This window comes from Cajanus cajan, chromosome 6, assembly GCF_000230855.2.
Source record: "Cajanus cajan strain Asha chromosome 6, NIPB_CcT2T_4, whole genome shotgun sequence".
Taxonomy (NCBI): domain Eukaryota; kingdom Viridiplantae; phylum Streptophyta; class Magnoliopsida; order Fabales; family Fabaceae; genus Cajanus; species Cajanus cajan.
The window spans coordinates 51,829,572-51,958,807 of record NC_138522.1 but is presented as its reverse complement, the minus strand read 5'-3'; the positions used below and the strand labels follow the sequence as shown (position 1 = coordinate 51,958,807).

Genomic DNA, 129,236 nt, shown 5'->3' with positions numbered 1-129,236 from the left:
TTATCTATTGAAAATTGAGAATATATATTTTAATTTAATTGTAATTAGAATATTAAAATTTTGAAATCGTATAAAAAAGTAATGTTTCTAATTTAGGGTAAATATATAATAATTAAATATTTTTAAAAATATGATTTATGTAACTATTTGAAAGTTACTACATTTAACATAGTTCAACTACTACGCATTAGAAAATAAAATATTCACAACAAAATTAGGATTGTTATGCGACAGTCACCTAAACATACATGCGACAATGACATATATAAGGTATATAAGACTTAAAGCATAAATCCGTTGAGGGTTCAGATGTATACCATGTACATATATACAATATATATGTATTATGCAAAACTATATACAAAATAACTATATCATCAATCAACGACTCTATACAACTAAAAAATGTATAAGAGTAATATCACCACAAAGTACGACCATCTCCAACACGACTCTTAACATCCAAACAAGCAAAAAATAATCATTACAATTTTGCTATATTTTCATACAAAGTATAATCATTACAGTTTCGACCACGAGAAGAAAAAAAAAAGTTTGTGAAAATAATCAACATATAATAACAACATTAAGCAATAACTTAGACAATGTAAATAACAACATTCATTCTTCATGCAACTTCAACTTATCATCGTGTATCACACACGCCACTTGCTACACAATTCAACTAATCAACTTTAACTCAATCAACATGTTCAATATAAATAACAATAAAAATTTAATGTCTCATCATGCATATCAACTAAGGAAATCTTCTACGATAGAGGTGAACGACTTAAGTAGTTAGGCCTACCAATCATAGCATCTAACTTATAAGTTAAGTATGGACAACTTTAAGCCTCTCAGAGAACCTGTTAATCAGCTTAATTTGACTTCTCTGGTGTTGTCACTTAAACTATAAAGTCTAATACTATTATTAGGGTATAACCATGGTTGTCAATCTCTAGTGATAACTCGTAAACTCGTATGAGTTTACAAGATTATGACAACTTACCTGTATAACTTGGGAGTAAACTCATTTTTTGAGTAATCTCGGTGATCTCTTGTGATCTCGTGTAATATCGCGAGATCAGTCCCGAGTTTAAGAGATCACATTTTTTTTTGTTCTCCAAATAAAAAAAACACTTATTTTGGGTTACGGATGATAACTGACTCAGTGACTCTCATTTCACTCTCGAACGATCTCCTCCGTAGCTTAGTTGTCTTCTCAATGCCAAAGGCAAACCGCTGCGCGTTCTCCTCGTGTCTTCTCCACGTGAAGGCGTGAACCACTTCTCCTCTGTGCGTTCTCCTCCGCGAATGACCACTCTTCTCCGTGAACCACCATTCTCCTATGCGAACCACTCTTCTCCGTGCGTGAACCAGCGTTCTCCTCCGTGAACCACTTTTCTTCGTGCGTGATCGTCTGTCTTCTCCTTCACGAGTCGTGCGGCTTCTCGAGTACGCGACTCTGCTTTTCCGCGACTCTAGTTAGGGTTTTTACTCTTTTTTTTTGTGGTTCATTGATAACTTACTCTTAGTTTTTTATTTGTCAAATTTTAAGAACTTGTGTTTTATCATTTGTGTGAACTTTTTAAAGAACTTTAGCATTTTATTATTAATGTAATTTGTTATTTTACTCTTTAATATGGAGTTAAAATATTCAAATATTATGTTATTTATAATTATTTTTATAATTTTTTATCGAGTAATATGAGTTTACAATACGAGTTTATGGAGCCTTCAAGAGATTACATAAGCTCTCGAGATTGACAACCTTGGGTATAACAACTTGGATATGAGTCTACCACAACATTAACATACAACACTAAGTCTCTTATGATATTGGTACACCAACTACCCTCTAAACACTATGTTCTTCTAATACTTAATTGCGTACCAAGTTCCAATCTTGTACTTTACTCAATTGGGCAATTTACACATGTATGCATGACCTTGCCCACGTATAGGAGACAACTTAAAACAACTATCCATTCATAAGTCATCTTACTTAATAAAGGGCTCTCAACCGAACTCACGGAGTACCACAACTTATACCCACACAATCATATATTTAAATTTATAAAACATCTTTTACTCTCCTCTAGCTTTTATGTATCTTAACAAAGATATGTATTTATACCACATGCCTAATAGTTTAACTATTTAATCAATTATAACATTGTATAACTTCACATCTTAATCATCCACCAGCTTACAACTTAACAACATAAACATTATTAAATAGTCTATCAACTCAAAACATAATGAATTATCATCATACCATTTTCATCATACAACTTGATCAAAACTTTTTAGTCATAAAACAATTTAAAACATCACTTTAAAACCATGTAATCCACACTCAACGCCATCCCCTAGGCGCCCGATGCTATTGAGGCAAGGACTTATTGTCTTGTCCATGCCCAACACCAAACTAGTCACGCTCAGCGTGGCTGAGACAGAGAGCCTCCCACCTTTTCGCTTCTAGTGTGGTAAAAAACCCATGCTTGACCCCAAATTAGACAAAGGGTTTCTATCTGACTCGTATCTAACATCACTCTATTGGTGCCCAATGTCAATCTAGGCAGAGACAATTTTTTTTCATGCCTGACACCACTGATCATATGCCCAACATAAGCAAGATAAAGACCTTAAGTTGGAGCCACGCCTGGTGTGATACCAATTTTTACACTTATGTAAAAACTAGATTGCCCAGTCTATTTTAAATTCAGTAGAAATCTAACATGCATTGCAATATACAACATATAAATACCACGAATAACTCGTTTCTATGAAAAAACATGTGTTCATCATAGATCAAGAATTAACATATTCGTCTCATAACAACTTAAAGAGAAACCCCAACTTCATAAATCATCATCTCATGAATTTCAACCAATGACAACTATAGATTAATGATTTTATGTAACAAGCAATCATCATACATCAATAATAATTAAAAAAAAAAAAAAACTTCTCTTACCTCTTGTCGATCCAACCTGGTAAGAGGATAAGAGAAGAAATGAAATTCATATGACCTCTAACTTGAGATTTCCAACTTCTAAAGCTCAAAATCTCCAACTAGCCAAGTGAATTAGCAACAAAAAGGAATAAAAGAAAAATTTTCAATTTAAAAGAAGGATAATAAAGTTTGGATTCAAATAACTTGTCTCTATAATTTCTTAAAACATGTACTTACGAGGTTCATGCCTTAAGAAGAATTGTGTATAGTTTTCCTTAAGTTGAACCAATTTAACTTTGCTTCCATTACCACATAGATAAATTAACTCTTAAAGTCTCTTGACTTCATAGTTCTCAAACAACAACAACTTACAACTGATCACATAATTAAATTAAACACCCCAAACATACAATGTTACAATTTGCCCAAACAAGAAAACATTTTGTTCCTGAAAATTGGCTTACTTGGGAAAAGAAACAAATATTGGTCTCTTGTCTTGTCCTCCAACTTCCATGTAGCCTCACTGGTAGATACATCCTGAACAACCTTGATTAAGCTAGTAGACTTGCCTTATAGTTGCTTATCCTTATGATCCACAACTATAGTTGGTTGCTTCTCATAAGTCAAATTCTCCTTTGCCTATACGATCACCAGTCTCGACCACATGAATTAGGTCATGAATGTACTTCCCCAACTAGGAGACATGAAACATATCATGTAGGTTAGACAAAAATAGCAGTAAAGCCCATTGATACGTCACCAGACCTACATGACAAAGGATTTGATAAAGAGTTAATCACATATACACTATCAATGTAATGTTTTTTTACACTGGCAACCAATTATATCTCTTAATTGTGCCATGTCATTGTTAAAAGTAAATGTGTTTACAGTGACATGGCACAATTAAGAGATATAATTGGTTGCCAGTGTAAAAACTTTACACTGATAGTGTATAAGTGATTAACTATTTGATAAAGCCTAATAAATCTCGACGTCAACTTTTTGGACCATATTGCCCTTTCCACTTTAGTAGCAGGTGTTACCTTTAGAAATACATGTTTATCTTCATCAAATTCCAGAGGTTTCCTCCTTATATCAACATATATTTTTGCATGCTTTGAGCAGTCATTCCTTATTCTCTTCGGAATCAATTTCACCTTCTATATAATTTGCAAAATTAACTCTGCCCCACAACAACTAACTCTTCCTACTTGTACCATTATACAAGAATCTTGCATCTTCCCATATACAATGTCTTAGAAGGTGTCATGTCAATGTTAGCATGGGAACTTTAGTTATTTGTGAACACCACTAGAGGCAATACCTCCTCCCAGCTACTTAAATTATCCAAAATGCAAGCTCTCAATATGTCCTCCAATGACTAAATAGTTCTCTTTGATTGTCCATTTATTTGTGGGTGATAGGTGAACTCAACCTCAACCTTGTTCCCAAAACTTGTGAAAACTCAGTCAAAACTTAGAAGTGAACTTTGGATCCCTGTTATAGATAATACTGAAAAGACACCTCTCATGCAATTGTACTGTCTCACTAATATATACCTATGTAAGTTTCTTTAAGGACCATTTTTTGTTAACAGGAAGAAAATGCAAACATTTAGTTAACCTATCAACAATCACCCAAATAACATCATTGTTCCTGTAAAGACTTAGACAACTTAACCATAAAATTCATAATGATATTATCCCATTTATATTTTAGAGTTTCCATCAACTGCAACATCTCTCCTGACTTTTGGTACTAATTTTAGCTTTCTGATAAGTCAGACAGGTTGTAACATACTTTGTCATATTTCTCTTCATATCAGGCCACTAAAATTATGTTGATGTCTTGATACATCTTAATCATACTAAGATGTATGCTAAGTCTACTACTGTGACCCTTTTCGAACACTATTATCTTTAGCTCAAAATCTTGAAATAAGCAAATTCTATCATTGTACCTCAAAAATTCATCTCTTCCTAACTTGAAACCACCTTATTTCTCTTAGACCAACAACCCCAAAACTAAATCCATTAAAAAATATATGATCTAACTTTTAAAATCCAAACATGTTAAAACAACCTTAAGTTTTTGATTAGTGGGACAAGATAAGTCATGTATGTTCCTAATAATTAGTTTAAATTTATTAAGACTATAATTTTTTTATTGATTACAATTTGTTAAATATACTTGTTTGGACATTATTATCGGTTAAAAAGATATATTCAGAATAATGTGTCGTTAACATTTCTTAATGAAAAAAATTGTCATAACATTGAAGACAAACATTGATTTTTTTATAAAAGTATATTAAAAAAATGTGTCATTAACATTTTTTTTAATAAAAAATGTCATAACATTGAACACAACCAGTGGTTTTTATATGACTGGTTTTTGAAGGTTAATCAAACCAGTATAATAATTGGTTCCTAAATAATCTAATTTCAAAAGATTAAAGTTTTGCCTGTGATGAATAGTTCAGATTGTGACAAAATCATTTGGAAGCTCTTGGCTAATAGTGAATACAATGTTAAGTGTGCATACCATTATTTAATAAATTATTTTATTTTCAATGAGGCATTTGAAATTGTTGGAAACTAGTTGCTATTATGAGATCTACATATACCACCAAAAGTCAAGCATTTCATTTGGTGTGTTCTACTTGGATGTCTCCCTATAAGGTTGCGTCTTCAATCAAAAGATGTTACATGTTCTGCTGCTTGTTCTTATATTGTGCGAATAATTTTGAAAATGAATGACATGTTTTATTTGGATGTGTGGTTGGGAATTCATTTTGATGAAGCTCCAAAGTGCAAAATTTGTTTTTGATCTTATTTTTTTCTATGCCGGAATCATTGCCTATTGATCTTAAAAGGAAATTTGCAATGATTCTTCTTGGTGTATATGCTGGAGACGAAATGATGAAGTCTAGGAGGATAAAAGTACTGCACCTCAAGTATCTATATCACTCACTTTTTAATTCCTTAATGAGTGACTACATGCACGAAAACATGTTCCTACTGCAGTGAAGTTGAATTCAACAACAATAGATCAATGGAGAAAACCAACTCAAGGGATTTTGATGTTCAATGTTGATGGTGCAATTTTTTAAACAACAAAATTGTTTTGGAGCTAGATTTTATTTCATAGATGATTACAAACATTTTTGTCTTGGCCAAAACATGTTGGGCAGCTGGAGTTCCAAAAGCGAGGGAAGTAGAGGCAGACTTTCCGACAAGCTTTAAAATGTGCATTTTATAGTCTTTGAGGTTGATTGCAAATTAGTGATAAATGTTTTTTCACTCAACACACAATGCATATTTGAATTCTATTTTATTTTGACAAAATGTAGAGATCTTTTAATTTATATTCCAAACTCAATGATGAGTTATGTAAAGAGGAAAACAAATCAAGTGATCTATTATCTATTTAGCTAGGACTTACAGATTTTATGCCAGCAATCATTTATTCTAAGATATTTCAACTTGTATTTATGATATCATCATAATGAAATGAAATAAGTTTCCTTCATCTAAAAAAAATAAAACTAATATAATATTTTAACAACTTTTGTTTGAACAATAATGTATAAGCATGTTCATAAAATAGTTTTGAAGGTGGATAAAAAACATATAAGAGATTTTAAAAAAAACTAAAATGAGATAAGAAATTAAGAACTAAAATCAAAATTTGAATTTTAGGGAGATTAAAATCTAATATTGAATTTTGTTAAAAATTAAAATCAAAATTATAAATCTTATAAAGATTTAAATCGATCAAACTTTATTTTTTATTAGTACTAAAATCAAAATTTAAAATTTACAAGGAATAAAGGTAGACTTTATATAAAAAAAATTATAGGGTCAAAATAAAAGATTGACACTTAAAAAAAACTTTACATAATATATGTACTTTATTTTTTTATATATTATTTTTAATAAATATGCAAAAGAATTTGTATATATAAAATATATAAAAATAGATAAAAATATGATTATAATGAATTTTACCTAAACACAAATAACATCGTAACCCCCAACAAACAATAAATAAGCCTTATGAAAGTGAACCAAAATAACAAAGTTTATAAAATTAGGTGATATAAATTATAAAATAAAAAATTAGAAATTAGGGAACAAAGCTAAATTGATTTATTTTAAAGATTAAACAACATCGGTGTAAAGAAATAATTAAACAACACTTCTAATTACGATTTCAACCTCATCACCGAAATCAAATATGAAAATATGGATCTTTAATTAAAAAACTCAAATTTCAAATAGCAAATCAATTGTTGCAACATTTTTTTAACTAGTGGTATATCATGAGAAACGTAACATGATTATACTTACTAATGCTAAATTATTGAACCGTCAGTTAATTGTAAGAGTTAATTATTTATATATTATTAATATTTTTTTTTAAACTGACAACTAATTATATCTTTTAAATATATCATATATATCATATTACTGTAAATATATTTATTTTTAATAATAATATGGTATAATTAAAATATATAATTAATTTTACGATAACGTGTATAGTTAATTAACTCTAATTTTTTAACAGAAGCGTAAACTTTTTACCGCTTATTTCAGGAGTCGTGTGGTGTGATAGTAACAAGAATGATCTCCGGTTAATAAAATACTCTCTCGTGATCATCTCACAGTTTCCAGGTTCCAACCCTGTCTCGCTCTCTTTTCAATTCCAATTACCACCGTCTACACGCTAGCCAAACAGAAAACCAACCGTTTCCGATGCAGTGAAATCGCAAGCACCATCGTCATCGTCATCGTGATCGTCGTCGCAGCACAATGGGGAGAGAAACGGAAATCCTCTCTCGCCTCGCCGCGAACCATCTCCACCTCGCGCAATTCGAGCCCCTTCGCGGCGTCCTCCTCGCGCTCCGAGCGCGGAACCGCGACCTAGCGCGCGACATTCTCCAAGCCATCGTCGCCCGATCCGGCCGCTTCCCCAACGTCGCGTGGTCCCCGTCGTGTCCCTCGCCGGCGCTCCTCGCATTCCTCTCCACGCTCGAGTTGCTGCAATTAGACAACGCTTCGTCGGCGTGGAGCTTCGATGACGAAACGCTGCGTTTGCGCGCCGAGTTTCTTCTTCTGGTTCAGGATTTAATTGACCTCGTGCCGGAGGGCGGCGAGTGGGGAGCGTGTAGGAGTGTTTTGGTTAGGGTTTTGGAATTCGGCGTGAAGAGGCTGAGAGTGGACGCGGATGGTGAAGGCGAAGGGAGTGAGAGTGTTAGTGTGACGGAGGTCGAGGAAGGAGAGTTCGTGAGTTTGAGGCCGTTGATTTTGGATCACGCGAGTGTTTTCGACGCGCTTTGTGTGAATGTACATAGGCAAATTAGGCACTGGGAGTGTGAGGGAAGTGAGGACTTGGAAGAGGTTGATGTTAGGGAGTTTCGTGGGATACAGAGGACGGTTCAGGTTGTTCATTTGGATGCTATGAGGGAGAGTCTCAAGTTAAGTGATGTAGAAGGGACGGTTTCTCATATACGTTTTCTTCATTTTGATTATGGAGTTGAGGAAGAAACTGAGTACCGGTATGTCTCTTTTTCATTTCCGTTTTCAAACACTAGCAATTTGTGCGGGTTGTTGCTTTTGGAGCTGTGTGGTTTGTTTTGTGTTTTTCTTGTCTAGTGAGTTTGCCCCTGCTTTTTGCCTTCGATCTTGATGTGTGCATTTGCCAAGGGAATTGGCACTATTCTTTAATGAATAAATTAGTTTCCCTTTTGATATTAAGCGTGTGTTTTGAAATGATTAGAGAAAACAGTTTATCACGTTCAACAGCCAACAACGTGAAAGCAAGAACTAACAACTTCGGCTAAGATGTGCCTCTCCTAGCATTTCCTAATAAGCTTTATAACAACAGCAGCAACAAAAGTCTTATCCCACTAAGTGAATCCCTTTTAATATTCAAAGTATACAAATTATGGAGCTTCGGAAATCGGATGACTGGTTCAACTGGGTGGGTGGGTGGTGGGGGGCGGTTCTGGAAAAGTTTATTATCAACTTCAGAAAGCTATAAATCCATTATGGAAGCCTATATAGATTTTGTACTTCTATTTCTAGATTTTTTTTTCATCAATAGGAAAGTTTACAATGATGGCAATGATTTGATATTTTTTCGAACTATGAAAACTTTAACAGTAAGCAAATAATATATATTTTTTAATTCATAAGTATTTAGTTGCATGTTCAGTGGTATGATGAACTCTTCTATCAAAATTCATTATTATTTAGATCAAAGAAAAATGAATAATAGTACGAAAGGAGTGAAGGTTATTGAGAGGAGAGGAGATTAGAAAAACTTATTAAAAAGAGAAAAGAAAAAGAAAACAGTGAGGCAAAATGTCTCAAGAAAGCACCCTTGAGGATTCACCATTGTTTTTTTTGAATATTTGTAATTTAAATTCGTGTAAAACAGGCACGACTCACGAGTCATAACCCTTGAAGATTCAATAATTCAAACTCTATTCTCCAAATGGGAGGTTTCATTGAAAAAAATTAATTCCTATCCAATTGCATGCAAGTTTACAATGTTTCTCTGTTTTTCCTCCTTTTTTCATGGATACCATCAGTGTCTTGAGTGAATGATAAATCATGTGTCATTATTTTATTTCTTTTGTAAGTAGTTAATGATCTTTCTTCTTTTTTCTTAATTAATTAATTTTTATTTTTCTATTTTCCATACAACATTTTTCCTGTCCTTGATGTTCATACCTGCATGTTTCCTAATTCTTTTGTAGCATAGTTTTGAAAGATCTCCTGAAGCTTGTCTTATCAAGAAGTAAGAAGTTTGGGGACTCGTGGCTTATCATGCGTAATCAACTGCTACAGATTTATAGTGAAGCCATTTCGTCAAATTGCAGTGATATTGTTCAAATGCTGCAGGTATTCAGTCTCTCTTCTTTCTACCAAGTGTTTCATTTGTATAATTTTTTCTTGATGATTTTTATCTTAACAAAGCTTTCAGATAGAGTAGCCTACTTCGATTGCTGCATTGTATAGGATTTTTTATATTGTATTCTTCTTTGGCTCAACAGTTTTATTTCCTTAGCTTGTTCATATGTAAAGTAATTATCATTCAGGGAGTACCAAAGTGACACAATCACACAAAACGTATGCATGAGTTCAGGAGGGATGCAAGAAAAAAAAAGCACAAATATTAAGAATATTAAAGAACTTATAATTCTGAAACCTCATGTTAAAGAAAGCAGGCCAAACCATGGTTCAAGCAAGCAGATATTTCTGGAAATATGCTTATTGTCTTTTAAGAGTCATTTTAATGAATTTTTAAAGCATTCCAACTTCTGATAAATAAGGTCCTCTACAGAAAACCATCAATACATTTTTCGCTGTCTTTATCTTCTTTTCCCCCATGAAGCCAACATGGAGAAATTGGTTCCACAATCACTTGTTTGTTACTTAAAATAGTGTCTAACCATTGATATGATGAGTTTACAGCATAGTGTTTTCCTCCTAGTTAATGTAAAAGATTTTTTTGTTTGTTTAACTATATTAAATGTCAATGCTTTTCTTTAGAGCATTCATGACGAGCTATTGTCTGAAGAGATTGAAATGGATAGAGTTCAATCTGAGAACTTCATTCCGCATCCTCTTGTACGTCTTCAAAGATATCTTGAAGAAGTGAAGTCTGGTAAGAATTCTGATGATAAGGAATTATTGCCGAATGAGGTAATCAGATATTTCAAGACAGATATGTATCATTATGCTCGTGTTTCTGGACTACATGTTCTTGAGTGTATTATGGATACTGCCCTGTCTGCTGTGAAGAGGGAGCAGCTGGATGAAGCTAGCAATGTATGTGCCTATTTTTGTTATCTGTATCAATGTTCATTTGTATAAAAATTAATACTGTATCAATCATTATATGAACTTCCAACTCAAGTCTCCCCATGCAGCTGTACAACTTAGGTACTTCTTGTTTGTGGCAGGTCCTCCAATTGTTTCCACTACTCCAGCCTTTGGTAGCAGCCATGGGTTGGGATTTATTGGCTGGTAAAATAGCAGCACGGAGGAAATTAATGCAACTTCTCTGGACAAGTAAGTCACAAGTAATTCGGCTTGAAGAATCTTCTCTTTATGGTAATAAATCGGATGAGGTATTTTTCACCTTTCATGTTTCAAAATGTTCTTTGTTGGTACTGAATGAACAAATAGGTGAAACTTTGCTGAAAAAAATTGTTTTAATTTGCTGGCAGATGTCCTGTGTGGAGCATCTTTGTGATACCTTGTGTTATCAGCTTGATCTTGCCTCTTTTGTTGCTTGTGTGAATTCTGGCCATACTTGGAATTCAAAATTCTCATTAATACTTTCTGGAAAAGAGCAAGTGGCATTTAGAGATGAAGATTCTTATTCTGATCCTTTTGTTGAGAACTTTGTATTGGAACGACTTTCAGTCCAGAGTCCTCTTCGGGTAATACTTTATGTCAAATGCATGGCACTGTAATCAGTATGTTTGGAATTTTTGCTCTCTTGGGAAGGATTGCAATTGGATAAAAAAAAATTACTGATGTGATTGGCTCATACGTAATTCTACTCCTCTTTTCACTTAAGAAGTTCCTCCTTTAGGACGTGGTTGACTATTTGAACTTCATGTTTTTTATACATGATGGTATTAGAGCAGAAGTTGCTGGTCCTGCCTTTATTTTTATTTAGATTAGATAACAGAGGTACTATGAATTGTAAACAGTAATGTGTTTGTTTGACCTCTGTTCTTGGATGGTAATATACATTCCTTCTTTATTTTGGTAACAACATGTATACACATGATGGTTCAAGTTCAAATTCATTGATGCCACTTGACAATATAGTACTTTTGACCTTTCCATAGTGGGTTATTGATGAAAAGAAAATGGGTTGGGACAAATCATGTTTGTTGATATGTAAAATCATAAAGGACAGTTACTCAATCTTGAGTCCTTGACTATTGCTTAATTACTATAAATTTGCAGCCTAAGGAAAATATATCAAAAATTGATAATAATAATTTTTAATGAAATCTTTCAGAATTTATCTGATATTTATTATACTTTGGAATTTGAATGTTAAATATGTCAGCATCATCTTCTCTGTAGGTACTATTTGATGTTGTTCCAGGCATAAAATTCCAGGAAGCCATTGAATTGATCAGCATGCAGCCAATTGCTTCTACTATAGAAGCCAGGAAGAGGTGTGCTTATGATATATTTTCTATCTGACTACTTTCAGAGTCATTTGATATTAAGATAGATATTACTTAAGTGTCTGGTTGTGCTGAGTTTGTTCGTAATTAGACAAGAAACATCATTATAACAGTATATTTTTCAGAGAGAACTGAGAATTACAAGAAAAAAGGTATACTTTTTAGAAATCTATTTTCATTTTGGAAACAGTAAACCACTCGATTGGTACTAAGAAGTGAGAATTCATTTTGTGTCTTCTGTGTGTGTGCTTGCACTTAATAAGCCTACATTTTAATTGGAAAATAAAGAAAGAATTCTATATGTCTATTTTCCATCGCAGATGTTTCATTCATTTATTTTTTTCTTATAAGAAAAGGAAATTTTATAAAGAGCTCAAGAGAAAAGTGAAATTAGGGAGGATAAACTATCTTTTGAAGTGCAAAACTGATAAAACTTGCATCATAACTATGAGAAAGATCAATTTTTTATTGACTGAACAATAGGGAAGAACTCCCCAATTTACAGAAAATAACGGACACGTTGTAAAACTTTGAGGGTCTGTACCTCCTAATGCCCAAAGGCTTAAAGTCTCTTAAATTTAGTCAACAAATTCTCTCTCAACCTCCCCACTTATTTATATAGGTAACGTGCCTTATTTCTTCAATCAACTATCCTAACTGACTAATGGGTATCTATCAACATTCCTACCTGTGAGTTTCACCTTGTTCTCAAGGCAAAAAACTTGTGACTGCTGAAATAAAGTTCCATTGGTGTTCCAATTGATTGAAGCATGGTGTGGTGACCAATCCAACCAAACTGCTGCTGTAGCCCAAAATTAACTTTCAATGTACCTGGGTCAAACACAAACATGTGAGTGTCCCCATTCTTATCTAATGATTGGTTTTCTGAGGCAATTTCTTGCCATCAAACAATGTTTCCCGTTGCAGTTGAAGCCTGAAGGTTATCAAGGTTATCTCCCTTATTCTATTGGGTGTGGTCCATGAGGACAGTTCAGTTACTGTGGCTTCTTATTTTCTATTCTCCTCCCCATCAAACGTTGGAAACAGATTCTTGGTTAGTGCTACCACCTGCCTATTACTAGGAAATGTTTCTTCTTCCCTTGGGCCATTGGATTGTGCTCCATGTTCTGGGCTGCATGTATTTTTCTGCATCAGCAATTCCTATACCATCTCCTTCAAAGACCCCAGTTGCTGTACCAACTCTTCAAATTGTACCTTGTTCAGGTGTTGCACCTCATCATGCTGGCATGGGATCTTCTCAGTTCTGGCTTCAAGATCATGGTTGGAAACCATGATGAATTCCTGTATACAAGCTCAAATCCATATTTATAAGCTAACCTTATTATAAGAAGATGGAAACTATAAATAGGCTAAACCTATTAAGTAAAGGATGAAAACTATGAATAGACTAAGTCTATTAATGGAAAGACAGAAATATAAGAATCCCATCCTAATAATTGCCAATATAATATGAATATATGCAGAGATATTCTATTCCTAAATTGGTACCTATTTACAAACACCATCCTTCACGCCCAGGGTTGGACATTTAGAATGTGGATAAATATGGGTGGCCCAATAAAAACACCCCTTTATGTCTAGGAATAGATATCTAGAGGGTAGACAAATATCGGTGGCCTAATAATAAATCTAGGATTGACTTTGATACCATCTCAAGCACACAAAAATGAGATCTTAATACCATTCCTTGTGCCGAGGACTGGACATCAATGTTGACAAATATGGGTTGCCCAAGAAAAACCCCTTTATGCCTAGGAATAGATATCTAGAGGGTAAACAAATATGGGTGGCCTAATATTGAATTTAGGATTGACTTTGAAACGACATAAGGCCTAACTCAACTTCACAAAAATGACTTTTAAGGTAAGCTTTATAGGACTATATTATCTATATTTCTAGTCAATGTGAGATCTTAACGGTAACTAACTAACTAATGGGTATCTATCAAAAAGAGTAAAGGGAAAAAATGGAAAATTAATGACTTTAAATGCAGCAAGGTTGCTAGTATCTTTGCATACGTGTATTTATTATAGAATTTGAAAGTATAGTTTTCCTTTATCATCTCTTTTATTTCTGTAATCTATTCATGTCCTTTCACCAGCTTAATTATATTGTTATTATTGTAAGCAGTTAAAATGTGATATTTAATTATTTTTTTTATACAAGTGATATTTAATTGTTTGAGATGTGATCATTTGTACATGAAATTAATTTTGTCAACTATGTGGTGGATCAGCATTTTGATTAAACAACTTGCATTTGGTTCTGTTCATACATTAAATTTAAGAGCAATGCTAGCTAGGCACACATTTTTTTCCTACATCATTTATTTGCCTTTAAATTTTGTCTCAGTTGTATCATCACCTTTTTGCACATATTGACATGTAATCTGATGGCCCTGGATCGAGTGTATGCCGTACTTGTGTGGCCACTGGCCAGACTTTCTTGATATAAATAAGCATTCAAATACATAATCTCTTGTGATTACTATGCGATGCTTATTTTGTTCTGAGGTTATTTTCTTTTCTGAATTTCCTTCTTTTGGCATAGGAAGCAAGATATAGAACTTATGCATATGCGTTATGCTTTAGAATCAACTGTTCTTGCTTTAGGAGAAATGGAAAGGAGTATGTCTGGTAAAGTAGAAACCCATCAAGATGTGCCATTATTTCATTTAAAGGACTTGCAGAACCATTTGGATGCAATTAGTAATTTTCCACGCAAGGTTAGTCCCTTTTCAGTTATTTATTTTTTTAAAGGACTTGCAGAACCATTATTTCTTTCTTTATTATTACTTTCATTTACTTAAAATTGAAAAAAAAACCGTGTCGTATATCCTTCAGTTAATTGTTTTCATTAAAATAAATGCAAGGGAACAGTTTATGTAGGATGTAACTTGCCATGTATTAGAGACTAGTTATAAAAATTATCAAGTAGTATTTAATATTTATTACGTAGTATGATACATCTAAGAAAAAAGGGTCCTGGGTCCACGTGACATTGTTTTGCATTTTCCATGATCTTTGTATTTCTTTAAATTCTAATATTTAAAGTGTTGATATCAAATATTCAGTGTTATAATTTCCTTTTCTAGTTATTATTATACCATACTTATCTAACGCCAATTTTTTGATCATGTAGATTTTGATGGTGAATGTCATTATTTCACTACTGCATATGGACAATATCTCTGTTAACTTGATGCATTGTGGATTGCCAGGAAGCAGTTTTAAATTATCCAATGCACGGTCTTCAGAAGATAGTTTTTCAACTAGTAGTGAAGGGGGAAATAAAATGGTTATATCTTTTACTGGTTTGCTACTTGATATATTGCGGCATAATATTCCGTCTTCTATGATTGACTTAGAAAACACACTAGATGATGGTGTAAGCACAACCAGCAGACAGGCCCTGGAGTGGAGAATCTCAACCTCAAAGCGGTTCATTGAAGAGTGGGAATGGCGTTTGTCAATTTTGCAGCATCTCCTACCATTATCTGAACGCCAATGGAGATGGAAAGAGGCACTGACAGTGTTACGTGCAGCTCCCTCCAAGCTACTCAACCTGTGAGTTTTACCCATTTCTAATGTATAAAATACAATTAAGTATGCAACTTCATTTTTGTTTTTCTGTAACGAGTTTCATGCAAAAGGTGCATAACCAACCACCATAACTTTGATTTTTTTTTTTTTTTCACTTGCTAACAAAAATATTTAGTAGTTCACTATATGATGGGAGTTGTTTGTCTAGCATTTGCACCTTGCAGTGATTTACTCTTTCTTTTTGATATAATTTATATTTTTTAGTTCTGTTTTCTTTTCTTGGTCTTTGGTTCTTCTGTAATGGATGTGCCAGTGGAGTAATTTTCTCTTACTGTTTATTTTTTTTTTTTGGTTGTTGGTTTAGCTGTTCTGGAAAAATTTATTGTCCTTCTTCTTCATACTTATTTGTCTTAATTGGTCCTTTATGTCCTTTAAAATCTGATATTATTTTTTCTTATGCAGTTGCATGCAGAAAGCAAAGTTTGATATAGGAGAAGAAGCGGTTCATCGATTTTCATTATCTGCCGAAGATAAAGCTACTCTTGAGTTAGCTGAATGGGTAGATAGTGCCTGCAAAAAAACATCTGTATGTTCTGTATTGCTTTTGGATTTCCTAGAACTGTTGAACTTATGGTTTTGACTGACTTTTTCTGGTACATCAATGTGTGATGGACACATTTATGCAGGACCTAGTTATTGATCTTCAAATATTTACCTTGTATGTTCCTTTCTAGATGCTGTTTACATTTCTGAAGTGATTTTCTTGCAAGTTGCCAATTTTTTGTGTGGCAAGAGCCAAGATTCAATGAGAAGGAAAAGGAAAACAACAGGGGAGGTGTGCAAGTTATTTTTATAAGTAGATATAAAAAATAATCAAGGACCAATGAAGCTGAAAAATTTGACAAAGCTTTTCCATCTATGCATACATAACGAAAGGGAAGCTTCCTTACAAATAGGTAGAGATGTCCTAATCATTCTCCTCCCCTATACCATTTGTAAGTGCAATGAAACAACCTTGCAAATGTGGGCTTCTTCTAACAAAATAATACAGATAACCCCTACATAAATTGCAGACCACTATAGAGCTTTGGACTTCTCATTCTTGCCAAAACCTTTGAAATGTATCATGAGAAACTGCTCCTAGGTCAATGAACTAACAAGGTATTCACCTAGTGCTCCAAGCTGATTAGTCCATGAGAAAGTAGCTGCCTGACAACGGAAATATACATGGGAAGTTGTTCCTGAATTGAACCTCCTTTCATTCACTTAACAGGAGAAAGGGTGTGAGAGGTTTTCAAATCTACAGTATATCATTTGTTGTAATCTCTATTTCTTCAGAGTGCTACTTACCAAACAAAAGTGAAGTTGGCGCTAGGTAGAGAAATGGAAGGGGTTTGAATGTTTGATGTTTAGACTAGTCTAGGGAAGGCCTATGACTGCAGGATAAGTTTTGGCATCAGTAGATGTTAAAAGTCCCGCATTGAATAAAATAAGAAGCTTAATGTGGTACTTAAGCTACGAGGCTCAACCACCTAATGGACTATCTTTTAGGTTGGGCTCTCATGTTTTTAAGTCTGAACAATTTGTGTTTGCTTTGAGAGTTGGGTTACGGGTAACCTATAGGCTGGATTAAGGTGTACTACTAAATACTGATAGGTGAGTGAAACTGTCAAAGTGAAAAAGGTTACCATGGGGTCAATGTAGATAGAATGAAAACTGCTATAGATAACGACTGTTAAAGGGGGTGATAATTTTAGGAGTCCTACATTGAGTAAAATAAGAAGCTTGATGTTGTACTTAAACCACAAGGCTCTCTTATGTAATGGACTAGCCTTTTTGAGTTGGGTTCTCTTCATGTTTTTTAAGTCCTAACAGTAGATCACATCAGAGATGGCTAAACCCTTACCCTTTAAATATCCATGGGCAGACACCAAACAGAAGCTAAAAACATAATCATATTCCAGAGCACATGAGGGTAAGGTGACACCCTCTTGCATGTTGTGCACCGACCAAATTCACCACAAAATAGTGACACTGTTCATTGTCTCAATTTTGGCCCCTTTTTTAATTCTACCAGACATTTTAATTAACTAACAAAAATTGCTTATATGCAGTGATCATAATAACCAGAGATTGTTCCAAAGAAGGGTGACTACAATGTATAAGTATTCTGTTGTTTCAACCGGATTGCACATAACATACTTGAGGAGAAAGAGCAGTGTGAGGCATTATTTTATTCTTTTGGTTGTTAAAATGGTTCTAAGTTGTACGGTTGATAGGCACGACACTGTTAGGAGTGTGGGAAAGGGGGAGTTAGTTAAGATGGGATATTGGTTAGTTAGTTAGGGGGCTAATGAGTTAAATAAATAGGAGGATGTAATGGGAAAGGATTCATTTTATTTTGTATCATTTGAGAATTGAGCTTTGCTCTGTAAAAGGAGATATCTATTGTGAAGGGGAAGTTCTTGGAGGAAGGTTATCTCTCCTATTTTATATTATTTTCATCTTATTCAATAATTTCCTTTTTCCTTTCCCATTCTTAATTCTTTGTTCATATCAGACACCCCCTCCCAAATCATTGACCTGTAATATTTGTCTCTCACCCCACCCTTTTGTTTCTTTTTCTTGATGTATGGAGCAATTTAATTAGTGTAATTATTATGGATTTTGTACTATATCCTAGGCTATGTAGATGCTGGTATCATTTTCAAATTATCCAATTCATTGTTTTTATGTAGCAAAATATACTTTTCTTTATGGTTGCGATCTTTTGTATGGCTTCATTTTTAGTTAATGGTTTCTAATTGTTTGTCATGAAAGATAATATATATATATATTTCTTTTTGCATGTATGCAGGTTGATGATGTGGTGTCCCGTGTACAGGATCTAGATTTTCCCTCTTTATGCTCCCAGTTGGGTCCCTTAGCTACAGTACGTGCATAAAATGATAACAGAACAATTTATACCTTGTTATTTCAACTGAGAAGGAAAAAAGTAATTTGTTTATGGTCGGTTCTGAGAATGTGCATTTCTTGCCAGATTCTTCTTTGTATAGATGTTGCTGCAACTTCTGCTAAGTCGGCAAAGATGTCTCAGCAATTACTTAATCAGGTGCTGCTATCTTTCTCCAATAGATGTCAGAGTTATTTTTTTCCCCTTGATGAAAGAAATTAGATTACCAAAAGGGAGATAGAGGATGAAATCAAGCATCAGCAAAAGATATTGTCATGACACACCTAATTAAGGACTTGATTGACATTGTGGAAGTTTACCAATTGTAGGTTTAGAAAAGCTTGTTTACTAGTTTGCAGAATGCGTTTCTCTTCAGGTTGTTCGTGCCTTTATAAGCTTACTTTAGTCATATTTATAGTCAATGTGGGATCTCAACATGCCCCCACACTTAGGATTGGACATTTGGAATGTGATGATTGTAGGAGTGATTTTTTTTGTATTGCATTGGCAAAGCCATGGGGCCAGGTATATTTTTTTTCTTCATAACGTTGCATTGGGAAGACACAGGGTCCAGTAGATTGCACAAGGAAAGCATTGGGGCCATGTATTTATTTTTGGGACAGTTGATGCTGGCCCAATATCTGATCTATCATAGGCTCAAATACTATGATCAACCTCTAATCTAGTTGATGAGTGAGATTGTCCAAGTCTTTATAAGCTCTATTTTAGCTATATCTGTAGTTGATGTTGGATCTCAACAAACATTAACAAATAGGGTGAAGCCAATTCATTAGTTATATTCCTTCTATTAATGGGAAAACTTGGAAGCAAGAATGTCATCCAGTGGCAAATTTTATTGACAAATAAGTCAGGAACTAATCATATAAGTAGTAGAACTTGTCATATAAGTCAGGAACTAATCATATAAGTAGTAAAACTTGTCATATAAGTCAGGAACTAATCATTATAGACATATTCATTGTTCTATTAGGTAATTGTTACCAAGAATGTCATCCAGTGGCAAATTTTATTATCATGATATTGAATGCTGACATCGATATCTTGTGCTCCTTTACTCCTTTACTTTTACAAGCTTTTGTTCTATTGACTAGACGTTTTCTTTATTGCACAATGTGCAGGCTGGAAATATGTTAGCTGATATATATCCAGGAGGATCTCCGAAAGATGGTTCCACTTATTGGGATAGGATCCTTGAAGTGGGAATCATCTCTGTGTCAGGGCGTCTTCTAAAGCGCTTAAAGAAGTTCTTGGAGCAGGTGAGAGCTTGAATATTATGTAATGGTGTAAGAATCGCTCTCAAGAAAACCAGAATGTCCATTGCAACTAGCAAGCTAATTACCTCTTCTGATTTTAAGATTTGGCATAAGCCAACTATATTATTGTTATTTCCATTAAGCGAATCATCTTTGGCATATAGTATATGCAGGAACACTTTCATTGGCCCTGCTTACCTGTTCTAGTATTGAAGTTATGTTACTGTTTGTCATAGTATCATAGTTTTTCTGAGTGATTAATTTAGAGTTGAATACCCTTTTTCCTCGCTAAGCAATGCAAATGTTTGCCCAAGATAGTCTGTAAAAATCCAAACCTAATAGGCTTTTGCGTAGTAGGATGTGCTAAGGGTTTTAAATTTTTTAGGCGTGTCTTGGGTCAACATGGTTCATTGACTATTGAATACTTTTTCAGATACCTTTCTTAATGACTGCATGATACCTTCTTTTGTGCTTTAGTCTTTTCTGTTTGGGTTTGTAATATGCTGCAGTTTTTAAATAATGCCATTTAATTTTATTGTGATGTTATGATAATACAAAACACTAGCCTATAACTACTACTATTTGTACTAATAAGGTAGGTCAAGTGCACGTGTAATAAATAATAGAAGTGCATCTCAATGTCATTCTTAACAGGCTGGTAATGTTCCATTGTCTGGAGACTTAGAGGCTAGCAATGATTTTCGTCATGCTGTCAATCCCTTTGCCTGATGAGGGCAAAAAAGATCCATGCATATCTATAAAAAGCATCTGACACAATGAACCTCAGCTTCTTTTTGTTAACATTTTCAATTTCCTTTTTATTGTGATTTTCTCCTTACATTTTTGTGGAGATTGCACCAAAGTTCCACCAATACTTTTATGCTCATATCATGAGTGGGTATGTGTGTGTGTATATATATGAGGAGGGATTTACTTATTCTATGAGTAAGTTTACCTAGATTTATTTCACTCAATAACTCATGTCTTACATCTAATTTCAATAATTTAGCTGTTCAATTAAAAGTTTTTAATACATAGATCAAGTATGCAAATTTTTAAAATATTTAAAACTTATTTGATATTCCATTTCATTAATTTAAATTGACGGATAATCATAAAAACATTTTATATGTTAATTTGAATTAGTGAAACGAAGTATCAAATAGTTTTTAAATTTTTTGAAAATCTACAGACTTGATCTATAAATTAAAATTTAATTCAACGGTTGGATCATTGAAATTTAATGTAGAACATGAACTATTGAGTAAAGTAAATTTAGATAGATTTACTCTCAGAGTAAGTGGATCACTCCTATATATATATATAAACTCACACAATTGTCATACCCAAAAGAGTAGTACATACAAATGCTGTGAAGAAAGAAGGCTGTGATCTTGGTCATGATGTTTATGTGATTTGCTCCTCCAGGACAACCCACCAGCACTTCAGGCAATCCTATCTGGGGAAATTGTCATCACATCATCAAAAGAGTCCCACCGGCAAGAGCAGAAGGAGCGTGCTCTTGCTTTGCTACATCAGATGATTGAGGATGCTCATATGGGCAAGCGACAGTTTTTGAGTGGTATATCTTCCCTTTTTCTTTAAGTATGTTAATGGTGTTGCTATTTGAAAAAAAAATGTGTACTTATATCTATGGGCATTTTATTCTCCTTAATATAATTTCTGGCATTGAGGTAGAGTCTATGCTCATCGAGTCCTACTTACACAATTATAAAACATTTTTTACTCTTAAATCAGGTAAGCTTCATAACCTTGCAAGAGCTGTTGCTGATGAAGAAACTGAACCTAGTACTACTAGAGGTGAAGGATTGTATGCTGATCAGGGTGTTATATCCAACAGTGACAAGGACATTGTACTTGGGTATGGGTTAAGAGTTGTTAAACAAATACCTTTAAGTTCAACTGGAGGAGAGTTTGGCCAGCAATCTGCTGGTTATGACGTTAAAGATTCTGGGAAGAGAATATTTACTCCCTTGAGTGGCAAACCTACGACGTATCTGTCACAATTCATTCTTCATGTTGCTGCAATTGGTGATATAGTTGATGGGACTGATACTACCCATGATTTTAACTTTTTCTCCGTCGTGTATGAGTGGCCCAAGGATGTAAGGTTCTCAAAATATTTAAATTATTTGTCTGTGCTTTATTTTAGACACGTCAGTTACTGTGATTATGAATATCTTAAGCTAGATTCTGTTGGTTGTTTCATGACAGCGGATCTATTTTCGTAATCAGAAGTTTTTGTTGTATCTCTTTTACCCCTCTGTACTACAATTGTAGAAACATGGGAATTTTACAAAATTTGAGAAAAGTATCAATATTGTTATTTTTTTAATAAAGTAAAAAACATGTTTTAATATTACATATGTCCATTGCAGCACATACATGAACAAAGGTTACCTGTTTAATTTTTGTTGTATTTATAAAGTCTAGTTTTGGCTTTGAAAATGGAGGTTGAGCCTTGATGCTTTTGGTAAGGTTGGTGTCTTGTGACTCAGGGGTTATGGATTTGTTTCTTTTTTGTAGAAATATCCTTTCTTCTCACGGGGATAAGGCTGCATATGTTTGGTTCTTCCTTGACCTTGCAATGATGGAGCCTCATGCACTTAGTCTCCTTTTATATAGCCATTTTAGAAATTTCCATGTTTTATGTGTTTAGCATATTTTTCTTTCCTTTGATTGCCTATGTTTTACTTTTGTTTTACAGATTTTGACCCGTCTTGTTTTCGAAAGAGGTAGTACTGATGCAGCTGGGAAGGTAGCTGAAATTATGTATGCTGATTTTGTGCATGAGGTGATTTCTGCATGTGTGCCTCCAGTTTATCCTCCGCGATCTGGGCATGGATGGGCATGTATCCCAGTTGTTCCTACATTCCCTAAGAGCAGCTCTGAGAATAAAGTGCTGTCTCCCTCATCTAAAGATGCAAAGCCTAATTGCTATTGCCGTTCTTCAGCAACACCTGGAGTGGATTTGTATCCTCTCCAGTTGGATGTGGTGAAACATTTGGCAAAAATATCCCCAGTGAGGGCTGTTTTAGCATGTGTATTTGGGAGTAGTATACTTTACAACAGCAGTAGCTCATCAATTTCAAGCTCCTTGAGTGATGGACTACTGCAGGCTCCTGATGCTGATCGGTTGTTTTATGAGTTTGCTCTTGATCAATCTGAAAGGTAGCAACCCTACCTGTGTGTATTGGTTGGTATTGCAGTTTCATATATACAATATTTAGTCTGAATCTTAATATTCTTAGATACTTAATCTTTTATATAAACTATTAAAACTTTTATTCATTTTAATATGATTGGCTTTATCAAAAGATTTATCGTCGACATGTATTTTCTTATTCATACATTTCTTCGTTCACATCTCATGTTAGCATATGGTTTTGTGCCTTTGTTTTTTTTTTTTTTTGGGGGGGGGGGGTGTTCTCTTTGCCTCTTTGGGCATAAAAAGGGATTGAACATTTTAAGTCAATCTTTTTTCGTTGTTCATCTCATTTATAAATTACTTCACTTAAAAAGAAGCCACAGGGTTTCATTCTATCTGTAGTGTTGTTGAATAATTAGTTTACCTTTTCTCCTGATGTGCAGGTTCCCAACTCTGAACAGATGGATACAGATGCAAACTAACCTCCATCGAGTGTCAGAATTTGCTGTAACTGCTAATCAAACAGCTGATGATGACAACCTTGAAGCAAGAACTTCTGTTAAAAGAGTTCGTGAGCTTGACACTGAGACAGAGTCAGATGCTGATGACATTGTTAGTAGCAGTACAATCCCTGTAGTTCTTACAGACCTAAATGGCCATGGGGTTGAAGCCACAGATTTCTGGCTTGATTCATCAAAATCTGAAGCTGCTCATTTTGACACCACAGTTTTCCTTTCTTTTGATTGGGATAATGAACAACCATATGAGAAGGCAGTGGAACGGTATAATAGTTTAACTTGTTCAAACTATAGTTTTTTTTAAGCTTCATTGCACTTGCATTAGAATGTTGCAAATCTGGTATAATTAACAAAAACAAGATGTACACATCCACTATTAATCAATGTTACTTCATATTAGTGATTAGTAATGTTATTGTAATTGTAATTTGGCTTCATTCATGGTAATCTGAACTTTGCATTGACTTTAAATAGAATGCCATTCCTTTTCTGAATATTGTATTTTCTTTGTTCATAATTTTAGGGCCTTAAATAATTATGACTTGCTTGCCTTAGCAATTTACATGTTACTGAGTGTCATTTGTGTTTCTGTTACAGACTAATTGATGAGGGAAAGCTGATGGATGCTCTGGCGCTTTCGGATCGCTTTTTACGCAATGGGGCCTCTGATCAACTTCTTCAGTTAATAATTGAAAGAGCAGAAGAAATCCATTCAAATTCTGCACAGCGCCAAGGATTTGGCGGACGTAATATTTGGAGCAACAGTTGGCAGTATTGCCTAAGGTTAAAGGACAAACAGCTGGCTGCTAGATTAGCCCTAAGGTGAGTAATTAATGTATTTTCATGATTTTGTGGGAAATATATCAAATGAAGGAATGTTCTTTTCAACAAACTATTATTGGGTGAATTTCATGTGGACCCCACTAAAGAGAGTCACCTTAAGGTTTTTACTGGAACCCATTTAACACTCATCAATAATAGCATGTTGGAAAGAGTGTGCTACTTGCTTTGTTCAACAGCTTACTCGTGTGATTGTCAATTCCTTCTGTTAGAGATATGAAACCATTCCCAAGCCTCCACCTTACAACTTAAGCTTTTAGGAGAGTTGATTCTTAACATGGTATCAAAGCCTATGACCAAATGGTAAAGAATTCAGTCGATTATACCTCATTTTTCACAAGTAAATTAGACTTCAATACAAGTTAAAGATGGTTTTTGCATTGCCATGCCTCAAGCCCAAGGATTCTCGCATGAGTGGGGCATGTAGGAGATATAAAACACATTTCTGTTCATCCACTTGACACTTTCTGATGCTTTCTCTTTATTTGTAGCACATTTTATAATTATGATCATTATTAAAATTGCAATATCCAGTATTTTTCTCAGCCTTTGATGTCATCTTTAAATTTCAAAATTTTATAATAGGTATGTGCACTCATGGGAATTAGATGCTGCTTTAGATGTTCTCACAATGTGCAGCTGCCATCTTCCAGAGAATGATCCTAAAAGGAAAGAGGTGAAATTATCCACTTATTCTTATATAAACTTTGCTACTATCGTATGAGGCCTGAATAATCTCATGGTTTCTGTATCTGTACTAAGTACATACCTGATGTAGGCTGTTGGGTGCGTAGGGGTAGTTATTTGCTATAAAATCCCTTTGGGAACATCTTGGTCTAAATGACAATCAGCAACATCATTTCTTCAAATTCAGTGCCCTCTTTAGGAATTTTACATGACTTCATATATTTTATGGTTTAATTATCATTAAATATTCGTTTTTATATTTCTGCATAATATACTCTTCCTCCCATTTAATTTTTTTCCCATATATACCATGCTTTTTAGTCTTAATTAACATTATTCATTATGATGCTTAGGTTTTACAAATGAAACAAGCTTTGCAGAGGTACAGCCACATATTGAGTGCAGATGATCATTACACAAGCTGGCAAGAGGTTGTATTCTCTTCCGTTAACTGTTACATGTCTAATGTAGAAATGCTATGCCATATCACTTTTCTCCAGAAGTTTATAATGTCTTGTATGTGTATTGTGTACATGACAGCTTAAAATAGTCTATCTGTAAATGATATATCAATATTATATTAGCTTTTAAGGGACACACTTCTCTTTTTCAATTATCCTTTTTCTCATGGCAGTCATGGCCTCCTTGAAATATCTTTGTATTTCAGGTTGAAGCAGATTGCAAGGAAGATCCAGAGGGGCTGGCACTTAGGTTAGCTGGAAAAGGAGCTGTTTCTGCTGCACTAAAAGTGGCAGAAAGTGCTGGATTATCAATTGATTTACGCAGAGAATTGCAAGGGCGCCAGCTTGTGAAACTTCTAACAGCTGACCCTCTTAATGGAGGAGGACCAGCTGAAGCCTCCCGCTTTCTTTCTTCGTTAAGGGACACAGATGATGCTTTGCCAGTTGCTATGGGTGCAATGCAGCTTTTACCCAATTTGCGGTCAAAGCAACTTCTTGTAATCAAGCATTTATCTAGCGCATCTTTCCCCCTGATCAATTATATAAATTTCTTTAAACTGTTCTATATGGATTTTTTGAAATTTCATCCTCATCTCAATTGACCATTTCTCTATGCATTATTTGAAGGTTCATTTCTTCCTGAAGCGGAGAGAAGGGAATCTGTCTGATGTTGAGATTTCCCGGCTTAATTCATGGGCTTTAGGGCTTCGTGTGCTGGCTGTCTTGCCAGTTCCATGGCAGCAAAGGTGCTCTTCCCTGCATGAGCATCCCCATCTGATTTTGGAAGTGCTACTAATGAGAAAACAGTTGCAATCTGCTACATTGGTAATGTAATTCAATTTGAGACATTCATTAGCATGCATTATTTTCCATTTACTAATTTATTTGGAAGTAGTGATGGCAAGGTTGTCAAAATCAAGATCTTAAAAATTAAAATACATAAGCCTTGTGATGGTAACCCAGGTTGCAAAATCCTATCTAAAATACAAAGTTATGTTTAAATATGTATTGACATGATATAACAAATAAAAGATAACCTTTAAATCAAACAACAAAATTCTTACACCAAGTGAGATTGGCTCCATGGAGCACTCGACACCATTGGGCTTGATTAAAAACCAATTTCTTAGTGACATTAATCACCTTGAAATCCTCAACTACTTCCTCTAATTTCCTTCTTAGTCCCTTTCTCCCCTTCTTAGAGTATGTTTGGCCCAATATTTTTTTTTAAAATTTTTTTTAAAAGTAACTTTAAATTTAAAAGCTAAAAATAAGAACTTAAAAAAAATAAGTAGAAGTTGTTTGTTAAATTACATTTTTTAGCTTAAAAGTTACTTTTAAGCTACAAGTTATTTGGTATTTTGTTTTAAAAAAACTTCAAATTTATATAAAATTAGTTATCTGATCCAATGAAAAACTATATTTATAAATAAAAAATATTATGAAAAATTATTCAAATAATAATAAAAACAATAAAAATATTGAAGAACAAATGTTGAAAGTTTAATTTGTAAGATGTAAAAAATTACGTAATTAATAAAATTTTATTTTAATGATGATTTGAAAATAATATATATAATATGAATTAAGGAAATTTAAATTTAAATTATTAATGATTAAATAGTTAGGTCATTATATATTGTTCAATAATATTTTTAAAGAAACAAAAATTTATTTAGACCAAATTTAATAATATTAAAATACATTAAAAATATTTTAAAAGAATTATATATGTCAAAATACTCAATAAAATAATGAACTCTTTACGTGGTTATATATAGCATACATTATTTTTTTTTTTCAAACAAAAAATTTCTATTTAACAATTGAAAGAAGTGGAAAAATTAAAATAAGAAAAACAACTTTGCAAAAGCAGAAACAGCTAATGAGAATATTTAGAGAGCAGGAGTTTGAACAAAATAAAATAGAAAGCAACATAACAAGGTAAAATGCATACAATGATACAAAATATCAATCAGTGAGACTCAAAATGAGGTACTAATAAAAAATTTCCGCTTAAGCTCCTTGAGTTAGCTTGTAAAAGTTCCTTACTTTTATTATTTCTTTACAAATTATAACCTAATTATTTTTTAGGACTTTTATACAAATGTGTTTGGCTATCTTTTACTTATAAGTAAAAATTAAGTTACAATTAACCTGGGCCAAACTGACTCTTAATATGGTTGAAAACCATGCAATCTACTTTCTTCACTGATGTGTCTAATGACCTTCTTTGCACATGTCCAAGTCACCTTAATTGGTTTTCTGTCATATATTCCTCAATTTGTGTGATACCAATATCACCTTGTATACAATTATTTTGAATTCTGTCCCCTTTCTTTTATGGTCACAATCCATCTTAACAAATCACGACTACCAACCTTAAACTTAATTTAAAAATATATAAAAAAAAGAAAAGAGATTATGTATAATTAATTCCCTAGTCTAAATTGGCACTTGATTCACAAGCTTAATATATCCTAATATATTTTTTTAATAACACATGCCATAATTAGTTAGGGCCCAATGTGGCTTCTAGATACTGAGGGTCTTGGACAAAAAAGAAATTGTAACCTAGCAAAACATGCTGATATGTGTTTGAGAGATTGAGAAGACATTATTATGGGTTAACCATTCTGTCACTTATTGAACTTGAAAGTTGAACCTGTTATCCTACACCAGATATTGGCGAAGAATAGAGATATAGGTCATGGGTGTGAAAGATTATTGGAAGTGCATAGAGAACCACTCACCCTGCAATAGAGCGACAAAGAGCATAGGCATAGATCGCATGTGTGAGTGATTATGTCTGGAACACAGAACCACTCATGCTGTTATTGACAGTGGTAAAGAACATTGGTGTAGATTGCAGGTTTGAGAGATTGATTATTAGAGATCCATCTAGAGTGGAGACTGATGAAGAGCAATGAACCATGGCAGACTGAGAGGCAATTGAGAGAGACAAGGTTAGTTTAGGTCAAAACCACTTAGGTCATAGTTTGTGCTGCTCATCTCAAAGTTATGGGTGGCAGCATCTCATGAATATTGGCTATTCCACCGCTTTCATGATCTTCCCAGATAGAATTTGAGAGAAATGAATGAGAGTTCAAATATATATATATATATATATATATATATATATATATATTTATATATTAATGAAGACTCCTAGCAGAACTAAAATACAGTTGTAACTAACTAAAGTTAGTTATAGTGCTGACCTGGCTACAGCTCATGTTACAAAGTGTGATACTACTCTAATATTCCCTAATGATCCCACCAACTCTCATTCTTATGTGGAATGGGACTGGAAGCCACACAAAAAGAATAGAATTGAATGATCCTGTGTGCGAGTGTGCAATTTTTGATAGCTATGATTGGGGAGCACTTAGGATACCCTTGCTTCATGTATGGCTATTTCTTTCTTATAATTTTTATGCAACATTTTCTTTACTCCTTGATTATTTATCTCTCATTCAGTGTAATGTTGCCTGTATTGCTGTAGATATTAAAGGAATTTCCTTCTTTACGAGACAACCATGTAATTACTACATATGCAACTAAGGCTATTGCTGTAAGTATCAGCTCGCCTCCTAGGGAACATCGCATATCTGTTTCAGTATCCAGACCTAAGCAGAAGACAAGATCAGGTGCCCCACAGCGATCATCTTTTACAAGCAGTCTAAGTAACTTACAGAAAGAGGCTCGAAGAGCTTTTTCTTGGGCTCCAAAAAATACCGTGGACAAAAATGCTCCAAAAGATGTTTATAGGAAAAGAAAAAGTTCTGGATTGTCTCCCTCTGACCGAGTTGCTTGGGAAGCAATGACTGGGATACAAGAGGACCGTGTTTCATCTTTTTCAACTGATGGGCAAGAGCGGCTTCCTTCTGTTTCAATTTCTGAGGAATGGATGCTTACAGGTGATCCACTAAAAGATGAAAGCATTCGTTCATCTCACAGATATGAAAGTGCCCCTGACATTACACTATTCAAGGTATAGTAATAAGTTGATCTTTTAGTTGAATATAAAATTGAGAATATACTGCTATTGCTTTGTCACTTTATAGATCATTTTTGCATTTCTAAGCTCTGATATAATTGAAACCATCTGAGTTGGGACTTGGGAGTCACTGGGTGCTGTTAGTGATAATTGAAGCGATTGTAGTTGCTTAATGTCTTCATAGGATATATCTGTATTGTTTTTATGAATCTCATTTTGTTTCTGCTGAATGCTTGGGTTTTCACTCTGTAGGCATTGCTTGCTCTTTGTTCTGATGAATCAGTCTCTGCCAAAATTGCCCTTGACTTGTGCATTAATCAAATGAAGAATGTCTTGAGCTCTCACCATGTGCCTGAAAATGCATCTATGGAAACCATTGGGCGAGCATATCATGCTACAGAAACATTTGTTCAGGTGTTTAATGGGGGAATAGAGTAATTTATTGATTTTAGTTTTTACCATTGGTTAATAATGATCAGTGTTGAGCAATATGTTTATTTTCTTTTTGCAGGTAAGATGACAGCATCATTTTCAATGTCCATCATTCACATTTTTCTTGGAATGTAAAATGCAAATATTCTATTTTTGAATTTGCAGGGTCTACTTTATGCCAAATCCATGCTAAGAAAGCTCACGGGTGGTGGTGAATTGCAAAGTAATTGGGAAAGAAATAGAGATACCGATGACACATCATCTGATGCTGGTAGCTCCAGTGTTGGTAGTCAATCCACAGATGAGCTATCTGAAATCTTGTCACAGACAGATGTCTGGCTTGGTCGTGCAGAGCTTCTCCAAAGCCTTTTGGGATCTGGGATTGCTGCTTCTCTTGATGACATCGCTGATGGAGATTCATCTGCTCGCCTTTGTGACAGGTTGGTTGCAGAGGAACGGTACAGCATGGCTGTGTATACCTGCAGAAAGTGTAAGGTAGACAGATTGCCTGCATATCAATCTTTTACTTACTAGAACTGCTACATTGCACTCATTATGGATTTTTAAAAACGAATTTTTCCCTTTAGATTGATGTCTTCCCAGTGTGGAATGCATGGGGTCATGCATTAATTCGGATGGAGCGCTACGGACATGCACGTGTGAAATTTAAGTATGTTAACCTTTTTTTCGGGTGATAATGCTTTAGCTCAGTCATCATTAAAGCTGTGAATCATTCTTAGTGACAGGACTCGAGTACATATAAATATCATATATCTATTTCATTTCAGGCAAGCCCTTCAGTTGCACAAGGGTGATCCTGGACCTGTGATTTTAGAAATTATTAATACAATTGAGGGTGGTCCGCCAGTTGATGTTTCAGCTGTTCGTTCTATGTAAGATATTATGCTTTTATTCTTGTCTTTTTTTTGGTATAATGTACAAAGGATTTATTGTTATATCAGGTTCAAGAGTCAAGAATGTCTGACATTTGTATTGAATATTTGCATCATTTTTCCTATTCAAATTTATAATTTTATATTCTTTTTTATCTTTTGGTCAAAGTTGTTAAGATAATTAGTTAACAAGATGGCTGGGTAACTGGATTTTGCTGGGTGTGCTCCTAATTTTGCACCTAATTGGGGCTGTCTAGCTTAGATATTTTTGCTAAAGGTTATCTGACTTTTAGTCACAGCCTCATGGGCTTTCTTGTATTCTACTAAAATCCTAAATATGTTTATGTTTTGACTTATGACTGGTAAAGGTGGTATTTCTTTTTAAAGTATTGCTTGTAATTTTTGCTGGGATGATGGGAAAACAAAGGAAACCGATGGGTTAAAAATTGGGAGTGAAGACACCTTTAGATCCTGTGCATTGCACAAAAATAATATTTGGTTATATTTCTGCTTCAGGTATGAACATCTGGCTAAAAGTGCACCCACAATCTTGGATGATTCTCTTTCTGCTGATTCATATCTCAACATCTTATACATGCCATCAACATTTCCCCGTTCAGAGAGGTCAAGACGATCACAAGTGTCTGCTAATAATAATTCTGTGTATAGTCGAGACTTTGAAGATGGTCCTCGGAGTAACCTGGATAATGTTAGATATGCTGAATGTGTTAATTACTTACAAGAGGTGAGCACAACTATTCCTTATTTGCAGATAAATGGCTCATGAATGCTCAGAATTTAACAGTTTGCTTAACCTTTTGTCAACTTAAATAGCTACACATCATTCAGAAAAAATTTCATACATTTTTGGGCTTTTGTACCAAGTCTCTATTTTACTGATTTTATTATTTTTTTGTTAAACAAAAACTAAAAGGTTTGTACTCTAATTTATGTTTGTTATATATGTATTTTTATTGTATAATTTTAGTACATTTAGAATGCTTTCTAACCTTTTCAATTTGCTTGCAACTTTTGCATTTCCTATTTGTTGCTTTAATTTTGCAGTATGCACGCCAGCATTTGCTTGGTTTTATGTTTAGGCATGGTCACTACCATGACGCTTGCTTTTTGTTCTTTCCTCCTGATGCTGTCCCTCCACCACCACAACCACAACCATCAATCATGAGTGGAGTGTCTTCTTCATCACCTCAAAGACTAGATTCTTTGGCAACTGATTATGGAACAATTGATGATCTGTGTGAATTGTGCATTGGTTATGGTGCTATGCCTATTTTGGAGGAAGTCCTTTCAACTAGAATGTCATCAACTAATTCTGAGGATGCAGTGGTGAATCGGTATACAGTGACAGCCCTTGCACGTATTTGCCTCTATTGTGAAACTCATAAGCATTTCAATTATTTATACAGGTTTCAGGTAACTCTCTACTCAATGAGTCATTATAAATTTGGAAGCTAGGCTAAAATTTTACCTTGGAGTAACCTCTATATCTTTAGAGAGCATTGGGTCTTCCTATTTTTGTCTGGAACACAAACAACAATTTAGAGTGGTATACTTGAATTCTTTGTAGTTTTTTCAGGAAACTCTTGGGTCCTGTAAAGAGTTTCTTATTTTTTTTCAGATGAAAGAGAGGATTTTTATTAATTTGTTTCATGTTGATTACAGAGATACAATTGTCACTAAAACAGGTAACTATGAGAATAAATAAATATAAAAGAAATAAGAAAAAGATCATATCAAATCTCCTAAGATATTTTTATTTACAACACTTTCCTTTTAAATTTTTGGGATACTTGGTTAATTTTAGGAGAAGTCCTTGTCAATGCTAATTAAATTTTTCTTCTGTCCCATTATTCAAAACACACTGGATAACCAGTGTTCAGCCCAAGAGTGTAAAACACGTTCAATAATTTGTAGAAATATAATAAGCATTAAACTGATTTCTATCTGATTCTGACCAATTTTTCTAAACACTGTCTTGGCCAGCTTGAGAACCTCTAGTTCTTTTTCAGTTTGACAGTGAGTCCATCCCTAAGCCTGCAAAGATAGGAGACTTCTTAGGATATGTCTGTTAAACTCCAACGGAATACACCACAACAATTCATAAAAAATGCATAAACACTTGGTCTCCACAATAACTTCCCGTATTACTCCCTATTACACAACCTTACCCCAGTGAGCAAATAGGTTACTTGTTCACCAGATCAAGACACAAATCAGTAACCTTATCTTTGTGCCATAACTAATCCTATTAGCTACTATAAAAACAATTATCTGGAAAACAATGATATAACCTGATATTCTCCTAGAAGTCTCATTCTGGATATTAGCAGTTTCTAGGAGATGCGGAGGCAAATGAACAGAAATTGTTAAACTTGAGCTATGCAATATTGACATGTTCAAAGGCAGTGCTTTTATGGGGCCTTTAATATGCAATGCATGAAGTTAGTGGTGTTAATCCCTATACAATTAGACTACCATTGACCAAATACAAAACTCAACATTTGAGAGGACTTTGAAATCTTAATTTCCAAATGGGGCTGGTAAATTGGAACATCTCTACCAACAATAACAATAGCCGTATCTCACTAGGTGAGGTCGGCTACATGGACCACATTACACCATTGAACTCGATTAAGAACCAAATTTGTAGGGATATTATTGACCGTTATATCCCTTTAAATAATTTCCTTCAATGGGAATATCTTTACCAAGAAGGGAAATCTAGAGAGGGAGTTTAACAAATAAAGATACGCAGTTCAAATTAGCTGCATCTTCTATCTCCACCCTTTCGTCGAATTGATGCTTGGAACCAAGTTTAAGATCATTATTCAACCATTAGTTAGTCCAATATTGTTAGTAGTCCTTCTCCTTTGAGCATTTATTTAATGTTGGTTATTAGTTTGCTACGTAGTCACCACCATTACTTTTATATCATTAGGTCATTATTGGACCACTCACAAATGTCCAATATTGCAAACTTGATGCTCAAGATCTCTAATCCCCAACATCAAATGTGTATGTTGAAGATGTCACATTGATTAGTGATATGACCAAAATAGTATGTATAATATTCTCAAATATCTTTTTCAATCGATGGAAAGCCCAATGATTAGAAGATCTTCAAGGATTAAAAATAATAATTTGAAGAGCCCAATGAGCTCAATACCAAATATTAGAGATGCTACAGTGGGCTGGACTTTATTTGGGTGGTTTACTTGGCTTTTGGGCTTAAAGGTTATTTAAGCCTATTTTCTTATTTTTATTGTAATTAAATAAGTTCAGGTGGTTTTTCATATTGTCTAGGTTAGTTTTGAGTGCTTTTAGGCTTCCTAGTGAAAAATAAATCTTAGTGGGATTTTATTGCCTATTGGAGCTTAGTGGAAATTTACTACATGTAAGTGATAAGTTGCTTATCTTAGCTTATAAATAGGAGTATCTTGTAAGCATCCAAATGAGATTTGAATATTAATCATATTTTGAGTTTTTCACTATGAGAGCTTTTTCCTTTGTTCTTGGATAAGAACTTGATAGTATTGGTTCTACCGGCAGGTCACGGTTAGGGTCACACTTCTTTATTTTGATAACTTCGGTTCTACTGGCGGGTCGCGGTTAGAGTGAAGTTCCTTTATTTTCTTTACCTGTTTTCAAGAGGATCCTACGTTATAGAAATTGTATCATGTATGTTGGAGATGTCACATTGATTAGTGATTTGACCAAAATAGTATGTATAAGTGGTGGAGAACCCATACCGCATACGATAGCATTTGGATTTAGTTAGGTCCAATCCTAAATTCTTAGCAAATAGCATAAAAAAAATCCATTGTAAATCATAATTACTTTGCTTGTGGTACTTTTTATTCCCTGCATGGAACAACATTTTTCATAACCACAATCAACAGGCTTTAATATAATGTGTTATAACATTTAATTTAAAATTTTCTGTTAGATATATTTTTAGTTTTTAATGATCTACAATATCCAGGTAATTAAAAAGGATCATGTTGCTGCTGGACTCTGTTGCATTCAGTTGTTCGTGAATTCTTCTTCTCAAGACGAAGCCATTAGACATTTGGAACATGCCAAGGTATGTCCATAATTTGATTAAAAAAAGGGAGGAAAGGTGCATGGCAACTTTTAAGCACACTATAGGCATTTGTGCTTATTTTTTAATTGAATATATCACTAACAATTGACTTACTTTTCTAAACCAATTTTTTTTTCTTTTCAAGTTGCATTCTTATTACAGCATGTGTGTTTTTCTTCTCTGTATGTTCTGTTTTGAGCACCTTGTTACAAGAAAAAAAAGGTCTCAAGATAAAAGGTCTGTTTGAATAAACTTCTCTTTGAGCACTTGGAGAAGGAAAAAAAAAAAAGAAATAAGTTTTTTCAAAAGCTAAAATTGTATAAGTTTTCTTAGATTAGCTCCTTCAAAAGCTAATTATTAACTTATGGAGAAACTTATTTTACTTTTCCTTCTAATTTTTTCTCCTACAAGTGCTTATGGAGAAACTTATTTGAATAGTCTCTGAGAAGACAAAAGGCTATAGTTTTGGACATAAATTGGAATGTTGGTTCATTGAAGATACACTTAGCTAATCCAGCTTGTTATTTATATCATAGTAGTCAATAGTGGCCGTGATAGTGGCAGAGCGGCTCCATATCACTACTGGAACCTTGGAGTGGAGCAGTTCCATGTAGTGGCTGGAGTGGGCACAATCGCGGCAGAGTGGAGTGGCAGAAATTGTGGTCCGTCGCGGTTTAAAAAAAATCGAAAAAATACCTCATTAAATTTTTTTGCCTTTTTATTCGGATTCTCCCTCCAATTTGTTTGCCCTAAAGTTCGTAAGTCCCTTTTCCTTCCCTGATGGCCGACGTAACTCTCTTATCCCTTACTTGCTTGAACAATTTGCTTCATCTTCTCTAACAACTCTCTCTATCGACATTCCCGTGATTTGCTTCATCTTCTTTGATGAATCTCTCTCCATTCATCAGCATTTTTTTCTTTGTTCTTTTTTTTTTCTCTCTCGTCTTCTCGTTTTTTTCTCTTCTCCGACATTCCTGTGATTTTCTTCTTTTTTTTTCCTGTTTGCTTCTTTTTTCTGTACCTTTTCTTTCTCTTTTTTCTTTATTTTTCGTTTTTTACACTAAGAGACAAACACAAATGAAGGCGGCACCAACAATTGCATCTACATCCAGGAAAGAAAAAGGAAAAAAAGTGATGGAAGTGGAAGAAGAGGATTTAGATGAAGATGAAGTAGAGGAAGAATATAATTTTGATACTAGTGGGAGTGATGAATTTCAAGGAGGGGAAGACTTTAATCTTGACAAGGAAGAAGATTGAATTTTAATGTTTACTTTTTTAGTTACTTAGAACTTTAACACTTTTTTTGAGTAGTACGAAACTTTTATTATTAAAAATGATTAATGCACGAATTTATTGTTTTTTTTTCTTTTAGCTTTTATACATATTATTAATTATTTAATATATATTAATATGATATTAAAAAATAGTGGTCATCCCGCTATCGGCTATCCGCAATCACGCTATCTCACTTTTGGGGTAAGCCGCTTCGCTATCCGGAATTGACTACTATGATTTATATAACTATTTGTTGCTGATATAAATGGAGGTTGAGTTGATTTGATGTGCCAATATGGACTGACCAACTAAAAAACCATTCCTATTAAATTGAAATGTTGACTAAATATGCCCTGCTTTTAAAATTTGAGTAAATTGATTGGTGAAGGTCCCATGAACCAAAATACTAGAGCTTCCCCTCTCATGAGTGAATATTTTGTAGTATCCTAATTAAACCACATACCTTTCTTGGTATATCCAGTTAGTAGATAGGAACTTAAGTCAAAACATTCTGGAAATACAAAGATAGTGATTAAATCATTAGTGCTACCAGATTACCATGAAATGTTAAAGTAAACAATGGCCAAAAGAGCAAACTGTAGGACTTTTAGAAGAAAGGGCAAGCTTTTTCATCCGTGACAACCTTCTCAATTGACTTGCAAAATTAAAATAAGCCTTCAACTGACATCCTCATATCCTTGTACTTGTGCATTTATTAAAAAAACAAAGCAACGAATCATAAAAAGACATTTAACTACACTTATTATATCGATCATCATAATCTTGTTTAACTTGTGTTATTCTTTTTTAATAATTCTGTCTCTTTTTGCTTATTGATATAGATGCACTTTGATGAAGGATTGTCTGCAAGGCACAAAGGTGCGGAATCTACTAAGCTTGTCACAAAAGGTCTTAGAGGAAAAAGTGCCTCTGAAAAACTTACAGAAGAAGGTCTCGTTAAGTTTTCTGCTCGGGTATCAATCCAGGTAATTGGATATACCCAAACCCAAACCAATATTGAAATCAATGGTTTAATAATTAATTTCTAAGAACAAGTGTGGCAAGCCAGTATTGCTACATAATGACATTAGAGACTTCCTTTGACTATAAGGTGATGGACATTATTATGCCTTTGAAAGAACATGCAAATACATGTGACTGCTTAGTTGTGTTCACATTTTTGTTGGGAAGCTTTGATTTGACAAGGCATCATCTCTCACTAATAAAAATTTCCATGGAATGTATGCTTCTTTGTTTTGAACTTCTCAAATAATCCTCTTTAACTTTTATATTTTCTGTTGTTTCATATATTTTCATTAAGAGCTCTTTTTTTTTTTTTTTTTTGAAATCCTAAGTTTATGCAGATTTGTTGTATTTTGTAGGTTGAAGTTGTTAAATCCTTTAATGACTCAGAAGGACCACAGTGGAAACACTCACTTTTTGGGAATCCAAATGATCCAGAAACTTTTAGGTTTGTTTAATTTTTAATTTGACCATCCATTTCTTTCATGGAATTAGTTTGATATCCACTTAAAATTCACAGTAGAATTTTTTGGGACAATTTTTTACAGCTTCAAAAGATAAAGTTTCCTGAAATTTTCGAACCATTTTTTGGGTACTTCAAACAGAGTATTATGAACCAACTATCCTAAAAGCTTGAGTATCTGGGTGAAAACACATAATATCTTTTGATGTTTAACATGCCCCCTCACAAGAACTGTTTGGAGTTGTAGTGTGGACAATAGGTCCACCCTACCTTGTGCTGAAATTAACTTATTATTTAGAAGAATGGTGGTGACAAGTGTTAAACTCATGAGTCATGACCACCATGGGGGTGATAATTTTACGGTCAACTATCATTATATTTCTCTTAATGACTGCGGATGTTAGCTGTTCATATTGCATGCATTCAAATGTTTTGATAAGTCATTTGGATTTCTCCACTGTCCATTTTTCATGTATTCAAATATTTTTCTATATGACGTCCGTAGTATTTCACAGTTTTATCCGATGACAATTAATAAAATGCTCGTGATGTTTTTAAAATTTCAGACGAAGGTGTAAAATTGCAGAGATTCTTGTTGAGAAGAATTTTGATTTGGCATTCCAATTGATCTATGAATTTAATCTTCCTGGTAATAGTGATTTTCCTCTTTACAATCTGGTTTGTTGTCTTATATTTTTTTTAGCTCCACAAAGAGTTGTCAGCATACTTAGCTAGGTCTTTTAATTATATCATGCAGCTGTTGATATATATGCTGGTGTTGCTGCATCTCTTGCTGAGAGAAAAAGAGGCAGCCAATTGACTGAATTCTTTAGGAACATCAAGGGCACAATAGATGATGATGACTGGGATCAGGTAATCTAATAAAATTTTCTTTTTTTCTCTTCTACTCGAAAATAGTTTTTTTCTTCTTTATATTCAATTTGATGTAACGAGGCTCAAAAATTAAATGACTAGAGCTCTATTAGAATGTATTTGACTCTACAAGCTTTATAGAATAGATGGGAAGACAATGTTAGTTGTAACAGTAATCAGTGTGCATGAGATGTACTGTAACCAATAGCTTAATGATAGAGACAGTTACACTTCACAAAATTGAGAATGCACTTGGAAGTTTGAGGAAAAATCTTAAAAGAATGTTGCTGCTAGTTTGTAGTTGACTGAGAAGTAGGCATGCACTTGGCAGGTGTTATTGGATTCCGGAAAACCCACAGGAAACCCGTCATTCTTTTTTTTTTTTACAATTTCAATTTACTTGTACATTTTTAAATGAATTATATATTAAATTATTACTTATATTTTAATTCAAACAATATATTAAATTAATAAATATTAAAAATTTACAAATTAAATTATATTTTTAAGTCAAATGTATAATTTAATTTGTAAATTTTTATGTTTATTATTTAATTATTACTTCTTTCATCTTATTTCCATCTTCGTCTTCTTTTTTATCCTCTCATTAACCAAGAGCCCTTCTCTACTGTTAGGCCTATCTTTGTGTTTGTCTTCCCCTGTAAATGTGTCAATGGTCCATTACACCACTAGTTTTTATATTGCTTTAATTTATTTTTTTTAATGGTAAAACTTGACTCTATAAACTAGCTTCAAAGAGCTTGTGGCATATATTGTCAAAACAGGTAAGGAAATTAAAACGTGCCTTTTCTAACCACTTGAGTTTAATGGTTTATTATTGGTGATTCTTGGTCCTGTTATAGGGGGTTGGGGGGAGTCTATATGTTGTAACAGTGAACTTATCTTTTAAAAAATATTTTCAACGTTTTGAACGATGCAGGTCTTAGGTGCTGCAATAAATGTATATGCCAATAAGCATAAAGAGCGCCCAGACCGTCTGATAGACATGTTAACTAGTAGCCACAGGTGAGGGCTTTTGTCTATTTTTCTTCATGCACTTTTAATTTTGTTGTTATTTTTATATATCATTATTCATAAGTTTAGGTACAAATATTTGGATATCTTATATCTGTTGCCATTTTTCAAGAGTATTAGACAATCAGTATGTAGCTATACTCATCTCAATACCTTATGCCATGTGCCCTCCACAGGTTTTTCTTTGCAGTTATTCAGAAACCATTGTAACATGTTTATTTTATTTTTGATTTGGGCATGCAGGAAGGTTCTTGCTTGTGTAGTTTGTGGTCGTTTAAAAAGTGCATTTCAAATTGCTTCACGGAGTGGAAGTGTGGCCGATGTTCAATATGTTGCTCATCAGGTTAACTTTCTATCAATTTTAGCCTCCACATTTGGTGTGTGTATATGTGTGTGTGTAGCTAAGTTGAAAGCCCTATATATTCTAAACGCACTGCTTCAAACTAGGGGATCGTTTATCTTTCTAATGATAACAAATCTGGTACCCAGGTTTGGGTTAATAAATATCTAAAAGCCTTTTTCTGGAGGGAGGTGGGGGCAATTCAAGACGAACTTATTTATCTGTACAAAATGAATAGAATTCCTTTTAACTCAGAAAAAAAAAAAAAGTGGTCTGCATTTTACATCAAAAATGATAAATATGGTGTGGGTTATACCGTTATATGTTATTTGATCTCTATGAGTTGTACTACTCTTGTACTACACCTGTTAGAGGTGACACACAAATGGATTGGAAAACAAACTATCCATTCGAATACATTTTAAAAAATCCAATTCATATGATTCATTAAAAAAAAAACCATCCATTAACAGTTTTTTTATGGTTGGATCCATCCATGAAAATATTGTTTAAATAATTAAATAATTCTTATTTTTGAAATATTCTCTTTTTCTCTCCTCTATTTTCTCTCACTCTCTTATCTTTATCTTTTGGCTATCCACACAATTAGTATATTAAATGGATTTTCTTTTTCTCATTCGAAAGCTTGACCTAGCGTTAACTATCACTACCGCATTCATGGCTTGTAGACATGTACTTTTTGCTAATAATATGTTCAATTTTGCTTAACTTAATCATCCTTCTTGCAGGCACTACATGCAAATGCACTTCCAGTGCTTGATATGTGTAAGCAATGGTTGGCTCAATACATGTGATTTATTGCTAGCAGCTGAATCTTATTGTCCAAAGTGCATCTTTTGGTCTATTAATGCACCAGATGTCTAAAATGCTGAATTAGTTCATAGCCATTTCTCAAGAGAAGCGGAACCAAAGCAATGGGAATCAAGTATTTGTTGTAAAAACCAAGAGATCTCTATTTTGTTTCAGTGATTTCTCGGTTCCTGGATTTGTTGAAGTGGGTTTCTTGATCCTGAGATATATTCAAACATCCAAGTTTGTCCAACACATGTATGGTACTGCTACCGTTGCCAGGTTTGGAAGATTGGTGGAGATAAATCATCACATGGCTGCGCAGAAATTGATGCAATTTTATCCTTGAATCTCATGCAAACACTGAATTTAGGACCGTCTGAATGTCAACGATGATACATGAAGTTCTTATGCACTCAATGGAATTGGCCATTTTTGAGCCAGCGAAGTATTGGAGAAGAGAAGTCATACAATTTTTAGCATTATGTGGATGTTTTAGAGTATAATATTTGTACATGAATTTTGAGCGTTTGTATCTAAGTTGTTGTACAGATGTCATTAATTTAATTTTATGAGTGTGTCTGTCACTCGATAAATCATAGGATATAGATCAACGATATAATCAAAAGGTGGATCACATTTGCCTGATCTGTCGATTCAATTAGATTTTATCTTTGTTGTTTGGTTACTAAATCGTGAAACAAATTACGTGGAAATTGGAAGAGCTGAATCACCCATTAAATAAAATTGTTAATCTTACATTTCATAATTCAAAATTAAATGAAGTATAAATTTTTGTTTCATATAGTTATGGAGCAGAAGTAAGCACCATTTTTTTCTTCAATATATTATAGTCCAAGATATAGTTATTCAGATAATGGAATTAAAAAATCATTATTTTATTAGAGGATAAAAATCTGTTAACATGGTCTGTTTGGTTTTATAAACATTCTTAAATAACGGATGATTATTACAAAAGATTAGTTTTTGCTCAAATTATAGTTGATTTATTTCGATAGAAAACCAAACATGCAGAGGGTTTTTGTTCTGTTCTGCATATTGACAAATCCTTGGATCACCTGCATCTTTTGCCTCTACATACAAAGTCATCGTTGTCCGTAATTGTCATTAATTTATATTTTATATAATTAAGAGTCTGAAAACTTCCTGCCACCTCCCCCATATAATATTATTTTAATGCCCACGGAGACTCAACAAGAAACTAACATGTTATTCGATTAAGAAGCCAAAGGCTTGCCTAGTGCACAAGTGCAATTACTATACGCAAATACGTTGATAACAAGAAGTAATGATCTTTCTCTCTCTCTGAAGAAGCCATTTTGTCAGACCTCTGAGAATCAAGAAAGTCCGTGCTATCTCTAGTTAGAAGACGTTCAAGTGGCGAAATAAGGAACTTGACCTCGGTTTATAGTAGCCTCTTTGCATTTGGCACCATCATTGATGATGAAGGTTACTCGAACCTAAGAAAATATGTCATTGCTCCCTATGACCGTAGATATCAGTATGTATTTAATTTCCTTCACACAATTAGTTATTTGAATTGATTTGTTTATGCATTAATATACTGGGATTTGTCATATATAGATTGTGGCAAACGTTCCTGGTGGCATTGGTAGTGTACTCTGCATGGGCATCTCCATTCGAGCTAGCTTTCAGAGAACTGTTGGTTGGGTCGCTGTTGCCCGTTGATCTCCTTGTCGATACCTTTTTCGCGGTTGACATAATCCTTACTTTCTTTGTGGCTTACTTAGATACATCAACTTATCTCCTCGTTGACGACCATAAGAAGATTGCTCTCAGGTGCATATGCCATGTGCTTCACGCATGCACGCGGGAAATCTTTATTATTTTACTGTCCTTACTCTTGATTTATAGTGAACTGCATTTGTTTTTATCCAAGTTTTTGCGTTTGCACCTCAACAGGTACGTCAAAAAGTTACACTTCACCATGGATCTGGCCTCCACTCTGCCATTTGAGCAGATACACCAGATTCTGACGGGTAAACCAAACAAAAGCGAAGTCTTTGGTTTCCTAATTATGCTTAGACTCTGGCGATTGAGGCGTGTTAGCGAACTCTTCGCGAGGTACATTCACAAACAAAAGAGTGAGAACAGAACGAAACAAGCAACTAACGAAAATCCAAACGCACTTACGCACTCAAATAATATACCTTTTCCTTGTTAAGGGTGTAAACTACGAAGATATATAGACACATAGTAAATTACAAAATCGAGAACATACCATAGGGGCAAGACCAGTTCATTTTATTTTATTTTTTTAAGAAATTCCTGCTCCATCTCCCCAGCCCTCTTAACTACTCAAATCATGGTTCAGACCAGTTCACTAAAGTGTGCGACTTAATTTTTAAATTTTGAGAAAGATATTTATATTATAATTTAAGACGAAATATGTAAAAAGCTTAAAATTGTCGTATTCATGTTTGACGAGTTATTATTATTACTAACTTAAGCTATCATACGTTTTCTGATAAAAAAAATTAAAATCTTTTTTAAAGTTTAATTTAACCTTTTTAAAGTATAAATACAAACTACCAAGATAAACTTAGTGATCGAGTATTAGAATAATATTAGCTACCCTAAATTCAAACTTTTATTAACGTTATTACAATTCTAATGGATTAAAAAAATAATAAAACTCTTTCAATACCTATTATTTTTATCTTTTTCTTTCTATCATATTATATTATATATTACATCAATACTTATATAGCGTCTGCTGTTCACAAATATTTTTCCCTTTCCTATTTCTTGATTTACACTCTTGAAAATTACCAAATTAATTATTAAGAAAATTATGCACTGACAGCTCATATTATTTAATACTTAGGAAAAAAAGTATATATATAATAAATAATATAATATGATCAACATAGAGAAGGAAAAAATAAATGATGTGAAATGAAGATGAGAGTGTGCATATGTCATTGTTAAATAATTAATTATCAATAAGCAAATAAAAAGGAATGGCTTTTATGATCAGGTTTTCCTATTTGTTACTGAAAACGGAAGCTGTTTTCCAGGCTAGAAAAAGACATACGAATTAACTATTCGACAGCAAGATTTTGCAAACTTATTTGCGTGAGTAAACTACTAAATCTTGTGTTTGAGTATAGATTCAATTAAGATGTAATTACCAAATTAGCTAACGCAAGTTTGTTCATGCAGGTTACGCTATTTGCAGTGCACTTCGCAGGCTGCATGTATTTTTGGTTGGCTGTCCAGCACAAAACACCGAAAAACACATGGATAGGGAACAAAACAGAGGATTTCAAAGATTTGAGCATCGGGTTGGGTTACACTTATTCCATGTACTGGTCTGTTTCAACCCTTACCACTGTTGGCTATGGAGATTTTTATGCAGTGAATTTAACGGAGAAGCTTTTCAGTATTTTATACATGCTGTTTAACATCGGCCTCGCTGCATATATAATCGGAAACATGACAATTCTGTTGGTTCATAGCTCTGTCCAAACACTTGACATGGTAAATTTTATGAGGATTTCCATGGTCGTTTAACTTAGCATTACATTGGATAACACTAGTAACTAGCATAGCATATCAACCTAACAGAACAAACTTTTGAGCCCTATGGAAGGGAATTATAATAATTAAAAAAACACGTTTCCAAGAAGTTTAAGGAAGAAAACACATAATGACATTAAGCTATAATTGCACGGAATATTTATATACTTTAGTTAGTTGACATCAGACATTCTCCCATTGAGAATTATCTAAGGCCAGCTTTCCTCACATGCCAAAATGGCTTGTACTAAAAAAAACTAATTTAAGTTTGGTTTATCTTATTTTTAAGAATTAATGAATTATTTCTACCAATCTCTTAGAATTTTATTTTGAAAAGTAAGCGATTACTTCTTTGAATTTTATTTGAACCAAATACTTTATTCTAGCAAAAGAGAAAAATTGTGAAATCCCCAAAACTTTGCTACAACTATACTAGAAAGTAGAAACTTAAAGACATGTTTGGTTATAGTAGTGGCAAGGTGGGAAAGTTGAAAAACAAATAAATGAAAAATGTGGAGTTATAAGGTTGGTATGGTGGTTTGAGGGGAGGAACATAAGGTTGGAGTGATAAGAAGGGTGTGAGTTTGAATCTTCTCACTAACATAACTAACAATTAACATTTGCTGATAAAAAAAATGAGAAATGCTTCTAGATATATTTAGTATTTACCTCCTCCCATTCCCAGTTTTATATTTTCAATGTTATCAAGGTTATCAAATGGGACTAAGGAAAACTGTAAACAGCTTGCTCTCTTAACCCAGCCAAAATTGGTCAAGAATTTAATAGAAAAGTTCCTGAATTTGGAAAATATACCCTCAATGATGCACTTCTGGTCCTAAAAACTCTAATCCGAGTGGCTATACCAAAAACTAATACGTTTCCCCTCCTGGCTTCACAGAGGAGTGCCTTCAACAAAATATTACGATATGCAAACAAAAATAGACTCCCGGAAGGCTTAAAGGAGCAAATGTTGGCACACATGCAATTGAAGTTTAAGACTGCAGAGTTACAGCAAGAAGTGCTACAAGACCTACCTAAAACAATAAGATCCAGCATTGCTCGGCATCTTTTCCAAAATATAGTTGAAACAACATATTTATTTAAAGGAGTCTCTGATGATTTTATCACCCATCTGGTAAAGCCTTTTTCTTTTCTTTTATTTTCTTTTCTATTTCTCTTTTAGGTGGCGACTGAATAAATTCTAAGCATCTCAACGGTAACTAAAAATCAAATAATGAGCTTATGAGCCTAAACAGGTGTCAGAAATGAAAGCAGAATACTACCCATCTAAGGTTGACATTATCTTGCAAAATGAGATGCCAACATATCTCTACATTTTGGTATCTGGATCACTGGTAAACATCCATATGTTATTCAAATCCTACCTTTATACAAGGCTTAACAAGCTAACTTATTGAAGTATTCTAACCACAGGATGTGTTGATTTACAAGAATGGGTCCGAACAGGTAAGATGGATTCCCCCAAACAATTAATTTCAGGGTATAAGTTACATATTAAAAAAAAGTTAAGTGGTAATAACTCCTAGATACCTAGTGATTTGGAAAGAGTAATGCATAAACCACTACAAAGTATCATGCGGGAGAAAATGGTTTAAAGAGGAAATAAAGATCAAATATTAATCTCATTTGGACTGAAGATCCAGAATTGTAATTTGAATCTGAAATCAGGGAATCCTTGTGTTTAGTATTAGACGTTAGAACATCTGAACTGTAGAGAATTGAAGCATGCATGACATTGACAACCAATGTGCTAGCCTGAGGTAGAAATCATTTTGGAAAATCAAGTTTTCTTTACAGAGTGGAGAGCTTTTTCAATCTTCAAGCTCTTCCCGGTAACCTGCCGAAGCAAGCACATAAAACTACGTTTAAACCCTTTACAGAGTCCAAAGAACATCTTCATCAGACACATAAATGGAACAGGTGGTTGAAATGGGAAATAAGATTATAAGACACTCTAGTGTGCATAGAAACAAGACAAATTTTAAAGTACTAATAAAGAGAAAGAGACAATAATGATTTAAAACAAGTATCTAAGTTTCTAAACTAAAAACAATTCTCACTCTGCTAGATTGAGCTCATAAAAGTTTTTTCAGTTTTTGTTCAAACTTGAATCTGGAGGCATGGCGGGAGAAATAGGCGTGCTGTTTAATATTCCACAACCTTATACAGTGAGAAGTAAGGAGCTCTCCCAGGTCATACGAATCAATCATCATCATTTCAAGCAGATGGTGCAACCATTTAGTGACGATGGGAATACAATCATCTACAACCTTATTCAGGTTTGAAAGTTCACTCATACATAAAGATAGACAAAGAGGAAGCCATACACACATTGTCGTTTGAAAATTAATTTATACACTTCAAATTTGACCAAATATCATTGCGAGCCACAAATTATGACTCTACAACCCTATGTGAATTCCCTTTATCCAAACCTTGTATCGGTATTTCAATTCCCATGTCAACAAGCCCAAACATTTTTAAGCTAATGTTGGTTTTTCCATTCTCAGTATTTGAACGGCCTCAAAGGCAAAGTGCCAGACGAAATGTCTTGTGTAACAGAATTAACGGGTGACCTGCATGATGAGGTATTTCTTTTACCTTCGAATATCAACCACTAAAACTACTGACTGATGTACTGAGAAATATAAAGTTTTATAAATGCGCAAAATAAAATAAAATAAAAGGTTAAATTATACACATGTCCCTAAACTATTTAGAAACTTTTATATAGGTCCCTAAGCTAAGCCAAATTAACTGGATATTTTGATCACGTAAACTTTTCTTAATTGAGTCCCTATAATTTTTAACGGCCAAAAAATTATCTTTTTTCCAGCAGTTTCAAGCCACCAGAAATTAACATCAAGACCTATTTTTTTAAAGTTTAGAGATCCAATTTAAAAAATTTGCGAGTAATTTAACCTAATAAAGGATGCACAGAAATCCTTAAATGTCATTGGGTTGGGGGTATGAGAAAATGATAACTGCCACAAGTACAGAATTCAGCCGGAAAGATTGATCCGCTTTTTTTTTATCTATCATAATTATAAAAGATAGCAACATGATTCAAACATCTTAAAGTATATTACCCCTACCCCAATGACCCACTTTAAACCATGTATATGAGAAAGGGGAAAGTGGATTAAGGACCACAGAAGCAAAACCTACAAAAAAAAAAAAAAAAAATTTACCCTCGAATACCCTCCCTGTCTTTTTCCCAAACAGGACCTTAAGGTTACCTGAATAGATAATCGTTTTCTTCAAATTGAACGCATGTACCGTGGAGATAAATGTTAACATAATTAGATGATTCGATTATATTATGTCATGATTCATGAACTAAGTCAATTAACTCGATAACTCCTGCAAAAGCTTGTGTTGTAAGGTGAAAGCACAAGAACTGTGTTATATCACATACAAAGATCAGCAAATAACTAAATAAAGAATAACTAATTATCTAGTTTACGCTCCAGAAAATAGATTTTATGGCACAGACAAATAAATCTATTATAATTTTGGCCACACATGAACACATGAGAAATACTAGTAACATTTTTTAAAATACCCTGTCCATCACATTATTTATTACCGAGTGAATTTTGTATAGGTCTATCTAAACAGTAAAGGATGTGTGTATCTGGGACTAGCATTCCTTATGTATATATATATATAGAGAGAGGATCAATAATTTTATATTAAATTTGACTTTTTGAAAATCTAACCGTTAGATTGAAAGTTCATATCTCTTAGATCATATATATCAAATTTTATATTAATCTAAGATGATTTGATACTTCATTCTCATAAAATAAAATTGACGTAATATATACATTTTAAAATATACTAAAATATGAACACTTTAATTACCTTCAAGTTGTTCAATTTTAACAAAATTTGACATATATGATCTAAGAGATATGAACTTTCAATCTAACGGTTAGATTTTCAAAATTCACATTTAATATAAAGTTATTGAGCGGTATAACACTTAGTAAAAATTACATCGATATTGTTTGAACCCTCCTTTTATATATATATATATATATATATATATATATATGAATTGCTTAATATATGACGAACTCAGATTTTTTGCAGCATCTAACCCAAATTGAGGGTACACACTACGAAGGTTCAAGATATCAAGAAAATCCGTATAATGAAGGTAACCTTAATTCTATGTCATGTATTAAAGCATAAGCGGTATAAATTTTTGTTAAGTATCACGCACTAAGCAAGATTGTACCTATCCTATTGGTAGGCACGAGAATAGGTCAGACTTTACATATATAGAGTAGGTCTGTTTTGTAAAATTAAAGACTAAAACTAGTTTATAAGCTTGTTCTAACTTGATGTATTAGCCTATTTAAATTATTAATATTAATTAGATGAATAAAATTAATTTTTAAAAATTAATAAAATTATTTTTAAAATATAATTTACTTAATTTTATTAAAAATTAAATTTTAAAAGAAATATAAAAGAAAAATTGAATTATTTTTTATTGAAAAAATAATTCATGTGTAATCATATAAATGTACATTCATATACAAATCGTAAATTTATAAACCTATAATAAAAAAATAATTGTATAAAAAAATATTTTAAATATTAATAATTTTTTTATAAATTTATTTATTTATTTATATCTTTAATAATATATATTATTTTATTATTATATTATATTAATAAATAAACTATCAAGTTTAGCCGACTTTTTTATAAATCTTTTATATAAATAGACTTTTTTAAAAGTTTAAACTTAACATTTTTATTAAATAGATTAAATCAGACATTAAAAAAGTTAGACCATAAATCTTATTTAAGGTTTGTTCTATTCTCATCTCTCCTTCTTAATAACTAGTCTTGGGTCATGAATGAAAACAACATTCCTCCTTCTAACAAACTAGATAAGTTAGTGATTAGTTCTGGTCTTGCATAAATTGTATTTTATCTTACCAAAAAATTAACCAGATAGATCTCGTAACGAATAAACCAACACGGTTACAATATTAATTCAGTTTGACAAACAACTCGAACTCTATATGACAGGAACCTTTTAATACAGAAAGCTTGCCCAGGTTGCTTTCTTCGGTTGCATTGTTTGATCACGTGTCCAAAATTGCTAATGCTAAGGAATTCGTGAATTTTTTTCACAGATATTTTATAAGATTAATGACATTATCTACCTGCTTAACTAAATTAGCCGCATAGGCTCAATGCTCATGATACTCATTGCAGGAAGAACAAGAGATTTCAGTCCACTTTCAAGCTCAGTCTCCATTAGAGTTAAAATCCACGGACATCATCCCAATGAAAACAAAACGGGAAACGAAACAACACAGAAGCTCATACTTCTCCCAAATTCGGCAGAAGATCTTTTGAGAATTGCAGGTATGACTGACTACATTCAACATGCATGCATGCCTCCAAAAGATTCTCAGTGGTTTCATGATTGAGTGACATCGGCAACAGAAAATAACATAATCACAGTATAATCTAAAATCCCTTCTTTGCCTTCATTTCACGCACAGGGCTTATTAATTAAAGCCTTTATATTCAAATAGAAATCTATTGGACAATAACATTATTATGATTTCGCTTTTGTATTCATAGAATTGAATACATAAAGGTAACAACAAATTCAATAGGATAACTAAGTTGATTGGATGTTTGGTTTTTGTTCGCAGAGAACAAATTTGGAAAAAGAAGAAGCAAAATTCTCATGGCTGACGGCTCAGAAGTAGAAGAACTAATCGCGATAAGGGAGAATGACGAGTTATATATCATATAATGATCAAATCAAACAAAGATTAACTAGATGCATCTCTTTTTTATACGTGACCGTTTCAGGTGACAATCTTCTTAACCAAACAAGATTTATATGAATGCAATATATAGAAATGAAATATGTAGAATAATACCGTGGAGCGTTTTACTCTCTGTTGAGCATGTCAAGAACAGCATAAGCAGCTTTTTGAAAGTTATCCCTCTCTTCATCTAAGGCTCTTTTCCTCTCAAGAGCAGAACCTTTACATTTCTCCATCTCCTCCTCTATCACTGAAGAGTTTTGATTGATTTCACTGTAAAAGAGATGCAAATAACCGTTTCAATTACGGATCAAACAATCATTACTAGTTTTGACCTCAAAGCATAACAAATAAACATTAACTGCTCCGAAAACAAATGGAAAATATATTGATATTGATAAATAAGGATGATTAGGTAGTACGTGATCGCCTTAAACATGTTCTCCATGATCTCTTGGACTTCATTTGATAAGTCTGCACGGTTTAGCAGAACAATCAGAATTCAAAGCAAACACGCGATGAGGAAATTCGATAATCAATCGAACCATGCGTTACTTAAATTAGATTACATTACAGACACGCAATCATTTTAGTCCATTACAAGTGGAAGATCGCATCGCGTCACGTGTGATTTGAATAAACAATTAGGTTTAAATTTAATAAATTGCATTTGCAAAGATTGTTAAATCTTAAGTTTCATGAATGCGGAATTGCGGATGAATTATTACTATGGAAGATGGAAGGAACGGTAATGGCTCACCATAGATGAGAGAAGAAAGGTGACTTTCGGGTTCTGCTTCTGGAGGTATTGACTCTGTGGTGGCCATCGATGCTTCGGAGCGAAATGACGAACAATACGCGCGCTTTGCCTCTTTTTGAATTTACGAAATATATATAAGGGTGGAAAAGGAAACTAGTTAGTTTAACACTAGCATTTTACCTTTTTACCCATGATTGCCTTGGGTTTCGTTTTGTTCAGGCCCAGCTTGTATAGTTAGTTCTTCTCAACAGTTTTCTTTCGGCCCATTATACACTATTATGATGACAAAAGCAGAAAGACTTGGACCAATAAGAAGCAAAAAGGCTTCTAAAAGTATAAAAATATATTCCAAGTCCGTAAGGACTTTAGTTTAGTCCTTCCCAATGACTAATATATCGAATAGTTATAAAGGTTATATAACTAGCATTAATGATTTTTTAAAAATTATAACATAATATTTTAATTTAACTGTAATATATTGACAGCATATAATATTACCTAATTAAATACTATAATGTATAATAAGATTGTCAAATATTATCATATATAATATCATTTGTCAATGTATTTATAAAAAAACTAGTTATTTATCAACTATGTTTAACTTTGTTAGTGATTGTTAATTTTTTACTATAATTACTTAAAAAAAAACATGTTTAAAATAGTTTTAATTTATTGAAAATATAAAATTAAATGATAATATATAAAAATTAAACTCAAAATATTTTATATCCTCAAAAAAAACACAAACTTTTAGAAATGGAATTAAAGGGTTTGGTTTTGCTCTTTGTCCTTAACAAATAGCAAGTTATTTCGACCTTCTCCCACTTTTTGAGTCTTTTGTCCATAAGTCACTTATGAGTTACGACTCAAGATAGGAATTAAATATTCTACTTTCCGCCAAATATTTAATTCGAGACTTAAATACCAAAAACAAAATTATATTTCTGACAGATAAATCTGTAGCATTTGGAATAAATTATAATAAATTGCTATATTAATTATTAAACACCAAGATTACTTGAGTGGCATCCTTTGATGTTCACGTGTATTCATAACTAAACCAAAGGAAGTGCCCACGAAACAATACAAATTGGTTTAAAATAATATCGCATTTCATAATTCCCCCTGCCAGAATTTTTGGGTACTTGGGAGCATAGGAAACCTCACATAGACGTTAGAGAAAATGATAGCACCAAAATAATTAACAAATTATAGTAATATTATATACAAGATGATGACGGCAAAAAAATATTTTTTTTCTTTTTAAATTGTTGAAATGGTCGCTAACGCAATATATTAGGATTTATTTCCCGCTATTTACCCTATCTGTCGGGTAAATGTCCAGCACGTTTATGTTTGTTTAAGATCGATATAATGTGGGAGTATTTTTTATTACGGTTTTGTTAATCATTATCTTAAGAAATTAATATAAAAAATTCTAATGCCAAATACCACGTTAATATTATTGATGTATACAATTATCCTTGAACAGAAGTTTAATTAAATTATTTAAAAATTCATAATTTTAAAACGGCCCTAACTATCTGCCTTTCATGAAAATATATAAATGATAGATTTTATTAAACTTGCAAATAATTATTAAAATAGCTCAACTATAAATAACGTACTGCGTAAGATATCTAGGTTGAACCTAAATAATAATAAAATTAAAAAAAAATTAAAAAAAAAAAAAAAAACTAACATTATGTATATGCATGGCACAAATCCATCCATAACTTGTATGTTTCAAATATCATGATTAACTATTATAATTTTTTGACAAACAAAAAAAAATACTATTTTTAGTCTACTTAAATGTTATGTAAAAATAAAGACATTTATTTAAGTTTTTCACTTCGCCAAGAAAAAAAAAGTACTTTCCTTTTTTTAAGGACAAAATAGTGCTTACCTCGCCATAAAGAAAAGACTTATTTTTAATAATAATTAGTCTATAATATTTTAATGAATTAAATTTTCAATGCAATTTAATTTAAAAAATTATTTGAAATTTTACATTGTTAACTTCAATTATGCAAATAAATTATATGTTGACAACTGAAACAATTAATTGATGGCTTGTAAAGAAGCTATGGGCCTATTTTATAATCCGTTGGAAGGATTTATTTTTTACCCATCCAGTAATAGGCGCAAATGAGGCATGCGGGGGTAAATTGATACCCTGTATCTTGAAAAATAGAGAGGAAATATTCTATGTCAGACTCATAATTAAAAGATTGCGTAGCATTAAATTTTGTAAATTATAACTTGATTCATCAGTGAAAAAAAAAAATCACTACTCTTTAAATCATGGTGGATTTGACATTTAAAATCATACACAACTCATCTATGATTTTGTCAGACAGTGTGTATATAAGTGGATGATGATAATATGGGCAACTTAGTAACTGAAAATCTACATTAACCACCTTTTATTATGATATATTGGGAACTTGTTGTCTTTATTTGAATGTGGAGTGGTGTTTATGCATATTTAGAGTATAGCTCAGGTCGTTTTTGTTTTTGTTTTTGTTTTTGTTAAGGAGTTGGGACCTAAGCCTGCACTTAATGGCTTTGAGTCATTTTATAAAACTCAGTGAATCTTTTAATTATTATGTTTTTTTATATTTTTAAATTGAATTATTTTTTAGTCAAAAGTTAAAAACTAATTTTTTGAAATATGGATATTTATTTAAAGAGTTGATTTCTTTTTCAAACACACTAATCAGGAGTTAAAATTTTGACCACATATTTAAGAGATAAGATTATCCATCATTATTAAGTTAATCATAGATGAAAAAAATAATGGGTAAAACTTACTGTATAAAGTGAATGATTTAGTAGTCTCCCAATAATATTTATATTTATAAGGGGAAAAGGGGATGAGTTCAAAAAAATAAATAACAAATTATAAGGGAAAATTAATTCAGAAAAAAAAAGTAAATTTGGCATCAATATTAAAGACACAATTTAGTTACAGTATTATAATATTATTGATGTTATTCTTCGTTAATATTTAAAATTTTATATAAATAATATGTGTTAATATTTAATAAAGTGAAATTTTAATTTTGATTAGATAACTATACATTGACTACACTTATAATATTGCATAAAGTTTCATCCCAAAATCAATCAATCAAGCTACAATTAGTTTAAATTGAATACTCATTAAATTAGTTATTTCTAATTAAAATGATTAGAGTTAGACGGTCAAACACTCTAAAAGTCATTAAACCAATTTTTTTTTATCAAACTAATGATTAAACATCAAATACGATTAGAGATTTCACATTAGAGATAAAATTATTAAATTAATTTACCTTCATGTATCTTAAGAAAAAAAAAAGATATTTTAAATTAATTTACCTTCAACGAGAATAGATAAAATAAATAAATAAATAAATAAAAGACTTAAATATATAGAAATTCATTGAACAAACTCTCAATCTTGAAAATTTATCTGAATTTGATTATTACTCTTATTTTTTTACTTTGAAATTTGACTCACAATCGATCTCAGGGAGTAACCTTTAACTTAACCTTGAAGTATTTTTAAATATTGTTTGTTTAACTGAATAATAATAATAATTATTATAAAAGTAAACACGTAGTACCTATTGACAACAACGGTGCAGTGTGCATTTGCGATTTTCTCATCATATGAGTGCAGTGGCCATATATTCCAAACTTTTGTGTGTGTGTGCACCCTTGATTCTTAATTTTGTGTTTTGTGCCTTGGTCAATGGTCGTAGCTTATCGATCGAATGAACAAGTACACAATTGTGGTTCAAGATAAAAATATACGGGATTGATCATAAAATATTCATTGTCCTAAAAACATTAGTACATACAGTACGTACACAATTTCCTGCATTAGACTGGGCAGACGCAAGATAGGTCCTTTATTGGCAGCTTAGAATAGGTAGGCTTGTAGCTACTTCACTCGTTTCATAGCTCCATCAATTGACCGCGTGCATGTGCAATGCATGATCGTGGTTCTTGGATCAAGTTCCCTACACTCACTAATTCATGATCGTAGAAATAAAGAAAAATGGAATAAAAAATCATGCTAAGATGAAATTAGCAAGTGTTTATTAAGTCCTAACCATTAACCAACACTCCCCTTCCTCTCATATTACAACACGTGTGCCGGGTAGTGGGTCCGGGTATGTTGCATAATAAAGCAGCACAGTGAAAGAGAAAAGAACGAGTAACATAAAAAATGGTATGATTTCATTGTAAAAGAATCTTGCAAGGAGGATGGTTAGATGATGTGGAGATGAACAATGAAAGCACACACGTGCTTGGGAACTGTTCACTCTCTTTCTTACTTACTGAATACTAAATCATGAAAAGTAGAGTCACGGAAAACGACAAGAAGGACTGAGCATCTTAAAGTTAGAAAGGCCATAAAAAACACTAGGTTCACTTCATGGCAAGCCACTTTAATTGGTATTTGGTGACTGCTGAGGTGAATTTTCTCTCTCTCAGTGGTCACAACACCCAGTTACCATGACTTGGTAATGTGAATAAATCAACCAATCCTATCTTCTTATTTACTTGTACATTATTGGTGTTGGTGTTCGGAAAAATTAACTTGTACCCTTGAGACCTGTGTGTGTGTGTTTTTTTTTTATTTATTCAGGAGGAGTGGTCATTACAAAACAAAAAAGGGGGGATTTTTAGGCTCAACCTCACTTTGAAGTTTGAAGTGGAGAGAGGAATGACAACTTAAGTCTGTAAATTTTTTTGTATAGATTGAAGGTATTTCTATTTGAAGTAATTTTATTCGAATAAGTAAAATTGTTTGAGGTATTTTTATAGGCATTATTTCTATTTAGATATTTAAATATGTATATATTGAACTTGGAGACTATTAATTAAATTAAAATAATATTCTATAATTTAGTTAACGTTTTCTTTACTTAAATTCTTAGATTATTTAATTAACTGTTATCAAAGTAATAAGAATTGTTGATAAACATTTAAAATCTTGAGTAAGATTTCGTTTTGGTAAAAGAAAGTAAAAGTTCTATTATGAGTTCTAATAATATAAATGTATATTTAAAATTTACGTTTTATTCAGTTTTCCTATATAATTTCATCTGTTAATGTTAGAAATTATTTTTATTGATGAAATAGTTAAATTATTCAATGTTTTTTAAAATATATTTAAACAAACATAAATTGCATTATTTTTAATTTTTAGTTTTTTTACAAAATTAATGTAACACTAAGAATTAGATATCTTTATCAAGGTGTTGTTGGTGGGGAGAAATCAAAGTTGAGGTTTTTAGTCGTCTTCTTTTTCTTTGCTCAGCTCCGCAATATATATAGTAAAGGTTTTTGTTGTTTAAAGTTCTTAGAAGTATTATCGAGATTGGGGAAGCTTGGATCAATGGTGTTGTGTTGGGCTTGTTTAGGTGTGGAGCTTTGAAGCTTAGATTTTCCTTCTTCCCCTTCTTCCTTTTCTCTGATTTTGCGAGTATGAAATTTAGGTAAAGGGAGCTAGAAACGTATTTATTTGACTTGGTTTAATTGTACGAAATTAATTTTATCACAAATTGATTGTTGTGGGGATTGAAAGAGGCGAAATGAAAATTGATTTTTGGGGCTTATCTCCCATGGGTTTTGTTTTAATAAAATGAGTTATTTGTATGATCTATTGTTGCATGTGTTGCTATATGGGGTATATACATGGTTTGTTGCAATACATGTTGATTTTGTGTGAGTTTTAGGTGAATAAGGTGATTTATGTGATTTGAATTGTGTATAAATTATAGTTGTTAAGTCAAAAAATGATATTAGATCATTTAAGTTTTGATGATAACAAACGAATGATTTCATTTCAAACAAAATAAATTATTTACAATATCAGAAGAAGGGTGAGAACTATATATCGTTGGTAAGATGAAAAAAATCAAACAAAGTTTACAGTCTGTCTCATTATGCATTAATTGTAATATTTTAAATGAGATTAACATTAAAATTCATTAAATGATTTATTCTTTAATACAACGAATAAGAAAGAAGTCTTTAAACTCTCAAAATCTGTTAAAGAAGGAAGAATCAAATTATTCATCAAAAGCAAAAGGCAAAATGCTATATATCACAGATAAAGCAAAAAAAGGCTCTGCAAAGAATTGTTCTACATTGACTTTAACTGCTTTGCACTAACATTACTTTTGTCATGCTCATTTTAGAAAGAAATGATGATAAGTAGAATCTTAGATCAGATAAGAGATACACATCTTACTAAAATGCATTTAATACTCGCATTAAATGAAATAACGATAATCTTTAGGATTAACAATGAAGACAGAAGAAGTAACTTGAGAGTTCAACTCAAAATTGTCGCAACGATCATCTTTTCTGAAGCTACTATAAAAGGATCAAGTTTTTAAACAACAATCACAAGAGACATACATACCAAAAATTGTATAGGGAAGCATATTGAAATACATAGAGCTAAAAACTATACAAAGAAACACTTATTGTAAATTTTGTATATATTTCTTTATAGATTACTCGTACTTTTATTGTTGATTATACCACATCTACAAGAGACAAAACAATATTGTAATCGTTCATTATCTTTATTGTAAGGGTTTAGTTTGAAGAGACTTGTTTAAAAAAAATACTAAGTATTGAGCTTGGAGAGACTTGTTTGAAAGAATACTTAGTGTTGAGTTTGGAGAGGATTGTCTGAAAGAATACTTGTTTTGAGTCTGAAAAGACTCGTTGTTCAAAGAAGAGTATTTGGGTAGTTGCTTCAAAAGACAAGTCAAAAACTACTTAGGATTGAGCAAGAAGTAGTTTAGTAAAAGAATATTTATAACTTTGTTGAAAGTTAGTGAAACTCATTTTGGTTGGATTGAGAACTGAATGTAGTCTCAATGGTTGAGACAAACCAATATAAAAACCTTAGTGTTTCATCTAACTCTTCTCCAACGCTTCGTCTAATAAATTATTTTCTTTTCATTGTACAAACATGTAAGTTTTTTTGATGCACATTATTCAACCCCTATTATAATGTGTGTCTTTTCCCCATAATAGTCACGCCTAAGTCTTTTGGGCACACCTTCATGGCATTGAGCGTAGTTCCAATTAGAGGTTTTTGTCTCGCTCACACCAAGTGCAAGATCAGTGACATTGATCGTGAGGAGAGAGACTCATTTAAAGATAGAATGGCACCGAGTGTTGTTTGAATTGGCGTTGGGCGTGAGCGTATGAAAAAGTCTCTATCTTGGTGACATTCGGCGCCACTAAGGTGACATTAAGCAATAGTCAAGCAGAGGCTCTCTACTTGATATGAGGTCGAACTTGAGGTCCCAAGGGGTCTCCACCTCAGTCATGTCGGGCACAATTTAGATGACATTGGGTTTGAGTAGGGCAAAGAGCTTCCTGCCTCAATGGCATCAAATGCGAGGTATGTTGTGTTGAGCGCAAGATGCTTGAATGATGAGTATACTTTGGAATATTGTGTGACGAGCATTGAAGTGGGAATATATTTCTCATAATATTTGTACATTACTTTCTTTGTTATCTTTTATCAACAATAAAAATTATATAATTTTTAAATATAAACAAATTTTAATTAATTTTATTTTATATAATGATATTTTCCTTAAAATATTTTTTTTAATTTATATTTTTTAATGATATATTAATTGCATATCTTCTAGTTACATCACTTTTTTTTTTAAACAATTTAAAATTTTAAAAATTAATAAAATTTAATACAATTAATTATTTTTTAAAATTTATGTAAAATTATTTTTTTTTTGTGACAGATAATAAAGGAAGTATTTGCTATTAAAGTCATATACATTAATATACAGATCTTCGTGGTATGTCAACCCGATCCTTATTGACTAAATTAATTTTTATCAACAAAGTAGTTGTGTTTCATTATTGTCTTCGGGAAATGGTGTATGTTTTTTTTAATGTGCATAAATATTCTTATAAGGTCTGTAAAAAAAAATATTTATTGTTATTAGGAAGGAAAAAAAATCTTATTACATTGTATTTTTTTAAAAAAATATTACATGTTTTTCTCACACAATAGTTTTAGTATTTAAAAAATATTTTAAAATAAACAATATTCTCTCTTTTTTTATATAATATTAAGTACTTTTTAATTATAAAGGTTAAAATATTTTTTAAACTTTTAAAATTTTATTTACTTTATAGTCTTTATAATTTAAAATAAAGATTTCTAGTTCCCATATTTATCATTTTAATAATTTTTAATTTATATAATATAAGTTATAATTTTTTAGTTTTCTTTCTTGTAATTTTTTAATCCATTTAATTTTTTTGTAATATTACCTTTTTGTGTTGACTGATAGATATATTAATTTAACTTTATGTGTTTAATATAAATTTTATTTTGTTAAAATTACTTCTTATTAATAATATTTGTTAAATGTATAAAATTAATGTAAAATATGTCCTTCAAAATATTTGAGATATTTAAAAAGAATAGTCGTATAAACTGCATTGAAAAATAAAATACTAAGATTTTATTTGGTTATCCATATATGATTAACTGATAAATTTATTTATTTTATTCGTTTAATTTTTAAGTCCGTATACATGAAAAAAAATATGACAAAAAATATTCTTTTTAAATAGATCTCGTTATTTCAAAGTTAGTCTTTATAAACCGACTGATGATACAATATTAATTAAAAAAATATTTGGGTTAATTTATAAAACTTTTTATTAGAGTATTTTAGAACAGGACAGAATGAAACGAAACAAAATAATAATGTATTTATACTATATTTGATAATAAAACAGATTAAAATCATGTATTCTATTATGTGTTTGGTACTTGTGGAACAAAATAGAACACCATGTTTAATTGCATATATATTCTTATATTATTTAATGTTTAGTTGAATATAAAAAATTAAATAGAACTAAATAGAACATTTTTTTTACATTTGTTATTTTATGACTATTATTATATAATATTCTTAAAAATTATTAATATATTAATATTAATATTTTATAATTATTTTTTAAATACGTAAATATGAAATAATTCAAATGGGTTTAACATTCTCTCTATTAGTAAACGATAATAATTCAAATGATTAGTAGTTTATATGATGCATGCAAATAGCAAAGCACAAAAATTTCAATGATGCAAAAAGGACAACAACAAAAAAACATGAAAGAGTTATAAAGGTAATGAGTGATAATTTTTTCTTTAAAAATATTTAATAAAATATCATGTCCTGTTCCAGTTGGTTTCACCTTTTTTAGGAGAATAAAAGTATTTCACTATTTTAATTCGTGCCCCGTTCTGTTCTCCCTTTTAATTTCACCAAACGGTGAACAAAACTCATATGTCTCATCCTATTCTGTTCTAATGTGTATTCCAAATGCAACCTTGGTGTTGTTGATTGATAACTCTAAAGTTAGGGGACTCTAAGAGTTAAGTTATATTTGAGATAATCGAGTAAATGTTAGGTTGGAGTTGATGGAGTTGATCAAGTTGTAATATTATGATGTTTTAAGCCATATGTTCATAAATGATAAAGTTGTAAGTGTAACGACCCGACAGGTCCCTACACACAGCACAGTACACCAAAAACACTACACAGAAAAGAGCAAGTATATACATATGGTGTCTAGAATATATATATATATATATATATATATATATATATATATATATATATATATATATATATATATATATATATACAAGGTCCAAATCAAGATAGAGTCAGAGTGTACACAAAAAAAAAATACATCTAGCAATGATGTACAAGACAACTAAAAACAACAAAATAATCAAACTCCATCTGCCAGCTGCAAACCCTCCTCAGCATACCAACCTAACCCTGTTCTGCTCCCATACTTAGTATGATCATCGCAGTCCAAACCACATGGAAACAACAAAGGGTAAGCTAGTCAAAAGAATCAACATACATATATAAAATATGAATGATAAACAGCTACAGCTATCAGTACATCAGCCAGCTTAACAACATCAGCTTATAATATATCACAGCATTAAGCAATAACAGCATCGCATAGCGGCAATAACAGCACCACTTAGTGGCAATAACAGCACCGACTTAGCGACTATAACAACACTGGCTTAGCGGCTATAACAGCACCGACTTAGTGGCTATAACAGCACCACATTAGTGGCAATAATAACATACAGTTCACGACACAGTACATCACAACTAAACAACTTACAGCACAGCTAACACAGTTCACGACACAGCTAAGCATCTTACAGCACATCAATTTACATCTTAATACCATAATTCAGCAATATTCACCATTTACAGCTCAGCTCAGCATATAAACAACAATTATCAGCAAATTTCAACACATAAGTCATCATCTCATCCGCACCCGGCGCACTCATGGTCGCGCCCGGCGTGGCACAACCAGAGAGCACCAAGGATCATCGCGCCCGTTGCAATTCCTATTGTGTCCAGCGTGATAGGAGGCAGAGACCTCAACAGATCTCATAAGCTCGGCGTACTCATCCCGCGCTGGGCATAGGCAAGTAGAGACCTCTCCAAGGTCTCACGCCGACACAATATAAATTGCGCCCGGCGCCACCTTTGGCAAAGACTCCCAAGGAGTCTCTACGCCCGGCGAGACAAAGTCATGCCCGGCGCCACCTTTGACAAAGACTCCCAAGGAGTCTCTACGCCCAGCGAGACAAAGTCATGCCCGGCGCCACACCAGAATCACCATTTACATGTCACACACTGTTATCGCGCCCAGCGCTGTCTCACCACGCCCGGCGCGGGCCATCCAGAGGCTCACATTCGTGAGCTCGCCCGACGCATACACCACTGCGCCCGACGAGCTTGCCTAAATGAAGCCCTCTGATGGTCACGCGCCCAGCGCGAAGAACTACGCCCGGCGTGATACCCAGCAGCAACTCACCAAGTTCCAAAATTTTCTCCAAAACCTGTACCAAATCAACTTTCTAACACATGCAATCGGCCCAAAACATCACATTTTCATCAAATCACCCAAAAATCCCAGCTTTTCCCACATGCAACCATAATCAAGAAAAACCCAAGATTTTCATAAAAACCCCGAAAACCCATTTTTCCTCGAGAACAGCCAACAATCATCAAATCATCAAACCATCAATGAGTTCTAAACTCAATTTAGAACAGCCAGCATGAATCCTAGCTTCCCTTACATCGGTTAAACAGCTCCGAGCTCCGGGAAGAGACAAAGAAGAAGAAGAAGATCAGAGAAGATGGTGAACGGAGGAGGAAGAAGGAAGAATCTGAACGTCTGCAAGCTTCTCAAAACCTACTCAGTACCTATGCTCACCACAACCACCACCAAGAAGAAGAAATCATCAACAAGGAGAAAGAGAGAGTGAGAGTTTTGAGAGAAAAGAGTTGGGGAAAAGAAAATCCGTACGAGGGTCTCACAGTAAGGTTGTATGATGCTATAGTTGCCTAAGTTATTAGACATTTAGTGTAAATACATGTCTTTTCTATGATACATACAAATTATAGGAGAGTAAAAAAATATTTAAAAAATTAAAATTTATCATTGTATAGATATGAGTTGTGGTGTTTTAAGAGTTCAATTGAAAATCATTCGGTAAGTAAGTTGACTTTTAAATAAGTTATTATTTTAAGTTGTCTCTTATAGGTTTCATGTGAAATTCATGTGTGGGCAAGGTCAAAATATATGTGTATAACGTGATCAACCGAATAAGGTACAAGGTTTGGGACTTCGTCCCTAACCAAGTATCAAAAGAGCATGTTATTTAGAGGGTAATCGATAGATTAAACTTATAGGAGACTTAGTGTTACAAGCTAATATTGTAGTAAACTCTTATCCAAATTATTATTACTTGATAATAGTATTAGACATCTTAGTTTAAGTAATAACCGATAAATCAATTGTTATTAAACAAATTCTTTGATAAACTTAAAGTTATCTTTACTATACCTGATTTGATAGGTCATATGATATGATTTGATAAGATTTTGTCATTTAAATTACTTATATCTATTATCACTTAATAATATTAATTTATTTTTTATTATATAATAGCTGAATTATAATAAATATAATAGCTTATCATGTCGTTAAAAAATTTAAAACCAAAGTAAAGAAAAAAGACAAAAAGGAAACATTGAATTGAATTTGAAGGTCCGGATTGCGTACGATAGATAATTAAAAATGGTGCAGTAGTGCAGTTGTGACTTGTGAGTGCATTTTGAAGGGAGCGAAGATATACATACATTATATTTTTTTTTTCACTCTCTTTTTTAATTAAACATAACTTAAAATAATTTTATCTTTCTTAATAAAGTCATTCCATACACATAATTAAAAATTAATTTTGTATTAACACTTACTAATTCAATTATCTATTAACTATATCAGATCTCATTGCTTTATACATTTGATTCTAATTTTTTTTCTTTTCAAACTCTGTTCGTTTTCCATTCTGTATTACATTACATATATATATATATATATATATATATATATATTTTTTTTTTGTTTATTTAATTTTTATTCCAAGTGAGTGAAAATGTATTGTTTTGGAGGTAGCATAGCATAGCATCTCTTGTTGTGGGCCCAGATAGCTGAGTCAACTGACGAGGACCGTGACGCATTGTCAGTTCTAATTCAATCATCACAGCTCTCTTTTGTCGTTTTGTGATCACTCCCTCTGTAGCCTTTCAGACTCTTCTCTCTCTCTTCTCACCCAAATGCTTAATCATTATTTTGCCACGTAAACAGCATCATACCCAACCCACCCTTCTAGTTTTAATTTTAACACTTGTCAATTATATTATACAGTATCATTTTTTCTTCTTCTTAAATTAACTCACTTTTCATCAAATTTATATTAATTTTATTTAATAACAAAATATGCTGAAAAGTAATATTTATTACATGTTTATAAGAGATAAAAGTGGGAGGAAACAAAATAAAAGAAAAAAAATACCGTTAATTAGTTTTGATTAATTTTTTTTTAACCCGCTTTATTTATTTTAGATAAAATAAGTTTTAATATCCATAATAATTTAAAAGTAGATATTTTTCAGTTTTTAATTTTTTTTACTTTTTATAGTTTAGGATATATATTTTTAGTTTATGTATTTGTAATTTTTTATTATTTTAATATCTGTTATTAATTTTTTCATAACATTTATTTTTTTGTGTGTTGAAAGTATTAATTCAATTTTCTATGTCAATGACAAATTTATTTTATCAGAATTATTTTAAATTATTTTTTAATGTCATGTTATTTTTATATTCACTTCTAATACCTATTATTTAGATATTTTTTTAAATTGTCACGATATTAAAGATATTTATCACGTCAATATAAAATAAATAATATTATAAAAAATAAAAAAGATTAAAAAGATTAAAAAATAATGAATATAGTGATTAAAAAGATCTATTTATAAAAACTAAAAAAATAAAAAAGATAAATATAAAAATTAAAAAAATTAATTTTAAATAATTATAAAAACTAAAAAAATAAAATAAATAAAACTATTAAAATAAATTTCTTTTTATCTAAAACAAAATGAAAGCAAAAATAAAGAGAAAAATTAGCACTCAACCAGACATAACAATAAAATGTATCATTTACACAATATTTTTTTATTCATCATAATTATAATAATAATACTAAAATTCCAACTCAAAAATTGCAATTCTATCCTAAACCCTCACCACTCTCTAACACACTATTAATATTTGTTTCAAAATAATATATAATTTTTATAAATAAATTAAAAATAAAAATACATATACTATTTTTTAATCTAATTTGACTAAAATAATTCGTTTCTCTCATCAATAAAAACACCACTCTTAATTGAAAACTAACTAAAAATATTAGTCGTTTCAGAGAGTTTTTTCATACGCTAATTAGAGTTATTAAAGAATGAAAAAAATATTGATTAAAAATTATTAAAAATTATAAAATCACAAAAAAATTTAGATAAGACATAAAATTCATTAAAGTTTGCTATTTTTATAAATTTTAAGTAATAAAAAATTATAAGAGTATGTTAAAAAGTATATTATTAATATTTTCTGTTTAACATTATATATGTATATCTGTTTTTTTGAAAAGAGTAGTTAAATTATTAGAGGACAGAAATTTATTTTTTTTGACAGCTTATACTACAGAATTTTCTTTCTACATGTTAAATATAATTACATATTTAAAACTGGAATTCACAACTATTATTAATTAAATTAAAACAACCCAATCAGATTAATTCATATTCTTAATACAATAACAGGCATATTCTAAAAAACACACGTATATTCTCAAACAGTAGAGTATGTTAATTAGTTAACGAAGCTTGCATTAATATTTACGTTTTACTTATGAAAAACTATTAATTACAGAAAATGAATTGAAACCACTCATTTAAAGTATCTTTGAAAGACACAGTTGGCATTCCTTTTTTCTTTTTTTTTTTTAATATTAAAAAATACAGTTAAACAATTGGCATTCTTTTCTTAGCTAGCTCACCGTTTAATTCCTCTCCATAACATGATAACAGACAATTAAGGTATTAAATTTGAAATTCAACGAAATGTTACAATTTCAATATCAATAATTTAAATAATTTAAAATGAGCACAGTTATATATTCTCAATCATAAAAGAAAAGAATCATGATCGATCAACCATTGATCTAATAGTGAAAGATTAGAGAAATATAAAACAAAAAAGTCTTATATTCAAATTTAATTATTTCTATTATAATTCCGATGATATATATATATATATATATATATATATATATATATATATTAAAATGAAATAGAAGTTATACATACTTAGTTTTCAAGTCCTTAAAAATAAATATTATGCTGTCATTCTTCACTATGTTCGTGTATATGTATAGTAAAATTTTCAAGCCAATATTATACACGAACAACAACTTATTCTTTACAAATTATTTTAATACTACATTTTTTATTTCCATAAATAATTTCATGTATATTTTTCATAAAGAATTTAACTACTGAAAAAGTGTAACATAATTAATAAATATTAATTTCTTTAAACTTTTAATTAAAGATTCAATCTCAATATGTGTATACATATAATATTTGATAAAATAAATTAGTCTCCTAAATATACATTTCATTACCAGAGTATATAAAATATAAACTGACTTGACTAAAAAAAATAGAGCTCCACTCCACATTTATTATTATTTTTCTATAGACATTACTTAGATGGTAGTAGCATTATTCTTCAATATTAATGTATGTACCACTACCACAACAAATATTTTGGAAACAAAATTCATTGTGAATATTGAAGCAACACCCTACATTAAATTGCAAAGATATATAAAAGGAAGGCATCAACTATCTGTGTGTATATTTCTGTATAGAAATTTATGGGTGATTCAGACAGTGGAGTAAATTGGGCAAAGGAAATTTTTATAGTCCACAGAAAGTGCAAACAGTTGTCTTAAGTAAGCATTTAGTTAATTTAATTTAAGACCATAACCCTTCACCACATCCATGAATTATTTTGCTAATTGAGTCGTATTACCAAATGTGCAAAAAAAGAAGCACCGATTTACAATGAACCATTGAGCAAAAATGGGGAAAGTACAAACGGAAAACAATTCTGTGGGCAAATACAGCATGGTATAGTACATTTATTTAGAGAGAGAGTGTGTGTGGAGTATTTCAGAAGCTCACTGCTTCGCTGATTTTGAGGCATGCAAGAAGAGAGAGGAATCGTACTGCACAAGTTTCACACTTCCTCTCATTTTTTTACTGCATTTGGGACTCTTCTCCACACCATCATCTCTCTGGAGTTTCCATAGCACAGAGAGAAAAACGGGTGGGTTGATTAATGTTAATGCGTTTCCTTTTTTCTCCTTTCCCCTCAGATTCTTCTTCCAAATTCCTCTTTTTCACTCTCTGATTTTCATCACTGATTGTGCCCTTTATTTAGTTTCGGTGAGTGTGGGGCTTCACTTGTGGTGGGTATTGGTAATGGTAACTCCCTTTGTGACAGTAATCACTCAATCGTCTTTCAATGGGCTATTGCCATCACAAAGTTTTTTTTTTTTTTTTTTTGGTTCACTTTTTGCATTTGGGGTTTATGGGGGTGAAGTGAAATAATGAATGGCTTCCATTTTTGGTTTCTTCATATGCATGTTTTATTTTCTGGATTTTTTTTTAGAGAATCTTGCAACTGGAGTGGGTTTTGGTTTTCACCAGTGTGACATTCACTCAAAGTTGTGATTTTTTCTTCTGGGGTCTTGGCATTGTTTTTGATTTCAAATTGGTTGGGTGTGTATGTTGTGCAGGTGTTCTGAGACAATGCTGAGGAAGAGGAACAGGTCAGTGCTGAAGGATCAACACCACATGAGTAATCTGACACAGTGTGAAGCCAATTCGGAGCATTATTCTCAATCTCATCATGCTTTGGGGCGCAACAACATCAAGGGTCACTCAATTTTCAATGTCCCTTGTCTGTTTGTGGGTCTAGGTCCCAAAGCGGTGTTGGATTCTGATTCAGTTCGGAGCCCCACTTCTCCACTTGATGCTAGAGTTCTTTCAAATCTCGGCAACTGTGTTAGGAAGCCAAGATCTTCACCCCATGAGGGGCACCAAAGGAGTTGGGATTGTTGCAAAGTAGGTCTAGGCATTGTGGGGTCTTTGGAAGACTGTTCTAGGTTTTCTGGGAAAATTCTCCAGTCACCAGAGAGCAAGAGAGTTAGTCTCAGCCCCCAAATGATGATCAAACCCCCAAATTGCCACATCCATAGGGATTCTCTTGAGGCATCCAAGTCTTTGCCGAAAGATTTTTGTAAGACTCCGTATCCCCAAAATGGATCTGTTATCCACAAGGGTGAGTCTAACTCTACTGTTCTTTTTGAGATTGGGGAAAGTGGTCTAGAGCATGAGCCTTTTGGGAGAACCAGGTCTTGTTCATTGGACTCATGCAATCCAGTGAAGGCACTCTCTGGTTTGGCCACTTCCTTCTCTGAATCAGACACTGATAATTTTGCCATGAAAGATGTGAACATTCAAGTCTGCTCTCCTCCTCATTTTATTGGAGGAGGCCATACCCTCTCACCTGCAAAGCTAAATTCAACGACTCTTTCCATTTGCTCTTCCAATGAATTCATCAAGTCACTATCAGCTAGTGAGATTGAACTCTCTGAGGACTACACATGTGTGATCTCCCATGGTCCCAATCCCAAAACAACTCACATTTTTGGGGATTGCATTTTGGAGACTCACTCTAATGCATTTAAGAACCATTTTAAGAATGAAGAGAAGGAGAAGGGAGTGAACTCTGTGGGTAACAGGTTATGGAGTCCAAACCCATATCCCTCTAGTGACTTCTTAAGTTTCTGCCACCACTGCAACAAGAAATTGGAAGAGGGGAAAGACATTTATATTTATGGGTGAGTTAACACTTAGCATTTGTAGCACTTCTACATGTCTTCTATCTGGACTCGGATCCTGTTCGGATAATTTTTTTTGTTGAAAGAACTTGTATAGGAAGAAAAATTGAAATAAGTTTTTTTATAATCTAAAATTAGCTTATTAATGAATTAGAAATATGATTTTGGAGAAAGTTTCTAAAAATTAAATAATGGAGATATTTATTTCAGTTTTTCATTCTGTTTTTTTTTTCTTCTATAAGTGTTTTGGAAGTTCATTGAAAAGGGTTCTTTAATTTTTGTTAGCTGGATGCTGAATTTGGTTCTAAGATTTCTGGCTTGGTTTGATATGTTGCAGGGGTGAAAAAGCATTTTGCAGTTTGACTTGCCGTGCCATGGAGATCATGATTGATGAGGAACTAGAGAAATCCAATGCCAACCCTCCTTGTGAAAACTCTCCAAAGCCAAAACTTGGTGAGCTACTTTTTGAAACAGGCATTCTCACTGCTACATAAAAGGCTTATCTGCCACATGAACTGGGTCCATGAGAATGGTACACGCACCTGATCATCTGTTCACAAGAAGCTGTTTTATGTGCATCTGTTAGCAGCCATGGATGATCGTTTTGTACATCATTGCGTTTGCCTTGAATTGGTGTTTCATCTGTGTCATGGTCTTTGGTGGATTGTGGCTCTCATTAAGCTAGTTTTGTTTTCTATATAAATGGAGATGTGTTATCATACCATTGATAGCCTGTGGAAAATTAAAGGGTTGAGGCCTATTTTTCTGGCTTCCCCTTATGAATTTTTCTTGCATTATCTCTATATTGTGTCAATGTATACAAACCCCAAAAAAAAGATTTTGACTTCTATCAATGTTATTATCCTAGTTTATACAACCTCTTGCCTTTTCTTGTGAGTTTTGCACCGAAAATTGGAAAACTGAACTGTGTTTTGGTTCCTTCTGACCTTGAATAATCTTCACTTAGATGAATCTCGTGACTCCTATTTTGGTAAAAAGAGAGAAAAAGAAAATATACCGCGAAGGTCCAAACAAATACATTTTCTATACATTTCTTTCCAGTCTTCCCATTTTCTTCACACCTCAAAAGTGTTGGTTCAGGGGAGGTTCCTAACGTTAAAAATTACATTTTGCTGACTGGATAGCCCATCTCTGGGAATGAAATAATCCAAAAAGAAAAAAAAAATGCAGTTTCTATATTCTCAAATCCAGATAGAACATTGGTATATTACAAATAACGAAGTTTTCATTTTGAACTTAAGATTTGATGTTTCATAATTTTGTAATTAAGGTTTAGATGTAAAAGATGGTATATTATGTTAGGACAGAATGTTAGTATATTACAAATAACGTAGTTTACATTTTGAACTTGGGATGTGATGTACATAATCTTGTAATTAAGGTTTAGGATGTAAAAAAAGGGAAATTATGTTAGTTTTTGCTTTTACATCTCAAAGGCATGGTTGGAAGTGTAACGCATAAAACCTTTCAATTTCTAAGACAATGATTCTCACGAGTTAGAGGATTTGAAACTAACAGAATTTAATTTCTAGAAAATAAAATTTCATGCATAAAAAATGATTCTTATAATCTTTTTAAAAAATACTTATCATGTTTTTATCAGTTAATAATAGATTTTCTTTCTACATTGGTAATGTATATTTTTATTTATTTATTCTACCCTCGAGCTTCGAGAAAAATGTTAAAAATATAAATTTCTCAGGACTGAGTAAATCGGGTCGTAGAGTAAAACTGTTATCTGGAAAATTATCAAAATTGTTGGTAAATCAGCTCATTTTTATAATAAATAATTGAAATGTTATATTTATCACGTTTTATTGGTTAATAATAGAGTTCATTTTAATGTATATTTTATTTATTTATTTATTTATTTTAACCCGAGCTTCGAGAAAATGTAAAAAAAAAATATAAATTTATCGGGGTTGAAAGTAAACGGGCGGAGCTAAGTACAGTTAGGCCCAAGTTCCTAACCCAAACTCAGGCTCATATTTCTAAGCTCATCATACTCTCACTAGCCATTCGAGTTTAATGAACTAAGATCGATTCTTCTTTTAATTTAATATTTTAAACACAAGTTATTTATAATATATTATATTTTATGTTTTTAACATATGGCATGTTTAATAATTCATAATCTAATTTATTTAATATCTCGATTACTATGTGATACCAACATAAAACAATATGCATGCTGTATCAAATAAAGAAGCAGCAATTTTTCAATTAGAATAAGGAAGGAGTAAAATGACTTCGATATAGACGCACACTGAAACGCGGCAGCAGTATAGCTTGCTTTTGGCAGGTTGAGCCCGAATGACTTGCCAAAGGTTACTTACTCATTTATCCACATGGCAATAGGCAGAATAAAATTTTAACTTAAATAGAAAGAACAAATATATGCAAATTTTTTTTTCTCTTTTAAACATTTCCATTCAATTATATACTTCTATTTTAACTGATTGAAGCGATCTAACTTTCACCTTACGACTGAAGCTACCAAAATTACAAAAGCCACTCTCACTTTAAATGGTATTTACTTGCACTTCAAAAAACCTTACCCAAAACGTGATCACGAACACAATCCAGGTGGTTTATTTTTTTCCAGCCATATCTCGTCATTTTCTCAGTCTGTATATTTATTTTGTCTATAATCAATTTCATGAAATGTTTATAAAGAGAATCCAGATCCAGGAAGAGATGAAGGTTACGTTAGACCAATTTATAAGATAACATGACGACGTTCATCAATGTCCTAATTCAATTCTTAAAATATACCAAGTTCGAGGAACACAGCTAATTTGAAGGTTGGCAATATCCCAAACAAGACATTACACGACGGAACACTAAAAGGGCAACAGTAATTAGCTTTCCCCAACCGTAAACTACCAACACGACAACACCTGAACCAACACTACCCCCGACACCAAATCAGTTTGAAAGATCCCCACATGCATTTTCCTCGTACTAAATGAAGGATGCACTTGGGTTGCCACTAGCTACACAGGAATGAAGTGAAATCAAAAGTAGTTCTATAAGTACCCATTGCCACTTGCTCAGCCTCTTGTTTGCCGTGTGTTGTAGGACTTGCAGTTCAAGCACTTCTGAGCAACAAGATGGAATTGAACGTGAGATGTTTTGCCACAATCATTGCAAAGGATCCAAACCTGTTAGAGACTATCACAGTTAGTTCATCATACTTGAGGTAACTTTTCTATATTATAGTATTTAAAGTTTGTTAAGATAAATTTATCCAGAGGCACTTTAAAAATATATATATATATATATATATATAAAGTTTACCTAAACAAACCCTTAATTCTTAACAATACTCTATACAAGTTAACTACTGATTTATTATACAACTTACAACTTTCACCCTACTGATTTGTTATTGCTTGGTTAACATGACGGCCTACAGCATACAACATCATTACACAGAAAGAAACAAAAGGACACTAACCATTTTGTTTTGATATTGTTCAGGCATTGGTGTAGCAGCAATCTCCAAGTCAAATTTCTCCCAAACCTTTGACATATCACAAACCGACTTCGAGCAGAGAGGACACGCATACCTGAGGAATCATGGACAAAAATTAAATATACACTCCAATAGGACTTTGAGCAGATGGAAATGGACAAGTGAGGAGATAACAAGAGCTCCTTGATACTCACTGGAAGTGTTCCCTCATTTCCTTCAGGCAACTCTTATGTATTGTATGTCCACACAGCAAAACAGTGACATCATTCAGAGATTCAAACAAAAACTGTAATCATCAAATTTGGTGCATTTCCGTTAACTTTAGCAATTCTTCAAATTGGTAAGAGTCACTGTGCTGCAATAAGAACATAGTATACTGTTTACCTCAAAACAAATGGGGCAATCGTGATGCATTGCTCCTTCCACACAAGGGTGACTGTTTTTCAGCAGTGTTGAGTAGCAACAACCTGTGCAAAGAAATCATCGAAGCATGATCCAGTAGGTAAAAGCGCTTTAAAACTATAGCAATTAAGCATTTATCAAAAAACATAGGAAACGAAAACTATTATTTACCACATTTGTAGCAGTGGAAGAAATTTTCACATCCTCCAGTTCTGTATCAAAACATATCAGAATCAATCAGTCTGAATCCTTATATAGAATTCATCAATCTAACAAAGCAAAGTACGTTAAACTAAAGAGACAAGCTATATAAACAACAGGACCAAGAAAAACAGGGCCACTTCAACGTATAGAAGCAATAGACAATTTAACCAGATTACTTGACTAATTGACAGTTCATACCTGCAAATTCCACAGCCACTGCAATGATACTGCTGCTTAGATACCTGCCGCAGATAAAAATAATAATTCAGTTATAATCAAGCACATTCTATGTTTACAGAACATGCTACGCGATGATAATCTGGATGGTTTAACAGTTCATATAATCAATCCAATATCCGTTGCCAAACTACTTGCTACAGTTCAAAAAATAGACACTGGCTTGAGCTCATCTCACAGATAGAGAGTAAAATAAAAATTTTTAACATAAAAATGGGAAAAAAGAAAACATTTCCAGGACTAAGCACTTACATCATCGTCAAAGAGCTTACACGTCCCACAGTAGTACTTGCCCATACAAACACCACAGTTAATACAGTTTTGCTGAACCTGGAAGAGGCATATGACACAAGAAAAATTTACTTTCATTGAAGATTCTAAGTTATGCAATCTCAGCGTTCATAATGATCTAATGGATGGCTTCACAAATAATTCGACCAATGTATGAACAATTCAGTAAATTCAACTTCATGCGGTAATTGCCCAGTCAACAATCCATTGTTTTGTTCTTTACAGGTATATGAGTGATCGTGCATGCTCACATGCAAGGTCAGTTGTATATTAAGGTAATAAGAAAATCTAAACTCACCTCTTGTTCGGTACCACAAAGCGAACATATCACCTGGATATATCAGAATAACTGATTAGCACTGCCTCAACAGTGAAATGCAGCAAAATATCGTGGATATATAGGTTGTTTTAAAATATATGATCATACCTGTTTAACTTGATGGCGTGGAATATCGTGTCTATGCTTCTGATCAATGTTGATATTATTCTACCCAAAAAAAAGAAAATAAAACGCCAAATTACAAGGAATACTAAACATAAAAATCAAACACAACGATGCCATTTCATTCTACATTCCAAATTCATTGCAAGTCTGCTTGCATATGGTTTATGGAGACCCATTAAAAAAGGATCACGCATTAAAACCTCAAAAAAACAGAAGGTTGAATCAACTGACTTTACACAACCTTTTCTCATAGGCAGGGCCACAAAACGACCCCAATAATGAAAGGCCGAGAAAAAAGAAATCAATTATAAGTCTATCCTTATAGTTCTATGCATATCGTCTCCATTACAAGAAATCGAAAAAGAGAAGGATTTTCAAAGGGATGTCTTGAAATATGAAATATTAAATAAGATGGAAGTGGAACCATATCATTTATGTAAACAGGTCAACAGCCATAAAGTATTTGAAAAAAAAAACAATTCATACGGTGAAATACTAGATTGGGTATTTAACTCACTTTTGTCTCATTGTGACAATGGCGACAATCAAAAATCTCGTTGCAACAGGGAGCCCTAATACGGCATCTTCTTCGGTAATGTTGGCATCTGCAGGAGAAACCTATGGCTTTTACAAAAGAAAAGGGAATTCAAAAACTTAAATAGCAAAAATTAGTGTAGGAATGAGTGGATTTACCCATATTCCATGTATCCTCTCTCTTGCAAATCATTGATCTTTTTCTGATTTGTGGATTGACTTGATTCTTCTTCAAGGATGTGCTCTTCATTTGAAGGTAGATTATACACATCTTTCTCAGTCATATGCTTCATGTCATTGCAGTCAAACTGCAGAGGCTCAGAGTGCATTACTGCCACCTCTCCCATGATGCTAGCTATCTTCAGATAAGATTATAAGCTATCTAGAAGCAGGCAGTAGCCTGGTGACCTGCATGTAAGAAAATGTTTAGAAATAAGAAAGACTTCTAAAAGGCATATGTTGTCACCCCCATCAAGCCAGGTAAAACCGAATACACTGTTGCTTTCTTCTACACTGCTGAAGATCAATTGAAAGCAGCAACAAAATTGAATTAAGGTTGGCCAGCTCCAATCAGTAATACTGCAAGAGGGAACACACCAAAACAAGAGCATATACAATAATTCCACATAAACTACAATGTAGCAGTCGGGTGCTTGACAGCCTCTAGCAGTAAATAAAAACCAATTGAACGATCACTTGATTTCTTGAACTCCTGGAACCAAATCCCACTAAACTGGAGCCAACCAACAGACGCTCCAACCTATTTTGAAAGCAATATATCACTCGATCAAATGCGTTCTAAATAATGAAAATAGAGTACGTGTCTTGATTTTATTGTCCATGAAGGAGAAATCCTACCTTGAAAGTTCTGCATCGATTCCTCCAAGAACTGAAACTTACCAAAACCAAATACTTGGTTAATTATTCAATTGGTCCCTATAGCTGCACTAAATTTTAAATAAGCCTTTATAGGTTAAAAGTTTTTTAACTTTCAGGATACATCTGGAAGAGCAACTTAACTAAGCTTCATAACGTGTTTATTAATGGGAGCTTATACATAAACTTAACTGTGAATTCGGGTAAAAAAACTTATTTTGATAAACTTGCTCACAAAACCTTTTAAAGAAAACTAAAAAAAGCTTATAAGGTCATAAGACCAAATAAGCCCTTTCAAACACTCCTAAAAAGTTTCTATATAGGCCCTATTGGCTATAACTCCATTCAAACTCCATCAGTGTTTGTTTGTAGTCTCTGCAGGTCATTCTGTGCCATTGTTAAGTTCTTAATTGTAAAGTTTTATATTTTCTAAGGACTGCAGTGAAAACTCGGTTACACTATAAGCACCTACTTAAAAATTTTAAGAATATAAAAGTCTAGCTAAAATTTTATAAACTACAAAATCCTATTTGAAAATTCAGTGAAACCATAAAGATCAATAATTTAACCTATTAATATAAATTTCATATAATCTTCACTGTTATATATCCCATTTCGTTAAATTAGAATTTATTTCTCTTCTTTTAGTTAGTTCACTCGATAAAGTATGCATTCAAGTTCATGGCCACTTCCCCAAAAGGAACATTCACACTATTTCAAGGAAGGACTAATCCGCATATTCAAGATACAAGAAGAAGTCCTTATCCACATTCAAGATTCAAGAACAAGAAGTCGTTATCCATATTCAAGATTCAAGAACAAGAAGTCGTTAACCATATTCAAGATTCAATAACATTAAGTCCTTATCCATATTCAAAATAGGTTTGTCTGTTCAAGCAACTTGGCCAGGATGTAGATGAAAAGCAGGATGAAAGAAGAAAGAAATGAAGATTGGTATTTTGATGATTACAGACAGAACAACAGGTGAAGCATCAAGCAAACCCTTTCACTTTTCATAACGGGCAAATAAACAGATGCATAATCGTCATGAATTATGCAAAAGTAAATTCCATAACATGCTTCAACCATACCAAATATGTTTTGCAGGCGCTAATAAAAGGTGTTAAAGACAAACTGATAAAAGGTATTGTAGACAAATTGTAAGGAGGATAAGGCAATAAAAGGTGCGCTTTTGGAGCCACTCTACCCTCCATAAATAAAGAGTATCCTTGTGGCGTTTGCATTGGGTGGTTTACTTTGTATACAAATAACATCATCCTGCAAAACATTGCTACTCTACTCACAGTTGCAAGCCACCCACATCACTCTTCCACATCAAAATATCCATAAATTGTTGTATTCACAAATCCCCTAAATTATGGCGGCAGTGGCAGTGGCACCTTGCCCATCATTATAACTGGCAAAGAATATGTATAGAGATTCTCAATAATAGCTCTTTAAGATTAAAATGACGTGTTATAATATGAAGACACTAACATAACACTAAGAACTAGTCCAATTGTTTGCGTAATTCGGTATAGTCTAGGCTCACTAATAGGCAGATCCTACAGAAACGAATAGGACGGCTATTATACTTGTTAGAGAAGAATCCTCTGACAGATATAACACTACAATGGAATTCGTGATTCTGCAGCGGAATACAGAATACACACCCACGAGATGAATGCAGAAACTTTCCTTATCACACACACTGAATTCATTTTGATTGCTTCATACACACACACGTATCATGGTATTTCCAAATACAGGAACTTTCGGTTATTATCCAGATTAAAAGTAAAACTCATTGCCGTTCAACAGAAACGCAATCGCAGGCATTTGAGAATTAGTGAATTAGCAACATGAATTAAAGCAAGTTTTGGGAACGGTACTGCATTTCTCGAAACACGGCACAACACATGCAATACATGGACAAGAAAAGTAAAAGCATGGAAAGAGAAGAGAAGATAATAATAATAATATGTGACAGAACGACGAACTTTGGAGTTGGAGAGACCGATATCGAACTTAATAAACGACGACGTGTAGTATAATGGGAGCTCCGATTGGAATCTCTCCTGACCCAGAAGAAAGGGATTCGGAGGAGGAGCGCAGGGAAATTGGAATGAGAATGGGAATTGAATTTATAGCGCTCCACCTTCGTTTCCTTCCAGAGCCTTCTCAAACTGTCACTTTCAAAGAGGATGGAAAATCATCCTCTAACTTTATAATCAAAAAATTATAATAATTTAATATATTTAAATTATTAAATTTGTAATAATAAATTATATTGTGATATATACAAATGTCATAATTTAATTTATTTTTATAAATCTAAGAACTTAAATACATTATTGATAAGGGCAGATTTTGTATCTCATTTCAAAACTGCCCTTACTCTCACCACAATTTGTCACAGATTATACGTGCGCGCTGATTTGAAAGGGGCACGTTGCTAATATATTGGCCACGTGTCAGCACGAGATATATTCATTGAGTGACGTATGGACAATAATATTGTGACACCGTCCACACGACAGCGACACCGCCCTACGTTCGGTTATCGGACATGGTCGGTTTGTCTTTCCCTACTCATAATCATACCAACAAATGTTCTTCAATCTTACTTTTTTTTTAATCTGAATATATAATATTAATTATTAGAAGCAGTAATTCATCTCTATCAACATCTTAAACGCACGCAATAAAATATTCTATTAATTGTTCTCATGGTAATTGTTATTGGTAACATGTAATATAATTCTAAGCTTCCTATAAGAATAAGAGTTTTATACTAATTCTGTTAATTGTTAAATAAAAATGAAATATCATTCATACTTTAAAATATTAATGTACCAACTTTTTAATTGATACTATTTTAGAAAATGTAGTTATATAGATACTATCTATTCTTCTTATTATAGGACAAAATTTTCAATTTGATTTGGTGTTTAATCTGTTTTAAATATTAATTTTAAAAAATACTTTTTTTCAAATATATACTATATATAAATAAAAAAACAATATAATATTAAAAATAAGTCATTTTTTTAATAAAAACATACTCATTATATCCAACTGAATAGAGTTTTAAATACACGGAAGTGGATAGAAAGCAAGAGTTGTTGCTAGAGTCTAGTAATAACATAGAAGTGTGACAGTAACTTAAGAAGATTTCTACCTTTTCGGTGAGGTTGGGTATTTCCTGAGCTATCCCATATGTTACATATCTACAATCACTTCCAATGTGAACATGGTGTAACCTTTTTTTTCTAATCCATTCTAAAGCAGCTAGCAGAGCAGTGGCTTCTTTTTCCATAACATTCGACATAAACGGTTTGTGGGCTAAGATGGTTTTTATATGTTGACCTCTGTTATCTTGTATGCATGTCTTGATACCGAAACTTTTACTTTTCGTGAAGAATGCAACGACATCGATATTGCATTTAAAAAATTTATGGGGTGAGGTTTTCATTTGGTGTTATTGCTAGGTTGTGTTTTCCAGATACTCTAAATTGTTATCTATCAGATCACGAAGCCAGGGATCTTTCCAAACGTGTATATGGTCTTTGTTTCTTATACGTCATTTGCGACCCTCCCATTTCCGGGATTATTGTCATGTAGCATTGGGGTTGGAAAGAACTCTCCAGTCTAGTTCATCAAGCATGGCAAGGTTGAAGTCAAGAATCTGGTAAAAACCCAAACTGCTTTTTTTTTTTTTTTTTTTGAGTAAGATCTTATAATTAGTATAAAAAAAAAATATTCTAATTTGTTTATTATATGTACAGTTGATAAAATGCAACTGAAATGATAATCCTTTTTCATTTACTATATATAATAGATTACTCTTATTTTGTTCTCTCTTCCGTGGAAGAAAAGAAAATGACTTTGTTTGTTTGAACGAAAACAAAATAAAGAAAAACAAATTAAATGTAGATTGAAGAGATAATAATAAAAATATTTTTTTTTCACTTTCTCTTCGATGAGAAAAAAATATGTACTGTTGTCTATATTTTTTTTTCCAGTCTTTTCCTTCTTTCTAATTTCTATTCTCTTTTTCAACGGTTCCAAATGAGAGATTTTGCTTCAAAATGTTATTTTCGGGAATGTATCGTCTGCGGTGAGGATAAAATATAAGAAGATAAAGTCTTTTCAACTTTATTATTTACTACTATTATACATTTTAAATATTTATTATATAAAATTAAAATTTATAATAAATTATATATATAAATATATATTATATTAAATATATATTATTTTAAAAAATTCATGTAAATAAATATTTTTGAATGTATAAATTATATTTTAGTATAATAAATAATTTATATTATAATTTATTATTAGTTTTATTTATTAATAATTAATTTTAAAATATTAAAATTTAATTTATAAATAATTATGATAAATAAAAATTACAAGAAATTAAAAAATTTCTAAAAATTATCTCATTTAAAAAATTCATAAAAATATTTTCATGCCATATAATTGTTCGTATTTAACATAAAAAAAATTATTTTATAAAATAAACAAATTATATTAATAAAATTTAATAAATAGTGTGGATTTCATGTTCACAGATAATTCGTTTTCTTTTTATTTTTTATTTTTTGTGACTTTTGAAAGGAATGCTTAATATGATTCACACAAATTTTTATGAAGAATATGTTAAGAAAAGTAAATTGTTAAACTTCCTAAGTACTAGTAATCTGCAATCACTTCTATACGAAGTATGGTCAATGGATGTCAATCATTCTTTTGCTTTCTGAGCATTCATTCAATTTCCAAGCTTATCTCTTAAGAGAAAATTATTAACAAGAGAAGATGCATGGAATTTTCCCATGTGAAATGAACGTCAAGATCATACGTGGCAATTAAATATATGCACTTAAGTTGTTGCATAATTATCTACTTCCATAACTTAACTATTAGTTTAAGCTTTACGAGGCCGAAAGAGGAAGTGCGTGTCTATCTACACATGCCAAGTAGAAAGGTTTCGTTTATCATGTTCAGACACGTGCCAAGTGGAAAGGTTTCGTTTATCATGTTCTCAATAATGCGTTTCGAAGATCGAAGATCAATCATTGCGAGATTTACTGAAAGCTGAGCATGACATTTGTAAACACAGATCTAATATAGTTTAAGGGTATTGATTGTCATATTGATAGGTTTTCACTAGCTAGAAATCACATTGAAAATATATTAAAAGTCATGATAAAATTAATTAATTAATTTCTAATAATGTTTAACTTTCTTATTTTTGTATTATCTTATTTAAATAGTCAGTTAACATTGGACATAATTTTACATGTTGCTAATTGGATCAGTATGAAAATTGCTCCGAATGAAAGACCAACTTATACACAACAATTTCCTTACGGAAGTGTGTGCACAGACGTGCAGATGGGTGCAATCAAAGTATAATATGTTAATTGATTCATTCATGTTATGGATATATCTGAACATACATTATCACACAAGAAATGTGTTGGTTTTGGTTTGCGTAAGAATTATTACGATTACGTCTAACTATTTATTATTATTTTTTTATATCAAGATTGTAACTTAAGAAAATCTAATAAATCTTCTAGTCTTGGTTGTACATTCCATCATACTGGTGCTCTTTGTCTCTTGGCTATATAACTACAAAAGATTATGTAAGCAGTACCATCGGGTCTGATTATTCTAACCACACCTTTAAGTGTGACGAGCTACTAGATATTGAAAAATTATTGGACGGTTTGATGTGCAATCATGTCATTTTTTTATATCAGATTCAAAAATAAAATAATTATCAAGGATAATAAATAATTTGTCTATGCCAGATTCTTGATCCCTAAGGAGATTAAGTTATTCAAAAATAAAAGGAGATTAAGTTATTAAAAAATAAAATGTTACTAAATTCTTATCACACGACATATCACATATTATTTTATTAATTCTTACACATTTATCTGTTACAAGCCACTTCTCACAAGTTTATTAGCAAAATGTTACTAGTTTTGCATAGATAAGAAATAAAACTTCGCTTCTAAGTTCTAACACGTATTTTCACCAACTATTTTTAAAAGAAAATAAATAAAATTTCACCCATAATTTTAAAATTTGGATTCAAATCAATTAAGATATTAGATTAATGAACCAAAAGTTAAATTAGTGAATTACTAATTAAATTACATGATTCAATTTTAATTATTTTTTTTAAAATATTCATATTAAATATATTTTATACTTATAAATTTTAATAAATTTATTTCTTATTTTAAATTTTAATTTTTATCTTATTTAAAATTATTTTTATTTTTATTTTGTATAAAGAAATACATTAAAAAAATTACATATTAAATTATATATTAATATAAATTAAAAATATAAATAATATGTACATATATAATACTTGTAATTAATATCACAAAATAATATATGTAATATCTACATAAATATTATATTATTGAATATATAATTTAAAATTAATAATATATTATAAAAATTGTTTAAGTTGCATATATTACAAATAAATATATTAAAACAAGTAGTCATTGTTATATTTAATAAGAATTTTTCGTCTTTCATTAACAAGATTCAATTCTCATTGTTACTTTTGTGGTTCCTTAAAAAAAATTTGTAGTTGAACCAATTTGATCCACTGATTTACTAGTCGTATTGAAAAATTGATCGGTTCACTTCGATTTAAAACGGGTCAAATGCATAATCGATCCAACTTAAGGCTCAAATAAACTATACCACTGATTCTCAGCGATTAGTCCAATCCGGACTAGTTTCACCTATACACCAAGTAGAACACACGTAACAATAGCTACTCTTAACTAGTATTTATTATTATTATTATTATTTTATTTTACATTTTTTGACAAATTGCTTAAAAATTACCTTATTCAAGAAGCCCCTTATGAGCATACCCCCTTATGGGTAGAACAAAAAACAATGCCCCATAAATTTCAATCGATCTCAAACTGTACTTTTGGATACCTCAACCGTGCAAGTCTCTTTTCTTTTTAGAGAGAGTAATATCTCTTCTGATGATGCTCATGTTGAACTTAAGTAAGGTGGATCGGCAGGGCTCATTGCCTAAGCGCACGTCTTGGTTCACATTTCTTCGCATCTTTTATCATGTGGCAGGGCTCATTGCCTAAGCGCACGTCTTGGTTCACATTTCTTCGCACCTTTTATCATGTGACATCTAACGACTTATCACCCGAGTATCCTACACCAAGAGACACCATATCAAATGAATATCTCTTCCAATGATCACGACCTGCAAATCATTGAATCAATTGAGACATATCAAATCCAAAAATATTACATGGTGTGAATCAAATATGAAATTTAATGAAAATGCCTATTCAACTATCGGTTCACATCGCTCTAGTGCACAAGTTGAAAATGCAGATGCCATGAAACCACCACATAATTGGCGTTTTCAGCACAAAATACAAAGAAAGATCTCTTGAAAAATAAGACAACTAGGCAGATTTCAAAGCAACTTCAAGCTTAATGGGAATTGGGAAATGCATCTAGTTATAGAATGAAGCCCCTTCATCAAGCATGAATAACTTGAATTCCTGTAACTGCCTTCATCAAGGCATGCTGATTCAAAAACAACGGATCAAACTCACAATCACAGCAGCTCAGGTTAGTTGAAAGGAACACCAGCAAGGAAACATTTACTACATGATATTAGGTATAGTGAATATAAAGCAAAGCAATAAGATAAATTTGTTATATTAGATGTGAGAAATATTTGCTTACACTGACTGCGTGGTGGTTTGATCTGCAAAACACCTTAAAGTCTCAATGCATTTATGAACCTCAACATAACCTAGACTGGGTTGTTCCTTCCCTTCTCATTTCTTTTGGCTCCCTGGAGTTCATCTTCATCCTACACAAGTGGCAAAAGCATTTGATGGTATGTCATGCCTGCCAGATAACAGCATAAAAAATTCTATAGAGAAGCTACCTCAAACTTCCGATAACCATTGGTCAAACTCCACCTACACTGTATTTGGAAGGTCAAGAATGCTTTACCTGAAAGAAACAGTGCATGAGGAAAAAAGATAACACAAACATTCCTACATGAATTTTATCGACAACACAAATCTTGCCTACTCACCCTCCCCCACCCCAAAGAGAAACAAAAATAAAAGGAAATAAAGATAAGAACAACGACATACAAATAAATGTTCGGACCATAAGTAGCACTTCAAGACTGTAACTTCTGCAAAGAGTGTTGTGGTTTCATGGACCAAATAGTTATGGAACCTCGTTGAAAGCACGGTTATATCCCTTTTTATCCTTTCCTTGCAAGTTGATCGTTCAAGGATCACAACATACCCTCAAGTTGATAAGCACGAAAATGTGATTTAACTTGAACATAGTTAATCTATTCTCAAAATGGGTCACTCACTGGATGCGCTGAAAAGGAAGAGGATTTTCAGTCATTGGAGAACTCAAATCAGGAGCTATAGGCTGGAGCAATCCACTGTTGGACAATTCTTCCAAGGCTTTAATGTCTTGTTGCAAACGGGTCACATGTAGAATTGTATGATCCAGAACTAAAGGATCATCAGGAGGATTATGAAGAAGAGTCAGCAAAGCCTGTTTATAAACTTGAGCAGACAATGATGGTCTTGCAACCTGTCGGCTTCTGCAGAAAGTGGCCACCTTGATGACATGTTTACAGAGGTTTCCCAGCCTGGACCAGGAACAATCACAAAGTGAAAATTCTGAACCAGGATTCCAAACTGTATACATTAAACTTCTGTCAGTCTGAGACAAAACTTTGGAAAGATGGAGATTTTGCTCATCCAGTATGACATCCACATCTGGAATTTGAAGAGCATGATACCAAGCATTAGATGAGAAAGAATTGTTCCGTAGATTCTCAAAATACCCAGTCTCTAAACTGTATTGATCTAGCCAGTATAACGAGTGAAATTCAGTAGTTAAAGTGTGGATCAACCAATCAACTCTTAACCAGAAATTAGCATAATTCTCCTTCAAAAGAATGGATTTTAAATTTAGGTGATAGGATTCTATTGCAGCATGTGTCTCAGGAGTTGTCACGGGGAGTGATTTTATGGCATTAATCCACATATCTGCATGAGATAGCACAGCAAAATAATTATTCAAGAAACAGCATTAATGCTCAAAATAATCAAAGGATTGGATACTTCACTAATTAAAATGAAAATGATTAGTCAACTGTAAAAATGTTAGTGTGACTATCGCCCAACAAAGCTGAAGGCAATCATCTTCAGGTGAGACTGAGATGAAATGAATTGGATATAAAATGTGAATGAGTCATATCAAAACTGATTATGATGTGAGGCTGCTACAGCAAGATCATATATTTCTTCAATCAATAGAAAATGAATCATCACTTGAACAATACCTATACTAGCTAGCCAGTGGCTCTTGAAATAGTCCATGAAGGCACACTGGTCGACAAAAATTTGCATAAGCTCTTCAACTGCATCCATGGCATTCGGCCAACCTCTTGTACAGTACAGAATCCATCCCAAGTGCCTAAACATCTCCCTTTGCACCTCAATGTTGCAGCATTTTTTGAAAAGTTTTTTAATCCAAGAACGGCGAACATGCCAGGAACATAATAGGATGCGACACTGGAAAGCCTCTCTGCAATAAGCAAAATCTCACTCCATTTGCAACTAAGACAGGATCTCATAAAAAAACAAAAAAGTTAAATGAAACTAAAAAGAATCACACCAATCTCTTTACCTTATGATAGAATAGTCCAAAGATGGATCATCAACCACAATAGCATTGGGCCTCCATCTGGGATCCTTGGTTCGCAATTTTTCAGATAGCAATAGAATCCATTTATGAATAGCTTTACCAACAAAAGATGAAGTGATGATCCAAGCAACCGGAATTGCATTTTGAGATGCATTGAAAACAAGTAAAGAACATACGGGATACTGTCAGGGACAAGAAGCAAAAAAGTATAAGACATTCTAAAGTCCTGCAACATTGTTATAATTGATTTTTCATCATAAATGATTCTTCATGATTATGTCGATGAAATTGGTTAATTACAAATGATTTAGACGGCTCCTAGATGTACAACATATGTTTCATGTTAACATGTTTTTTTTTTCCATCAAAATTCATTGTAAATAAGCTAAAAGTTATACCCTTTGGCCAGTGATGACTTCATACATAACTTAATAATAAAATGTAAATAAATAGTTTCCTAGCTTGAAAAGGTTAATGCAAAAACCATATGCATTACCTTAATCTTCTTCAAGCCAAAACTCGAATGAAAAGAAAGGAAACTATTATTTCCATAACGAAGCATTTGTTGCAGCTGCCAATCTGTCTGTATACCCAAGACAAATGGTTCTGAACCTGAGTTATCTTGGAAATAAAAAACATGCTTCTGATGGCGCTGAATCCATATCTTTACACTGTATTCATCATTTTCATGTAGCTCATGAGAAGAATTTCGAATAGTCCTTTCAATGTTACGCACATCATTTCGAGTGAGGAAATCATCACGGTTTTGGGGCCCACCTTGCTTCTGCATCCCCTCTGCATGGTGTTGTATTATCTTGTCCAAAGATATTCCAACATAAAGCATATACATCACTTTCTGGCGTAACTCATCCGAAATTCGTGGAGCATACATAGCTCTTGTCCCTACTGCATCCCTGTCAAGTAACCCATGACATGGCGCCCCTGATTTATCCACGTGCTTTCTTTGGTTATATATGATTAGCGCAATGAGGGGCCGGGTGTACAGTCTCTTAACAGTGAAATGGCAAAGGCACCCTCTCATCATATGACGCCGACCTGGCCTACTCCCCTTCCCTGAAGCAGGTTTGGTGCTCGTGCCATCCCCTACACCCGAGTCACTCTCTCGGTAGTCTTCAGGACCATAAGAACACCAGTATCTAAATATCAACGCATAATTCCATATTGCTAATTAGCCAAAGCTTTTCAGATTTCAAGTCAACTGAAGTTTAAATCACACAAATTATAACACAAAAAGAGCCTGTTAATTCAAGGGGGAAAATGAATAAATAGTCTATACACCAAATTATTCAATCACAAATTGTCATGTACCATAACCATATTGACTTTTACAATAACACCTTGAAAGTCATATGAGTCATGATTTCTGATTGGTTGACTCCTAAGTTGCATAAAAATTAAACTCTAAAAAATAGTGACTAAATTTTCATATTTTGCGAGTTTGAATTGAAAAAAAAAAAACTGATCTTACAGTGTGTATTCGAGATAACCATCAACCCTTGGTTTGGCAATGCTGCCTACAGGTCTCTTCCTTCTCGATTCTACCCGGAAACTCGCAGGACATTCGGGGTTGGATGATTCACCTTTCACAAAATCATCAACTCTGGCAAAAGGAATGAGGGCAATATCATCACCACCTTGGCGACCACCTTCCAATTTAACCCAATTTATGTGAGCAGCAGAAAACTCGGGACAAACAGGGTCTTGCACTGGAAGGTTCAGAATGTCCTCCATTCTCGGCATCTACAATTCCCAAATTAAAATTAACATAACACCCATTTTCAATTCATAAACATAGCACTTTGGTACCTAATATGACTGTTCTTTGCTCACGTTTTTACCATCCACATTCTCAAAAATTAAAGTGTGTGAAGTCGTGTAACACTAACGGTAGAAAATCTTGATGGGGGAATTTAGTTTAATTTACCTTGTCACATTCGCCGCGGCAAAAGGGATACACTGTTTTGGGATAAACGAGAAGTAGAAATGCAGAGAGAGTGGAAAATGGAATTCTAGATGAGAGTGTCACGTAGGACCAAGCACAAACGAAATAGAGTCACCGCCATGGGCTCTCTTCTTCTGGTTTTGATATGGGCTTGCTAAACCCATTTTCACGGCCCCACAAGATATAAGGCCTCAGTTTGTCAGTAAAACCAACACGAAAATAAACAATACCACGGAGCATTCAAGAAACATAGTGGTTCAACTAATTGCAAAAGATATTTTGTGATTCGATGAATTATTTTTAATAAATAATAAAATTTATAAAATAGTGAATGATTATTAAAAATATAGATAGTTATGAAGTTAAATTTATAAAAATAAAAAAATTAAAAAAAAATCCTAATTTATAAAAAAAAATTATAAAGATAAAATTGTTAAAAAAAATGTGAACACAAAATGAGATAATTTCATTTATTAATAATATAAATTTTGGACAAAATATACTGTAGTCACTTTATATAAATCATAGAATTTTAAATTTTTATTGCACCAACCATAACAAATATTTTTATTTATTTATTTATTTATATATTTTCTTTATAATCTCCTCTCAACTTATACACAAACACTTAGGAGACACGCTTCTTTTTCATCAATGTATTTTAATCAAGTTCATATATATTTATATAAGTGTAAATGTGTTTTAAAAAGGGCTGTGTATTCTTTGCAATAGAGAAGGGATGCCAATTATTAATCATGATGAGCATGTTAACGGTAGCAAGAATCCAAGTGATAATTTGGACATCCTTTATTTGCCAAGCAGCAATGACATCAACGATGTGGATGGGTACAGTGAAGGTACCATCCACAAGATCCCATAGGCTTTTTACCTTTGATGAACATCTTGAATCAATATTCTCAAGCAATATAGTTTTTGTCAATGAAGTGGATGCAAAAATTACTCGTTACCATGATCGAACTCACACGAACAAGGATAAAGTCAACAATATGAAACCATGAACAGGAGGAGTCAACAATGAAAACTCGAACCAAAATGGTACACAATTAACTCTATAAACAATAAACCCAAACTAGAAACCAAGTTGAGAGACAAATTTTTTATAAAAAAAATGTGATGGGAGGATATCTCAAGAGAGACTCATGATACCATGCCAAATTTTTTTTACTTATCACCTATTCTCGATATTTTTTTCTGTAAATATTATAAAATGATTTACTATCCTCAATTACTAATTAAGGGTGATTCATAAATTCAATTATTTAGAAAGAATAATAACAACCAATCGATATTATTTCTAATATTCAACCCATATAATAGAAAATTGAATACCAAATATTCTTTCTTTAACATCTACAATATTAAAGGTATGTTTGAAAAAATTGTAAAAATTACATTATTTTGATAACTGATTATATGCATAATTGATTATTATTATAATTAAAATAAAATTTTATTTGAATAAAATTACTGAAAATTGATTCTAACATACTTAATTTTGTTTAAATAAAAATTATATAATAAAACAACTTTTAAAAAATAATTATTAAAAGTAATCATAAATTTTAAAATCTTCAGTTTCATAAAATCAATTTATTTTAAAAACATATTTATAAATTAAAATTTTCGTGTCAAACACAGTGAAAAATGATAACTTTTAAAAGTATAGATAAAATACGAAAAAAATATAAGTGTCAACTCATGCGAAAGAAAACATATTCTTTAGAAATAGTACTAATTCACTTTGCAAGTTATGAATTATGTTAGCTGGTGGGTACCAGCAAAGTGGTGATGCCCGAAATAGATGTGACATCTAGGTCAACGAGGAACATAATTATTCAATTAATTAATGATGGATGTAATTTACATGGTCGTGACATGAGATGAGATGCTCGCACAGTGGAAATAAGCAATATTCTGTGCTTTGATTGGATATTAATGGTATTGCGTATAAACAATTGATGCAAGTAATGCAGATGATCGTCACACAATCATAAGTGGTTGGGTTAGTTGGTGACATGAAGTGGCAAGAAATGTGATCAAAAGAGGAAAAATAATAGGATATAATAAGTGATAAGTTTATAAATTATTGATAGGAATTTGATAAGAGAATTATAATTTAATATAAATGTATTTTTGTTTAAAATATTGCAATAAACACATTGGCTTATTATTAAAAAAAAAATATATATATATATATATATATATATATATATATTAAAATAATATTTAATTAGTGAAAGTGATCTCTTATAAATATAGATTAATTATTGGTTCTCAATTTTTTTTAAATCACATGTATGTTTGTAAGATAAATATGTTTGAGTTAAATAAAATATTAAAATAATAATTTTTTCTTTTAAAATTAAAATTTTACATAATTATATAATTAAACTCAAATACAATATCACTTGAAAGAAGTCCACTGTGTCGGTTAAGAGGGAAATAGTAAATTTTTTATTAATTTATATTTATCCTATACAAAAGTTTGATAAGATCACTAATTAAGACCCAATAAATATGAGGTAAAATTAAGTCAATATAGTTTTTTAGTATAATATATTAAATTTAACACTACATGAACCAATTTTTTAATTCAATGATTGTAAAGTTTATCTTAAAATACAGGAGTTATATGATATTCTCAAATTCATTAGCATTGATGTGAAATTAATATTCAGTCAGCGAAAATTATGTTTTATAAGTATAAATTAACTTTTAGTTATTAATTTTATAACACTACATAAATCATGTCTATGAAAAAAATTAATATTACATGTAATAAATTATAAAATTATATATATATATATATATGATTATATTTCAATAAAAATAATATTATAACTAATATAATATAATATAATGTTAAAAATATATTTATTAAACTAAGAAATTATAATTATTTAAAAATGATTAAATACAGGACATTGAATTAAGTTGAGACTAAACTTCAACTCATCTTTAAAATGCATCAGATCTATTTTGTTAAATTCTAAACACCCAAAAACACCTATCCACACAACAAAATCTTATAAATAGAATCGATTCATATTCTATTACAATTAACAGTAAACACGTTACAGTGCTGCCACACCGCACGCCAGTTGAATAAGCATTCTCCAAGGGCTTTCATTCCTCTCTCAACGGAATCGGAATTCTCCAGCAGCTACTCTCTCTCCAACTTTAACACCGCACTCTGTAGAATCTATTTTCCTTTCAACAACATTCCCATGTCACATTTAGAATTAGTAACACTATGCTTTAAACCCTAATTATATATATACCACTCTACCATACAATAGTTACATGATTCCCGTATATTAGTCAGAATAGAACACTTAAGATTTATGGTCTCCATCACATGTTTATGCTCTCAACCATAAACCCTAATTATACCCTACCATGCAATAATTACTTTTTCCCCAATTTCAGATCCACTTAAACCCTATGTCATCCTCTCCTTATTGCTGCACCATTGAATCACAGTGCACAAAGATATTCATTTAAAATGTAAAGATGCTCCCTACAGTGAGTTTACTACCCTATAAATGCAGAATTCAATTTCCTCATTGTCACCATCATATATTGTTTACGTTAACTAACTAAGATACTCTCCCACTTCATCCATTCCAATTGATTCCATGGCACCACCCCCTCCCACTTCAGAGCCAAATTCCTCCACCGTGCAGAAAGTGAAAAGCAACTTGGTGTTACGTTCAAAATGGGCCGAACTCAACGGCGCCATGGGTGACCTAGGCACATACATACCCATAGTTTTGTCCCTAACCCTAGCCAAGAACCTAAACCTCGGCACCACATTGATCTTCACCGGCATGTACAACATCATCACCGGTGCCATCTACGGCGTCCCCATGCCCGTCCAGCCCATGAAGTCCATCGCCGCCGTCGCCCTCGCCGACCCCTCCTTCTCCGTGCCGGAGATCATGGCCTCCGGCATCCTCACCGGAGCAACCTTGCTCGTGCTCGGCGTCACGGGCCTCATGCAGCTCGTTTACAAGCTCATTCCCCAATGCGTTGTGAGGGGGATTCAGCTTGCACAAGGCTTGTCCTTCGCGTTAACCGCGGTTAAGTACGTGAGGAAAGTGCAGGATTTGCCTAAGTCCAAGTCATTGGACCAACGGCACTGGCTTGGGTTTGATGGATTGGTTCTTGCCATAGTATGTGTTTGCTTTATTGTTATAATAAATGGTGCTGGCGATGACCAGCACCATGATGACGAACAAGAATCAATCCATCAAACCCAAGTCCAAAGTAGAGTGAGAAGAGCGAAAAGAGTTATTTTTGCTCTTCCTTCTGCTTTCTTGGTGTTTGTGTTGGGTGTGGTTTTGGCTTTTGTAAGAAGGCCTAGAGTGGTTCATGAGATTAAATTTGGACCCTCTTCTATAGAGGTGGTGAAAATGTCTAGACATGCATGGAAGCAAGGTTTCATAAAGGGCACAATTCCTCAGCTTCCATTGTCCCTTTTGAACTCAGTGATAGCCGTTTGCAAGCTCTCATCAGATTTGTTCCCGGGGAAGGATTTTTCAGTGACATCACTCTCAGTGACTGTGGGGTTGATGAACCTTGTGGGAGGGTGGTTTGGGGCCATGCCATGTTGCCATGGGGCTGGTGGGCTTGCAGGGCAATACAAATTTGGAGGGAGGAGTGGGGGGTGTGTGGCACTTCTTGGTGCTGCTAAATTGGTTTTAGGGTTTGTGTTGGGAAGTTCTTTGGCTCACTTTTTCAACCAGTTTCCGGTGGGGATATTAGGAGTGTTGCTGTTGTTTGCTGGGATTGAACTAGCCATGGCTTCTAGGGACATGAATACTAAGGAAGATTCCTTTGTGATGCTTGTTTGTACTGCGGTTTCGTTGGTGGGGTCCAGTGCTGCTCTTGGCTTTTTGTGTGGAATGATTATTTTCGTGCTTCTTAGGCTCAGGGATTGGATCAATGGCAAACCGATTAATGCAATTTGGAAGCATGAAGGCCCTGATGAACAAGTTTGAATGAAGGAAGAATTAATTAAGAGAATATATATATGTATACCCACCATGGCATATCCAATGTTATTGCTTGCTTATTGTAATGGCTTTTTAGTGTCTTCTATAGTGTAATGACTTGCAATAATTGTCTCGCATGCAAGTTTCTTTTTGTTGTCAATTCTCTTCTGGGATTTGATTGTGAAATGGAGCTTCACCCTTGTCTTGTATTTCTAAAAGTTATGTAAGCATGTATATATGAATTTATATATATTTAGCATGAAATTCAATTTTTGCTGCCTGCTGCATATGGTAACGTGAAAGTATATACATCACTGTCAATTATTTTTCACATTTAGTTCTCTTTTGTCATGTTTACACTCACTTTTTATTTTTATTTGTCGATGTTCTCATCTTTTGTAAACTCGCTTATTTTGTTATATTCTCTTTCAGTCTTTTCTGTCCTTCTACCTGTATATCTCATTCTGCATGTCGGGAATGAGTTACACCATAAACTTTTTGTTACAGATCAATCCCTTTCTGTAATGCTTTTTGGCTGAGCATTTTTCGCCTGATGCAAATTGTTCTCTTTCTTTTTTAAAATCTTAGTAATTTTACAAAATAATAAATCATAAAAAAGTTGAGTTTTCTCCATGATTTCATATATAGCAGATTTTTCAAATATATTTTTGGTAAAATATTAGTAACCAAACACGACTTTAGAGTAAATCGTGACTTATATGGTCACTATTTCATTAGTCATGGCACATAATTATAATAATTTCAAGACAATTTGACTTTAAATATATAATAATATGAAAAAACATATAACACACGTATATATAAAGAGGTACTCGGGTGAGAATATTTTGACTGTATTGACTTAGTTGTCACATTTACAATGTCTATAAGTAAATTATTGTTTTAATGAAAGCAACTAACAACAAAATGATTATGGTTTGACAATCACTTGTCCACATTGCACTGGCTACAGAAATTTTTACTGAAGAAACAATTATATACAGGAAATTAATTAGCGCTTTCAATCGCCGCGGCTTGTGTTTATTTCTATATATGTAAATACTATTTATAATTATTTTATTTTTAATGATAAATCATTACAATAAATATTACATACTTAAATATTACGTATACAGTTATAAATTTATATATTTAACATATATATCTATATATAATTTTAATATTAATTTTAAATAAAATTCAATAATATATATTATGAGTTATTATAGTTTATACAACACCTTTTAATAATATATTAACATATATTATATTTATGATGTAAGTAAAAATAATTCTTAATGATAAATACTATATGTGTTATTATATGACAATTTTTTTTATTGAAAATTATTAATATTATTTTTATGCTTAGATTCTATATATTTAATACACACTTTATTTTTTATTCCATAGAATATTATTATTATTTTTTTGTCATTTTCTGTTCTATATAAAGTACCCGAGTGTTTATATGTCTTACAAGAATGGTTTCGCAATTTCTATAGAATATTATTTATTTTTAGATTTTTTTTCTTCATATTTTATTGTATATAAGTTTTTCATAGATCTAATTCAGTTGATTGAGTTAATTAAGATGTAAACGTTATCGTAAACCCATACTAGATTAATTCGATTCCGATAACATCATGTTTCATTTTTGTTGTTTATTTTTAACCCTGTTTGTAATTAAAATGGTACTACCAAAACTACCTTTTATCATTTCATTAGTAAAAACATTTGGAACCTGAGTCTTCAGTCTTGTTTGGTTTGCTCCCTTAAGTTAGTAACCGAATGAATAAATTTTTGAAGAAATATTCTTAAAAGATGATTATTCTTTAACATTAATCTCTTTTAAACATGCACTTAGTTGACACATACTAGATCTATTCGTTAGAAGGTTGGGGCAAGTTTTCTTCAATTTCTTTTCCTTTTTCTATTTGATACCACTAAATGAAGTTTTTTTGGGTTCTAGAGATTAGGGTAGAGTGAACCTCGTGTGTTGCTAGCTTCTATTCCTTACCTGTACATGAACCACATGATAACATGCATGTATTACGTAGTGCTAAAGTCTTTGTTCATATATACACAAATGATTGATGTCTCTGGAGAAATTAGTATACCTCAATGGCAGAAAACAAGGAAAAAAAAAACGCTTTCTATTTTGAGTTAATTAACGAGATCAGCTTTGGCATTAAGATATGAAGATTTGATGTTTGAATGATTGTGGTTTGACAAGTCTTATAATTAACTTGGCTACAGAAGTTTTTATCCAAGAAATGATGGCATGAAGCCATTTCCAACTTTAAAGATTCGATTCGTCCAACAAAAGAAACTTACCATTACTAACAGTGTTATATATTCCATTCTCTTTTCCTATAATAATTTGTATTATCTCTTAACCATATGTCAAAGATGATTAAACATCATTATTATAGTAAGAGGAGTTGCTATATAAATATAATAACTTTATAGTTTGTTACTTTTTTAGTCAATAATTAAATCATTTTTTTATCAGTAAATTTTTATCAGAAATTTTGAATTAAATGGGTTTAGACGGACGCCAACAGATAGAAAAGTAAAGAGAGAACTTTGTTAAGTGAAAAATCATTCAGAGTGCAAAAAAAATAGTAAAACAAATAAATTTCTATAAATACTGCAGGAGAAGAAGGGAGCGTTAGCACGAATTTATATTTGTTTATACCTGGTTTAAAATTTTAGTCAAGTCATTTATGTAAATTCTCATTCAATCAAACTTAAAATATATGAGATAAAACTAAATCAACTTGATGCTTAAAACATTATATTTAATTAAACTATAGAATAAAATAAATATAAAATATATTTTTAATATTTTAATTTTAAAAATAAATAATATCATTATAAATATTATAAATATAATATTTGTTATGCAAAATATTATTTATTAATCAGGAAAAATTTATTATTAATACATAATTGTTCAAAAGTATTAAGTGCTTTAAAAGATCGTAAAATATTTAATCAGATTAAGAATATTATATTCAGTATAACTCAAAATTTTAAAAATATATCAAATTTAATTTTAAAATTTTGAATATATCCAAATTAACCTTAGAGAGGTTTAGGGTTCAAACCATATTAAGATGATGGATTGTGTCTTACTTACCACCTATAAATAAATACCATCAAATTTTTCTTATGGTATTTTTAGGTGAGGGAATTTAAGAGAGTAATTGTTTTTTTTTTAGAAATTTCAAATCTTTTGGGATGAAATGTCTCCTTTGAAAAGAAAACTCTTGAAGAATTTTATTTAAGTATTTGAGAATTTTTTCAAAATAGTAGAATTTTAAACTTTCAAAAAAGTAAAAAAATTTATTTTTTTTCTTATCTCACTTGTATATATATTTTTCTCTTTATCCTTCCTCTCTCTTTCTCTCTCTCTCCCCCTCTCTCCCTCCCTCTCTCTCTCTCTCCTATTTCTATCTTTCCTTTTCGCCTCTCTCTCTTCATTTAATTATTTATCCCTTCACTCTCTTTCTTATAAAAAAAAATCAATAGTCTTTTATAATTATTGAGTATTTATTTTTTTAAAAAATTACTAAATATTATCTAATTTTTCAAAATATATATTAAATATTTAAAACTGAAAAACTTTTTATTTCACAAAAATATAATTTTAAAATTTGAATATATATATATATATATATACACATATATATATATGAGGGAGGTTATAATTACACCAATGTAACTTTTACTAAGTGTTATACCGCTTAATAACTTTATATTAAATGCGAATTTTGTAAATCCAACCGTTGGATTGAAACTTCATATCTCTTAGATCATATATACAGAATTTTATATTAACCAAAGATGATTTGATACTTCATTCTTATAAAACAAAATTGACATAATATATTTATTTCAAAATATACTAAAATATGAACACTTTGATTACCCTCAAGTTGTTGTTTGATTTTAACAAAATTTGATATACACATATAAAGTGATATGAACTTTCAATCTAACGGTTGGATTTACAAAATTCACATTTAATATATAAAGCTATTGAGAGGTGTTACACTTAATAAAAGTTACATCGATGTCGTTTGAACCCTCCATATATATATATATATATATATATATATATATATATATATATATATTTAAAATTAATTCTTTCAAGTGTGTAAATTAAATATCTTATCCAAACTAAAAATTTAAATTAATATATCTAAATAAAACATTTAATAAATAATAAAAATTAAAATTAAAATAATTTAAATCTTAAAATTTTTAAATTTTATGAATTTCAAGAATATCCATCCAAACACGACCATATATTAATTATTAGATTTCAATGGCCAATAATAGCCCATTTCACTTTTAACAAATCTCTCAATGTAATAATGCACTCTAGCAGGGTGAACTGGTGGAGTGAAGAATAAGAATAAAGATTATGACCTTATGATATGCTTTGAGAGATATGGTCAGAATGAAAGATTAACCACTTAACATGCCCATTTACTCGTTTTAAATAATTCGGATAGTTTATCTCCAACTCAGCTAGATTACCCTATAGACTTCTCTGTTCATCCACTTTTCGTAAAAGGTAGCAAAGATAAACATATTAACAGGAGAAAACACAACGTCTTAAAGGAAGAAGGGAAAACAAGAGTTAATGCACAATTGCACACACAAGTTACGCAATCGATGAGTAAAATGCAAAAGGAAAAGTTTTATGTAGAAAGACTCATAAATTTAATTGTCATTTTTAGTTGACATTTAATATTATACGCGTGATTGGGTTCTTCTTTGAACTCCTAAAGAAGAATGTTAGGAACAGTTAGTTTGGCACATTTTCGTTAATGTTTTTTTTTTATTGATTAAAAATTCAAAGATGACTCGTTAAATAAGAAATAAAAATACCTCTCTTAGCACATCATACATAAATTTCATTAAATATAAATAATAATAAGATAAAAAAAAACTGTATTAATGCCATTTCTTAAATATATATTTGCAACATTTGGGTCTTTCTTATTTCTAACACACGGCTCTTAATTAATCTGGATCAATATTCCGTGCCCGTTTGATGTCTGGCAAAAACGATCCATTGAATATTTCTAAATTCTAATAATTATATTTAGTTGGCGCCAGAAAAAAATATATTTACATGTAGTTATTTATTTTACTTTTTTTTTTAAAAAAAATTATCAATACGAATTGGAACACCACAATTATTAGATAAACTGTAACAATTTATTATGTTTACGATATTTCGTGCTTACGATGAATTCCTTATTGTGATATAAATTTATATTATATGTTAACTTTACATTAAATTTTATATATTGTATTGTAATCATGTCCAATAATTTTTAAAATGTCATATCTTTGTCCATACCGTATCTTATTTGTATCATATATTAAACCTGTACCCTTTAGAAGAAAGTTATTTATTTATTTATCCTTTCTTCATATAACTTTTGGATCTGCCTTTTTCTTGACCAAAGTTGGAACATAACTCATTGGTCGTTCGCTTCATTATATTATTTTTGAGGTCACAATGTAACGTTTCCATCATGGATGCAGCATCAAGAAAGTGACATGGAATAGTGCAGGTTAATGGTGTGTTTGTTTCTCTGTAGCCATGCCTTCAAACAGACAATTGTCTACAAGCAATGATTTCTTACTTCTCATTGCACCGACTTTTGAAGAAATATTTCTTTAATAGACAAACATGTATCTGGATCTAATGGTTACTTAACCCAAACCATGGTTACATCTCAAACGTAATTGTTACCTTATGCACAAACTGCTTAACATAGCAATAATTTAAATTATAAAATGTGTCCAAAAAGTGTCGCTTGCATTACTCTAACTCAACCATCATTACTATTCATCTCTCTAATCCCTTTCATTCATCAATTTCACTTGTGCATACTTCTTGAGTATCTGTACAACAGTTATCTGTCACCATTTCCCAAGGTGAGAGTTTAGGTTCAGAAAACCCATCAAGACCATATAAACTAGCCACATACAAGAAAGGTTGTAAATATACAGGACCCTACGGCTAATTCTAGAGGTTTTGGATTGAATATAAACCAGTAATCCTGCACAACAGTTTTCTTTTGCTGGTCCTCGTGGCGAGAGAAAAAGAGGAAATTGAGTTTCTATTTTCTAAAAACCAGTTATGCAGCAGCTATGTTGTGAATTATGTGCACATCTATGCATAAATAAGACTATAATTCCATTCAAGGTGGTGTTGTATTATTTCGCCGATTTCTATTTTCATATTTAACATTTGAAACTGGGGTCAAGGGGAAAAGAAGGGAGGAGGAAAAATTTCTGTACAAATATAGGCAGCCAAAATTCCATAGGATCCATACGACGCAGATCAGCGCGACAAAAAAACTGAACTAGGCAGATCTCAAGCTGAAGGAGGTGCTGGCAAACAATCAATGCATAAGAGTTGCACTTTGAAGCAACAAAATCTACTACGTCCTACCGACTTCAGCTCTCATGACTTATAAGTTCAGTATGGAAAATCTGGATAACGACAATAGGCCACAACCCTTGACAAAGCCAAACCAAATGCTTTGTGTAGCAAACTCACTCCTGAGCCCGTTTGCTTGCCCCTATGCAGCTCAGTTGCACAATGGAAGGATCCATGAAGTTATCAGAGTCAGATAGATATTCATGTCTTATCTACCCATCACCATTTGAATCCTCAGAAGCTTTCATTGCTTCAGCAGTCATAAGAGCAACCACGGCCTTGTGAATTGCAAGATCTGCTCTATAAAGCAATCTCTGAGCTCTCTCTCTCTTCAATTTGGCCATGTTAGCTGCATGCTGAGCAGCTCCCGAGGCATCACGTTTTCTTAACTCATCAAGGTCTGGATGATCTATTTGTTCAATTCCATGTCTTGTAGAGCCATCCAACAGGTACTGCCTGTGACCTGCCATGTCATAATAGCCCACATTCCACCTACTATCCCCATTTCTCTTACCTGAGCATGAAACTCTCTGACTATAAGAAGACATCTGTGAATCATTATGAAACCCAAATGAGCCAATTTTCCTTGACTTGTGTCTGTTATATTTGGGGATATGATTTCTATCATAGCTATTGTTAATAGAATAATAACCCATGCTGCAAGCATCCCTTGGTGAGAATATCGGGGAGGTCTGAGGCAATGGGGAATCATCCACATAATCATAATTATGCCCCGAGTATGCAAACTTTTCATCACCATATGCTAATCCATATCTTCTACCTGAGTACACAACAATCAGATGTAAGGAGGAGGACATAAGTTGTTCAAAATGTCATAAATCAGCTCATAAATCAAATACTCACCATAAGGGTGGAATCCATCCTGTTCATACAGAATACTGTTTGAATGCCCTGAGACTGAAATTTTCTTCTGTGATCGATGTTTTGATCCTTTGTTCAGTACTTCCAAACCCCTTGGTTTCAAACAGAAAGCAAACATAGCCGGCTTCTCCAAAGTCAACACCTTGTCCAGGCACCCATTAGAAATGGGAATATTATTCTTGGTCATGGCTACTTCCCACTCTCTCAATTCATGTTGATATCTTTCCCATAGAGGTGGCTGAGCAGCAGAGTGTAAAAGGTTATCGGTAAATTTTCGACCATAATAAGTAAGGCTAAATATAAGGTGCCTAAAAGAAAACAGACAATCTTGAAAAAAGAAAAAGAAGGCAAATTACACAACAACATATTTTAAACCAATCAATTGCAAAATCACAATGTTGAATAAATCTCAATCAGTAGGCAGAAAAACAGATAATAAGCATGTAAGGTTTACACTGAAGATATTCAAACAATAAAACCATTCAGATCAACCATCATCTTAAGTAGACCAACAAATGACATGTGACTTAGCAATGGCTCAAAACACTTGGCATTATATTTGGCAGGCCTCCAAGGCTTGTCAATTGTGGATGTAAGCAAGGTAAATAAGTAAATATTAACCACTTGCACAATATTATTATCTCTACCCCCTAGCTTCTCTATCCCCTTCCCAATCATGTGTAAAGCTAGCATATCATTTTATAATGTCATTAAACAATACCGGAATGAGTGACATATTCCTAAAATTGAGTGATAATATCATGAATTAAACAGGTTGTTTAGACAATACCTGAAAATGCCGTATTAAAGGCATTCCCTTCTTCTGCCTTTTCTGCAGCCAATATTCATAAATGATTTTAGTTACACAGAAGGGACCGACATCAACTGTTAGTTCCTCTATTTCAGTAGGTGTAAACTGATCACACTGCTGAGCATATGCAGCCTTCTCAAACATGTCAATTGTTTTCTCAAACATCTCATCAGAGATCCTGTCCAAGAAATCATTGTCTTTTTCAGAATTTTGAATAGTCAAAATCCACTGCTCATCCTCGCTATCCATATCATACAAGACATGCAATGGATTCAGAGCCATCTCTACATCTGTTTCAACTTGTCGGAAATATTTAGAGCTCCGAATAAAAGTAGTTTCAGATTCATTATCATAACTTTCTTCAATCAAGACCACACCAGGAATAGGTATATTTTTAACTGAAGCAGCGCGGATGTTCTGGTTGTAGCATTCCTCATGCATCTCCTTGAAAACAGCCCACTGACTCCGATCAGGAAATTCTAAGATCCAATCCTTCCCTCCTTTCCACATCATAGCATGAGTGTAACGATTTGTTGATCCAGTCTGTAGAAACTGATGTGCTTTGTATGAATACCTTGTAATACCTGCAAGTTTTACAGAAAGTTTCCACTCATTATGGTCAAACAATTCTAATACAACTCGGGCACCAGATTCTCTCCACCCCTTATCACCAAGGGTAATCAACACATTTGCATCGCAAGATAAGGACTCCAAATTCTTTTCAGGACTCCTAGCAACATCCAATGACTTCTTCTCATTAGCCTTTCTAATGCGCTTGTGAGGCAACCCTCTTTGTTTCTGATAATGGCTTCTGTGTCTTGAATTATACTCATACCCAGAAAGAGGCACTGAATAAGATACTTGAGTTCGTGGTTTCTTAGGTCCACTGCTAAAACCATTGTGAAGAGAATCACCCTTGGCAACAGACCACCCATGTGATTGGAGACCAAATGATGAGGAATTATTTCTGTTCCGATGCCAAGAACTTCTGGGAGCAGTTGGATTGGGGCTGCGAATGACACCTCCATTTATATTCCAAGAAAGATCAGAAGAGTGTTGAGCATCACCCAAATCACCATCACAAGGTTTCTCAAATTGATCAGCAGAAGGAATTCGAACACTCAGATCACACAGAAAAGAACGGGAACCATCATCAGCTTTAATCTTGTCAGTTAAAGAATTTGAAGGAAAAGAGTGATCAGAATGACGTGATTGCCACTCAGGTAACTGAACAGTAGGAGGCCTCTCAGAACCATCCAATCCAGAAGTTCTATCAGCAGTAAGATCAATATTCTGGTAAGAGAGAATTCGATCACTGCAATTAGAAGGACTAATTAACAAATCTGACTCGGCACAAGCCAATCCATCATGAACAGCATCCTTTGACAAAGTCATCATATTTTTCTTCACATTAAACTCTGAATTCCGGTTAGAGCAATCATCCATGCTAGAGCAGTCATCTGTCATCAGACCAGAGTCTTCCTGATCTTCTACCTCACAAAAGCTTAAATGAGCTACTGATTTTTCCATCAGCAACTTCAGATGCAAACTAAGAAAAAATGTAGGTGCAGCAGCAAAAGAAAGTGAAAATGGAGGAATCTTCCTCTTGCCACCATCAGAAGACTGACTGGTATCAGCCTGAGACAACTCTCTGGAAACTCCCATAATATTAATACCAGGCCTAGTCCTCTTCTGCATGACCTGTTCATGCAAAGTCACAAAATTTAACACGAGAAAAAAAAAATCAACACAAAACAACTTGCAGTAACCGGAAGATTTGATGTGGTACAATATTTATAAATAGCAAACAGATTCTTCAAATGAGATTAAAGATATGGAGTTACTAATCAGAAAGCATAGCAAAATTGGAGAAAGTACCTTGACTAAGGGGCTGGCTCTGATGGAAGTAATTGGATACTCACTTGATTGATTTTGAAGTGCCTGGATGTTATCATACGTGCATTCAGAGAGATGAAGCTGCTTACTGAGTAAGCAATGGCTTTTAAGTTTTGAATCCAAATACATCCATTTTGAATTCTTCACTCTAGAGAAGTTGTAAAATGCAAACACAAGAGGGTTCTTAATGCCATAAACACTTGAAAACCTGAATCTGATAGATGTAACAGGCAACTGCAAGTCAATATACATCTCTTGGTCAACAGGTTGATGAAATAGCCTAAGGACACAAAAGACAAAGGCTGCAGCCATCATCAGGCAGCCTTCAAATAATAAGAACCTCAGCCCAACCACATTGTCAACAAAAAGCATCTCCAGGTGAACTCTTGGCCACAAGGTCATTACTGTACCATAATGAAGTAGCAGAATAGCACGGAACAACCACAAATTCTCCGAGTTAAACGAGTCATTCAGCACCAATTTTATTGGATATTTTAAGTCAAACTTGAATGCTGCTGAACCTGTGTCCAAAAAAAATTTGGATACACCAGCATTATGTGTGAACCGCAAAGGCCCCTCTGTCTCAAACCACCCATCATTTGGTTCTCTTGCATCCATAAGCCCACCAACCACAGGATCAATGGATGTGGAACAAGATGCAGTTGTGTTATCATGTTTATCTTCAGAAATATGTGGTAATATTGGAGTTGGCTTGCGAAACCGCCTTCTAAAATAGACAATAGGCTGCTTGACATCTTTAGGGCAACTGAAGCTTTGCAATGGAGACTTTTTCCAAGATTTGTCACCTAGATTATCTTCAGATACAGAATCTCTGGAAAGGTTGCTTTTACCTTCCCTTGGGGAACTCTCAGCTAAGCACCTCTGTACTTTTACAGGTACATCACATAACAATGATGAGGATGTACTTGGAAGAGTAACTGAAGTTTTCTTTTTCTTAGTGCCATGAAAAGCAGAAGATTTAAACCGAAGAGAAGATCGAGACAACCAAGATATTATAGGCTCTGTGTCCATACAGCTTTCACCACAGCTATCTTCCTCAGTAATTGCATCTCTTACTTGCCTGTCTTTGCTGGATAAGCTCTCTTTTTGCTGAACCAAGCTTCTATTTTTCCTTGCTGCTCTTTTTTTTCCTGCTTTTCCAGGAACTTCACTTGGAAGTAACAGAAGTTTGAACCTCTCAGATTGGAGATTAATCCATTCTTCTTCTCGATCATCATATTTGATATGATGACACCTTGTTTCATTGTTATAGCCATCAACAAGGCCATGATACCAAATTTGGTCCAAAGGCCAAAAAACCTTGATTCTCTGGTTCAGTATCCAATGTTCATCTAAATCACCTAATGAAATTTCATAAAAATGTCGCCTCTTCCGGGAACTTCCTTTTTCTTTGTATTGTTTCCTTGGCCTCAAGACTCTGCCAGCAGTATCAACTGATGCTGATTCTGAACCTGACTGTGACTTTGATCCACAACTATCAATATTTCGACTAGAAGAGAGCAAAAAGGACAAACCATTTGATGATGGCAATGTAGAAGGCTTACTGCTTGAACAAAACCCAGCATAATTTGGATCAAACCGTGATGACAGCATCCTTGCTGCATTCTCTTCAAGATTCTCCTCCTCGTCTTCCCGCAAATAATCAGATATTTTACTGCCATCAATCAGAGGCTTATCCTCCTTGGCAACAATATTTCTATATGGAGCCAAAGCCTTTTGCTTTCTATCCTTCTTCCGTGACTTCTTTAAAGAGGAATCACCACTATTTACAGCAGAATTACTCCTGCTTTCCTTAAACTGATCAAAATCTCTTTTCAGTTTAATCTTTGAAGAGTCGATCTTCTTGTCCAAATCATCACTAGTTAACTTAGGCATTTGATCACCATGGCTACTTGTACTACTAGGCTGCCCAGCCAGTTTTTGTGCTGGACCAACTTCAAATTTATTTCGCCCCACAAAATCCCTTCTTCGCTTTGGAATGTGAACGTTGCCATCAAAACTTAGTGAACCTCTATTAAGCCCAGTACTGCCACTCAATCCCTGCTTTTGTTCACACAAATCCTGTCTACCAGAACCAAGCCCTTTTTGATATTCTTCATCGGCAACCTTCTTGATGCTAACATCAGCATTCTCTAAGCTACTCAGAGATACTTCCTTTCTAGTCTTCTTTTTCTTAATCCTATCCTCGTCAACACCCCTAGGATGACTCCCTTTCCTCTTTAAGCCCTTATTTGGAGTCTCTTTTGTCACTTTTGATTTATATAAACTCTTCAGATCCAAAGATCTCGATTTTTTGGGAATTTCAGTTCCATGGGAGTTCTCTTCTCTATCTTCCATGTACAATAAACAGAACAGACCGAAATTCTACAATGTTCACATTCCATCATACATGACTGGGTGCTTTTTTCAGATCTGTAACAACAACCAGATGAAAAATCACAAATAATCCCTCAACCAACCCAAAAACTAAGATCATAACCATTTCCCCATGCACTGGTCTAATTGCATTATAAACGACACCATGCATATCAGCTACAAATTCATAACAAAATCACACACATACCTCAACCAACACACGACGAAACAGTCGAATCCTCCCCAAAACACGGCGATCACGATCACGATCACGAATCATGAATTAGGGCTTGAATCACTCCTGGGTGATTTAAAACCTCGATGGAATCCCCCAAATTTGAAATTAAATTCACCGACAATTTCGATTTCTATGTATTTATATTTTGTTTCAAAACCCGCGAGAGACGCACGAGAAGTAGGGTTTCTTTTGGTTCGCGGAGTAAGGGTTTTTAGATTGAAAAAAATACTGAAAATAGTTATTCGAAAGGGTAAATAGCTCGAAAACACTGAGTCACTGATTTGTTTGGACACGTGGCGAATTATGGTCCGCTTGATTGGAAATCTTTTGCGCAGGTTATGATCGCCTACTCCGCGTCCACAGTTAGCAAGTGCGAATGAACTTTTATGAACGAGTGATGCGTGATACGAACGGCTAGGATTGAACATGTTCACGCGACGGGCACGAAGATTCCGTAACGTTCTAGAGGTTGCACGAGGCTTGGGCGATAAGATTTATGCACACCGCCTATTCACGAGAAAATAGAAAGTTAGTAAAAATTATTTTTCATTGTATTAATTGGTGTTTACCCTTCATTTTGGCTGAAATATCGGAAATGCCATCTAGGTTTTTCCTGATACTCGTTAACAGTTGAAAAATATGCTTTTGAAAAATGTTATTTGTGTAATAATTTATTTATATAATAAATACTAGTAGTGGAAAGAGTTAAAGATAATTACACATTTTTATTTCCTTTTTATCTGTAAAAATGTATAGATTATGTTTAATAGAGAAAAAGTTAGAAATAAATATAGAATATAAACGAAGAGAGCAAGACACTAAAAGTATTATTGTATAAAATGCTATACAAATTATTATATAAATAATATAACTCATATATTTTTAGTCTTTATAAAATTATAAGAAAATTATTTTAATTTTTATATAGTTTGTATTCACTTTAGTTTTATTTATTTTTCATTGTGAAAATTAGTCATTAGATGCTAACATTTTTTGTCTTTTTTTATTTTGCTTATTTTTTTTAGTCTATTTCAACGTTGACAAAAAAAACTAAAAAGACATGAAATAGTTTATAATTAAAAGTCTAAAACTTTATAAGTGCATAAAACACATTTAACCTAAAAAAATAACTAGTTTATGCCCATTCGGAGTGGTTGTAAATTTACATTTTTTAAGTTTTCAAACTTCAATTTAAAAATAACTGGTTTGGATTAAAATGGTTTTAAAACGAATTATAAAACTATCTACACTCACTTTTGGATTAAAAAAAATATTTTATATAGTTTTGCATTTAAGTTTTATAAGTTGTTTTGTCACATTCAATACTTTCTTTCACTCTTTTTTTTTTTCCACCTCTTGATCATTGTTCATTAAAAATGACAAAATCATTAGTTGATCAAAATAAAATATGGGAGTGGGCTTTAAATATGTCCAAAGAAATGTAAGGTTTAGATTTTTTATTTTGAACTTTATTTAAAATTGGATATTTTAGCTTAATTCTATGATGACTTTGTATGGTTTAGCATGAAAAAAATATATGTGTATATTAAGTTTGAATTTTATTTTAAAAGCAATACATATATATATATATGAGAAGGGTTCAAACGATACTGGTATAATTCTAACTAAGTGTTACACTGCTCAATAATTTTATATTAATTGTGAATTTTGTAAATTCAACCGTTAGATTGAAAACTCTTTACTCTTAGATCATATATACAAATTTTTATATTAATTCAAGATGATTTGATACTTCATTTTTATAAAAAAAAAAAATTGACGTAATATATTCATTTCAAAATACACTAAAATATGAACATTTTGATTACCTTCAAGTTGTTGTTCAATTTTAACAAAATTTAACATATATGATCTAAGAGATATAAACTTTCAATCTAACGGTTGAATTTTTAAAATTCACATTTAATATAAAATTATTGAGCAATGTAACACTTAGTAAAAGTTACACCGGTATCGTTTGAACCCTCCTATATATATATATATATATTTATTTATTTATTATTCTTTAATCCTAATTCACTATTGTCCACTATTAGGGTAACATTTGAAAAAATTTTGAATTGGTTACATGTCCTAAAAATCAATATGACTTTTTTCATTATGCTTTATGTCCATTCACATGATTTATATAAAATATAACTTTTAGAAGTTACATATCTCAAGTGTTTCAAATCAAACATGTTTAATTATGAAGTTCTTAATTGAAGGAACAAAAAAGTAAATATATATTGATGATATGTGTAGTAATTGTTTATACTTTAAATTTTTAACATGAATTAAATCAATACATATTTCACTTATGTAGTCATAACCTAAACTAAGCCAATATGTAACAACTCATAACAATTGAACCTCCACATACTTGAGGTTCATTTTGAACCTTTATGTTTAATTTATGATTTTTGGCTTGACATGTTATACCTTATGTGACTCGTACCAAATTTGTGTATAGCCTATCCTAAATCTACTCGTAAAATGTAGGGTTAAGGCTTTAAACTTCAAACATAAGTTGAAATTTGAGACTTTTTTCAATTCAATCCAACAACAAAAGTATGTAAAAGTTTAGGTTCTCATTGAACTTGGACTTCATTTTAGAAACTTAAATTGAATTTAAACTTTTTTTACTCAACTTATTATAACTTATGATACGCCGTGCATCAAATTAACCCACATAAAATAAACAATTATTTTAATATGTCATGTAAACAAATCAAATGTACAAAATATTTTAAGTTTGGCTTCCTAAAAAAAATTTGATTGTTTAAAAATTTTCACCATTAAAATCATGGAAAATAACACAAATTTATGTTAAAAAATGTGTTTCTTATGGTGTGAACAACCTTTGCGTTAGAACATAAGCCACATAAGCTAGTAGAAGACAATTGACTTTTACAAAGTTTACATGAACAATTCCGTTACCAACCAAAGACCAAAACAAAAAAAAGTTATAATGTTACTTTTCCCCAAATCAATAGAAGTGGATATTTTACGCATAGATGTATTGTGCAATACAAAATTACACAACATTCCATTTATAATATGTATAAATATTATAATTAATTACAAAAACATTAAGATTGTCATCTTTATATAATTCAATTATATATATTTCTTGAAAGAAAAACACTAATTAAAAGTAAAAAAATTATTAGCTTATATTAATTCACTTGACATGACTATGTATATAAATATTACAATATAATCTGAACCAATACAAATTTAAATATACTTTTATTATCACGAAGAAGAGACAAATCACACAATTACGTGTCCAAAAGAATTCCAAGATTCATCTTTAAATTTTCAAGAATTATAAATTATAAATTACGTGTGCCGTGTGTATTATAAAGTTCAGTTCAGACAAAAGATTTCAATGTCAAATATTTAAATCTTTCAAAATTATGATGATTATAATCTTTATTTTGCAGATTCGGGATAATTATTTCCGGAAGATAGCAAATTTAAGTGTAGCAACAGAGTTGGACAATTTTTGTCTTTAGAGATTTGTTTCTGTTTTCGGTGCTCTCATAATTATTAGTTTTTTCACTCGATACATCAACAGTAATTTTATTTTATTGAGTTGATAAATGTAATAACATGCATATTATCTATCGGCGGGATTTTTTTTGTCAACACGTGTCATAATTTATTTGAGAATAAACCGTAACAAAATATTCTCTCTTAAATCCTTAAACTAAATTTTTTTTATAAATAGTCATTTTTAATGACATCATAAAAATAGTCTTAAAGTATTAAATATTCATCTATTTAGTCATAGGTTAATATATTTTAATACTAACATCGAAAAATTCCCAATTTTCAAATATAACATAATTTCTATTAATTTTATGGACAATTTAACTTAATATAAAAAGTTATATGTATTTTTTATAAAAATTAAAAAAATTATAAAGGTAATCACAATAAAGATTGAATTTAAATTTTCATGTTTTTAACAATCACAGTCTTTTTTTACCCGATCATTGAATTATTATAGAGAATATTTATTGAATTAATGATTATTAATTTATTTTAAGTTTTAACTATTGAGGTGGGCTAATAATAGGAAGTTGGATTACACAAAGTCATTTTAATTTATTTTTTTCGCTCTCCTTTGTTAAAAAAAGGAAGAAAAAAGAACATCTATTTTATTGTATTAATTAATGGTTTATTCATTTATTTTAATCTTATATTATAAATTATAATTATAATACAAGGACAGTTATAACTCCAAGATAATTGAGATGCTAGAAAAGAAAAGACCCCAACCTAAATTACACGATGTTAGAACTTCGGAGGCAGAAAGAAACGAAACAAATTCGTTCAGACACACACCTCCTCCTTCGTATCCGTTTATTCCCCTAACGATTTCATTACATTCATTACCACCGCAAATGCAATCCAAATCCAAATTCAAATTCAAATCCAAATCCAAATCCAATCAAACTTCAACCTAGGGTTCTTAATTCTTTCTTATTCCTTTCACAGATCTCGCTTCCCGCGAATTTCCGCAACGGAAAAATGCACGTGAAATCGGCGCACTCGTCGTTCCGGGATCGCACACCGGAGTTCCACAGCATCACCGAGCGGTTGAAGAAGTCCGGATCAGGGCCCAATGGGCCCACCAGCAGTTCTTCCCGATCGGAGGAACAGCGATCCGCCATCGCAAACCAATCCGAGTTCAACCGAAGAGCCTCCAAAATCGGCTTCGGGATTCACCAAACGTCGCAGAAGCTCGCGAAGCTCGCCAAGTGTAAGCGAATAACGAACCTATTCTAATCGATTAAATGTATATATGAACGGACATTTGTCACATTTCTATTCGTTTCGATTCGCAGTGGCGAAGAGGACTTCGGTTTTCGATGACCCTACCATGGAAATCCAAGAGCTCACGGGTGTTATAAAGCAGGATATCACCGCTCTGAACTCTGCGGTTGTGGATCTTCAGTTGCTATGCAACTCTAGAAACGAGAGCGGAAACGTTTCTACGGACACCACTAGCCATTCGAGCACGGTGGTCGATGATTTGAAGACGCGGTTGATGAGCACCACCAAAGAGTTCAAGGATGTTCTCACCATGAGAACTGAGGTACTTTGTTGCGTTTGTGAGCTTGTTTTGTGCTTGTTCCATGGCTTTATTGATTGATCGATGTTGTGTTGTTGTTTTTGTGAAGAACATGAAAGTGCATGAGAATAGAAGACAGTTGTTTTCGTCTTCTGCTACTAAGGATTCTGCGAATCCTTTCATTCGGCAACGGCCGTTGGCTGCAAGGGCGGCTGCTAGTACTTCTAATGCCCCTGCGCTTCCGTGGGCTAATGGGTCGCCATCTTCGTCTCAGGTGTTTCCTAAGTAAGTCGAGTGATTTTATTTCTAATTTTATATGTTCTTTTGTAGATTGTAGGATTTTAGTTAAGCATGTTTAGTTGTTTTCTTGCTTTTTTTTTTTTTTTTTTTTTTTGTAATTCAGGTGTAACTTGCTAGATGATGTGATTGATGTTTTTTCATCGAGTAAATGATCATTTTGGTCTTTGAATTCGAAAGATGCTGTCAAATTAATTTCTGAAACTAAGAAAATGTCAAATAAGTTTCTGAAAGTGCAAATTAACACTCATTAGTTCAAAATTAATAAAAAACTTGTGATTAAAGTAATAATAGTGGTATATATTCAGGGATTAAAATGATGAATAGTTAAATTTGAGGACTTATTTGACATTTTCTTAGTTTCATAGACTAACGTAATAACTCTCACCAGTCACCAATCTCAGGAACCAAAATGACTATTTACTCATTTTTCATCACATTAATATGTGTTAGTTTGCTTGGTTAAAATTTAGACTATTATGTGCATAATTTTTGTTCAAAGGAACTGGTGATTCTAAGACTGATTGGTTTATTAGTGTATTGTAAAAGTGTGGTCACATACCTTGCTTTTATTTGTTTTCCTGGAATTGTTATTGAAGTGCAACTCAATTTTGCAGCATTTTTGTAATAACCATTGTGCCAATATTAATTTCAACTTATTAACTTTGTTTCTAATTTCTATCCGACTATCCCTCTGTTGTGTTTGCAAGATTGCATCAAACAAGCATAAGTTCACAACCTCTGCTTTACTGAGTTGATTAATTTATTCACTTAATTTAACTTGTGGACTTCAATTGCTTGTTTGGTTACCATTAGACCTGTTAAACAGCCTGACCTTTCAGACCTTGTTTTGTTGGCCTAGCCTTTCCCAATGAAACTCTTGGACTAATGAAACTTTTGGCCAGGAGAATTTGGTGGGTCAAGCCCAAAATACATGTAGAAAAGCAGGCTGGCCAACTCAGGCCATTTTCCTTTGTTGGGCTGGCTTGGCCCAACAGAGGGATGAGAGTTGAAATGTCAGGCTACACTGCAAACAGTGCATCATGGTCCAAATTGAGAGCTTAGTTATAAGGCATGATTTGTGGATCCACTTTCCTTTTAATAATAGAAAAACTTTTGTTATGCTCTAATATTTAAAGGTTTTTCCAGGTTGGGTCAAATTCTATCTGGAATTCTGGCTTCTTCCAGATTTTGTTTTAAACTTTTTTCATGGCTTTTAAATCTATAGGAAGCAAGTGGATGGGGAGAGTCAACCATTGTTGCAACAACAACAACAGCAGCAACAGCAGGAGGCAGTTCCGTTGCAAGATAGTTACATGCAAAGCAGAACTGAAGCTCTTCAGAATGTTGAGTCCACTATTCACGAGCTTAGCAACATTTTTAATCAGTTAGCAACACTTGTTTCCCAACAAGGAGAAGTGGCCATCAGGTTTTTATTTGCCTCACTTGTGTGATATATATATATATATATATATATATATATATATATATATATATATATATCCTTACTGTTCATTATTTATGTATTACAATATGATACTCAATGTATGTTACCATTAGATCAAAGTCAAACCCTATCGCTTTGCCCATAATTCTATTATAAAGTGAGCCTATGCTGGTTTCATTGGACTGAAATGAGTTTTGGCTCTGACTACAATGAGCTTGTATGATGTGTAACAAAATTTTGCTTCAGTTTACTGTGTGTTGACTACAAGGTTGTGATGCTGTGCCTTACTGTTTGAATTGCTAGTTTTGCTGCTTACTAAGCAGAGAAATAACTTGCATAAGAATTTAACTCCGATAAAGTACTAAGCAAACTTTGGAGAGTAAAGCGAATGTGTATTAGGTTGCTTGTTTGCATAAAGAATTTAGCTCCGATAATTTACAGATTTTTTCCTTTTCCCTCCTTGTTTATGACTTTTTTAAATAATTGTTTTGGGTTTCTTATTTGGTAGTTTATTTCTTGAGTATATTTTGGGATATCTTGGACTTTGTATATATAGGAGTAGGACAATGTAGACTAATTAGTGTTTTTCCTTATATAATCTTAAATGAGGATTGGTTTGATGATATAAGCTGGTGGAAGCACTAGAGGCAGTGAAAACTTGGTTTAAATTTGCATGTGCTGGTCAATGCTGGGATTTATTCAAGTTTTGAATACTTTCTTTTATCAATTTCTTAATATATGTGATTCCTATTTAACAAAAGAATGATTAACAAAAAAGTAGAAGGGGAGAAAGTTATGCAACCATGTTGTCAAAATTGTGAATTTATCTGTAAAACATGTGCTAACTTATTTGCAAAATGGTTATATACTCGATCATGGTGTGAACCTGGTAAAATGGTGAGAATGATTTTCTTTCTCTTAAAATATTATTTTTGAAGATCTTGCTCAACTTGTTCACTCTTGATGTTAGGATTTGCTTACTTATATATGATTATGAAATTATATATTTTATTTCTACCTTGCAATGATGAATTTATGAACAATAGGTTAGACGTTATTTGTCAATATGGTTTTATTGTTATTTTTAAATCATTATAGTAATCTTTTGTTATGGATATCAATATATGCTACTAGTTATAGCTAAAGTGCTAGTTTACTAGTGGAGTTTGTCACGAGTTTAATGAAGGTTGCTTGTTTGACAATTTGGCGTGAGTAATTGAATGCGTATACTTCGATTACTGTTATGGTGAATTGACTTTTGCTTGATTTTTGTCTTCATATTAGCCAATTGGGACATAGTGGGTTTGATAGAGGTACATAATTTGCAGGATTGATGAAAACATGGATGATACATTGGCAAATGTAGAGGGGGCACAAGGGGCTTTGTTGAAGTATCTCAACAGCATATCTTCTAATCGGTGGTTGATGATCAAAATTTTCTTTGTACTAATATTTTTCCTTACAGTTTTCTTATTTTTTGTGGCATAGTCATTGGGGTGACAAAGAAATGAAAACAAAGACGCGAGTGTCGGCCTTCTGTATTTCTTCAATATTTATTTCTTCAAATATATATATTCATTCCTGCAGAGTTTAACTTAAGACCAGGTTTGTCAAATAATGTACGTATTGATATACATGTAACAAGGTTAAGAACCGTGTGCACGATTATTATACTACAGTGGAGGTCTTCTGTAATATTTAATGCATATCCATGTTGGGACATATAAAAGCAATAATGTACGTATTTTAATATTTTAATTAATAGTGTTAAAATTTTAAATTCTATTTAAAAAAATGTCCTTTGAATTAATGGATTTAAGTAGTGGATTACTAATCGGTATAATGATGAAAGATTGGAATAATATATATAAGATTTTGGATTCAAATCTTGATTTTATTATTGTAATTATTATTAATAAAAATCATTTACATAGTATTTATATTTAATGACATTACATATAATTCAAAAGACTTTTTTTTTCTATCAAGGAATATGACTTGTAATATTAATAGACAATACAAACATCTACTTGCATTTGAACATGTATTTCATTAATAAATTTCACTATAAATAAAGAATACTAAAGAAAATTAACAATTAATATATCTTAAGTGACTTAGGATGAAAAAAAAAACACTTAATGGTTTTTATACAACGAATCAAAGTAGTATTATTTAATAAATATATAACTACATAAAATGTAAAAAATAATTGGTGAAAAGTTGAGGAACGTAGAAAGTAGATTTTGAATTGATCTTGATAAAGTTAATTTTAAAACATAAAATGTAATTAACATTATATTTAAATAAATCTTAGATTGACTCTTCTAATTCAAGTTTTGGCATTATAACAAACTTGAATGTCCAAGTTCATCTTAAAAATGAATTGTAGTTAAATGCAATTATGAAGGTAATTATATATTTCTTACAATTATCGTTGAGATTTTACTCACAATAAATTGATTAAATCTCTAAATTAATGGCTTAAGACTATTTTTTTTTTGAGAATAAACATTATAATATTTTGATGTCTTTTTTGAGGAGTTTTGGTAAAAGATAACTCATTTCTTTAACAACTAATGATAATAATAGTAAAGTCATGACTACAAAATGGGGAGATTTAATACAATAGTAGAGAACTATAGAGGTTGGGGTGTGCAACCAAATTTTGCAAAACTCAATGAAGGTAACAATGTACTTAGTGAGCCTTCAAAAGGTTTTCAAAGACATGTTAGTTGGTTTTGTAGGTTATCACATTGAAGTTTGGGGATTTGTTGAACTTTGGACAATATTGGATTTTTAAAAGCCAACTAAGACCATTTAGATAAAACACTTGGTGGTCAATGTATTTTCCTTTTATAAAATCACATGCAATGGTACAAGCCCAAATATTTAGATATAACGGTCTCTACTTCGCACTTGATAATAAAGTATCCCTTGCAAGATAGTTTGCTTGATATAATCAAAGTCAACCAAAGAGTGAAGAGTGATTATGAGGTGTTATGGAAATAGTTCAAAGTCCGAAAATAAAAGGAATAATTTTGAGGATTATGAAAATTGAGTTATTTAGTCTAATATGACCCATTACAAATTAGTTAATAGGTGAACTAATTTAACTTAACTCATCTTTTAATGAGCTTATAATAAAATGAGTCTGGATTGACTTATTATGAATTGGTGAATTAAACAGACTTACTCACTTAATTTTAAGAAAATAAAAAAAATGCCCAACTAGTTATAAATTTTTTTCCTTTCTATTTTAATGTGCAACCAAAAGACCCAAAATTGTTTAAAAAGTTTTTAAGTTACTAATTGATCTATGCAAAAGCTCATTTTAATCAAAAGAATGAGTGAATATTGAAACACATAAGTGGACTACGTGAGTTTTTGATTTTTTTTTAGTGACACATGAGTGGGATGGTTGGGGTTTGAGGTGTTTTTTTTTACTAGACTTGTGAGCTAACCTGACTCACCACAACTTCAACTCAGGTGAGTCAGGTTCTTGGTAGATTAGGTTCAATTTTTCATTAATATCGAAATTTGTAATTTTTTAAGAGGTTCTTGATAGTTTGACTCACGAGTTATAATCCATTTTGATAGTCTTAAAAATCACACAAATATAATACTAATTACTAAATTCATATTTTAGATCTCGACTTTTGTGAATACTTAATTAAAAAGAGACTTTAGTCATTATATATTGTCTATAAATACACAAATGAAATTATAAAAAAAAAAAACAAAAAAAAAAGACAATGATGATAAAGGAAAGAAAAAACTAACTTCAATCAAATTCACAAAGAGAGTAAAATACTCATCATGACTAGAAAATGTGATAACAGTAAAAAGTCAAATGAAATAAATTTAGGACACCAAATATAAATTGATTGCTAAAGAAATTATAGAGATACAAAATTAGTCAACCACAGTGTAGTACTAACCACAATGAATATTTTATATTAATAATGTAATTATAAAAATATTAAATTATTTATTTGTAATAAATATTGATTGAATAAAAAATAATCAAGTTATTTTTTAAAATAATTATTATAACTCAACATACATGCTGATTAAAAAAAATTGTAAATTTCAATTTAATTTGTATATTCCATTGTATTTCTTCCTATTTCATTTCTACAGAAACAAAAAGAGGATCCACCCAGAAAATCATATCCCGTGACCGACGTCAAGGTAAAGTATCCGAATAGAGCAACAAGGTGAAGCTGTTGCTGCAATGCACCATTTTCATTTCCAAAACTCCTTATAGGTTATAGCATACCTCCTCCTAGTGGTTTATCCACTCCCCTAAATGCGATCCAATTCCAATTAATTTCAATTAGATCTAGGGTTTCCCGTTCCCTGTCATTCACCATCCCTCGCCGGAAAAAAACACCGGTTTCCGGCGCCGGCTTCACGGATCTCGCATCACCGTCTAACATACCGGAAAAATGCACACCAAATCGGCGCAGTCATCATTTCGAGATCGAACGCACGAATTCCAGAGCATTGCGGAGAGGCTGAAGAAGACAGTACCAGCACCAAATGGACAAAGCAGTAGCTCATCCAGATTCGAGGAACAGCGATCCGCTATCGCAAATCAATCAGAGTTCAATAAAAGAGCTTCCAAGGTCGGCTTCGGGATTCACCAAACGTCTCAGAAACTCGCCAAGCTCGCCAAGTGTAAGCGAATTACAAACCTATTTGAATTGATTTTTAGAATCATACGATATTGAACTTTGAATTCGTTTTGATCTCGCAGTGGCTAAGAGGACTTCGGTTTTTGACGACCCTACCATGGAAATCCAAGAGCTTACGGCGGTTATTAAGCAAGACATTACCGCACTGAACTCCGCGGTTGTGGATCTTCAGTTACTCTGCAACTCTCGGAATGAGAGCGGGAACGCTTCCACCGACACCACTAGCCATTCAACCACGGTTGTTGATGACCTGAAGACGCGGTTGATGAGCACCACCAAAGAGTTTAAAGATGTTCTCACCATGCGAACTGAGGTGGGCGCTTTATTGTGTTGGTGTGTTTCTCTGTGTTTTCTAATTGCTTACACTGATGTCATGCTAATTGATTGTGAAGAACTTGAAAGTGCATGAAAATAGAAGGCAACTGTTTTCGTCCTCTGCTTCCAAGGATACTGCAAATCCTTTTGTCCGGCAACGGCCGTTGGCTACTAGGTCAGCTGCTAGTACTTCTAATGCCCCTGCTCCACCATGGGCTACCGGCTCATCATCATCTCAGTTGTTTCCTAAGTAAGTTATGCTAATTTTTCCCTTATGTTACCTGTACTGTTATAGGTTGTTGTAACTAGTTAAGCATGTGGCATTACTCAGATATAAAGTGCTAGAATAATGAATTTAAATGGAATCAATAAAATCTATGCATGAGTGAAATAGTTTTATTGATAGCTGATAGCCTTGCAGGCAAATAACAGAAGTTGCATAGTGGTTGAAATAAATCAATTATACGTATATACAAATAAAAATAGCTGCATAAAAATTGGCACGGCATTAACTCAAAACTTCAATTGTTCAAGACAAAATTATGATTAAAACATTAAAAAGAGTGGGGAGAGTGGGACAATGGGACTGGGGGAAAAATCATGTGTAGTCCTACATCCCTGTTAAAACCACAACACCCATCATGTTCATGATAGCCGTCTTTCTTGTGGAAGCTGCACTGCAATGAAGTTGCGGTAGCAGATTGGAGGATTTCTTCAATGCCATAGCACTATAGTGCTGCTACAGTGGTTATTTTATTTTTACAACACTGGTAAGAAGAAAGGAAATTTTATTTTAAAATTGAGAAGATAGTGATATTTATTTCACAAAATGCCAGATTAAAAATAAATGCAAAAATAAAAATTTGTTAAACAGATAAAAAAGTCGATAGTTCTAATACTATGGTCAACACATGGGAGAATTGAAATGAGGCGGCTTTACATTTCTAGTAGTCTTCTCCTTGTGAGTGTGGCCTTGCCTGGTTGCCCCCAAGGGTGTTTCTGTCTAATGAGTAGCCTTTTTCTTTTTCAAGTTGAATCACATTGCATGATTTGCATCATATTATCTCATTAGTTGTTAATCCTGTCCTTCTAAAGTATATAATTAGTTGCATCTAGACCATTACCCGTACTAATAATGGCTATAGGATTCTAACAGGGTTCCTCAAAAAGTATTTGTTGTAAAATTATTTCTGATTCATACCAGATCCCTTTTAAATAATAAAATTCTTTATCTCATACTTTTGAAATTCAACATTCTCATAATTGAATGTTATTTAACATTTTTTAAACTTTTCTCATAATATATAAGTACGGTATTGTCATTATTTAAACATCCATGATACTGGAATTTTTTAGTGATTATGTATACTATAAAAGACTTGTTTTCCCATTCATAATATATTAAACAAATATGATATGACAAACAAATAAAAATTAAAAATAATCACAAAAAAAAATGTCATCATAATTATTATCCACTCATTACATTGAAGAACCACTTATCACTTCCAAAAGATTACAGAGAATCCAACTGGATAGTATGATAAGAACCTTGAGAGAAACACACCACAAAAGCTACTTGTTATAGTTGGAGAGTCTAAGGCTATATAAACCCCGCACAGCCACACTAGAATCCCATACCTTGCAATTGGATGCAAACATCCCACCACGTTTTACTGGCCTGGTTCCCATCTGAGCTGGTTTTGACTAGTCTTAGGTGAACACTGCAATGTCGGTGTCATCATGCCACTCATTTGTAGTTGACATGGTGGAAGGCTCTAATACTCATTGATGAGAATGTTGGGAGGACCACACCACAAAAGATAATTGTTGTAGTTGGAGGGCCCAAGGCCTGATAAACCCCTCACCAGAAACCGATTCTTACAATGGAACTCAAGTCCCATATGTTGCAAATGGATCCTAACATAGTATTTCACATATTTTTACACCAAGGTTAGAAAATTATTTAAGGACAAAATTCCCAAGTTAAATGTAAAGCAATACAATACATCTCCTGAAAATGAAAAGGTGCTAAAAATTAATTTCCTTAAAATTTCAGGCTGTTACTTGTTAGTATACCTCAAATGACCTAGATAAGCAAATTCCAAGGAGTGGGAAGTGTTCCCTTTCTCTTTAAAGTACCATCTCTAACTCTTGAAAGTTATCCCAAAAGTAGCTAAAACGAGAAAGGGAATGGATTGGAAGTTTCACCAAATTTTTCAAAAGGATGGTTGGTGTTAAGAGAAAAGGGAGAAATGACACAGCATGTTTGGGGAAGACATAAAAGGAACAGAAGTGAAGGAGAATGAAATGTATTTATGGTTAGGGAGATTTAAAATCTCAAATTTTAGCAGAATTTACAAAAATACTACTGTTGTTTTCCACCCTCCCCTATTAATAAAAATGGCACCTTTTCAATTGGAAGTTGGAATGTGAGGTCTGGGTCCACAAGAATTGTTGAGCCTGGGTCCTAACTCAGAAATGGTAACTCTAGTTACAAGGCATGATTTGGATCTTTTTCTAAATAATAGTTATAAATTTGTTGTGCTCCAACATTAAGGTTGCCAGGGATTGTATCTGAAACTATGCTTTCACTTAATTTTCTTTATGGCCTTTCAAATCCACAGGAAGCAGGTGGATGGGGAGAGTCAACCATTGCTACAACAGCAGCAGCAGCAACAGGAGGTAGTTCCATTGCAAGACAGTTACATGCAAAGCAGAGCTGAAGCTCTTCAGAATGTTGAATCCACTATTCATGAGCTCAGCAGCATCTTTAATCAACTAGCAACACTTGTTTCCCAACAAGGAGAGATTGCCATCAGGTTTTTATATTTCTCACTTGTGCCCTGTATACATACATCATGATTGTCCTTTATTGCTTTATTTAAATGTGATATATGATTATTTATGTTACTATAAGATACCAACCTACTTGATTTTTGCAGAATTCTGTTATTATCAAATGAGTCTATTCCAGTTATATTGACACATATATATGGGTTTTGACTTTTAAGTAGCTTGTATTAATTGTAGCAAAGCATAACTTTTTTTTGTAATATCTTGGACTTCAGATATATGTAGGAATAGGATATTATTAACTAATTAGTGTGCTTCCTTATTGAACCTTTAATGAGGATTTGGTTGATTTGATGTTAATTTCTGGTGAAAGTGCTAGAGTTGGTGAAAACTTTGTTTTTCTTTATTATGCTTGGATTTGCCTTGATTGCATTCTTCTGATTTTGAAGCAGCTGTTTTATTAAATTCTTAGTTTACATGTTTTCTATTAAAGAAAAAAGGATGATTAGAAAAGTAGAAATGGGGAAAGTCCTGCTATCCATGTTGTCTAACCTTGGGGGAGGGGGGATTTGTCTTGAAGTTGGGTAGAATTAATTTTTGATAAAATTATTTCTGAACTGCTAAACATAATCTGTGTCCTAATTAATTTCATCCATAAAATTTACATCAGAATGTGTGTCACAATGAGAGGAATTGATTGAGTAAACGGGTACCGAGACAACTGGTTAACTTGTGAATTTACCTGTAAAATGTATTAACTTGTTGACAAAAGTGAGAATGATGAATATTTTCAATTTTGAAAATTTTGCCTAACTCTTGAATTTGGTATTTGCTTCCTTAATTATGATTATTATATATTGCTAACTTATTATTTTGTAATTATGGATTTATGACAATTAGATATTATGTATCAATATGGCATCAGTTTTCCCCCCTTTAAATCTTTGTAATGCTTATTTTTGTTGGATATCATCAGTCTATTGTTATTAGTTTGGCATGTCAATGGGCATTTGGTTGTGCTGAGTGGGTTTTGCCCAACCTGACCCAACTGCACCCTTGGGGATTTAAAATTAAACTCCATTAGAAAAATATCAGTAGAACCCACACACTATACCGTCTCATCCCTCATGAGTATTTTGAATTAAATTTATACAATAGTTAAAATCGTAATCTTAAAATTAATCTGTTCTCTCATAAAATAAGGTGTTTACTGTTTACTATTAGTGTTAAACTAGAAAAGACGAGTTAAGGTGTGTTTGAGTAAACTTCTCCAAAATTACTTATAGGAGAAAAAAAATCGGAAGAAAAAATGAAATAAATTTTTTTACAAGCTAAAATTGGCCTATGTATAAACTAGTCTATAGAAGTTTTCTCATATGAATTTCTCCAAAAAAATTTCTTAATTTATGCACAAACTAATTTTATCTTCTAGATTAGCTAATTTCATTTTTTCTTCCTATTTTTTTTTCTCCCCTATAAGTGTTTCTAGAGAAGTTTCTGGAAAAATTTATCCAAATAAACTCTTAATATAACTGACTTTATTAGTAGATGAGATAAGCATAATGGTTATGTCGACAAGGGCTATAGGGCAGATTAACCCTTAGCCCACACCTGCTCTATCCCATAGGAGAGCAGGTTTTAAACTCCCCATGCCCGCCCCATGCAGGGTGGGGCAAATTGGGTACTCATGGGTCAGGCTTTGTTAGCCATTAAATAAAGTAGGGGTGTAGGAGTCAAGTGTGCCCCTCCATGAGCCCGCTTATTTGACAATATTGCTGCAATAATTTGAAACTATTATAATTTGGTGCGAACAATTGCATTCACGTATTTGGTTGCTGATAAGGTGAATTGACTTTTGCTTCTTTTATATATATCGGCCAATTGAAACATTGGTGGGGTTGATAGAGGTACTTAATTTGCAGGATTGATGAAAACATGGATGATACATTGGCAAATGTGGAGGGGGCGCAAGGGGCTTTGTTGAAGTATCTGAACAGCATATCTTCTAATAGGTGGCTGATGATCAAGATTTTCTTTGTATTAATATTTTTTCTTATGGTTTTCTTATTTTTTGTGGCATAGTCATTCTAATGACAGAGAAATGAAAACGAGGAGACAAATGACGCCTTTCTTACTGGTGATAAGCCTTTTGTATTTCATTAATATTTCTTTCTCCAAATCTATATTCATCGCGGCAGAGTTTAGCTTAGGACCAAGTTTGTCAAATTTTATACTTGTACGTATCGATACTTATAACGAGGATAAGAACTATGTGCATTGCATATTGTCCATTTATCTTCCTGTGACTGATGATTTGTATCCAGTGGTGGCGTTCTGGGACATTTATGCATGTATCTAAATTGGGAGCAAAGAAAGCCAGTGGCTTGATAATATGTTCATGTGCTTATCACTGGAAAAACATAGTAAAATCAAATTGTATTGTATTGTATTGCAATAATGCCCGTTGTACAATTTTTTTTTCTTCAATCTGTTTGTCGATTTAATATATTTAGAATGAAAAACAGTATATCTTGTAATTTCTTTTACAAGTGCATATGTAAAACTTTTTCTTTTGCGGTCAATAAATATAAAACGTTTTGAGTAACCGAACAATGTACATTTTCTTTTTTGACCGGGCTGAATGTACAGCGCTAAAGCAGATTCCAATTAGTTTGAACAAATTTACCACAAAATTTTTAGTAATGCGAACTAATACATGACCTTACATGCCGAAACGTACTAATCTGATCTGTGTAATGGACTTTATGCGAAAGTTGTCTAGATTTATAACAAGTAATGCATGTACTTTTCCAGGTTTTTCGGTGAAACTACTATATTCACTATAAACATCAGAGACAGACCCTCGGAGAAATACAATATGTGGAGAGTACGGGTACTTGCATATCCAAACTTATCCACGTCGTTTAAACAGTTTGGTTTCGGGTTTTTTTATTTTTTTATTTATTTATAGAATTAAGGTAAAATAAAACACAATTCAATCAAACCCGTTATTATTTGAGTTTGATATTGGATTTTAATGTTGAAAATTGACTCAATTTAACCTATTCAATAATATTATAAAAAAAATTGGTAACTTGAGTCATTATTATATTTGTCATTTAGACTAAATCCTTTCAATAGTCAATCTTTATATAATATTATATAAATAATGTTAGCATCTTTATTTTTGTGGGATATGTTTCATCAGATTTTTGCAAAGCATAGACATAATTGATATTTCAGTTCATCCACTTAAGTCTATTTCATATAATGAAAAGTTTTAACCTAAAGAATCTTACTTTAATATTATTGTTGATATATTTGTTTTAATTTTCTAGCTTGAACATGACAATTAGAGTAATATTGATTCATTATTTTTTTTCATTTATACATTTATAATTAAAAGTGTATGAGTTTTCAATATTTGTTTGGGAGTCATTCTTTTGTTAAAATAATTTTTAATTTTTTTGCACTCAACTCTTAGGATCAATTTTGTTGGTGTTAAAATGATGTTTAACTAGTACAAGTCACGTCTTGTAAACAACAATTTGTCCTTGATTATTTACTTTAGAATTCTATGGGATTATTTTCATGGACAAAAAAAATTAATATTGATTGTGTTGGTTTAATATGGATTTGATAAAATAAAATTACAAATTCAACCCAACTCAAATTTTGATCGAGAATAGTGAGTTCTATGAAACCCAACCCAAAATGACTTGTGAACATATTTGCTCAACATAAACACTTTTCTTTGCTAAGTAATTTTTGCATGAATTAATTTCTTTGAACATGTGTTGGTTTGAGTCATTCTTGTTATAATCTTTTCTAATAACATGAATTAAGTTGGTCTATTTGTACATGACACCTCCCAAAAAATAAATACCTGAAAGGAAATCTAACAAAGAAGTTATTGATACGTTATCCTTAGTCCAAACAAGCTTTATGACATAAAATATAGTCCAGAACTCTGTGTTTAGGCTTGTCAAATTCCCAAAAGAATCACAAAAACTATAATCCATGTTTTGATTACTTTTAATGAGATTGTTATACCCTACTTGACACAGGTTCCTTATGCAAATGCTATAAATATTCAACATGGCGTTTGTGTCAACATTAATGGCATTGCACTTCCATTATTCACACTTGTCTTGTCACGGTTCCCTAATCCCTATGTGTAAAAATTACTTGGATTGTTGCATTAAAAAAAAAAAAAGAATTATCATGTGTTGATGACAAAGCATTGTTCTACATGAATTAGGGGAAAAAAAATATCCTCCCTCTTCAATGATTTTTTTACCTTTTTAAGTTGTAGTTCAAACTTCCTCTTCATACATAAAGTATTTTCGAAGACTTCTTGATAAAATAAAAAATATATTTTCCTTAACTCTTTAAAGATCACTTAGAGGGATGCCTTGATTCTCTTGACAAGCATGGATCACCACCTCTTGATAATCATTATGTAGAATTCTTGTTGTCTTAAAGAAAAAAGGCTAAGGTCCTTTCTCTTAAGGTGTACTTCCCATTTTAATGAAAATGGATTATGCTTTGAATGAAAGCAACATAATATTTCAATAAAAGTGTATGAGAAAGTCAAATTCAAAGAGAAAAGAAAAAATTTAATTAAACTTCTAAGCAATAGTTCTCTACTCCTTACAAGTTCTATGCTAAGAGAATAGTCCTCTCGTCTTACCATATGAATATTTGTCAATCCTCAATGATCCAATACTTGGGAAAAAAACTTCAACTATAATGTAAGAAAAATGACATCTTTTTTTGTTATCAAGGGAGAAAGATATCATTAAAATCCCCAAGAATAATCCTACAATGTGTAATAACTTGACCTAGTGTGCTAAGATAAATTTTGGAAATGATTACATAGACATCGATATACCACCTAAATTTGATGACCAGAGAACACTAAACACAAAATAACAAGGGTTGATATCCAAAAGGGGAATGGTGAAATTTTGACCTTGATTTTGTGGCCCATTATCTCATTCCATAAATCCAAAAACAAAAATAACATCAAATTTATTCTTGCCTTTTTTTCCTTCTCCATATCATTTACATTAAAAGTGCTATCTTTTCCTCCTAACAATTATTAGCCTGTCTCCAAACATATCTGACTCCATTAATTTTGGCTTGAAAGGTAGTGGTGGTAATGGTGCCGAATTCATATTTTTTTTTTGACAACAAGTTGAGTAAGGTCATTTTCCACACCAATACATGCACAATATATTTTCTCCATCCGAATAATATTGTTATCAATTTTAATGGGTCTTCATGCAGTATCTATTGCAAGTAAAAAACTCTCAACATAATACATCAATTTAATCTATTAAATGATATATATACGATGATTCTTTCCATTTTACCACGGGGAGAAACGGATTCTAGATTCCATTCAATTGTTGCTAATTAGTGGTAAAAAAAATTATCCGTAAGTCTCCCAAAATATTTTTTCCTTACCCTATGATAAATTTACCTTGACTATGCAATAGCCACTGTCAACATCCATATGGTGTTAAAACCATCGATGAGTTTCTAAGTTTTTTATCTCTTTTCTTTTACTATATTGTAATCAATGATCTTTCTTAATAGTCTGACCATTATAGCATCCTGCCATAGGTAGTGTAACTCGTGGAACATATGGCAGTCAAGTGTGCCTTTAGTAACTAATGATTGTAATTTTCATGTACCATATGAACTAAATTCATAACACATAAATTTGTCATCTCTCTTGTGTAATTATTATTTTTTTCTCAAAAAGTTTGCACATAATGAAATAACAAGTGTTAGTGGTGGTGCCTACGTCTCACTAGGTTGCCTTTATCCTGAAGGTTTGTGTGGGGAAGCTATAAGCTTCATCGCCATTGTAGACAAAGTGAAACCCTCTATCACCATTATTATTGAGAAAAAGAATTATTTATATTTATTATGTAATATATTTCTTCAGCTTTAAATTTAGACATGTGGAAAGAGTGGCTAATGAGCCGACACATGGGGTTATACTAACCAATCTAATCAAATTGGTGATTTTTTTTTTGTTGTTGTAACAATTAATTGTTAGTTATGAAACGATAAAGAAAACAAACAAAAACATATATACTTCTATGCAAGAACAAATTAAAAATCATAGAAATGAGAATACTCAACAAGAATGTAAAATGTAAACCCAAAAACTCAAAGATCTGAGTAAATATATTTAAAAGGTTTACTATAAACATGTATCCCAGCCTCAAATTTAATCTTATAAGATTTTCCTAATATGCAATGATTACAAAAATCTAATTTACCCAATTCATCACCATTCAACATATTTTGTTTTTCTAGTTCCACTAAACATTTTTCATTGACATGCCCAAGCCTTAAATGCCATAATTTTTGTTTTATCATGTAGAATTTGAGTTGTTACATATGCATGAGCAATAATAGTATAACCATAAAAAATGTACAAACTATTTCTTTTAGTTCACCTAGCAACTAACTATCAAGGCACTATTAGAGATCTTCATCATACCATGTTCAATTTTAGTAGAATAACCCAAACCATCAAACATGCTTATTAGTTGAAGATTCTGTAAGATAATTATGTCTCATGTGGAAAATATGTAATATATAAAGGGACTAATAAATAATTAAATAATTAAAGACTAAATCATAAATGGGTTTAATGGAGCATTTATGAGAATAATTGTTATTTGATGGAAATAACAATCTTTAGGGATTATAAATATCCACTAATGTGAGACAAAGTCCACACCCCTGACAGAAAGTATTCTCTCAAACCCTAGCCATCACGAAAGATAGAGAGAGTAGAAAAGAAAAGTCAAAGGGAGTGAAATCTTGGTTCTCTTCTCGAAGAAGATCAAAGCACTCTAAGGATCAAAGGAGTTTTCTACTATGGAGAAAGATCAAAACACTCTAAGGATCAAAGGAGTTTTCTACTATGGAGAAAGGTACACACTTTCTTATTATTATGTGAGCATCATGAATTTCAAAGATCCTTTAATTTTCTATAAAATAATGATGTACTAGAAAATTTATAAAACTTACATGTGGTATCAGAGCTAGGTTTTGAAATTGAATGATTCTCCGTGAATGATATGTGTTGTAAAATTGTATAATTCTCCATGAATGTTATATATATATACATATATAACGATTTTGCAATGATCAAGAAGACATTGTCAAATCAAGAAATTTCAAGCAATTTTTTCTCCCAGAAGTGAGATAATTGTACAATAATGAAAAAAATATTTTCTCATCAGAAGTGAGATAATTGTACAATAATGAAAAGAATATTTTCTCACCAGAAGTGAGATAATTGTACAATAATGAAAAAAATATTTTCTCACCAGAAGTGAAAAGAATATTTTCTCACCAGAAGTGAGATAATTGTGCAACAATGAAAATAAAAGGATATTTTCTCACCGAAGTGAGATAATTGTACGACAATGAAAATAAAAGAATATTTTCTTCACCTGAAGTGGGAAAATATTATGAAAAGTGAAAAGGAAAAGGATAGATAAATAAACGAATATTATATAAATGTTATGTTTGATCCTTTGAGTACCACCGGAAGTGGAATAATTCTATCAAGGTCATTGTTGCAATATTATGTTTAATTTTCCGCTGCATGTTGTTTGTTTTGAATCATGAATGTAATTCTTAATTTTGAATTATGATCAATATATTAAATCCCACATTATCGAAATCCTAGTGGTAATCGCGCAAGAATTATTTTCTTGAAAGTTTCCTTTTTATGAAATACCTAAATTTGTATATCAAATTGGAAAGAATTGATTTTTTTATAAATCAAATTTTGGAATTAAGTGTACGATGAATTTGTTAGTCACCAAAGTGGCCAAATTTTATATTTATTTAATTCCACATTAATGGAAAGAATTGATTTTTTCTTTTTAATCAAATTTTGGAATTTGTGACTGCGCATGTTACCTTCATGTATTTTAACGTAGAATTTCAATGTTCTCAATTTCTAAAGTATGAAGTTTTACTTTACTTTCTTTTATGAAATTCATGAATGACTTTAAATTGAGACTAGTAAAGTTTTCATTTACTTGGAGTTAATTGTATGATGAATTTGTTAGTCACCAAAGTGGCCAGATTTTATATTTATTTAATTCCAAATTAATGGTGATTTAATTCAGTTACCCATAGAATAATGGATGCTAAATAAAATATTTGTTTGTTTATGAGTATATTGAAATTCATTATTATAAGACATTTATGTATCGCCCAAAGGTTGATTAGTTGTTCTCATAATTAATGAATATAATTGTGTGTGACTTATATGTGCTATTAAATTATTTATATATCCAAAGGTATTAGATAATTTTAATTGGTGCATGTTTAGTTGCAAAATAATGATTAAATTTATTAGCATCATTATGTTTGTATGTTGTGTGTTGATGTATCACCCAAAGGAGAGCATCAATATACTATTGATTGATGTTTGTATATATTATATGTAGCATGTACTTTATGTCTCAAAACACTCATGTAAAATTTTACTATAAAATATATGTTCCCAATTCACTGAATTCTCTTGTAGCGTTTGTTCTAATTTTAATGGGCTTAATTTCTCTGACTGAAATGAGCAAGTCCAATTTTACTTCGGTGTATTGGATCTAGACCTTGCTATATTGGAAGAGAAGCCTTCTACTATTACTGACTCTAGTGGCAATGAAGAGAAAGCTTATTATAAAGCTTGGAAAAGGTCTAATAGACTCTGCCTAATGAGAATGAGAATGATTGTTGCTGACAGTATTAAGACAACTCTACCCAAAACTGAAAATGTTAAAGAATTTATGGGTTTTGTGGGAGAACGCTCTCAAACAACTAATAAGTTTTTTGCTGAGACACTAATGAGTACATTGACCATCATGAAGTTTGATGGTTCACGTACTATGCATGAGCATGTCATTGAAATGATAAATATTGCAGCAAGACTTAAGTCTTTTGGAATGGCTGTGAATGAGAACTTCCTTGGGAATGTTCTGCTTTCTTGTGGCATAGACGTTTAGGTCACATTTCTAGAGAAAGAATGGAAAGATTAATAAAAAAAATGAAATTCTTCCAAATCTAGATTTTATGGATCTAAATATTTGTGTGGATTGTATTAAAGGAAAACAAACAAAACATACAAGGAAAGGAGCTACAAGAAGCACTCAGCTTCTTGAGATTGTGCATACCGATATATATGGTCCTTTTGATGTCAATTCTTTCGGAAAGAAAAAATACTTCATTATCTTTATAGACGACTATTCACGTTATGGTTATGTTTATCTATTGCATGAGAAATCTCAAGCAATTGATGTCTTGGAAATTTACTTGAATGAAGTAGAAAGGCAATTAGACAAAAAAAAAGTGACAGTTGTAAGATCTGATAGAGATGGTGAGTATTATGGAAGATATAATGAAACTGGGCAACACCCATGTCCATTTGCTAAACTTCTTCAAAAACGTGGCATTTGTGCTCAATATACAATGCCAGGTACACCACAACAAAATGGTGTATCAGAAAGGCGTAATAGAACATTAATGGATCTGGTTAGGAGTATGTTAAGTAATTCAACTTTACCCATATATTTGTGGATGTATGCCTTGAAAACTGTCATGTATTAGTTGAACATGGTTCCTAGTAAGGCAGTTTCAAAGACACCTTTTGAACTGTGGATTGGTAGGACACCTAGTTTAAGGCACCTACATGTTTGGGGTTGTCAGGCAGAAATAAGGATTTATAATCCACAAGAAAAGAAATTGGATGCAAGAACAATCAGTGGATATTTCATTGGTTATCCAGAAAAATTAAAGGGGTATATGTTTTATTGTCCTAATCATAATATGAGAATTGTTGAAACTGGAAATGCAAGGTTCATTGAAAATGGTGAAGTTAGTGGGAGTACAATTCCACAGAAAGTAGAAGTCAAAGAAGTTAGAATGCAAGTTCCTTTGACTTATGCCTCTGGCAATAAAGTAAATGTTCCTCTAACTGTTGAGTCAAACAACAATGAAGAAGAGCAACACAATAATGAACCCATGATTCATAATGAACCTGTTGTAGAACAACCACAAGAAATAGCATTAAGAAGGTCACAAAGAGAAAAAAGACCAGCTATTTCGAATG

At 32.3% G+C, this 129,236-nt stretch overlaps 10 protein-coding genes across 21 annotated transcripts; 6 read left to right on the top strand and 4 right to left on the bottom strand.

Annotated features, from left to right (window-relative positions):
* The first annotated feature begins 7,596 nt into the window (after positions 1-7,596).
* Positions 7,597-41,556, top strand: LOC109807790 (zinc finger FYVE domain protein). 4 transcript variants are annotated; one of them, XM_020370423.3, is made up of 36 exons: positions 7,597-8,528; positions 9,735-9,879; positions 10,531-10,809; positions 10,944-11,111; positions 11,211-11,426; positions 12,088-12,182; positions 14,766-14,940; positions 15,357-15,781; positions 16,220-16,343; positions 18,615-18,689; positions 18,798-18,869; positions 19,850-19,987; positions 21,413-21,566; positions 21,743-22,110; positions 22,713-23,176; positions 23,597-23,935; positions 24,269-24,493; positions 25,097-25,187; positions 25,552-25,629; positions 25,866-26,156; positions 26,287-26,484; positions 29,165-29,653; positions 29,912-30,073; positions 30,257-30,586; positions 30,679-30,761; positions 30,880-30,984; positions 31,501-31,729; positions 32,050-32,418; positions 34,988-35,089; positions 37,207-37,350; positions 37,747-37,835; positions 38,417-38,499; positions 38,608-38,723; positions 39,664-39,749; positions 40,002-40,101; positions 40,848-41,556. In XM_020370423.3, exons 1-36 carry the CDS (start codon positions 7,783-7,785, stop codon positions 40,911-40,913), a joined length of 7,419 nt encoding a protein of 2,472 aa, XP_020226012.2. In that variant the 5' UTR covers positions 7,597-7,782; the 3' UTR covers positions 40,914-41,556. The 4 variants fall into 4 exon arrangements, with proteins under 4 accessions (XP_020226012.2, XP_020226013.1, XP_020226016.1 ...); XM_020370424.3 differs by having other exon boundaries at positions 8,357-8,528; positions 9,740-9,879; XM_020370427.3 differs by lacking the exons at positions 7,597-8,528; positions 9,735-9,879; positions 10,531-10,809 and having other exon boundaries at positions 10,944-11,052.
* On the top strand, positions 41,169-50,422 carry KAT3 (potassium channel protein). Its single transcript, XM_083076282.1, has 13 exons — positions 41,169-41,190; positions 42,265-42,430; positions 42,514-43,014; positions 43,971-44,028; positions 44,116-44,433; positions 45,371-45,607; positions 45,729-45,827; positions 45,907-45,939; positions 46,587-46,772; positions 47,004-47,081; positions 48,592-48,658; positions 49,735-49,887; positions 50,184-50,422. Exons 1-13 carry the CDS (start codon positions 41,169-41,171, stop codon positions 50,285-50,287), a joined length of 2,022 nt encoding a protein of 673 aa, XP_082932408.1. The 3' UTR covers positions 50,288-50,422.
* LOC109807462 (polyamine-modulated factor 1-binding protein) lies at positions 46,454-51,160 on the bottom strand. The gene is made up of 4 exons (XM_029273062.2): positions 51,064-51,160; positions 50,726-50,777; positions 50,418-50,576; positions 46,454-47,069 (listed from the first exon to the last, which is right to left on the bottom strand). Exons 1-3 carry the CDS (start codon positions 51,128-51,130, stop codon positions 50,429-50,431), a joined length of 267 nt encoding a protein of 88 aa, XP_029128895.1. The 5' UTR covers positions 51,131-51,160; the 3' UTR covers positions 46,454-47,069; positions 50,418-50,428.
* Positions 51,161-66,609: 15,449 nt separating this feature from the next.
* LOC109809209 (FCS-Like Zinc finger 10) lies at positions 66,610-69,392 on the top strand. 3 transcript variants are annotated; one of them, XM_083077574.1, is made up of 3 exons: positions 66,610-66,936; positions 67,409-68,515; positions 68,853-69,392. In XM_083077574.1, the coding sequence occupies exons 2-3, from the start codon at positions 67,422-67,424 to the stop codon at positions 69,007-69,009; spliced, it is 1,251 nt and encodes a 416-aa protein (XP_082933700.1). In that variant the 5' UTR covers positions 66,610-66,936; positions 67,409-67,421; the 3' UTR covers positions 69,010-69,392. The 3 variants fall into 3 exon arrangements, with proteins under 3 accessions (XP_082933700.1, XP_082933701.1, XP_082933702.1); XM_083077575.1 differs by having other exon boundaries at positions 66,936-67,055; XM_083077576.1 differs by lacking the exon at positions 66,610-66,936 and adding an exon at positions 66,951-67,094.
* A 1,884-nt stretch (positions 69,393-71,276) lies between these two features.
* Positions 71,277-77,163, bottom strand: LOC109809254 (CHY-type/CTCHY-type/RING-type Zinc finger protein). 5 transcript variants are annotated; one of them, XM_083077577.1, is made up of 13 exons: positions 74,986-77,160; positions 74,622-74,887; positions 74,287-74,535; positions 74,111-74,198; positions 73,576-73,635; positions 73,447-73,479; positions 73,110-73,187; positions 72,819-72,862; positions 72,588-72,628; positions 72,399-72,481; positions 72,209-72,300; positions 71,997-72,108; positions 71,277-71,700 (listed from the first exon to the last, which is right to left on the bottom strand). In XM_083077577.1, the coding sequence occupies exons 3-13, from the start codon at positions 74,472-74,474 to the stop codon at positions 71,590-71,592; spliced, it is 930 nt and encodes a 309-aa protein (XP_082933703.1). In that variant the 5' UTR covers positions 74,475-74,535; positions 74,622-74,887; positions 74,986-77,160; the 3' UTR covers positions 71,277-71,589. The 5 variants fall into 5 exon arrangements, with proteins under 5 accessions (XP_082933703.1, XP_020228095.2, XP_020228097.2 ...); XM_020372506.3 differs by having other exon boundaries at positions 74,287-74,887; positions 74,986-76,420; positions 77,004-77,159; XM_020372508.3 differs by having other exon boundaries at positions 74,287-74,887; positions 74,986-75,016; positions 77,004-77,159.
* Positions 77,164-81,817: 4,654 nt separating this feature from the next.
* LOC109809093 (uncharacterized) lies at positions 81,818-86,886 on the bottom strand. Of its 3 annotated transcripts, none has more exons than XM_083077571.1 (10): positions 86,726-86,886; positions 86,270-86,541; positions 85,277-85,937; positions 84,763-84,962; positions 84,416-84,660; positions 83,429-84,119; positions 83,196-83,316; positions 82,982-83,049; positions 82,774-82,903; positions 81,818-82,279 (listed from the first exon to the last, which is right to left on the bottom strand). In XM_083077571.1, exons 2-8 carry the CDS (start codon positions 86,539-86,541, stop codon positions 83,035-83,037), a joined length of 2,205 nt encoding a protein of 734 aa, XP_082933697.1. In that variant the 5' UTR covers positions 86,726-86,886; the 3' UTR covers positions 81,818-82,279; positions 82,774-82,903; positions 82,982-83,034. The 3 variants fall into 3 exon arrangements, with proteins under 3 accessions (XP_082933697.1, XP_082933698.1, XP_082933699.1); XM_083077572.1 differs by having other exon boundaries at positions 81,818-82,228; XM_083077573.1 differs by lacking the exons at positions 81,818-82,279; positions 82,774-82,903; positions 82,982-83,049 and having other exon boundaries at positions 83,196-83,321.
* A 2,749-nt stretch (positions 86,887-89,635) lies between these two features.
* On the top strand, positions 89,636-91,912 carry MOT1 (molybdate transporter 1). Its single transcript, XM_020369807.3, has one exon. It carries the CDS (start codon positions 90,403-90,405, stop codon positions 91,765-91,767), a length of 1,365 nt encoding a protein of 454 aa, XP_020225396.2. The 5' UTR covers positions 89,636-90,402; the 3' UTR covers positions 91,768-91,912.
* Positions 91,913-97,991: 6,079 nt separating this feature from the next.
* Positions 97,992-104,674, bottom strand: LOC109809605 (Enhancer of polycomb-like transcription factor protein). The gene is made up of 5 exons (XM_020372954.3): positions 104,413-104,674; positions 101,811-104,261; positions 99,912-101,633; positions 99,104-99,359; positions 97,992-99,020 (listed from the first exon to the last, which is right to left on the bottom strand). Exons 2-5 carry the CDS (start codon positions 104,184-104,186, stop codon positions 98,452-98,454), a joined length of 4,923 nt encoding a protein of 1,640 aa, XP_020228543.1. The 5' UTR covers positions 104,187-104,261; positions 104,413-104,674; the 3' UTR covers positions 97,992-98,451.
* A 4,033-nt stretch (positions 104,675-108,707) lies between these two features.
* Positions 108,708-113,030, top strand: LOC109807000 (syntaxin-32). The gene is made up of 5 exons (XM_020369527.3): positions 108,708-109,216; positions 109,302-109,552; positions 109,638-109,813; positions 111,054-111,254; positions 112,601-113,030. The coding sequence occupies exons 1-5, from the start codon at positions 108,985-108,987 to the stop codon at positions 112,758-112,760; spliced, it is 1,020 nt and encodes a 339-aa protein (XP_020225116.1). The 5' UTR covers positions 108,708-108,984; the 3' UTR covers positions 112,761-113,030.
* A 2,379-nt stretch (positions 113,031-115,409) lies between these two features.
* Positions 115,410-121,541, top strand: LOC109808215 (syntaxin-32). The gene is made up of 5 exons (XM_020371113.3): positions 115,410-115,955; positions 116,035-116,285; positions 116,365-116,537; positions 118,915-119,109; positions 121,006-121,541. Exons 1-5 carry the CDS (start codon positions 115,724-115,726, stop codon positions 121,163-121,165), a joined length of 1,011 nt encoding a protein of 336 aa, XP_020226702.1. The 5' UTR covers positions 115,410-115,723; the 3' UTR covers positions 121,166-121,541.
* Positions 121,542-129,236: the final 7,695 nt, after the last annotated feature.

Excerpts from the sequence above, each read along its gene's own strand:
- LOC109807790 (XM_020370423.3), top strand. The coding sequence starts at position 7,783 with ATGGGGAGAGAAACGGAAATCCTCTCTCGCCTCGCCGCGAACCATCTC. Across the intron at positions 21,567-21,742 it reads CAAGCGACAGTTTTTGAGTG|GTAAGCTTCATAACCTTGCA; the intron begins GTATATCTTCCC and ends CTCTTAAATCAG. Across the intron at positions 30,762-30,879 it reads CATGCACGTGTGAAATTTAA|GCAAGCCCTTCAGTTGCACA; the intron begins GTATGTTAACCT and ends ATTTCATTTCAG.
- KAT3 (XM_083076282.1), top strand. The coding sequence starts at position 41,169 with ATGGTACTGCTACCGTTGCCAG. Across the intron at positions 47,082-48,591 it reads CGGGTGACCTGCATGATGAG|CATCTAACCCAAATTGAGGG; the intron begins GTATTTCTTTTA and ends GATTTTTTGCAG. Across the intron at positions 49,888-50,183 it reads AGATCTTTTGAGAATTGCAG|AGAACAAATTTGGAAAAAGA; the intron begins GTATGACTGACT and ends TTTTGTTCGCAG.
- LOC109807462 (XM_029273062.2), bottom strand. The coding sequence starts at position 51,130 with ATGGCCACCACAGAGTCAATACCTCCAGAAGCAGAACCCGAAAGTCAC. Across the intron at positions 50,778-51,063 it reads CCTTTCTTCTCTCATCTATG|ACTTATCAAATGAAGTCCAA; the intron begins GTGAGCCATTAC and ends TAAACCGTGCAG. Across the intron at positions 50,577-50,725 it reads AACATGTTTAAGGCGATCAC|TGAAATCAATCAAAACTCTT; the intron begins GTACTACCTAAT and ends TCTCTTTTACAG.
- LOC109809209 (XM_083077574.1), top strand. The coding sequence starts at position 67,422 with ATGCTGAGGAAGAGGAACAGGTCAGTGCTGAAGGATCAACACCACATG. Across the intron at positions 68,516-68,852 it reads AAAGACATTTATATTTATGG|GGGTGAAAAAGCATTTTGCA; the intron begins GTGAGTTAACAC and ends GATATGTTGCAG.
- LOC109809254 (XM_020372510.3), bottom strand. The coding sequence starts at position 74,474 with ATGGGAGAGGTGGCAGTAATGCACTCTGAGCCTCTGCAGTTTGACTGC. Across the intron at positions 73,636-74,110 it reads ATTGTCACAATGAGACAAAA|AATAATATCAACATTGATCA; the intron begins GTGAGTTAAATA and ends TTTTTTGGGTAG. Across the intron at positions 72,863-73,109 it reads GTAAGCTCTTTGACGATGAT|GTATCTAAGCAGCAGTATCA; the intron begins GTAAGTGCTTAG and ends TATCTGCGGCAG.
- LOC109809093 (XM_083077571.1), bottom strand. The coding sequence starts at position 86,541 with ATGCCGAGAATGGAGGACATTCTGAACCTTCCAGTGCAAGACCCTGTT. Across the intron at positions 84,661-84,762 it reads TTGGACTATTCTATCATAAG|AGAGGCTTTCCAGTGTCGCA; the intron begins GTAAAGAGATTG and ends TGCTTATTGCAG. Across the intron at positions 83,317-83,428 it reads CTTCCTTTTCAGCGCATCCA|GATAAAAAGGGATATAACCG; the intron begins GTGAGTGACCCA and ends TTGCAAGGAAAG.
- MOT1 (XM_020369807.3), top strand. The coding sequence starts at position 90,403 with ATGGCACCACCCCCTCCCACTTCAGAGCCAAATTCCTCCACCGTGCAG.
- LOC109809605 (XM_020372954.3), bottom strand. The coding sequence starts at position 104,186 with ATGGAAGATAGAGAAGAGAACTCCCATGGAACTGAAATTCCCAAAAAA. Across the intron at positions 101,634-101,810 it reads GAGCCAGCCCCTTAGTCAAG|GTCATGCAGAAGAGGACTAG; the intron begins GTACTTTCTCCA and ends TTGCATGAACAG. Across the intron at positions 99,360-99,911 it reads CTTTAATACGGCATTTTCAG|CCACCTCTATGGGAAAGATA; the intron begins GTATTGTCTAAA and ends TCTGCTGCTCAG.
- LOC109807000 (XM_020369527.3), top strand. The coding sequence starts at position 108,985 with ATGCACGTGAAATCGGCGCACTCGTCGTTCCGGGATCGCACACCGGAG. Across the intron at positions 109,553-109,637 it reads TTCTCACCATGAGAACTGAG|AACATGAAAGTGCATGAGAA; the intron begins GTACTTTGTTGC and ends GTTTTTGTGAAG. Across the intron at positions 111,255-112,600 it reads CAAGGAGAAGTGGCCATCAG|GATTGATGAAAACATGGATG; the intron begins GTTTTTATTTGC and ends CATAATTTGCAG.
- LOC109808215 (XM_020371113.3), top strand. The coding sequence starts at position 115,724 with ATGCACACCAAATCGGCGCAGTCATCATTTCGAGATCGAACGCACGAA. Across the intron at positions 115,956-116,034 it reads ACTCGCCAAGCTCGCCAAGT|TGGCTAAGAGGACTTCGGTT; the intron begins GTAAGCGAATTA and ends TTGATCTCGCAG. Across the intron at positions 119,110-121,005 it reads CAAGGAGAGATTGCCATCAG|GATTGATGAAAACATGGATG; the intron begins GTTTTTATATTT and ends CTTAATTTGCAG.